We start from the raw sequence: 144,179 nt of genomic DNA, 5'->3' as shown, positions 1-144,179 counted from the left end.
AAACAGCAATTTATTTTTAGAGGAGATGGTGACAGTCCATTAGAGGCATACACATTAAGAAGTCTAGCAAATTTATTTTATTTTTACTTTAAATTGGTATCCTATTTTTAGAAGCATTGTAATATATGTGCTCATTTATATGCATTTCTGTTTGTTTTATTGAGTTTATATTATTTAGGGGAAAATGTGTCCTGTGTGACTGTTTCTGGAGTGACAAAGGGGAACCTTAGCTGTTATGTTGTGTATTTAATTAGTCGACAGTGGCGTGTAGAATCCTGACCCTAGGACCTTGTTGCCTTAATCAGGCTCTCAGGATTGGTTTGGTAGATACAGTTATACGAAGTGACCCAGACTTCACACTAGAACAGTGTTGTTTTGTTTTGTTTTGGTTTTGCCTTCTTAAATACTTAAAACAAACATGGACCAAGGGAGTCGTCAAATAGAGTGAAAAAAATAGAATGTCTCTAAGCTGCTTATAGGGCTACTAGAGACATGGGTGAATATGAGCAAGATCCTGCTGGTCACTCAATCTGAACATCAGATGATGTAAATCAGCTTACATAGACAGCTCCAGTTTGTACCTTCCCACTCAGAAAACCTCCTCTGGTTCCCAAGGGATGTAGGTCCTGACTCAGTTCTGTGTAGAAATTGCCTTGGAAAGCCATCCAGCCCGACTGAGGAATACTTCACTGGGTCCCACTCGTAGAAAGTCCCCAGTGCAGGATAATCACACAAGACAGAGTTGTCTCCTCTTTGTCTATTGTTTCTAATTTCCTCCAGTTACCAAGACTCATTCTTTCTCACTTTCTCTACAAATCTTCTACTTTGGTATTCTAATTTGCATTTTTATCCCCCTTTTCTGCCCAGAACCATTAAACAAGATTTGCTTTTCCTCTTCTGTGTCACTCTATCCCCCATGTAGAAAGTAGTAAACTTAGTTGATTTTCCTTAACCAAAGCACCAAAAATATAATTAATAAAGCGTTAACTTTATTTTGCAACTTCATGAGTTCGGTCTCAACTAGACAACAAGGATTCTAACTTGTAGAGAGGGTATCACACAAAACACTTAGGTGCAGTCAGAACATGGCGGGCAATTTGTTTGATTTCTAGTTGGGGATATTTCTCACCTGTTCCTGTCCCCTAGATTGGTGACTTGCTAATGGTAATATGTGAAGTGTAACTCTAACTTTCCATTTTCTTTAATTAGGGAAGCCTTTGGGAAATGAGAAGTGTGAGACAAGTGGTTGTAGTAGGGACTGTTGCCTGGCAGAGTTTGGGAGGTGGCCTCGAAGTAGAGAATGATCTGGTAATATGTCCTTTATCCAAATTAAATTCCTCCCATTTGGAGGAAGAATACAAAGGAGAAGGAGGAAAGAGAAAAGGGAAGAGGAAGGAGAAGAGGAGGAAGAGGAAAGAGGATGAATAACAGAAGGAGAGGTATGGAAAGAGGAAAAAATAGAAGAAGCAGAAGCAGAAGTGGAGGAGTAGGAAGGGGGAAAGAGGATAGAGGGAAAAGAAAAGAGAGGAAGAGAGGAAAACAAACTAATGTGCTCTGGGGAAATTAGAGTGTGAGAGAGAAAAAGAAGATGGGAGTATATCTCAGACAGTATTTACGGGGCTTCCTTGAACGCTGAAGATATATATTCATTTCAAGGACTGTGTGTCTAGGCTTTTGATCCCAAGTTGCTGTCAGTATCAACATCCTCACCGGTGTCTCCTGTCACTGCATGGCAGCCCCAGGGCAATTTCTGTGTCCCAACATTCAAGGACATTTCTGCAGAAGAAGAGAAGGAAGTCTAAAAGTAGAATTAGAGAAAACTGGCAGAGCTAATACAGGTTGAGTGTGAGGAAGAAGAGACCAGCTCTTCATCCAGGGCCTCACAAGCGCTCCTCCTGACTCCTCCAAGGATGCTGCTTACATCCTTGAGGAAGCCCCGTCTCCTCTCGCCCAGTAAGCCATGTTCTGCTCTGCTCTTGATACCCAGTACCAAGACCTCAAGGAGAAAAGTAAGGAAGCCAAAACTATGTGAGCACCTACCATATGCCAGATGCTTACTAATATGTTATCATTCATTCTCACCGCATTGTGCCATAAGTATTATCATCTTCATATTACACTTGTAGAAAAGAATACTCAGAGAATAGCTGTTAGTTTTACAAATTTTACACATCAGAGACTGGTCCCAGGTCATTATGGCTACAAAGTGCATGCTCCTTACAAGATGTCAAACCTGCAGCCTCATTATGCTTCAAAGTGGGGACTTTCTTCATTCTAAATAAAACAGCTAAATGAAGACAGACTGTGGCCTTAGGGTTTTTTCTTCTCCAGATACAGATAAAACTTTGTGCTTCTATAGGGGCAGGTATTTTAGCAGAGGAAGGATTTCCTTTTGTGGATTCTCTTTACAGACTAATTTCTAGAAAATTTTACTTTTAACTTCTTTTTTTTTTTTTTTTACATAAGTAATAGATACTTACTACAGAAACATTAGAAAATGCATATGAGCAGAAAGAGGAGCCCCCAAAGATTAAGTCTGATTCTACTACACAGAGATAACTAGTGTGAAACTTACGGTATGCATTGTTTCGTGTTTTGTATATATTCATAAACTATGGTAAATTACCATATACATTATTTTGCAAAGGAATTTTTCACTTTAATATTATGTTATCAGCACAACCTAATTGCATGAGTCTAGCTATACTTCCATAGCACTATTTTTAGTAGCTGCCAAGAATCCTGTTGTAAGGATTTCTAGAAAATGTAATCAACCCCCTATTGTTTGACATTTAGGTTGACTCCCCCTCCCCCCCGCCTGCCACATTTATAAACAAAACTTGAATGAACATTTGCACAGCTAATTCTTAGCGAACATTTTTTAAAAAAATCTTTACTGGAGTATAATTGCTTTACAATGATGTGTTAGTTTCTGCTTTATAACAAAGTGAATCAGCTCTATGTATGTATATATCCCCATATCCCCTCCCTCTTGTGTCTCCCTCCCACCCTCCCTATCCCACCCCTCTAGGTGGTCACAAAGCACCGAGCAGATCTCCCTGTGCTATGCAGCTGCTTCCCACTAGCTATCTATTTTATGTTTGGTAGTGTGCATATGTCAATACTACTCTCTCACTTCGTCCCAGCTTACCCTTCCCCCTCCCCATGTCCTCAAGTCCATTCTCTACGTCTGTGTCTTTATTCCTGTTCTGCCCCTAGGTTCTTCAGAACCATTTTTCTCTCTTTTTTAGATTCCATATATATGTGTTGGCATACAGTATTTGTTATTCTCCTTCTGACTTATGTCACTCTGTATGACAGACTCTAAGTCCATCCACCTCACTACAAGTAACTCAATTTCATTTCTTTTTATGGCTGAGTAATATTCCATTGTATATATGTGCCACATCTTCTTTATCCATTCATCTGTTGATGGACACTTAGGTTGCTTCCATGTCCTGGCTATTGTAAATAGAGCTGTAATGAACATTGTGGTACATGACTCTTTTTGAATTATGGTTTTCTCAGGGTATATGCCCAGTAGTGGGATTGCTGGGTCATATGGTAGTTCTATTTTTAGTTTTTTAAGTAACCTCCAAACTGTTCTCCATAGTGGCTGTATCAATTCACATTCCCACCAACAGTGCAAGAGGGTTCCCTTTTCTCCACGCCCTCTCCAGCATTTACTGTTTGTAGATATTTTGATGATGGCCATTCTGACTGGTGTGAGATGATACCTCATTGTAGTTTTGATTTGCATTTCTCTAATAGTTTGTGGTGTTGAGCATCCTTTCATATGTTTGTTGGCAATCTGTATATCTTCTATGCAGAAATGTCTGTTTAGATCTTCTGCCCATTTTTGGATTGGGTTGTTTGTTTTTTTGATATTGAGCTGCATGAACGGCTTGTATATTTTGGAGATTAAACCTTTGTCAGTTGCTTCATTTGAAAATATTTTCTCCCATTCTGAGGGTTGTCATTTCATCCTGGTTATGGTTTCCTTTGCTGCGCAAAAGCTTTTAAGTTTCATTACGTCCCATTTGTTTATTTTTGTTTTTATTTCCATTTCTCTAGGAGGTGGATCAAAAAGGATCTTGCTGTGATTTATGTCATAGAGTGTTCTGCCTATGTTTTCCTCTAAGAGTTTTATAGTGTCTGGCCTTACATTTAGGTCTTTAATCCATTTGGAGTTTATTTTTGTGTATGGTGTTAGGGAGTGTTCTAATTTCATTCTTTTACATGTAGCTGTCCAGTTTTCCCAGCACCATTTATTGAAGAGGCTGTCTTTTCTCCATTGTATATTCTTGCCTCCTTTATCAAAGATAAGGTGACCATATGTGCATGGGTTGATCTCTGGGCTTTCTATCCTGTTCCATTGAACTATATTTCTGTTTTTGTGCCAGTACCATACTGTCTTGATTACTGTAACTTTGTAGTATAGTCTGAAGTCAGGGAGCATGATTCCTCCAGCTTCGTTTTTCTTTCTCAAGGTTGCTTTGGCTACTCAGGGTCTTTTGTGTTTCCATACAAATTGTGAATTTTTTTGTTTTAGTTCTGTGAAAAATGCCATTGGTAGTTTAATAGGGATTGCATTGAATCTGCAGATTGCTTTGGCTAGTATAGTCATTTTCACAATATTGATTCTTCCAATCTAATAACATGGTATATCTCTCCATCTGTTTGTATCAACTTTAATTTCTTTCATCAGTGTCCTGTAGTTTTCTGCATACAGGTTTTTTGTCTCCTTAGGTAGGTTTATACCTAGATATTTTATTCTTTTAGTTGCAGTGGTAAATGGGAGTGTTTCCTTAATTTCTCTTTCAGATTTTTCATTATTAGTGTATAGGAGTGCAAGAGATTTCTGTGCATTAATTTTGTATCCTGCTACTTTACCAAATTCATTGATTAGCTCTAGTAGTTTTCTGGTAGCATCTTTAGGATTCTCTATGTATAGTAACATGTCATCTGCAAACAATGACAGTTTTACTTCTTTTCCGATTTGGATTCCTTTTATTTCTTTTTCGTCTCTGATTCCTGTGGCTAAACTTCCAAATCTATGTTGAATAATAGTGGTGAGAGTGGTCACCTTGTTTTGTTCCTAATATTAGAAGAAATGGTTTCAGTTTTTCACCCTTGAGAACGATGGTGGCACTGGGTTTGTCATATATGACTTTTATTATGTTGAGGTAGGTTCCCTCTATACCTACTTTCTGGAGAGTTTTAATCATAAACAGGTGTTGAATTTTGTTGAAAGCTTTTTCTGCATCTATTGAGATCATCATATGGTTTTTATCCTTCAATTTGTTAACATGGTGTATCACACTGATTGATTTGTGTATATTGAATAATCCTTGCATTCCTAGGATAAACCCCACTTGGTCATGGTGTATGATCCTTTTAATGTGCTGTTGGATTCTGTTTGCTGGTATTTTGTTTAGGATTTTTGTATCTATGTTCATCAGTGATATTGGACTCTAGTTTTGTTTTTTTGTGACATCTTTGGTTTTGGTATCAGAGTGATGGTGGCCTCATAGAATGAGTTTGGGAGTGTTCCTCCCTCTGCTCTATTTTGGAAGGGTTTGAGAAGGATAGGTGTTAACTCTTCTCTAAATGTTTGATAGAATTCACCTGTGAAGCCATCTGGTCCTGGACTTTTGTTTGTTGGAAGATTTTTAATCACAGTTTCAATTTCACTGCTTGTGATTTGTCTGTTTATATTTTCTATTTCTTCCTGGTTCACTCTTGGAAGGTTTTGCTTTTCTAAGAATTTGTCCATTTCTTCGTACTTGTCTATTTTATTGGCATAGAGTTGCTTGTAGTAATCTTTCATGATCCTTTGTATTTCTGCAGTGTCAGTTGTTACTTCTCCTTTTTCATTTCTAATCCTGTTGATTTGAGTCTTCTTCCTTTTTTTTTGATGAGTCTGGCTAATGGTTTATCAGTTTTTTTTAATCTTCTCAAAGAACCAGCTTTTAGTTTTATTGATCTTTGCTATCATTTCCTTGATTTCTTTTTCATTTATTTCTGGTCTGATCTTTATGTTTTCTTTCCCTCTGCTCACTTTGTTTTTTTTTCTTCTTGCTCTAATAGCTTTAGGTGTAAGGTTAGGTTGTTTATTTGAGATGTTTCTGTTTCTTGAAGTAGGATTGTATTGCTATAAACTTCCCTCTTAGAACTGCTTTTGCTTCATCCCATAGGTTTTCGGTTGTCGTGTTTTCATTGCCATTTGTTTCTAGGGTTTTTTTGATTTCCTCTTTGATTTCTTCAGTGATCTCTTGGTTATTTAGTAGCATATTGTTTAGCCTCCATGTGTTTGTATTTTTTACAGCTGTTTTTTTCCTGTGATTGATATCTAGTCTCATAGTGTTGTGGTCAGAAAGGATACTTGATATGATTTCAATTTTCTTAAATTTACCAAGGCTTGATTTGTGACCCAAGATATGATCTATCCTGGAGAATGTTCCATGAACACTTCAGAAGAAAGTGTATTCTGTTGTTTTTGGATTGAATTTCCCTCAAATATCAATTAAGTTCATCTTGTTTAACGTGTCATTTAAAGCTTGTTTTCCTTATTTATTTTCATTTCGGATGAGCTGTCCATTGGTGAAAGTAGGGTGTTAAAGTCCCCTACTATGATTGTGTTACTGTTGATTTCTCCTTTTATGGCTGTTAGCATTTGCTTTATGTATTGAGGTGCTCCTATGTTGGGTGCATAAATATTTACAATTGTTATATCTTCTTCTTGGATTGATCCTTTGATCATTATGTAGTGTCCTTCTTTGTCTCTTGTAATAGTCTTCATTTTAAGTCTATTTTGTCTGATATGAGAACTGCTACTCCAGCTTTCTTTTGATTTCCATTTGCATGGAATATCTTTTTCCATCCCATCACTTTCAATCTGTATGTGTCCCGAGGTCTGAATTGGTCTCTTGTAGACATCATATATACAGGTCTTGTTTTTGTATGCATTCAGCCTGTCTGTGTCTTTTGGTTGGAGCATTTAATCCATTTACATTTTAGGTAATTATTGATATGTATGTTTGTATTACCATTTTCTTAATTGTTTTGGGTTCGTTATTGTAGATCTTTTCCTTCTCTTGTGTTTCCTGCCTAGAGAAGTTCCTTTAGCATTTGTTGTAAAGCTGGTTTGCTGAATTCTCTTAACTTTTGCTTGTCTATAAAGGTTTTAATTTCTCCGTTGACTCTGAATGAGATCCTTGCTGTGTAGAGTAATTGTGGTTGTAGTTTTTCCCTTTCATCACTTTAAATACGTCCTGCCACTCCCTACTTGCTTTCAGAGTTTCTGCTGAGAGATCAGCTGTTAACCTTATGGGGATTCCCTTGTATGTTATTTGTTACTTTTCCCTTACTGCTTTTAAAATTTTTTCTTTGTATTTAATTTTTGATAGTTTGATTAATATGTTTCTTGACATGTTTCTCCTTGGATTTATCCTATATAGGACTATCTGCACTTCCTGGACTTGACTATTTCCTTTCCCATGTTATGGAAGTTTTCAACTATAATCTCTTCAAATATTTTCTCAGACCCTTTCATTTTCTCTTCTTCTTCTGGCACCCCTATAATTCGAATGTTGGTGCATTTAATGTTGCCCCAGAGGTCTCTGACACTGTCCTCAATTCTTTTCATTCTTTTTTCTTTATTCTGCTCTGCAGTAGTTATTTCCACTATTTTATCTTCCAGGTCACTTATCCGTCCTTCTGCCTCAGTTATTCTGCTATTGATTCTTTCTAGAGAATTTTTATTTCATTTATTGTGTTTTTCATCATTGTTTGTTTGCTCTTTAGTTCTTCTACGTCCTTGTTAAACATTTCTTGTGTTTTCTCCATTCTGTTTCCAAGGTTTTGGATCATCTTTACTATCATTACTCTGAATTCTTTTTCAGGTTGACTGCCTATTTCCTCAACATTTGTTTGCTTTGGTGGGTTTTTTACCTTGCTCCTTCATCTGCTGCATCTTTCTCTGTCTTCTCATTTTGTTTAACTTACTGTGTTTGGGGTCTCCTTTTCACAGGCTGCAGGTTTATAGTTCCTGTTGTTTTTGGTGTGTTCCCCCAGTGAGTGAGCTTGGTTCAGTGGGTTGTGTAGGCTTCCAGGTGGAGGGGGCTGGTGCCTGTGTTCTGGTGGGTTGTGCTGGATCTTGTCTTTCTGGTAGGTAGGACTGCATCTGGTGGTGTGTTTTGGGGTGTCTGTGAACTTAGTATGATTTTACGCAGCCTCTCTGCTAATGGGTGGGGTTGTGTTAATGTCTTGCTCGTTGTTTGGCATGAGGCGTCCAGCACTGGAGCTTCCTGGCCGTTGGGTGGATCTGGGTCCTAGAGCTGAGACAGAGAGCTGTGGGAGATTTTTTGATGATTGATATTACGTGGGGCTGGGAGGTCTCTTTTGGTCCAGTGTCCTGAGCTATGCTCTCCCACCTCAGCTGCTCAGGCCTGACTCCGGGCAGGATCACCAAGGGCTTTTCAGTCACGTGGCTCAGAAGAAAAGGGAGAAAAAAAGAAAGAGAAATAATGTAAAATAAAATAATAAATAATTTTTTAAATTATTAAAAAAATATTAATAATTAAAAGAAAAACAAGACAGCAACCAAACCAATAAACAAATCCACCAATGATAACAAGAGCTAAAAACTAAACTAAGATAAATATAAAAATCAGAAACAAATCATTTGCATCAGCAAACTCCAACTCTACAGTTGCTCTCGAAGTCCACCACCTCAATTTTGGGACAATTCGTTGTCTATTCAGTTATTCCACAGATGCAGGGTACATCAAGTTGATTGTGGAGATTTAATCCACTGCTCCTGAGGCTGCTGGGAGAGATTTCCCTTTCTCTTCTTTGTTCGCACAGCTCCTGGGGTTCAGGTTTGGGTTTGTCCCCACCTCTGCATGTAGGCTGCCCTCAGGCATCTGTTCCCGCCAAGACAGGAGGGGGTTAAAGCAGCAGCTGATTAGGGGGCTCTTCCTCACTCAGGCCGGGGAGAGGGAGGGGTACAGTAGTCATAATTGGAACGCGGGTCGAGCCTGTGGCAGCCGAGTCCAACATGACATTGTAGCAGCCTGAGGCGCACTGTGTATTCTCCTGGGGAACTTGTCCCTGGATCACAGGACCCTGGCAGTGGTGGGCTGCACAGGCTCCCAGGAGGGGAGGTGTGGATACTGACCTGTGCTTGCACACAGCATTCTTGGTGGCTGCAGCAGCAGTGTTAGCATTTCATGCCCACCTCTGGGGTCTGAGCTGATAGTCGCAGCTCACACCCATCTCTGGAGCTCGTTTAGGTGGTTCTCTGCCTTCTGTGGGCAGACAGGGAAGGAATCCCCTCTCCTTGCACACCCCAAAACAATGGTCTCTTGCCTCTTCAGCAGGTCCAGACTTTTTCCCGGACTCTCTCCTGGCTAGCTGTGGCACACTAGCCCCCTCAGGCTCTATTCATGCTGATCCCCAGTCCTCTCCCTGGGATCTGAGCTCCAAAGCCCAAGCCTCAGCTCCCAGCCACGTCCCGCCCCAGCAGGTGAGCAGACAAGCCTCTCAGGCTGTTGAGTGCTGGTCAGCACTGATCCTCATTGCAGGAATCTCTCCGCTTTGCCCTCTGCACCCTTGTTGCTGTGCTTTCCTCTGTGACTCCAAAGTTTCTCCCCTGCCCAACCCCATCTCAACGAGTGAAGGGGCTTCCTAGTGTGTGGAAACTTTTCCTCCTTTACAGCTCCCTCCCAGATGTGCAGGTCCCATCCCTATTCTTTTGTTTCTGTTTTTTCCTTTTTGTTTTGCCCTACCCAAGTATATGGGGAGTTTCTTGCCTTTTGGGAAGTCTGAGGTCTTCTGCCAGCATTCAGTAGGTGTTCTGTAGGAGCTGTTCCCCACGTAGATGTATTTCTGATGTATTTGTGGGGAGGAAGGTGATCTCCACGTCTTACTCCTCCGGCATCTTGAAGGTCCCCCCTGCACAAACATTTTTAATTGCTTCTTTATTATAAATTTTTAGAAATAGCCATTGCTCTATCAAATTGTCACACCTATCTTTAAAACTTTTGATAAGTCTTGTTCCATCTGCCTCAGAAAATATGTACCAATTTACAACTCCGACAGCACCATCACCAATGTTAGGAAAACCATTTGCTTTTATCTTTATTAATTTAATGAGCAAAGTGATCATCTTATTTTAACTTGTTTCTTGACAATTAATTGGCTTTGGATATATTTTTTTCTTATAAATAGTTGGTCCGTGCACCTATTTTTTCCTGTTTATTATTTGTATTTTACTTTTATGAGAGATTATATATTTATGTATTTTAATCTAATACTCTTTTCCATTTTTCCTCCATGTTTTCTGACCTTTGTGTTATTCTGAAGAAATTCTTTTTCCCACTGAAGTACTAACCAGGCCCAACCTTGCTTAGCTTCTGAGATCAGATGAGTCCAGACATGTTCAGGTTGTATGTCTGTAGACTCTCTCATCTCAGAATTCTTCAAATATATAATAACTCTCTACTCTTACTAGTAGATCCCTATAAGGACACACTGGCCCAGCCAAGTTACAAACCCCAGGCTCCAGATTTTATTCCTCATGATTCTCTTAAATAGGCTGATATTTAAGGACATTGAGAAGATCATCCAATCACTCATTTAAAATTCACAGAGCATGAGAGAGGATACAAATTTGTCTTCTTTTGGTGACTTGAGCTTAGTAGCTTTATAGGAATAATAGAAAAGAGGAGAAGCTGTCATTTTTCAGCTAAGATGGTGGCCTGAAAGATGAAACTCCCTTTCAGCCCCTGGGGCTTCGAGCCCTGGGCCTGCTTTCTCATAGACCCTGGGGGCAGCTTGCACAAGCACAGAAGAAAGCCTCCCAAGGCCCTGCTAAGTCTTGCCTTTAGTGGCACTGTGGGACCTAGCAGCTACAGTCAGCCTTGAGAAGCTCTGCTGATAACAGCCTGGCAATGTCAAGGAGGCCTCAAGCTCTTTGCAGGTGGATGTCAGATTATTTTCAGCAGAAGGGGAAGTTTGCATTCATCCCTGGTTCCAGATGAGTATGAATCACCCTCATGTGTGTAGTAGGTTGAAAGAAATTTCCTTTAAAAAAATCCCACTGTTCCATTTTCATATTTTATGAGGCCCATTCACATTGTTATTTTTCCTTCCACAAGAACAGCTTTTGTCACTCTGGATTTACTGCAGACATCAGCAAATATTGAACCCCTAACATTGACATGATTTTTCTGCCTTGGGGGAGAAAAAAACTCGGTCACTTCTCTGAAGATAGTTACCAAGTTCAGGCTAACTCACTAGGTGGTAACGGTCACAACCCCATCATCCCAGAGAATATGTGAGTAAATTGGGCAATGCTTGGATTTCCTGGGCATCTACAATGTATGTTGAATGCCTAGCTTATTCTTTAGGATACCAGAGAGTGGCTTCCAAATCACCAAATGGTTAAAAAAAAAAAAATTGTATTTTGGAATCAGATGAAGATTAATCCCAAATAACTAATTTCCAAGATAAACCACAATTTCCCCATTTAGGAAAAATGTTAATAATATTATTTGTATGACCATTGTAAGGATTACTTGATAGAACACACATGTAAGCATTTGACATCACAGAGCTTCAACTATACTAGGAGGAATACAATGAATTTAGTCAATTATTAATTTTTGTTTATTCCTAGCAATTATGCTTGGGAGGTGTTCTTTTCAGGGACAAGGTGTCCCAGTCAGAGACCACATTTTTCCCCAAGGCAGCTCTGCTGTACTCTTTCTACCCTTGTTATAGAACCGTCAGTATTTAACCTTTTCTTGACCACCCCAGCCCTCTTTCTGAATTCCCAGAAAGAGAAAAGCTTTCCAACTTCTTCTAGTCCTGCCATTTCTCAAGTAGTTTTCCTTGCTAGTCCCTCCATTAAAAAAAAAAAAGAGCTTGACAAAAAGGGGGAAAAGTTGCAATACCTTAAAAAGACCTTAAAAAGTGTAAGATAGAGAGAGGAACCAAGATGGCGGAGTAGAAGGATGTGCTGTCACTCCCTCTTGTGAGAATGGCAGAATCACAACAAGCTGCTGGATAATCATTGGCAAGAAGACAATGGAACTCACCAAAAAAGATACCCCACATCCAAAGACAAAGGAGAAGCCACAATGAGATGGTAGGAGGAGCACAATCACAGTAAAATCAAATACTATAACTGACAGGTGGGTGACTCACAGACTGGAGAACACTTATACCACAGAAGTCCACCCACTGCAGTGAAGGTTCTGAGCCCCACATCAGGCTTCCCAACCTGGGGGTCCAGCAATAGGAGGAGGAATTCCTAGAGAATCAGACTTTGAAGCCTAGTGGGATTTGAATGCAGGACTTCAACAGGACTGGGGGAGACACAGACTCCACTCTTGGAGGGCACACACAAAGTAGTGTGTGCGTCAGGACCCAGGGGAAGGAGCAGTGACCCCAGGGGAGACTGAACCAGACCTACCTGCTAGTGTTGGAGGGTCTCCTGTAGAGGAGGGGGGGTGGCTGTGGCTCACTGTGGGGACAAGGACACTGGCAGCAGAAGTTCTGGGAAGTAAACCTTGGTGTGAGCCCTCCCAGAGACTGTCATTAGCCTCACCAAAGAGCACAGGTAGGCTCAAGTGTTGGGTTGCCTCAGACCAAACAACCAACAGAAAGGGAACCCAGCCCCACCCACCAACAGTCAAGCAGATTAAAGTTCTACTGAGCTCTGCCCACCAGAGCAACAGTCAGCTCTACCCACCACCAGTCCCTCCTATCAGGGAACTTGCACAAGCCTCTTAGATAGCCTCATCCACCAGAGGGCAGACAGCAGAAGCAAGAAGAACTACAATCCTGCAGCCTGTGGAACAAAAACCACATTCACAGAAAGATAGTCAAGATGAAAAGGCAGAGGGCTATGTACCAGTTGAAGGAACAAGATAAAACCCCAGAAAAACATCTAAATGAAGTGGAGATAGGCAACCTTCCAGAAAAAGAATTCAGAATAATAATAGTGAAGATGATCCAGGACCTTAGAAAAGCAATGGAGGCAGAGATCGAGAAGATGCAAGAAATATTGAACAAAGACCTACAAGAAATAAAGAACAAACAAAGAGAGATGAACAATACAATAACTGAAATGAAAACTACACCAGAAGGAATCAATAGCAGAATAACTGAGGCAGAAGAACGGATAAGTGACCTGGAAGACACAATGGTGGAATTCACTGCTGTGGAACAGAATAAAGAAAAAAGAATGAAAAGAAATGAAGACAGCCTAAGAGACCTCTGGGACAACATTAAACACAGCAACATTCGCATTATAGGGGTCCCAGAAGAAGAAGAGAGAGAGAAAGGACCCGAGAAAATATTTGAAGAGATTATAATTGAAAACTTCCCTAACATGGGAAAGGAAATAGCCAAGTCCAGGAAGCGCAGCGAGTCCCATACAGGATAAACGCAAAGAGAAACATGCCGAGACACATAATAATCAAATTGGCAAAAGTTAAAGACAAAGAAAAATTATTGAAAGCAGCAAGGGAAAAATGCAAAAAACATACAAGGGAACTCCCATAAGGTTAACAGCAGATTTCTCAGCAGAAACTCTACAAGCCAGGAGGGAGTGCCATGATATAAAGTGATGAAAGGGAAGAACCTACAACCAAGATTACTCTAGCCGGCAAGGATCTCATTCAGATTCAATGGAGAAATCAAAAGCTTTGCAGACAAGCAAAAGCTAAGAGAATTCAGCACCACCAAACCAGCTCTACAACAAATGCTAAAGGAACTTCTCTAAGTGGGAAACACAAGAGAAGAAAAGGACTTACCAAAACAATTAAGAAAATGGTCATAGGAACATACATATCGATAATTACCTTAAACGTGAATGGATTAAATGCTCCAACCAAACGACACAAGCTTGCTGAATGGATACAAAAACAAGACTGATATATATGCTGTCTACAAGACACCCACTCCAGACGTAGGGACACATTCAGACTGAAAGTGAGGGGATGGAAAAAGATATTCCATGCAAATGGAAATCAAAAGAAAGCTGGAGTAGTAATACTCATATCAGATAATATAGACTTTAAAATAAAGATTGTTACAAGAGACAAGGAAGGACACTACATAATGATCAAGGGATCAATCCAAGAAGAAGATATAACAACTATAAATATATATGCACCCAACATAGCAGCACCTCAATACATAAGACAATTGCTAACAGCTATAAAAGAGGAAATTGACAGTAACACAATCACAGTGGGGGACTTTAACACCTCACGTACACCAATGGACAGATCATCCAAAATGAAAATAAATAAGGAAACACAAGCTTTAAATGACACAATAGACCAGATAGATTTAAATTATATTTATAGGACGTTCCATCCAAAAACAGCAGATTACACTTCCTTCTCAAGTGTGCACGGAACATTCTCCAGAATAGATCACACCTTGGGTCACAAATCAAGCCTCAATAAATTTAAGAAAATTGAAATCATATAAAGCATCTTTTCTGACCACAATGCTATGAGATTAGAAATAAATTACAGGGAAAAAAAACGTAAAAAACACAAACACATGGAGGCTAAACAATACATTACTAAATAACCAAGAGATTACTGAAGAAATCAAAGAGGAAATCAAAAAATACCTAGAGAAAAATGACAATGAAAACACAACGATCCAAAACCTATGGGATGCAGCAAAAGCAGTTCTAAGAGGGAAGTTTATAGCTATACAAGCCTACCTCAAGAAACAAAAACAATCTCAAATAAACAATCTAACCTTAAACCTAAAGGAACTAGAGAAAGAAGAACAAACAAAACCCAATGTTAGCAGAAGGAAAGAAATCATAAAGATCAGAGCAGAAATAAATAAAATAGAAACAAAGAAAACAATAGCAAAGATCAATAAAACTAAAAGCTGGTTCTGTGAGTAGATAAACAAAATTGATAAACCATTAGCCAGACTCATCAAGAAAAAGAGGGAGAGGATTCAAATCAATATAATTGGAAATGAAAAAGGAAAATTTATAGCAGACACTGCAGAAATACAAAGCATCCTAAGAGACTACTACAAGCAACTCTATGCCAATAAAATGGGCAACCTGGAAGAAATGGACAAATTCTTGGAAAGGTATAACCTTCCAAGACTGAACCAGGAAGAAACAAAATATGAACAGACCAATCACAAGTAATGAAATTGAAACTGTGATTAAAAATCTTCCAAGAAACAAAAGTGCAGGACCAGATGGCTTCACAGGTGAATTCTATCAAACATTTAGAGAAGAGCTAACACCCATCCTTCTCAAACTCTTCCAAAAAATTGCAGAGGAGGGAAAACTCCCAAACTCATTCTATGAGGCCACCATCACCCTGATACCAAAACCAGAGAAAGATACTACAAAAAAGAAAATTACAGACCAATATCACTGATGAATATAGATGTAAAAATCCTCAACAAAATACTAGCAAACAGAATCCAACAACACATTAAAAGGATCACACAGCATGATCAAGTGGGATTTATCCCAGAGATGCAAGAATGCTTCAATATACGCAAATCAATCAATGGTATACACCATATTAACAAATTGAATAATAAAAACCAGATGATCATCTGAATCAATGCAGAAAAAGCTTTTGACAAAATTCAACACTCATTTATGAAAAAAACTCTCCAGAAAGTGGGCATAGAGGGAACCTACTTCAACATAATAAAGGCCATATATGACAAACGCCCAGCAAACATCATTCTCAATGGTGAAAAACTCAAAGCATTTCCTCTAAGATCAGGAACAAGATAAGGATGCCCACTCTCACCACTATTATTCAACATAGTTTTGGAAGTCCTAGCCATGGCAATCAGAGAAGAAAAAGAAATAAAAGGAATACAAATTGGAAAAGAAGAAGTAAAACTGTCACTGTTTGCAGATGACATGATACTATACATAGAGAATCCTAAAAATGCCACCAGAAAACTACAAGAGCTAAACAATGAATTTGGTAAAGTTGCAGGATACAAAATTAATGCACGGAAATCTCTTGCATTCCTATACACTAATGATGAAAAATCTGAAAGAGAAATTAGGGAAACACTCCCATTTACCTTTGCAACAAAAAGAATAAAATACCTAGGAATAAACCTACCTAAGGAGACAAAAGACCTGTATGCAGAAAACTATAAGACACTGATGAAAGAAATTAAAGGTGATACCAACAGATGGAGAGATATACCATGTTCTTAGACTGGAAGAATCAATGTTGTGAAAATGACTATACTACCCAAAGCAATCTACAGATTCAATGCAATCCCTGTCAAATTACCAATGGCATTTTTTACAGAAATAGAACAAAATATCTTAAAATTTGTATGGAGACCCAAAGACCCTGAATAGCCAAAGCAGTCTTGAGGGAAGAAAACGGAGCTGGAAGAATCAGACTCCCTGACTTCAGACTATACTACAAAGCTACAGTAATCAAGACAATATGGTACCAGCACAAAAACAGAAATATAGATCAATGGAACAAGATAGAAAGCCCAGAGATAAACCCACGCACCTATGGTCAACTAATCTATGACAAAGGAGACAAGGATGTACAATGGAGAAAAGACAGTCTCTTCAATAAGTGGTGCTGTGAAAACTGGACAGCAACATGTACAAGAATGAAATTAGAACACTTCCTAACACCATACACAAAAATAAACTCAAAATTGATTCGAGAACTAAACGTAAGATTGGACACTATAAAACTCTGAGAGGAAAACATAGGAATAACACTCTTTGACATAAATCACAGCAAGATCTGTTTTGATCCACCTCCTAGAGAAATGGAAATAAAAACAAAAATAAATGGGACGTAATGAAACTTAAAAGCTTTTGCACAGCAAAGCAAACCATAAACAAGACAAAAAGACAATCCTCAGAATGGGAGAAAATATTTGCAAATGGATCAACAGACAAAGGATTAATCTCCAAAATATATAAACAGCTCATGCAGCTCAATATTAAAAAAACAAACAACCCAATCCAAAAATAGGCAGAAAACCTAAATAGACATTTCTCCAAAGAAGACATACAGATGGCCAAGAAGCACATGAAAAGCTGCTCAACATCCCTAATTTTTAGAGAAATGCAAATCAAAACTACAATGAGGTATCACCTCACACCAGTTAGAATGGGCATCATCAGAAAATCTACAAACAACAAATGCTAGAGAGGGTGTGGAGAAAAGGGAACCCTCTTGCACTGTTGGTGGGAATGTACATTGATTCAGCCACTATGGAGAACAGTATGGAGGTTCCTTTAAAAACTAAAAATAGAATTACCATATGATCCATCAATCCCACTACCGGGCATATACCCAGAGAAAACCATAATTCAAAAAGACACATGCGCCCCAGTGTTCATTGCAGCACTGTTTACAATAGCCAGGTCATGGAAGCAACCTAAATGCCCATCGACAGACGAATGGATAAAGAAGATGTTGTACATATATACAATGGAATATTACTCAGCCATAAAAAGGAAGGAAATTGAGTCATTGGTTGAGACATGGATGGATCTAGAGACTGTCATACAGAGTGAAGTAAGTCAGAAAGAGAAAAACAAATATCGTGTATTAACGCATGTATGTGGAGCCTAGAAAAATGGTACAGATGAACCAGTTTGTAGGGCAGAAGTTGAGACACAGATGTAGAGAACAAACGTATGGTCACCAAGGGGGGAAAGCCGTGGGGGAGTGGGGATGGTGGTGTGATGAATTGGGCGACTGGGATTGACATGTACACACTGATGTGTATAAAATTGTTGAGTAATAAGAACCTGCTGTGTAAAAAAAAAAAGAAAATCACCATTGTCTTTAAAATCATGTTCTCAGAAAAAAAAAAAAGTGTAAGATAATTTTTTTCATGAATTGGTTAAAATGGTCCCTGCCTTTTAAATGTGAATGGGGTCATAACTTCCTCTCTCCTGGTTTTGTTCTTCCTGAATTCCTATTCTCAGATTAGACATTGGAACCCATTTTAAGAATTTAGTGAAATTTTTATGACACGCGAGCTCTTTGAAAGCTAAGAAATTGTCATCTTTTATCCCTAGTGACTAGCATAAGGCCAGGCATATTGTTTCTAGTAAGTGCTGTCGAGTGTGGAATATAAATGTGAGTCACTCCACTTATTTAAGGAGAATAAGCTCTTTGTATGTGAACCAGAACATAGAAGAATGGTAGTTTTTTGTAAGAAGAAAATAGCAAGCTATCCTATTCTTATAAAGCACATGTGTATTAAGTCCTAACATTTTTCTCTAAATACTGTAGTATATTGTAGAAGGAATGTGTTTTAGACTCATGCCAGATAATAATGTCATAGGCAGTATCATGCATCAACCAATGATGAAGGAGCCCAGTGTGTGGACAAATATACTGAAGAACTTAGAATTTTCCCCTGGACCTTAACACCAGTCACTATACTGTAAACAGAGTTAGCCAGCTTGAGTAAAGACCAGGAAAAAAATTCATTACAACCAGAGTGAGTCTCAATCATTTATTAATCTAAGAGCTATATTAGGCAGAGTTAAAAATTAAAGAGAAGGGGGAGACCCAGCTCGTAACCTCTTTACTCTTAAAAGGGATTAATGAGATTTTTTTAGTTTATAAAAGTTACCTGACTTTTTAGTCAGGGATACCATGCCTCTGTCCTGGTGGAACAGCAGGTTCCCGTCCTCATTTACCATTCATTCTCCTATGTTTATCAATTGGAGAAATTCTTATATAGGATCAGAAGAAATATATACAGACAAATCTGATCAAGTACATTAGCAAGACTCTCCCACTGAGAAAGTATTGGTTTGGCTAAAAGGTTCATTCAGGTTTTTCCAAAACATCTTAGGGAAAAACCTGTATAATCTTTTTGGCCAACCCAGTAGATTCTCAGACCTTTAGGTCATAGTGTATTAAATTGCATCTTAACTTGCTGTTTGTTTCAGGAACTTTATGACTAATTAGGAACTGTGGGACTTAGCATTTTCTGATCTCAATGACAATAGTCATCACCATAGAGTTCTCATTAGTATATCAACACTTTATTTCCATTGGGTGTGTATTACAGTCGTCCCTTGGTAGCCATGGAGTATTGGTTCCAGGACTCCCTGGAGATATTAAAATCTGCAGGTGCTCAAGTCCTTTATATATCTAGGCTAAGTATAGTCGACCCTCTATATCCTCGGGTTCTGCATCCTTGGATCATCCATGGTTGGTTGAATCCACAAATGTAGAACCCTGAGATATGGAGGACCAGCTGTTTATACTCTGTGATTCATCAGCCCTTTCCCTCCGTCTGCTTAGTCCTTGTATCTGTGATCTTTAGATAGAAGTGAGCTTGAAGAGAGAGGAAGATAAGGGGAGGAGGATCACATGGGTATGATTCTAATAGTCTACTTTATCTTACTGGGAAAACTCATCAATAACTGTCTTGAAAGAATGAATGTATCTCTATATCTCCATCTTAAAATTGAAAATCATCCTATAAAAACTTAAACAAAATGCATTATTTTACTCTAAATGAAAGCCAGGGAGAACTCAGGGCAGACTTTGCAAAAGGTGTTTGGGCAGAGAGATAAAATGAGCAGTGGCTTCCTTGAACTTAGAGCTCATGAGCACATTTGACTGCTATGGACACAGTACGACCACCCATACGGCCAGTTTGGTAGTGAAAAGTCTCGTCAGGTAAAGGTGCTCACTGCGTCCTCATTGTGTACACAGACCTTTCTGCAAATAATCAATTATTATCTAGTGATTCAAAATACAGAATTCAAACATAGAGATACTTGTTATGCACATACTATATGTAAGATATATATATATATCTCTCTCTATATATATATCTATATAGAGATATATATATATATCTTAGTGTTAAGCTCTGGGTTTGGATAATTGAAAAAGGTGCTCTCAAGGACCTGAAAATGAGAGAGGAAGATAATAAAAAGAAGCCAAATATGTTAATTGAGGATATATATTTATATATACATATACATATACATATGGCTGTATAGAAGTGAACAGATAAATTCAGATCTCCTTAATGCCTTTGCAAACCTTACATTCCAATAGGGAAGAAAAGGAGAGATACAAATCAAAATATGAAATGATACAAATATCAGGATATAAAAAAACCTTAAGTTCACTTTGATGGGTACATACATGTTTGTATGGATGTGCACATGTGTGCATGTGCTCTATGTTACATTACGAGTATCTCAACATTAATTTCTGTGTGTGGAAAAGTGGGAACAGTATACAATAAGCTGTTACTTATACCAAAAGGTAGTAAGATCCTTTAGCAGATTTATAAAGATACGGCCATTGTGTTCCTTTTGATAACGGGAAGAAGAAGCTGTGCTGTTTCCCATTTTACTCTTCTTCCCCAACTAAGAGATGATCATGACAGCTTAATAGCTGTGCTCTGAAGTGATGTTCCAGCAGCCCGCTTGGTGTCTAGGCTGCTCCTTCAGTACTGAATGGCTAGTGAGCTATTTCTAAGGGAAAAGGAAGTATTATGGGAACACTGTTCTCTAATGTACTCAGTAGGTCATAGGATTAGCTTAGCAATTAATAAAAATATATTTTAAATACCTTAAAATTTTGTGTAGGAAACATTACCATAAAAAAATAATTATGCAATAACAAACTGCTTCTCATGGCAACTGTTGAGCAGTTAGAATATCACCCAAGTTTAACAGATAAGAAAGCTTGAGACTAGTGTGGGTATGCATGTCTTGCCTTGGCTTACATGAAGAATTAATACAGAAAGCTTATCTTTGCTCCGATTCTATGCCGTATTCCCATTTTTCTTGGAAGAACTCCAAAATTCCTTTCCCTTACATGAATACTTAGTATTCTTTTTACAGATCCTCCCTATATAATCCTGTTGACAATACTTGGCCATTTTCCTGTTCATGTCAATAGACATTTTTGTTAGTAAAATTTTTAGGGAAAGTTTATGATGTATACTAAATAAGTATCTTACTTTTTAATAAATGGACTAAAAGTAATTACACTGAAATGTTTTCTTCATAGTATCAAGTTTACTAGTAAAGCATATTCAATAATACCGCACGTCAAATTAGCACTCCCAGACTTTGAGGAGCACACAAATGTGATTCTGCTTGGGTGTAGTTCACAAGTTTTGTCTGGAGTAGGGCCAGCTCATTTTTGGACCAGGAGAATTCATCAGTATGCGAGTAGCATTTTACCTCCTTGCTGGGAGCTTTTTGAGATGGGACCTTGAGATGTGAATGCCTGCAGTCCATGCCCTTTACCTTAAGAAATGAATCCCTGTGCCCAGGATCTCATTGTCCTTCAGATACAGATGTATCATAATTCATCATATCTCTGTAACCCAATGTTGTTTCCAGCTCTGAAATGCAAATCTCATTCCCCTTGCCCCTGTTGCCTCCTCAGAGGTGACTTGAAAGAACATATAGACACTATCTCTGACAATATCTGCTTTCAAAATATCTGAAAGGTGCGGGATTTTGTAATGTATGCTTTCAATTCTGTTACGTAGACGACTGTGACTTTCACAAGACACATGTAGGCCAGAGTACATTAAATTTGATTAAAACTGTGGACTTTGTTTACATATAGGAGAGAATTTTGAGCTCACTTAACAGATGCCTTCACAACCTTGATACCAGTCAGTGGAAAGTGCAGGGTATGCTGCAAAATATCAATATACCATTCGCTTTGGACATTTCAAAAGAAAGATAGAGATTTTGAAGTGAGAAATATATTTGTCCTCAAATAATTCATTTTAGCTCTACTTCCAGAGCTCTCTAACTTTTTCTTTTTCTTTTTTCCCCCTACTACCATGTTGATTAAAGCAAGCATTAGCAAAATGAAATCCCCAGATTGAGCACTGAGTCTGGTCCAGAATAGGTCTTTCAAAATGTTCAATGAATGAGTACCTAATATTTATCTTCTTCTATCATATGGGTTATATAATCTAGCAGCAAAGGAAAACACTAATTGCCAGCATTTTTTCAGCAACTACTACATTATTTCTTTCTAGAAAAGTGTATTTTTTTTTACTAACTGTGTCTTCTGACTCATATGCATACAAATATTTCAATTGTAAATGGTCTGATCACTGAAGTGTAGAGAGAGGTCTGACAGTACTGAAACACAAATAAACAGAAAAAACTGTTAGGTAAAAAAGCAGTAAGTTCAAAACAATTCAGTAACACAAGTAACCCCTAGTGCAAGGTAAATGTATTTTAATATTTTTAATATTTCATAGCTCACTGCCATCCTATATATAGGCCTTTTTTGTTTCTTAGCTTATACTATTCTAAAAGCTCTGAAATGCAATTGTTTCTACCTTTGGAAAGATTTTATCTTCCAGTTTATTGCAATGTCTCCCAAACAAAAATTGAATTTTTTTTTCTTGGCAAATATGGATTGAAATAAACTAAATTCTAAAAACTTTATTATTTAAAAACTACTTATCAGGAAAAGTTTAAGCCATTGCTTTGAACTGTCAGATAAACACAGATCACTGTGTTTACCATAATCATTTCACAATTAACTCATATGTTTTTAAGATAAGCAATAGTACCATTTATGTAAGAAATAAGTACTATTCTGTAATAATTTAAAAATGTGTACACACACGTGCATTGATATTGAGAATATTTTTTAAATAGTGTATTTAGGGTTTTTGGTGTTGTTATTAGATGTCTTTTATTTTTGGTAAGAATGTTTGCAAAACCACTTTCAGAACAGAAGCAATTATTACAATGACTGTATCGGTTAATTTGAACACCAGGACAGTTGTATGTCTTCAAATAGTTTCTTCCAGTCATCCAATATGTTAAATTGTTGATAATTTAGCCAAAGATAAAGACTATTGTGCAAAAGGGAATTTCAGGCTGTATTATTCTGATGGGCTATTTGGTGTGATTTCACCATGTGTAATTTGTCTAATCTTCATTTGTCTTACTTGCTTGCTGAGATAAATCCAAATGATAGAAGTGCCTCCTAGTAGAAATAGGCATGGATAAAAAAAAAAAAAATCATCCTCAATCCTTTGGTTGATTAGACAGGGCAAATATTTTCAGTCTTAAATATGCTTACCGTGGAATTCTAATATGACATGAATCCCTCCTTACAGAAACTTTGTTAGGCAAACACTTCCACTGCCTCTATGTGTACAGTCTATGGGGTGCTTTGCATGAGACACCATAGAAAGAAATCAAGGACATGAGCCCTCTCATTCAACTTCTGAGAGTTCAATGGCTGGTAAATATTTCAATTTCTATATTCTAGGTGGGAAAATATAATTTAACTTGTCAAAAATTTTATGTGTTCAGCAGATGAAATTGTAAGGAAATGCACCGTAAGATCCAATCGTGCTAATAAAACTAACATTTTGATGTGCAGAGTTTTTGATAAGTAAGCCCAATGGAAACCTAGTGCCCAAGAAAAATGTCATTTTGATATTTTTCTCAGGGCCTGTGAATGGGGTAGCATTCAGTTAGATTTACTTCATTTTTTCAAGTAATTAATTAATTAAGTCATTACAAGTTTCCAGGATTCTGTGGATTCTATAGAGCAGCTTCTATGAGATTCCAGGTTCTATGAGAATTAAATATATGTGTGAATAAATACATATATAAATTAAAGAGAAATAGTTCATAATTCTCATATGAATTAGACTTAAATATACATGAATAAATGAATAAATGTGTTTATAGGGGGGTGAGAAGGAAGATGCCCTTTTTGCCCTTTTTTCTAGTAATAATTTATATCTGGAGGCAGGTTAAGTATGTATGATATATGTTATTAGATGGTTTTTAAACCTGACTTTTTAATTTTCTATAGGTAGCAATGGTTGAAAGAATGAGTTTTGAGTTTTGACATCAAATAGGCTTGAGTTTAAATTCTATCTTGTCATTTATTAATATCTGATATGGGCAAATTCCTTAACCTTATTAACTATCTTGTCCTTACATGTAAAGTAGGGTAATAAAAGTGCTTCCTTATAGATTTGTTGTGGGTATGAATAAATGAATGCATGCAAAGCATGGAAAATAGTCACCTCTCAACCAGCTTTCAGTATTATTAGCAGTAGTACTAGAGGAACAAAATATTTCAAGTGTTTATGGAAGTGAAGAGTTTTCCCTTTCCTTTATAAAACCCAGTAAAATGTAATTATTGAAGGGATTCAGAGTGATGTGTTGGTGAAAGAGGAATAGACCACATTGACAACCCAGGCATCTTTCCTTCATGCAGTAATTTAAATCAACATTTGTTGTACATCTACTGTGTTCTAGGCCAGGTTCATTGCTAGCACTAGGGAAGAAAGAGTGAACTTGAGAAACATGATGCCTGTTTTAAGGGATTTACAGTCTAGTAATGAAGAGAGATCCATTTTATTATTTTTTTAATTTTGTTTTATTTTTTATTAAAATATAGTTGATTTACATTGTTGTGTTAGTTTCAGGTGTACAGCAAAGTGATTCAGTTTTACATATATATTTTTTTCAGGTTACTTCCCCTTATAGGTTATTATAAAATATTCAGTATAGTTTCCTGTGCTATACAGTAGGTCCTTGTTGGTTATCTATTTTATATATAGTAGTGTGTTTATGTTACTCCCAAACTCCCAATTTATCCCCTCCCCTTCCCCTTTGGTAACCATAAATTTGTTAGGTCTGTGGGTCTATTTCTGTTCTGTATATGAGTTCATTTGTATCAGTTTTTTTAGATTCCACATATAAGCAATATCATGATATTTGTTTTTCTCTATCTGGCTTACTTCACTTCTTATGACAATCTCTAGGTCCATCCACGTTGCTGCAAATTACATTATTTCACTCTTTTTTATGGCTGAGTAGTCTTCCATTGTATATATGTACCACATCTTCTTTATTCATTCATCTGTCGATGGACATTTAGGTTGCTTCCATGTCTTGGCTACTGTGAATAGTGCTGCTATGAACCCTGGGGTGCATGTATCTTTTTGAAAAGACAGACCCATTTTATTTTATTTTATTTTTTTATTTTACTTATTTTTCTATACAGCAGGTTCTTATTAGTCATCCATTTTATGCACATCAGTGTATACATGTCAATCCCAAACTCCCAATTCATCACACCCCCCCCCACCCCCTGCCGCTTTCCCCCCTGGTGTCCATACGTTTTTTCTCTACTTCTGTGTCTCAATTTCTGCCCTACAAACCGGTTCATCTGTACCATTTTCTAGGTTCCACAAATATGCGTTAATATATGACGTTTGTTTTTCTCTTTCTGACCTACTTCACTCTGTATAACAGTCCCTAGATGCATCCACGTCTCTATAAGTGACCCAATTTCTTTCCTTTTTATGGCTGAGTAATATTCCATTGTATGTATGTCCACATCTTCTTTATCCATTCGTCTGTCAATGGACATTTAGGTTGCTTCCATGACCTGGCTATTGTAAATAGTGCTGCAATGAACACTGGGGTGCATGTGTCTTTTTGAATTGTGGTTTTCTCAGGGTATATGCCCAATAGTGGGATTGCTGGGTTATATGGTAATTCTATTTTTAGTTTTTTAAGGAACCTCCATACTGCTCTCCATAGTGGCTGAATCAATGTACATTCCCACCAACAGTGCAAGAGGGTTCCCTTTTCTCCACACCCTCTCCATCATTTTTTGTTTGTAGATTTTCTGATGATGCCCATTCTAAGTGGTGTGAGGTGATACCTCACTGTAGTTTTGATTTGCATTTCTCTAATAATTAGTGATGTTGAGCAGCTTTTCATGTGCTTCTTGGCCAACTGTATGTCTTCTTTGGAGAAATGTCTATTTAGGTCTTCTGCCCATTTTTGGATTGGCTTGTTTGTTTCTTTAATATTGAGCTGCATGAGCTGTTTATATATTTTGGAGATTAATCCTTTGTCCATTGATTCGTTTGCAAATATTTTCTCCCATTCTAAGGGTTGTCTTTTCGTCTTGTTTATGGTTTCCTTTGCTGTGCAAAAGCTTTTAAGTTTCATTAGGTCCCATTTGTTTATTTTTGTTTTTATTTCCATTACTCCAGGAGGTGGATCAAAAAAGATCTTGCTGTGATTTATGTCAAAGAGTGTTCTTCCTATGTTTTCCTCTCAGAGTTTTATAGTGTCCAGTCTTACATTTAGGTCTCGAATCCATTTTGAGTTTATTTTTGTGTATGGTGTTAGGGAGTGTTCTAATTTCATTCTTTTACATGTAGCTGTCCAGTTTTCCCAGCCCCACTTATTGAAGAGACTGTCTTTTCTCCATTGTACATCCTTGCCTCCGTTGTCATAGATTAGTTGACCATAGGTGCGTGGGTTTCGCTTTGGGCTTTCTAGCTTGTTCCATTGATCTATGTTTCTGTTTTTGTGCCAGTACCATATTGTCTTGATTACTGTAGCTTTGTAGTATAGTCTGAAGTCAGGGAGTCTGATTCCACCAACTTCGTTATTTTCCCTCAAGCCTGCTTTGGCTATTCGGAGTCTTTTGTGTCTCCATAAAATTTTTAAGAAATTTTGTCCTAGTTCCATAAAAAATGCCATTGGAAATTTGATAGGGATTGCATTGAATCTGTAGGTTGCTTTGGGTAGTATAGTCATTTTCACAATATTGATTCTTCCAATCCAAGAACATGGTATATCTCTCCATCTGTTGGTGTCATCTTTAATTTCTTTCATCAGTGTCTTATAGTTTTCTGCATACAGGTCTTTTGTCTCCCTAGGTAGGTTTATTCCTAGGTATTTTATTCTTTTTGTTGCAGTGGTAAATGGGAGTGTGTCCTTCATTTCTCTTTCAGATTTTTCATCATTAGTGTATAGGAATGCAAGAGATTTCTGTGCATTAATTTTGTATCCTGCAACTTTACTAAATTCATTGTTTAGCTCTAGTAGTTTTCTGGTGGCATCTTTTGGATTATCTGTATAGAGTATCATGTCATTTGCAAACAGTGACAGTTTTACTTCTTCTTTTCCAATTTGTATTCCTTTTATTTCTTTTTCTTCTCTGATTGCCATGGCTAGGACTTCCAAAACTATGTTGAATAATAGTGGTGAGAGTGGGCATCCTTATCTTGTTCCTGATCTTAGAGGAAATGCTTTGAGTTTTTCACCATTGAGAATGATGTTTGCTGGGCGTTTGTCATATATGGCCTTTATTATGTTGAAGTAGGTTCCCTCTATGCCCACTTTCTGGAGAGTTTTTTTCATAAATGAGTGTTGAATTTTGTCAAAAGCTTTTTCTGCATTGATTCAGATGATCATCTGGTTTTTATTATTCAATTTGTTAATATGGTGTATACCATTGATTGATTTGCGTATATTGAAGCATTCTTGCATCTCTGGGATAAATCCCACTTGATCATGCTGTGTGATCCTTTTAATGTGTTGTTGGATTCTGTTTGCTAGTATTTTGTTGAGGATTTTTACATCTATATTCATCAGTGATATTGGTCTGTAATTATCTTTTTTTGTAGTATCTTTGTCTGGTTTTGGTATCAGGGTGATGGTGGCCTCATAGAATGAGTTTGGGAGTTTTCCCTCCTCTGCAATTTTTTGGAAGAGTTTGAGAAGGATGGGTGTTAGCTCTTCTCTAAATGTTTGATAGAATTCACCTGTGAAGCCATCTGGTCCTGCACTTTTGTTTCCTGGAAGATTTTTAATCACAGTTTCAATTTCATTACTTGTGATTTGTCTGTTCATATTTTCTGTTTCTTCCTGCTTCAGTCTTGGAAGGTTATACCTTTCCAAGAATTTGTCCATTTCTTCTAGGTTGTCCATTTTATTGGTATAGAGTTGCTTGTAGTAGTCTCTTAGGATGGTTTGTATTACTGCCATGTTTGCTGTAACTTCTCCTTTTTCATTTCTAATTATATTGATTTGAGTCCTCTTCCTCTTTTTCTTGATGAGCCTGGCTAATGGTTTATCAATTTTGTTTATCTACTCACAGAACCAGCTTTTAGTTTTATTGATCTTTGCTATTGTTTTCTTTGTTTCTATTTCATTTATTTCTGAAATGACCTTTATGATTTCTTTCCTTCTGCTAACTTTGGGTTTTGTTTTTTCTTCTTTCTCTAGTTCCTTTAGGTGTAAGGTTAGATTGTTTATTTGAGATTTTTCTTCTTTCTTGAGGTAAGCTTCTATAGCTATATACTTCCCTCTTAGAACTGCTTTTGCTGCATCCCGGAGGTTTTGGATCATCGTGTTTTCACTGTCATTTGTCTCTGTGTATTTTTTTATTTCCCTTTTGATTTCTTCAGTGATATCTTGGTTATTTAGGGATGTATTGTTTAGCCTCCATGTGTTCGTGTTTTTTACGTGTTTTTCCCTACGATTGATTTTTAATCTCATAGCATTGTGGTCAGAAAAGATGCTTGATATGATTTCAATTTTCTTAATTTTACTGAGGCTTGATTTGTGACCCAAGATGTGATCTATCCTGGACAATGTTCCATTCGCACTTGAGAAGAAAGTGTAATCTGCTGTTTTTGGATGGAATGTCCTATAAATATCAATTAAATCTATCTGGTCTATTGTGTCATTTAAAGCTTGTGTTTCCTTTTTAATTTTCTGTTTTGATGATCTGTTCATTGGTGTAAGTGAGGTGTTTAAGTCCCCCACTATTATTGTGTTACTGTCAATTTCCTCTTTTATAGCTGTTAACAGTTGCCTTATGTATTGAGGTGCTCCTATGTTGGGTGCGTATATATTTATAATTGTCATTTCTTCTTCTTGGATTGATCCCTTGATCATTATGTAGTGTCCTTCCTTGTCTCTTGTAACATTCTTTATTCTAAAGTCTATTTTATCTGATATGAGTATTGCTACTCCAGCTTTCTTTTGATTTCCATTTGCATGGAATATCTTTTTCCATCCCCTCATTTTCAGTCTGTATGTGTCCCTAGGTCTGAAGTGGGTCTCTTGTAGACAGCATATATATGTGTCTTGTTTTTGTATCCATTCAGCAAGCCTGTGTCGTTTGGTTGGAGCATTTAATCCATTCACGTTTAAGGTAATTATCGATATGTATATTCCTATGACCACTTTCTTAGTTGTTTCAGGTTTGTTTTTGTAGGTCCTTTCCTTCTCTTGTGTTTCCCAGTTAGAGAAGTTCCTTTAGCATTTGTTGTAGAGCTGGTTTGGTGGTGCTGAATTCTCTTAGCTTTTACTTGTCTGCAAAGCTTTTGATTTCTCCATCGAATCTGAATGATATCCTTTGCTGGGTAGAGTAATCTTGGTTGTAGTTTCTTTCCTTTCATCACTTTAAGTATATCATGCCACTCCCTTCTAGCTTGTAGAGTTTCTGCTGAGAAATCAGCTATTAACCTTATGGAAGTTCCCTTGTATGTTATTTGTCATTTTTCCCTTGCTGCATTCAGTAATTTTTCTTTGTCTTTAATTTTTGCCAATTTGATTACTATGTGTCTTGGCGTGTTTCTCCTTGGGTTTATCCTGTGGTGGACTCTCTGTGCTTCCTTTACTTTGGTGGCTATTTCCTTTCCCATGTTAGGGAAGTTTTCGACTATAATCTCTTCAAATATTTTCTCAGGTCCTTTCTCTGTCTCTTCTCCTTCTGGGACCCCTATAATGCGAATGTTGTTGCATTTAGTGTTGTCCCAGAGGTGTCTTAGGCTGTCTTCATTTCTTTTCATTCTTTTTTCTTTATTCTGTTCTGCAGCAGTGAATTCCACCATTCTGTCTTCCAGGTCGCTTATCCGTTCTTCTGCCTCAGTTATTCGTCTATTGATTCCTCCTAGTGTATTTTTCATTTCAGTTATTGTATTGTCCATTTCTGTTTGTTTGTTCTTTAATTCTTCTAGGTCTTTGTTAAACATTTCTTGCATCTTCTCGATCTTTGCCTCCATTCTTTTTGAGGTTCTGGATCATCTTCACTATCATTATTCTGAATTCTTTTTCTGGAAGATTGCCTATCTCCACTTCATTTAGTTGTTTTTCTGGGGTTTTTTCTTGTTCCTTCATCTGGTACATAGCCTCTGCCTTTTCATCTTGTCTATCTTTCTGTGAATGTGGTGTTTGTTCCACAGGCTGCAGGATTGTAGTTCTTCTTGCTTCTGCTGTCTGCCCTCTGGTGGATGAGGCTATCTAAGAGGCTTGTGGAAGTTTCCTGATGGGAGGGATTTGGCAGACCCATTTTAAACCAACAAATAAAATAATTAGAAACAGTGGTAAGTACTATAAAGAACGAACAAAAATCTGAGGTAGAAAATAATGTCCTTATGGCAGGGGAATCAAGGAAGACCTCACTGAGGAGGTGACCTTCAAGCTGAGATCCAGAGGGATACTGGGTGGCGGCACCCAGAGTATGTGCAAAGGCTCTGAGGGGGAAAAACTCATGATTTGTTTCATCATCATTACCAGCAGCAGCAGCAAATTGTCCTGCTGCAAATCAGGAGTTGTAATTTTGATGAATTCATGCTTGTTTAGATTTATATTTGTATCACCAAACTAATTGGTATTTCAAGAAGTTATAAACCCAATGATTTCAGTATTTTTGAAAATAGATGCCATCTGTGTACTTTAAAAAAACAAACAAGGGAAACAAAACTTTTGGCTTCTTATTTAGAGAGTTAATGTAAAAAGCTAAATGTGTATTCCACCCTATGGTCATTACTCCTTCTAAGGGGAGAGGCAGGACCTAAAAATAATAACACTATAAGTAGATATTAGGTTAGGAAGCTTTGAAATAGACATTATGGGATCCACAGTAATATATTCTCTCCATTTTATATTATACCATATCTGGGTCATCATAAAATACCCAGAATAAAATTTTTGTCTTTGGAGAGCCACATTTAGGTCGGCCACTTTCCACTGGGATGCTAGATTGCTCCTGGGAGCAATGCTCTCCAGCAGGATGAAGACCAGAGTGCCCTTGGAAATAGGTGGAGACAAAGGAATTGGATTCAGATATAATACCCTCATCCTCACTTAAAATATAAGAAGTTTAATAAGTCCACCAAAATCTCTGAAAACCTAATAGCACTTCTAATAGCTCTTCTGAAATACCTCCCCTCCCCTCAGGACCTAGCAATCTTCCCAGAGTTGTGTGAAATATGTTTTCAAAAAGCACTGTCTAGACCAGTGCTTTTTCTACCTTTTCATTTCCACACCACACCTGTAAAATTGTTTCAGCTTTACAGCCCTGTCTTGGTAAATACATTTAACTCTCAATTACCTTCACCAATGAAGGGGAGCATTAGTGCAGATAATTGAAATTGGTGAATAATCTGCTCCATTGGGCTGTAGACAGCTCCTCCTACCCAGGCTGAATATTTTTTTGTTTGTTTGTTTTTAATGGAGAGAGAAGGTAGGGCTTGTGCTCTGAGAAAGAGTCTTAGCTGAAAGAGGATCTTGTCTCCCACCTGTCTGGTTAGATTATGATCAGGTCTACAGGCCTGAAGACTTCTGAAGCCTACTTGGAGTAACTACATGTCACTCTACCCCAAAGACCTTCATCTCGATAGGAAAGTGCATGTTGCAGAATCAAAGATGAGGTGTTTAAGAGCCGGAGAGGACTGGGCACATGGATGTCAACCAAGCACACCAACATCTATGTAATTCTTTTTAAAAAAGTTTTTTTAATTTTTATTTATTTTTTAACATCTTTATTGGAGTATAATTGCTTTACAATGGTGTGTTAGTTGCTGCTGTATAACAAAGCAAATCAGCTGTATGTATACATACATCCCCATGTCTCCTCCCTCTTGCGTCTCCCTCCCACCCTCCCTATCCCACCCCTCTAGGTGGTCACAGAGCACCGAGCTGATCTCCCTGTGCTATGTAATTCTTAATAAACCTATGATTTAGTTCTGCTCTCGAAGAAATGGAGGCACAGGCCTCCTTTTTTCTACTTTACTGTTTTTTATTTTTTTTTAACAAAGCATTATCACAGAGCAGCTCTTCATATCTAGGGCATTTCTCTCCTTGAGGAATGTCAACAGAGGCTGTCCAAGTTTTAATATACTCTTTAAAAGATAATTAATGTCACCAAGCTTCTCAAGACAGAATAGTTTCTTTTGTGAGGGGTTCTGGGTGGTGATGACTCAGAGAAGCAGAGATGGCTGACGTGAAGTGATCAGAGAATCATGATTCAATCAAATGGTTCTGCCAGGATCCTAAGCCCCAGAGCAGAACTCAGTTCATTGAAAAGATCATCATGACCCTAGGACTGAGCTCCTGCAGACTCTGCGATCGATCAGAACCGTTCTCCTTCTCCCCAGCTGCTTTCCATCTGCTGCTTTCTGCTTTCTCTTTCCACATCTTCGTCCAACTTCATTGCACTTTTTCACATTTTTCCCTGTCCTTCTTTGTGTCTCCTCCTGATATTAGCTTTCGCTTACCTTCCTGATTCCCATTTCCTATGCCCACTCTTTTATAAAATTTCTTGCTTTAATTTACTTCCTAAATCTTATTTTTAATACCTCCCTTAGCTTCCCACCCCAATATTTTCACTTTCCTTACTCCCTTCTGCCCTAGCATCCTGCATTCTGATTAGATGCCATATGTATAACAAGGTAGACAGATGCTTTGCTGTTAAACTAAAGGGCTTTTTAATCTACCAGAACAGAAACCATGAGCTTTCTTTTTGTTTGGGGACATCAGCAATTCATGGCAAAGGGCTTAGGAATACAAATGAAGGTTTTTTCTTCAAGCAGCATGGAGTCTCAGCATGTCTCTCTTACTCTTTCCTTATTTTACTTGATCTGCAAAGTAAAACTCTGAACATGTGATGGATTCGTAATTACCGCTAATGACACTTAGATGTCTGTATACACAGTGTTTTCATGAGCGGGGGGGGGGGGGGGTGGGGGGGTGGCTGGCCTATGTCCATGACTGTCAATGCATTTTACCTATTTATTCAGCTACATTTTTTTTTTTCAGTCTGTGACCATTCACAGTGTCGATTTTGATGGGTTTCTCAGGTTGCAATTTCCCAAATCTTTATCCAAATTGAAAGTGCTTTCATTTCTTTCTAGCACTCTCTTTGTAATCGGGCATGTCTTTTGAGTAGATAGTGAAGGCACACAGACAGCCTGTCAGGCCACATAGACAGGTAGGTCATGCTACGGTGCTGTTTCTGACAGCCATGACCCTCTAGGGTTCTCCTGGTTTTAGTCCTGATTCAAAAGAGAAAAATGTGAGAAGAGCCAGCAGTTTGGGGGCAAGCCCCCCCCCACCAGATGAAGACTCTTCTGACCCCAGAGTGTGCTTGGAGAGGAGCCCTGGCCAGCTTCCATCTCTCTTCAGGGTGGGATGGCTCATCTCCCACAGCAATGGGACCCCACTGCTGCTTGGCCAATGGGTAACAGCATGGAGTTAAGGATTAGGCTGCCATAGAGGCCGGGTTTCCAAGCCACACCCAAAGCCCCTTACATGGAATCTGTATCCCCAAGTCACCAAGAGTACTAGTGGGACTTCCACTAAGATGACATTTCAGGGTCCCTCATACGTTTTTGTGCCTGCAGTTTTAGTAAAGGAGCTTGGTGATGTCAATTTCTCTGACCTGTGCATTCATGATCTTCCCTAATGTCTATTTGGCCCCTCTTTTTTTCTCTCTGCCGTGTTGGTACCTCCTGACTCTACTAACCCAGAAGTCTTCACTCACTAGTAGTACTGGAACACCGGCCTCCTTCACCTCCCCTGGTGAAGAAGTGGCACCAAAGACCTTGCCCATCAGAACCCAACTGACCACACTGGCTCCATTGCACAGGTTCCAATGCTGAGTGTTAGGAAGGCTTTTATGTTACACGGTGGTTCAAAGTTTCTCTAACATGTGCAGAATTGCCATCAACATTGGAAAATACAGTCCTACAATACTTACCTCTGACTGCCTGGCAAAGCAAGTTCTTATCAAATAAACCACAGCCATAGATTTCTTGAAACCGAGTGACATTTTTCTTAACTCTCTGCAGACATTTTTAACCTGACTTTGGAACTTTGTACTTAGTATTCATATTTTACAAATGCGGAAACTGAAGAATCGGTAAGGAAGTAGCCTTTCCCACAGAGAGGTTCAAATAAATGATTACAATTGAAGAACTGGTCATATGACCTGTTTTGGTTTTTTTTTTTCCCCCCTTAGAGGGAGAAAAAAGTTCATGTTTTCTGCATGAGTGAGATTTCACACTCACTCTAACCAGGTGCTGTGGGACTCAAAAGGGCCACCTGTTATGGAGGTGACATAGGTCGGGAGGTAATTCTCAGCTGTTCCAACAAATAAACGTCAACATCACAGGTCACTTCTTTGACCCTGCTCTTTGTAGCATCTCACTGTGCAGCCAAGCCATTTATTCCATTTTAATTGAGCAAACCCAGCCTTTTTCTGCCTGTGCCTCTTTTGGCTTTTTCCTGCTACAGTTAACAGTGAACATTCTGATAAAAAGGAATGGATACTGCATAATCCCAAGTCCATGACCAACAAGGGGGCTTGTGCTTGAACTCACAGGGGCAATGGAGAGCCAACAGGAGGGAGTGATATTGGCCAGGAAGTCAGGAAGGTAGCGGGGATGGCTGCCCTCAAAGAACCCGGCAGAGCACACGGCTCGGTGGAGTTCACGGCTATTGTATCTCTCACAAAGGAACCTCTCTGGTCAGTCAGGAGGCCCAGCAGATAAGTCCCTGGGTTTTCTAAGAACAGCAGAATATATGATGTGGAAATCCCCAGCCGGCTGGGTCTAGTCCTTTGTGCACAGTAGGAAGTCCAGAAACCGGCCCATCTCTGAGCGCACTAAGATGCATCCCTGAGCACAGTAAACTGCATTCTTCCTCTGCCGGAACCGGCAGTCTCCTCAGGGTGTAGAATCACCAAGTCACAGGATGCTTGGCTCACTAAGCTATTCTGGTCGCTTTGAGTTAGCTCTCTCTTCCCTGTTCCTCTTCGAGAAAGCTTTCTCTATCCCCACACGCTTCAGAACTTCTGTTCACTTTCAAGTTTCTATTTTTTGTTCTTTTGTTAAGATCATTTCTCTTCAAGTCTTTCAAAGCGTCTTTGACGATTCTCAGAGACACAAAGCACTCTTTTGGCGTGTATCCCTGGTTATTTCAAGGAGGTGTCTGAGGAGGTGTGTGTGTGCCTGTGTGCACGTGGCCCCCTGCGTCTGGAGCGTGCGGTGCCGGCCTGCCAGTGTGCGGGGCCGTGTAACTGGCACGACGGATTGATCAGGGCCAGGTACCCTGTGCGGTCTGAGGGAAGATAGGTTTTCATTCTGACACTGTGCTTCTTTGTCTCTGTAACCTTATGGAAGTTATACCACCCATCTTCTTCTCAGTAAGGTCAAGATAGTATAGTATATTCATTTGTTCACAGGTAAAAATAATAAGCATGGCTTATTATTTTTGTTAAACTGATTTTACGTTACTCTTTTTTTATTGACGTATAGTTAATTTACAATGTTGTGTTAGTTTCATGTGTACAGCAAAGTGATTCAGCTATATATACATATATATCTATTCTTTTCAGGGTTTTTTTTTCCCTTATAGGTTATTACAAAATATTGAGTAGGGTTCCCTGTGCTATACAGTAGGTCCTTGTTGGTTATCTATTTTATATATAGTAGTGTGCATATGTTAATCCCAAACTCCTAATTTATTATTCTTATAATACTCCTTATTAGTTTAATTATTATATTGCCTGATTTTTAAATACTCCATGTGCAAATACATAGCGCTTAAACACATGCTTCTTTGGATCCTCAGCGCACCCATTAATGTGTAAAATTCTGCTGCATAGGAAGACAGCAAGAGTGCAGTATTCAGAGCCTAATTTCTGCAGTCCCATTTCTACCCCTTACTAACTGTGCACCCCATGTCCTCCTATGAAATGGATGATAGGGTATTTTCTACTGCGTAGGGCTGTTAGGACATTTAATGAGCAGATTAAAAGTGTCTGGCGTCTCAGTAAAGCCTCATAAAAGTGAGCAATGATGTTATTGCTCTTCAGACAACTTAGATCCAGCCCCACAAGTTTTCTCCTTTCTTGCAACACACCAAGATTTCTCCTGCCTCAAGACACCAGTCTTTTCACTTGCTGTTCTCTTGCTGCTGCCCTCCCCCGCCTCCAACACCTACTCTAATGTGTTTCAGCTTTATCTCATCCTTCAGGTCTCACTCACAGGAAGGCCTTTCATGATCATTGATTCTAAATGACATCTTCTCTCCTTTTGTGCTCTATCTCAATATCTTGTTTGCTGTTTATAGTGCTTATCAGAGTTTGAATTTATCGCTTACTTGTCTCTTTAAAGGTGGTTGATCTGTCCCAATGGATTATAATATCCCTGTGAGCAGCCTGTCTTATTGACCACACCTGTCTTATCGACCATTGAATTCCCTGCCCCAGTTTATTTATTCAGCTTACACTAATTAAGGGTTTGTTTTATGCTTAGCACTTCCCTAGGCACTGTAGCTATAGCAATGAGACAAACAAACAAATCTCTGCCTTCATGCCACTTACAGTTTAGTTGGGAACATAAAAAACAAATAGCTAAAATATATGGTGTGGTAGACGTGGACAAGTGTTAAGGAGAATAATAAATCATGGAAAAAGGATAAGGGAGGACTGGAGGAGGGACTGCAATTTTGGATAGGAGGGCCGGGAAAGGTCTCACTGTGGACAGGTAGAGAGAAGGGCAGTAGAGAGAAGGGCAAGTGCAAAGGCACAGAGGTGGGCGCTCACCTGCTATTTTGAGGAATAGGGAGGAAGTCTTTGGGGTGGAGTAGAGCAAGTGAGGAGAGACTGAAAGGAAATGGGTCAGAGAGATGACTGAGGACCATGTATGGGGCCATTGTAAGGAAGCCACGCTTTTAGTCTCAGTGGGCTAAGAAGGTTTGGAGAAGGGGAGTGACTGATGGGTTTTAACAGGATCATTCTGAATATTGAGCTGAAAATAGATTGAAGAAGGGCTCCAGCAGAAGCAGAAACTATTCCAAGAATCCAGGGGTAATGGAAACTCAGTAAGTACTTGTGAATAAATGAGTAAGCAAATGCACTTGTGCATGCTCTTGGAAGACCGTGAGTCTCTAGGTCGGTAGTTTGAGTATCGGCACACCAAAGTTCTAGAATCAGGGCTTCTTCCCTGTGTTTCTTTGTATTCAGGTAATGGTGTCTGTCTTGTTGCCATCAACCTCAAAACCACAAGAGACGAAGTGGTGGTGGTGATGGATAAAGCCAGAGAGATTGATGATACAAAACACTAAGACAGTTTTGCTCTAAAGCAATGCGTTGCTTTTGATCTGTGAAACAGGCGTTTCTCCTTCATCACCTAGCAGCAAAATGAGTATCATTTTTAATACAGAGAGAAAAAATAGAGAGACAAAAAGAAGTGGGAGAATAAGAACAAGAAAATGCCGTCATCATATCAAGTGTCAGCAAGAGCTGCTGGTCATCAGAGCTCTGGCTCAGATGAACTTGTCATTTTACTTCCTTATCCTGGGAACAAAGGGGAACTCTCTTAGGCTTTTTTACCATTTAGGAATGCCTTTGTCTAGTGTGCCTGATTCATAACAATCTGCTAAATATTTAATTACCAGCATAATGACTTTAATCAACAACAGTGGCCACAACTTCAAGAATAACTAGGTCTTTGAGATTTCTGGACCATAATCTGCTTGAAAATCAGCATTAATGAATGGAGAAAGACCTGAAACTGTTTAGACAAGAATACTCCTGATTATTTGACATGATAAAAACAAGTTCTTTAGAGTTTCATAAAATCCAAGCAATGAACAAACACAAAATTACTCTCAAAGGAAAAAAAGATAATAATAAATGATGGGGAAAAGATGACTGAGTAAACTTTTTGAGTTTATGGTCACAGGTCTGCGGTTCCACTAATAAAGCATTCCCAATTCACTGTGTACAGCCTTCCTCACCTCGAGCTCTTCTCCAGATATGGAAGAGCATTCATGGGAAATGTGTTGGGAGGGTAAGGGGAAAAGGAGGGGGAGCAAAGTAACTCCCTGTATTGGCTGCCAAATAGTTAGTTGAATCTAATCTTTGTTCCTGTTTTTCATAACACAGAAGTGTCATCTTTGGTTTAGAGTGAACCTTTCTGGGTTGAAGATCGTATTTTTAAAGCAAAAGATGAGATCTGAAAAAGTTTTTTCTGCCAACATGAGGAGAAAAAAAAAAATCAAAAAAGAAAAATTGAGCCTTTAAGCCCTGAATATCAGAAAAAGATTTTCTTCTTTCCAATCTACCCATATACTTACAGATGGAGCATTGCAACGGGTGATGGTTTAATGGCATATTGTATCACAAAAATAGCCCATCCTACCCCAATAATCTGACCATTTTTATTAATCCAGTCCTCCACAAAAGACTTGGGAGCATTTTCTAAAGCTTTCTTTTCCCATTTATTTTCCATCAGAGTCGGTACCCATTATCTAGAAGCAGTGATAGGTTGTAAGAATGTTCTCTGTGGGGATGATTGAGCGCTACTCTAAAGTTGATGATGTTTCTGCCAAGCCCATAGGTCTTAAGTTTCCCAAATGGACATATAAAACATAATATATTGTTGTTTCTTTCAAAAGCCTGAACTTGCAGAATATTTCTGGTAGTAAGCATCACAGGCCAGTACTCTGTCACATCCTGACTACTGTGGGGTATTTAAAGATCTGAAGTAGCAGATAAGTGAAGGGAAATAATGCTTAAGAGAGGAAGCGTAGGAATGAAGAGGGGGAGAGTGAAATAGACCTGAGATCTTTGAGGATGAGCAGCGTGTGAAAATGAAGAGGAAAGTAATCGATATTTTTTTTTCTCTCTTTTTTTTTTTCATCACTAAATATTTCTGAAAGCACTAGTATAATGTGTCAAGTACTGAGCTCCTCCTGCCAAAAATCAAAGAGAAAAAATACACATAAATTATAAAATTAAGGTGATGAAAAGTTTTTAAAGAAAAGAAAGGCAGGGGAAAAAACAAAGCTGCAGTTTGTAAGGCAATAAAATTGAAAGATGCAGGTGACTTGAGGGAGAGAGATGTACAGTGAGAGACTGGAAATCAAGGAAAGAGGAAGAGAGAGCTCTGAAAGAAGCAACAGATAGAAAAATAAAAGAGGGACAGAGGCACTGTTGACAGCTGGGAACAGCTTGAGAAAAGTCACGTATGCCCTCTGGGCTCCCAGCTACACACGAGCTGCAGTGGACTGTCAGGGCAGATAAACAAGGGAGAGTGGGAATGGGTACAATTTACAACTCGCTTGTCATCTGGGAAGGGAGCTGAGATGAATTGCACATCCTTTTCAAGTTGTCAGGACTTAGAAGGGGAACACACCTTGGCCTCATTAGCAAACAGCAAATGGAGAAGGACACCCCCATTTTCAGTCTTCCCTGGGAGGTCTGAGTCCTGTGCTGTATTGGCTCCACTCTGGCATAAGGACCTTTGTTTTTCTCCCCAGTGGAGTTTGTGTGCAGGGTTCTGATTAACCATGGTGATATAGAAGTGATATTCTTTGAAAAGTAGAGAGTTTCCCACTTGAAACATTTGCTGTTTCAGATTATGAAACACACACACACACACACACACATTATCTGTCTGAGTGTGGACTTGCTGAAGAGGTAACTCCCTTCAGATAGATACCTAGTCTATGAAAATATGAATGCAGTGAGCAAGAGAACTTTGATTATGGATTTTCTTCATCTTTGTCAAAACTAGCACATTTAAATGAAGTCTTGGATAAGAGAAAAATGCACAGATGTGTGGAAATCAACAACAGAGGGTGACAGTCAACAGAGCTAAATTGTTTTCATTTTACTTCAGATGCTCCCTGCCTTTCTGGTTCCCACACATCGTGAAGAAATCATAATTTTCATCTTGGGCGTGAACCATGAATTTCTCAGATAGGAAGCCTGGATGTGCCTCACCAGGACTAGACTGTTCTTGAGAGGAATATAGTTTAGCTTTGAATGTTTTGAACTTGGTCACATTTTTGGCAGTTTGCCTGGTGGCCATAGCTGTAGCTCAGATAATATTTGATGGGATATCCATGTCCTGTTTAAAAGCCCGTGAAATACTGCCCATTGTCCTGAAAAGGGATAATGGACTGGAAATAGACGTTAATTGTTTCTCAAAGGTAACAACTTGAATTTCTCAAAATCAGCGTAACAGGATGGCCATCCGATTGTGAGGAGATATGATAGCAAAATTATTTTCCATGTTGGTTCTTGGCTTCATGGAAGGTGGGAGTAGGCTGGGAGTGGTGGAGCTGATCAGATTGTGAGGCTTGGGGCAGAGATTAAGGGGAAACTAGAGTTTTGTATGTTATTGAATATTTTATTCAAGTAATGATCTGTATATTTCAAAAACCTTATGTTCCCTAAATGACAATAAGAAGAAACTGCGTTCAACGAGGCTGCCCTCCTCATCCTTGTGCCCTGGGGACATCATAAATGCCTGCCTTTTCTGGTTTCAAAGTCGCCACATCCTCCCTCTGGAACCGTGGGAGTGACAGGGCAGCAATTGTTGTCATTATTGTGGAATTCTGCCATTCCACCGGTTGTTTGTCATGTTCAGCACTATGTGCTATCTCAGCTCATTGGTAGCGCAGTATATTGGAATTGGAAGAATTAAATAGGTTCTCTTTCTTCCTTCTAAGGGTGCCAGTATTTCACTAGCACTTTTTGCTTGGCAAGATGTATAACTCTACACACACACGCATACACATACAGTACCAAGACAGGTACCTATGTAGTAAAGGGGATGTGGGTGGAATGTAAAAATGTCCTTTTATAAACATTGCTTATATAAGAGAGAGAAGAGGGGAAAAAATGTGAATCCCTTACTTGATTATGTGCAGACCAGCAAAAAACAGGTTTCATACAAGACAGTATAGAAATCTGCATGGCATCAGACATCTCAAGGGGGTTGGAAAAGAAATCTGAAAATGGTTCAAGCATATGGTCTATGGAATAGACACACTAGATACACACTCATTTGGTTATCTGATTAGCTTTCAGCTTTCATCAAGGAGTGTGTCATTCTTGAGATATGATCATGTGTGTGTGTGTGTGTGTGTCTGTGAAGTATAACTAAACTTATTCCTTTTAATTGCTGTTTAGATGGTTTTTGTTACAAGTCAAATGAGAGTTCTGGGATCCTCTAATTTTCGGGATTGTCTAAATAAACTAGATAGAATTGGAATGATAAAGCCGGAATGACTGTCCCCTTCCTTTGGATCTTGCTTATCTGCTGGTGTGAGACACTTGCCACTACACTTCATCTCATAGAGGGTGGAAACTGCCTAATTCCTTTTATCAGAGGCATATCTAAGATGACTACTCATGGGAACAAGTCATTCAACATTAAATTCTCTCATCTAAATGATACACGAGCCAGCACAGCTTCCCTTATATCCTCTGAATTTTTGAACTAATTCCATATAATTCTACTGCAGAAATGGAGACACAATCTCTGCTGAGGCAAGCTTGAGTGTTCTGTTTTCCTGTGACTTTGAAACTTTCAAGTTTCATGTTCTTTTTGCTTTTCTAAAATCTTCCAAGTTAATGGAGATACAGGAATGGGGAGGATAAATGAGGAAAGCAAAAAAAAAAAAATGTAGACAGGAAGAAAAGAAAAGTGTTTAGTGACAACAGCAAGCAGCAGCATAGAGAAAACTGGAAAAAGCTGCAGCTGCAGCAAGAAAGAAGGATCGAGTCAACAGGACGGTTATAAAAATAGAGAGAAAGAGCGAGGAGGACAAAGACGGTGGGAAGACAAGCAAAAAATAAAAAGCAAATGAGGCTGGAAGAGAAACCCATTTAGAGGACAGAAGTTGAGGGGAAGAGAGAAAAGATGCTGTAAGCAATGCCCCTAAATATGGTTTCATGGAATTTTCAAAGATCAGTTAAATAAAACATGTTATTGTTGAGGAGCAATTAAGATCAGTAGTAAGAAACAGTAGCAAGTAAACTAGATAAACCTGTAGAGCGCTGAAAGGATATAAACATAGCTGCAGATAAAGAGTAGTCATATAACATAAATTGACCTTCCTCCACTCATCCGCAACTCCATTCCACCTCCCAGTTCCTTTCCCCTCATGGAATACATATTTTGATTTATTTTTTGTACATTTAAATGTAACTTTTTGTAGAAAAGAAAGAAATGGCAATGTGTAGAAACATCCATATACCACAGGGAAACACCAATTTCAGCTCCTATTTAAAACTTCACAAGAATGAGCTCTCTTGACAGTTATTTAACCTATGATGACAGGTTACAAATTTCAAAAAGAAACAATGACTGCAGGTTTATTTATTCTATATGCCACATACTCTTCATAAATAAGTAAGTATTTGTGGAAACCCATTCTTTTGCTGCTGTTTACCTGTCACTCAAGCTTGTCTTTCAGTAATAGACTATAATGTCAAAAAGCCACAGCTTTATTAATTTGAGGCTGGTTGAGCTGTTGGAGGGGAGTCGGAAAGGGAGAAAGTTGTTCATTTTGTTTCAAATTCGGAAACCTTCTCCTTGTTAGCCTGAGAGGTCTTCAGCCCCGTCAGCAGCACCCTTGGCTTTCCTGGCTCTCGGGAGCACAGTGGCCGTCTTCTGGTCAGCAGCAGACTGACACTGGAGGAGATTAGCATCCTTGCTAGTCTGAGGACGGTATTTCCAGTTCACTAACCAGACTGGGAGTTGCCCAGAGAGGGAGGAGGCCCAGTTCTGGGGTATGGAATTACAGCTTCATTCCATTGGTCTCCAAGCCAGAGTAACGGTATCTGTGCAGTCTGGAGCTGCTCCATTCTTTCTCTTTTCCTTTGACTTAAAGCTAGGCTCCTGGAGCTGTGGTGGGAAGAAGATCCCCTCCCCTACCGTTGTGATCACTGGCAGTTACAACCACAGTTGAATTACAGCGCACTATTACACTGTAATAGTGTAATAGCTCCACTTCACGGAGCTGTGGCCTCCATGAAGCATTTTTCTTTGTAGCTGAAAGATCTCACTAAGGAAACAAACAGTAATCTGTGTCTACTCAGTAATATAAAGATAGAGAGTTCTGTGTAGTATTTTATGTACTCATGGATTGGCCACACTCATCCCACCCAAATTTTGCCACCTACTAGGAAACTATGGGTGTGTATATGAGTGTGTGTATGTTTGTGTGTAAATGCTAAGAGTCCACTTGTATACATAACCCTGGAAGGAACCGTGGCATGTGGAAAACGCCAGCTTCTCCAGGTAAAGGTGTAAAGTTTGCTAAAAGAAGCTAGAGTCTTCATCTTTAAATGGGACGGTTAATACTGCTCTTGGTTTTATACCCCAGAAGAGGGTCTGACACTGCTCATGAGATGGCAGCTCTTGAGGTTGTTAATAGCTCTACCTGCCTTAGGGAAGAGCTCTGTTTTCTGAACACAGTGAATTTTCTGTTCCAGGTTCATGGACACCTCTTGCGCTCTGGCCTTTCTCAGGCAGCCGCTGGCTGGTCCTCACCCCACCCCACCCCTGCTCAAGCAGCCCCCTCCCATCCAACATTGTCAGCTTGTCTGTGATGGGGAGAGAAGAACACAGGGACCCAGAACTAGGATGCATGGACTCCCCACTCTGGCTGCATTTAAACTTGACACGTACCAAAGAAACACAACCTAGATCAGTCCTGTGAGGCAGTTTCTCCAAAAGAGGAGGAAGAAAGAAATCATTAGCAACATTTTTTGGTAAATTAGTGCTTTATCTTAAGGATATAAGAATGAGGGTCTATTAACAAACTAAATTTTTGAAGCATATTATAAAATGGAAGAATGAGAAATAACGACCAGGAGTGGGAGGGAAAAGGCTTGGGTTGGCTAGGCAAAAGGAGGGAAGAAACTTCCAAAGATAGTCAGGAAAGGAGATTCTAAATTACAGATGGCTGCAAGGCTGCAACAGGCTTGGTTCAGGACCCAAGCCAACTTTAATGCAGATACACAGGCAATTCTTCGTAGAATTGGATCCAAAATTTTCCCATAACTGAAATTGTCTGTGTGTGTGTATATCCACTGTGTACTAACTTTACAAATCATAAAGCTAGTTTGCGGGGAGGGGATGTGGATACATTGTGTATTATAATAACCCAACCATGACACCCACTCCTTGCAAAATCACCTGGTGCTTATATTCTGAAGCATGTTGAGTGGACCCTATGGAATTTGAGTACTTATTTACTGCGTGACCTTTAGCCATTGTACTTACTGTGTGACCTTGTAGAAACCTCAGTTTGTCTCAGCCTCCTCACTGATAAAAATGTGATTGATGGCAGTGTCGGTCATCACACAGTAATAACTTGAGAACTAAATGCATAATAAAGTGGGCTAAATCTGAAGATGTGAAATAATAATGCAAAGCATTTAGAGCTTCAGAGACAGGTACCACATAAACTTCACAGAGGAATAGAAGCTTGTCTTCTCCCTTGTTCCTTGTAATTTATTCTTTACACTCTCCCATATTATAGAAGCCTATAAAGTGTTTGCAGGATATACAATTTGTATGAAAGAGGTTATAGAAAAGAAAGATGATTCATTCTAAACATTTATAACCTGCAGGCCCCTTTTTTTGCAAAAGAGAAAAGTGAGTCTTACTGGATGTACAGTATTGCACTTAAAAGTCAGTGGAAATGGTTCATAGGGGTCAGCAGCCAATTTATGGTTCATAGTTTGTATATTAATTTGAAAACTATTTTCAAATGGTTTATGGTGAGCAGTCTCAAATCAAGTGCAATACCGTTATTACTGGAAAAAAAACAAAAGACTGAACTCTGTCTCTCGTGAAGGTTAAATTGAGGAGATGCTTGCCTGTTTCTTTTTGTAGTCCTGTCTTTTTTAAGATGTTAAGGGGGGAACCCTAAAAGGCAGACAGAGTAAAGGCGGCAGTGAGAAGATCTTACCTCCTCACCAAGGTCACGTTCACCATAACAACTCTCTTCCTCAGATTCCAATATAGAGTGCTGGTGTGAAATGGCCTCAGTGAGGTCTGAACTTGGAACCTTTTCTAATTAAATCTTGAGATGTTTAGTGTGTTTTCATTTTGGTTTTCTAATTTGATAGGTCTCATTTGTGTCATTACTATGGATTTCTTAAACCCTTGCTTCAGTTATTAATTTCTCAATTGTCCCAGGCCAAGTCATTACACTTTGATCTACACATAACAGGGAGGAGAATTGGTGGAATTATCCAGAGAATTTAGGTCCAACTAGCATGGTTATCAGCAAAAGCCTCACTTTGAGATAAAGGATGTGGTTTACGTAAATTACTCAAGTGATGCTTTGACCCTCCACTTCTCTGAAGACTGTCATACCCTTAAACTTTGGAGACCTGACTTTCATTCTAATGACTTAGGGGAAATCTGGGGGCTGGGGATTTACAGTTTCAAGATTGTGATTCATTATTTCAATCTGAAGAAAAACCTTTCATGTTGAAAAGGTCAGTCATCTCTGTTGAGCATTTCCCTATTGAACATTTCCCATCATTAGCCCAGTTCTCATGTCGTAGTAGCTCAGGGTACTAGTTTGGCAGGGGAAGGTGAGGTGGGCAGGTGAGATCCCCTGCTGATGTAAATCTTCCGAAGGTTCCTCTTCATAATTTATGACAAAAAGAATCCTAGACCTATGGGCCAGAAAATTGGACTGAATATTGCTTATGAAGTTCTGTCTGATATGGTAAGTCTTAAAGGCATTTGGATTAGATTTTCTTGCTAGCTCAAAGAGGTCAGTTGAATAGACATTGTAGCAGAGCTATAGCAGAAACCTGGAAAACTGGGCTGTCCATTATCTTACGGTGTCTCTGGGTCAATGTGTTCTTGGTTCCAGTTGAGGACAACATGAACACTGCTGCCTGTGGATTCCTTGATGAGGAAACAACGTTCCATCATTCTTTGAGGAAAGTAGGGCTTTCACCAACTCACATATTGATCTTGGAGTGAGTCCTCCCCACCCCCACCCCCATGACCTCTTTTGTAGAACGGATACTCTGTGAGTTGTTGGGAGGAGGAGTGATCATGGGTCTGGGGTAATGAGGCTTCTGGAAGAGTGGCTTTCCTGAGTGAGTTGTGTTTCTTAAGGTGACTCAAGGACCAAAGAAGAGAACTCTTTGGAAATAGCATCTCAAAGTAGTCAGAACTTAGGAGCAAGGGTAAGAACTAGTGACCTACAGTTGATGTGTGATTGTGTTATTTGGTAGGAAGGTGGTTATCATTGGAGGACCTTGGTATACACACATGTTAAACTTTTACTTGGGAATTACTCAGCATGTGTACATTAACTCATTAATATTGCTCAAGCTGTAGAACGATTTAAAAAATGCTGTTTATACATTATAAAGAAGGATTCTGTAGTAAGAAACATTGAACATATCATTCAGGTTCACCTAGAGACTTAGAAGAAAATTCTATATTAAAATATTCTGAGGTACTGGTTTAATTAGTGAAGTTATACTACCTATACTTTGTTAACTTCCGTTATCTTTTTCCAAAGGGGGTCAAATCTCCTTTATATAATCTATACATTACATAATGTTAATACTTTAAACTGCAACATTACCAATAATCCCCCTACCCTCAATGCAACTAGCATAGGTCAAAAGACAATTAAGATTAGTCGGTGGCAAGTTGGCAGAACCCGTAATTCTCTCTCCTGAGTACTAGAAAGTTAATTGGATCACACGGCTGCATTTATCAGAGGCTTTCAGCACAAAACACAAAGCACACTTGCACATGGGGAGCTTTCCCATTTCTCTTCCTCCATGCTAGCTTTAGAAATCTGATCCAAAAAGTTGCATGCTCATAATAGGTATGATTAAGTCCCTACAATTGCCCCCAGGCACTATGCTGGATGTTGGGAATACAAAGATAATTAAGACATAGGTTCTACCTTTTACAAAGACAAGCAGACACAAAAAACATTATAGTATTAGATGGGAAGTTCTACAATAGAGGGGAGGGTTTAAGGTACGATTAGAGCCCAGAGTTGGGGGGAACATTTCCAAACCTAAAGTGAGAGGTGGGAAAAGTAAAGGAAGACTTCTTAACAGAGGAGACTTCTCCCGAGAGATGCCTAACTGTTGTCCTGGGTGCAGTGGCAAATGAGAGGTGAGGAAGTGAAGAAGGGAATAAAGGACATTCATTCAAGTAGCTCCTCCCTGCCAGGAAGGGGAGAGAGAGAACAGGAGAAGGTAGTGGAAGGAGGAGGGTGGATTTTTTTTTTCAAGGTAGAAGATTCTTGAGTATGTTCCTATGCTGAGAGGAGGAAACCAATAGAGAGGGAGAGTTGGAAGACAGAGGAGAGGGAGAAAAGAGGTAGAGCAAATAGCTGGAAGGTGTCAGAGAGGGAGGATTCGCAGTACAGGAGGAAGAATTAGCCTCTGACGTGACTGACAACCGCAAATCCTGAGGCCAAACAAGGAAAAATAAGTTGCAGCCCTGTTCACAGATATCTGCCAAATAGAATATAGACAGAAAATCACTTTGTGGTTGTGATTTTGTACCACTGCTATTAATGTAACCTAGAAACTAGAGTCTATAGGAAGGTGTCTCCATTTGTTGCTTGCTCTACAACTGTATCTAAATAATGTAACTATCACTGCCAGAATAAAGAAAGTAATCACTGTTGGTGATGGATTTAGATTTATTGATATTCTCAGATAATATTCATGGAGGCACCACAGGCTGCAAGCCTCCACATTGGGTGCTTAAAAATAGGTTAAGGGAAAAAAAAAAAAAAAAAAGACACCTGTATTGTATACCCATTCCATCAGTCACAGGCAATTACTACCCACACACAAAGATCAAAACAGAAGTTTAGCACGAGAAGACAGACACATCTTTTAAGGAAGGAGAATGTCGCAGTGTTCAGAATGTTATCCCTTAGCTGCGAAATGCATTCTAAGAAAAATATCTGAATTTATTGAAACCTGATTTTATGAAATGCCAGTTCACTGAATGAGAAGAGGAGATATAATTTCCTTTAAAACAGCATGCAGCATATGAGAGCTAGATTACAAACTGTGTATCTAAAGCTTTCATTTTTTAGGTTTGGAAAATTAACCCTGTGTGGTCCCAGGCACTGTGTTAACCCTTAGAGGTTCAAGGACAGGCAAGTAATGGGTCATCAGGAAACTTCCAGCCTGGGGCAGAGTTTCCCAAATTGTATTACGTGGAATCATGAAATATCACTGTCCTCTAAAATGTTGATAGGAATTTGATCGGAAAAGATATTTTATGGTCCAGCACAATATTCCTTAAGAAATTTATTTAGATAAATTAATTTGCTGCAGAACTTTCTAGAGCTTTTACTGTGAAACTGGTCACACTGAATCATGAAGAGGGTTTCCTTCACAAGGTACCTGTAAATTTATCACACATGGAATTTTTTCCCCACAGAACTACAAGCAATATCTTGTAAAATATGGAGATCCTTTCCAATATCCTGGCTTCATGTTAGCTCCTTCACCATATGGGGGGCATGACTTTGACAATTTTTGTCCTATGAATGTAATTATATCATGTGGTTGAACTGAATAGCTCACAAAATGGCCGTTATTCTTTCAATTACAGGAGATCGGTATAATAAAATGGGATAGACCAGTGTCTAGTGAATTTTTCTAAAAGAAATATCAAGTCCAGATAATTCAGGCCATTGTTAAGAAATTGTTTCTCCATGACTGATTTTAAATTGAATCAGGCAAATCTCAGTCCCAATTTTGACATGGCACATGGAGAGACGGTGTTTTGCCTTGGCTTTTCGATCAGAGACCACAGATGAATGAGGTCTACTGAGCAAATGTAGCCAAAAACTATAGCAATCAGTATCTGCTCATCCCTTCCTTGTGCTGAAGTCCTGAAAGAGCCTGCTACCCTTTATAGTCTTGTTCTAACTTAACTCCTCCCCCAGTAAATAACCAGCTTGAAAATGTACAAATCTGGTTTTCAAGTAGAGTTGGCTAAGGGGACTTTTTATCATGACCTGGATTTTTTTTTTTCTTTTTGTACTCCTGAACTTCAAGGTTTCATGTTTAGCAATGAAATTAAATTAAAAAATGAAACGGTAAGTTCTACACACCAGATTAATCCATTAAGCGCTACTCAAAATATTCAAGTTTGTCTCCGATAGTTTTTTCTTTTTCTTCCAGACAGTGTATGCCCATTAAAGCTCAGGAACTGTCCTACCAGAACAAACCAATGGCCCACTCAGTCTAGAATCCTGCTTCCAACAGCAGTTAATAGTGAATGCTTCAGAGGAAGATGGCAACATTTGATAATGATCTCTATCCAGCGGAAAAACCTCTACCTCCTGCAGAATGAATACTTACAGATAGCAATGAAATGTGGAATGAATCTGATTTTAAGCAAGTAGCCCCAAGTCTTTAGTCGAAACCCTATATTATTTTGAAATGTATTTTTGTTCAAGTCAGTACAGAACCAGTGGTGCAAACCGGATCCTAAAATGAACCAAGCTATTAACCAAAAGCTAAGAGATGTGGACTTACTGACTATTTTGCAGAAACTGTCTATCCTCCTTCAGGATTCTTGGTGGCAGTTACTCTGCCTTACTCATCTTTGCATCTTCATCTTGTAGCAAAGTTCCATAGAGTCAGGTAGTATTTGCAGAAATGCATGAAATATGATTTACTCTTAAAAATGGAAGTATCCAGGTCTTTGTGTCACATATGCATGAGTGAATGTGTGTTTAAAGTCAATATATATGTGTAAACATATGGACTTTATATATACATGTAAATGTATAAACACATTCATACCCATAGTGTTTTAGTAGTTTTAACATCAGTCTCAGGCTTAAACATAAAGTTATTCATGAATTCTATAACTTCATTATAAGTTGAGGGAATTTGCAAACAGAGGGGAAGAAAAGGAAAAATTGTTTCTATTTGTAAGTATAGAGTTCAAGGCATTATAGTTCAAAGAAGTGGTGGTATAGCTCTTTGATTTCCACCATGAAATGTATTCATATTATTGTACATCCCTGGGATCAGACAATCCAATTAATTTAAAACCTATGCCTTGGATCTGACAGACCCAATGGTCTTTTTGGGGATAAATGTTGAAATGTCAACTCCATAAAATGGTAAAACCTGATTTCTCTCTATTAAAGTTACCACAAACCACTTATTGATTTTTTTTTAAAAAGAGAAATAAGAAGAATCATGTACCAATTGAATAGGAAGTCAGACAATCCAATTACAGTTACGAAACTGAAACACTGGGTCTGACAGGACCACTGATTGCGAAAGACTGCCAGAAAATGCAAGAGAGTAGTTGCCCACCCACATACACACATATCCAAGGATGCATCTCCTGGGGTAAGAAAGGAACTAAAATGAATAGTCATGGAAGGTCAAAGGCCAACATTTTATTAGCTGCTTATTGTAGTCATATTGGGCTGCATTATATATATGAAAGTTTACCAGTGGTCAGTGGTCGCTGAAGGAATTTTGTTTCATTTCAATTATGCTCTACTGTTGGAGGATCTGACTACCCAAAGTGTGTACATAAAATGAAATTATTATTTACTGTGCCAGAGAAAAACTGACCTCCTTCAGCTCAGCAGCACAGTCTTTACTCTGTGGCTTAAAATTTATCCATCATTATCCAATATTTATTGATTGCCCATTTGATTCATACCATTAGATAAAGGTGCTTCAAGGAGTGCTTGTTGAAATGAATCACAGAAAGATTTGATCCGTACACTCAGAGAAGGGGTGGGAATTTTGTTAAGCAGGTAACCTTGTTGTGATCCTATTGCAAGAAAACAGGTTATTTCTAAAAGATATATGTGACAAAATGTAGCAACCCCCTTTTTCTCTTCCACGTGCAGGGTGAGGAAGTGGAATTGAGTACTAGCAGAGGACCCTGATAGCCATGCTAAGGGCATGAGGACCCCTGGAATGGATTCCTCTCTGGATGGTGGGAAAACATCCAGCATCATGAACTGTTGACATCATCTGAAGCCATTCTTAGATATGGTGAATGTTGCTTTCTTAGAGCAGCACACTCTCTCCTCTTCTAAGAAGTGACTTAGTAGTGGCGATAGCAGCAGAAGAGAAACCTCTCCTAGGTTGCTTACATTTTAGGTTGTTTAAGCTCCATTTGCACAGTGAGAAGTCAAGCCTGCTTCATAGCTCCTGTCTCTCTGTAGTGGCAGAAAGTTTGTAAGGACCTCTGATAAGAAACAGATAAATGAAAGTTTAGTTTCTAACCCATCTGAGTTCAGGGCTCTGTTTTCCCATTAATACAGAGAAGCTGCTGCTGCCGTGGCATATGGATGGGGAATAGGACCCATTCAGAGTTCAGCAAGTTCCTTCAGATCCAGGGGCCATTGTCTCTGCATAAAATTAGGCGGAATCCCCTGCCACTGTTGGGGTCACTGCTATCATGGGCTATTTCCACATTCCTATCTGTAGTGTCCAAGGAACTGTGAAGCATTAACTCTTTGACCCCAGTTCCTAATGCTGCCTTGCAGACATCTCAAATAACTGTAGGAACATAGAAAGTGAAAACCATGCTTCCTCAGTCTTGTAGCCTGGGTTCAGAGATCTTTATCCAATTCTTCTATCATAACTTTGCCTTGACCCCTTGTGACCCACACCAGCTGCCTAGCAGTGTTCTACCATTTGTTGGCACACCACACTAATCACTCACTGTTAGCCCCATCTCACCAAAGTTCAATGACAGAAATCCAGGACACATATTCTTCTAGAGTAGAAAGGCTAAGAATCTGATTAGCACTAGCAATCATCTCCACTGCAAAGGATTCAATAAAAAAATGCCTAAGTGATAAAACAATACATCCACAAGCTAGGTATCACTCAAAATACAAGAGAATCACAGAGATTAAAAAAATATATGCCATAGAGTACTTTTAATAATCCTCATGCCTACCTAAAGAGATGTGTCTTCTTCGGCTCAAAATTGGGGAATAGGGAGAAGGTACTAAGGAGAGAGCTCATTCAACCCCTTATTCTGGGAGAACTGGTTGCCATAACAACTGGCTTTATTACTTTATTCATGTTCCCATGTTATCTTTTCTTGTTACTCTTAGAACGTCCCTTGCCGTAACAACAAATAACATGCAAAAGGCAGCCAGATCTTGTTGGTAAGTCACAGAATCTTTTGCTTTGCAAGCAAATGTGTTATTCTTTCTAAAGATAAAGAAAAAAAAGCATGAATGACACCTGACTAAGTAACAGTTCACTAAATTTCTATGGAGATATTTATTTCTTCAGTTCTTTAAAATTGGTAGTTTTAATTGCTTGCTCAGAAATGGTAAATGTAAATAGTACTCCATAAAGTTAGAGATGCATCAGGGAAAGGAACTCAGTGGATGGTTTTTACGGCTCATCCCTGCATGGCAGCATCTATTATCATAATGGTTGTTGAGCCCACAGAGTTCTGCCAGTCTCAGTGTTAGTCAACGTGGGGAGAAAAGAAACCAGCGTGATGTTGGATGATTTACAAAATCTCCCAACACTTCTTCAAAATATGTAACAGTGTCACCATTTTGCATGAGAAAAATAACATAAAGAAAGAGTAAACCACAGCAAAATACCATTCAAGGGAGGAATCAGATTTTGAATCTAGTTGTTTAGGTTCCAAAGCCTAATTCTTTCCAGACGACCTTGCTGAAAATCATATAATTCCCCTGCTTTTGTAACTAACACCCTCCCAGACGTATTGCTTTTTACCACTAGCTTAATTAAATCATTAAAGTTTATGGTATCTTCACTTGTGAGTATTTGGAAACTATAATTTCTAAGGTGAAAATTGGTATATCTCTGTCAGTTAGTTTCTTTTTCTTGCCTCAAGTCAGAAAAACCAATGAATCAACAAACAGAGATCAGAGTTACCCATGTAAAATGACCCCATTTAAGAATGTTACAGCATAGGTGAAAAAGCTTAGGTTTTAGAAGTAAACACAAAGGGAAATACATTCAGACATGAAGTACATTTCTGTTCAGATTATATCTATTTTGAAGACCAGTTTAACTTATTTGATCATAAACTTCTAAAGGAAATGTGATGTCAAAGTTGTATCCTTATGCACCACAACACACATGCCTCTTAGTCCATCTCAGTGTATCACAAAGGAGGACACGTGACAGAGCCCAAAGAGATGGAAGACTTCACTCAAAGTCATAACAACACATGTAGGTGTAAGGCATTCTTTTTCTTTTTAAGCCATTAATTTAATTAGCAGTCAATCATCCATTCTGTTTGAAGGGACTAAGGAAACAAAATATAAGGATTTGTTCTTGGTCCTTGAGGAGGATACACTCTTGTGGGAAGACAGACATATGGACATCCACAGTGTGACTTCATATGTACCAATTATAATCAGTGCAAACATTCTTGGGTACTCCCCAGGTTTCACACACACACTCACAAAATTCATGTGCATGAAAGATGCTCAGTAAATATGTGTAGAATGAATGGCTGCAAGAATGTGTGGCTTCATGTATATTTCATCTGTACACTGATTTCTAAACATATCCAGACATATCTGAAAGTCTGAAGATTGTTTCTGGGTACAGTGGCACGATGACATGAAGGTTCTGGGTAATAATAGCCAGAGTTCCAGAAATAAGCCTCAAGCCACGGTTTTGTTTTTTGATTTTTAACTCAGACTCTGGACCCATAAACTGCTTAACTATAGCAAATCTCAAAAATGGAGAATTTGATAGTACAACTCTTCTCTCTGCTTTATCAGGTTAATTATACTTTGTAGCTCTCAGCTGAATACCCTGCAGTGTGTTGACAACTTTCTGTGCTCACTGCTTAATTTTACTGCATTTGTTATGAAATTTTCATTCCCTACTGGCAAAAAGTACGTTACATTCAGGAAGAAAAGAAACATTTACATCTTCTCTTTTTATTGCTTCAAGATTTACTTTATTTTTAGGATACAGGCAATGATACTCACACTTTTGGCAAAACAATCCTTACACTTAAGACCAGATAGTAGAATGTGACTACATGACTGACCCAGTGCTTGCAGGGGTCGGCTTACCTTTGGACACTTTCACAGAGAAGGTGGGAATTGGCTGAACTGAAAAACAACAGCAGCTTCACCTCTAGGGTTATTTCTCCTTATTTATATCCATAGAATTGTGCAATGGATCCTGAAGCGTTCAGATGAAGCTGTAATAGGAAGACACGTGCATCCAAAATTCATCTCTGTGTTTTTTTTTTTTTTAATACAAAAGGATATTTAGAATGTAGATAGCTACTAAAGAGCATGATTTTTAAAACAGAGTAGAGAAGAGAGATTATGAGGAATGGTAAAAATTAGAAATGTTTCCCCGAGAAAAAGAAAACTAGAAGAAGCCTAATCCAATTAAAATAAAGAATTGCTATGCAGAATATTCAGATCAGTTGTCCTGTGTGTCTGCTAAGAACACAGAGTCAGTTAAGCCTCACGGATAAAAAAAGGGATTGCAATAGCAAACAGATTACCAAGCGAGATATTTGAATCATCATCTTAAAAACTTCTTAAAATAAGATGGAAGTTATATTCGGTTCAGGACCCAATATTTTTAATCTCAAAATTATGTTTTCCCTTACTCCAAATATTGAGATTTCTAGATATGGGCTCCTTTTTTTTCCTCTGTAGCAAAGATTTTTTTTTTTTTAAACATCTTTATTGAAGTATAATTGCTTTACAATGGTGTGTTAGTTTCTGCTTTATAACAAAGTGAATCAGTTATATATATACAATATGTTCCCATTTCTCTTCCCTCTTGCATCTCCCTGCCTCCCACCCTCCCCATCCCACCCCTCTAGGTGGTCACAAAGCACTGAGCTGATCTCCCTGTGCTATGCGGCTGCTTCCCACTAGCTAACTATTTTACATTTGATAGTGTATATATGTCCATGACACTCTCTCACCCTGTCACATCTCACCCCTCCCCCTCCCCATATCCTCAAGTCCATTCTCTAGTAGGTCTGTGTCTTTATTCCCGTCTTGCCACTAGGTTCTTCATGGCCTTTTTTTTTTTTTTCCTTAGATTCCATATATATGTGTTAGCATACTGTATTTGTTTTTCTCTTTCTGACTTACTTCACTCTGTATGACAGACTCTAACTCCATCCACCTCATTACAAATACCTCCATTTCATTTCTTTTTATGGCTGAGTAATATTCCATTGTATATATGTGCCACATCTTCTTTATCCAGTCATCTGATGATGGACACTTAGGTTGCTTCCATGTCCTGGCTATTGTAAATAGAGCTGCAATGAACATTTTGGTACATGACTCTTTTTGAACTATGGTTTTCTCAGGGTATGTGGCCAGTAGTGGGATTGCTGTGTTGTATGGTAGTTCTATTTGTAGTTTTTTAAGGAACCTCCATACTGTTCTCCATAGTGGCTGTATCAATTTACATTCCCACCAACAGTGCAAGAGTGTTCCCTTCCCTCCACACCCTCTCCAGCATTTACTGTTTCTGGATTTTTTGATGATGGCCATTCTGACTGGTGTGAGATGATATCTCATTGTAGTTTTGATTTGCATTTCTCTAATGATTAATGATGTTGAGCATTCTTTCATGTGTCTGTTGGCCATCTGTATATCTTCTTTGGAGAAATGTCTATTTAGGTCTTCTGCCCATTTTTGGATTGGGTTGTTCGTTTTTTTGTTATTGAGCTGCATGAGCTGCTTGTAAATCTTGGAGATTAATCCTTTGTCAGTTGCTTCATTTGCAAATATTTTCTCCCATTCTGATGGTTGTCTTTTGGTCTTGTTTATGGTTTCCTTTACTGCGCAAAACCTTTTAAGTTTCATTAGGTCCCATTTGTTTATTTGTGTTCTTATTTCTGTTTCTCTAGGAGCTGGGTCAAAAAGAATCTTGCTGTCATGTATGTCATAGGGTGTTCTGCCTATGTTTTCCTCTAAGAGTTTGATAGTGTCTGGCTTTACACTTAGGTCTTTAATCCATTTTGAGTTAATTTTTGTGCATGGTGTCAGGGAGTGTTCTAATTTCATACTTTTACATGTATCTGTCCTATTTTCCCAGCACCACTTATTGAAGAGGCTGTCTTTTCTCCACTGTATATGCTTGTCTCCTTTATCAAAGATAAAGTGACCATATGTGCGTGGGTTTATCTCTGGGCTTTCTATCCTGTTCCGTTGATCTATATTTCTGTTTTTGTGCCAGTACCAAACTGTCTTGATTACTGTAGCTTTGTAATATAGTCTGAAGTCAGGGAGCCTGATTCCCCCAGCTCCATTTTTCGTTCTCATGATTGCTTTGGCTATTCGGGGTCTTTTGTGTTTCCATACAAATTGTGAAATTTTTTGTTCTAGGTCTGTGAAAAATGCCTGTGGTAGTTTGATAGGGATTGCATTGAATCTGTAGATTGCTTTGGGTAGTAGAGTCATTTTCACAATGTTGATTCTTCCAATCCAGGAACATGGTATATCTCTCCATCTATTTGTATCATCTTTAATTTCTTTCATCAGTGTCCTATAATTTTCTGCATACAGGTCTTTTGTCTCCTTAGGTAGGTTTATTCCTAGATATTTTATTCCTTTTGTTGCAATGGTAAACGGGATTGTTTTCTTAATTTCACTTTCAGATTTTTCGTCATTAGTGTATAGAAATGCAAGAGATTTCTGTGCATTAATTTTGTATCCTGCTACTTTACCAAATTCATTGATTAGCTCTAGGAGTTTTCTGGTAGCATCTTTAGGATTCTCTATGTATAGTATCATGTCATCTGCAAACAGTGACAGCTTTACTTCTTCTTTTCCGATTTGGATTCCTTTTATTTCTTTGTCTTCTCGGATTGCTGTGGCTAACACTTCCAAAACTATGTTGAATAATAGTGGTGAGAGTGGGCAACCTTGTCTTGTTCCTGATCTTAGTGGAAATGGTTTCAGTTTTTCACCATTGAGGACAATGTTGGCTGTGGGTTTGTCATATATGGCCTTTATTATGTTGAGAAAAGTTCCCTCTATGCCTACTTTCTGCAGGGCTTTTATCATAAATGCGTGTTGAATTTTGTTGAAAGCTTTCTCTGCATCTATTGAGATGATCATATGGTTTTTCTCCTTCAGTTTGTTAATATGATGTATCACGTTGATTGATTTGCGTATATTGAAGAATCCTTGCATTCCTGGGATAAACCCCACTTGATCATGGTGTATGATCCTTTTAATATGCTGTTTGATTCTGTTTGCTAGTATTTTGTTGAGGATTTTTGCATCTATGTTCATCAGTGATATTGGCCTGTAGTTTTCTTTCTTTGTGACATCTTTGTCTGGTTTTGGTATCAGGGTGATGGTGGCCTCATAGAATGAGTTTGGGAGTGTTCCTCCCTCTGCAATATTTTGGAAGAGTTTGAGAAGGATAGGTGTTAGCTCTTCTCTAAATGTTTGATAGAATTCGCCTGTGGAGCCATCTGGTCCTGGGCTTTTGTTTGTTGGAAGTTTTTTAATCACAGTTTCAATTTCAGTGCTTGTGATTGATCTGTTCATAATTTCTATTTCTTCCTGGTTCAGTCTCGGCAGGTTGTGCATTTCTAAGAATCTGTCCATTTCTTCCAGGTTGTCCATTTTATTGGCATAGAGTTGCTTGTAGTAATCTCTCATGATCTTTTGTATTTCTGCAGTGTCAGTGGTTACTTCTCCTTTTTCATTTCTAATTCTATTGATTTGAGTCTTCTCCCTTTTTTTCTTGATGAGTCTGGCTAATGGTTTATCAATTTTGTTTATCTTCTCATAGAACCAGCTTTTAGTTTCATTGATTTTTGCTATTGTTTCCTTCATTTCTTTTTCATTTATTTCTGATCTGATCTTTCTGATTTCTTTCCTTCTGCTAGCTTTGGGGTTTTTTTGTTCTTCTTTCTCTAATTGCTTCAGGTGCAAGGTTAGGTTGTTTATTCGAGATGTTTCCTGTTTCTTGAGGTAGGCTTGTATTGCTATAAACTTCCCTCTTAGCACTGCTTTTGCTGCATCCCATAGGTTTTGGGTCGTCATGTCTCCATTGTCATTTGCTTCTAGGTATTTTTTGATTTCCCCTTTGATTTCTTCAGTGATCACTTCGTTATTAATTAGTGTATTATGTAGCCTCCATGTGTTTGTATTTTTTACAGATCTTTTCCTGTAATTGATATCTAGTCTCATAGCGTTGTGGTCAGAAAAGATACTTGATATGATTTCAGTTTTCTTAAATTTACCAAGGCTTGATTTGTGACCCAAGATATGATCTATCCTGGAGAATGTTCCATGAGCACTTGAGAAAAATGTGTATTCTGTCGTTTTTGGGTGGAATGTCCTATAAATATCAATTAAGTCCACCTTGTTTAATGTATCATTTAAAGCTTGTGTTTCCTTATTTATTTTCATTTTGGATGATCTGTCCATTGGTGAAAGTGGGGTGTTAAAGTCCCCTACTATGATTGTGTTGCTGTCGATTTCCCCTTTTATGGCTGTTAGTATTTGCCTTATGTATTGAGGTGCTCCTATGTTGGGTGCATAAATATTTACAATTGTTATAGCTTCCTCTTGGATCGATCCCTTGATCATTATATAGTGTCCTTCTTTGTCTCTTGTAATAGTCTTTATTTTAAAGTCTATTTTGTCTGATATGAGAATTGCCACTCCAGCTTTCTTTTGATTTCCATTTGCATGGAATATCTTTTTCCATCCCCTCACTTTCAGTCTGTATGTGTCTCTAGGTCTGAAGTGGGTCTCTTGTAGACAGCATATATATGGGTCTTGTTTTTGTATCCATTCAGCCAGTCTGTGTCTTTTGGTGGGAGCATTTAATCCATTTACATTCAAGGTAATTATCGATACGTATGTTCCTATTCCCATTTTCTTAAATGTTTTGGGTTTGTTATTGTAGGTGTTTTCCTTCTCTTGTGTTTCTTGCCTAGAGAAGTTCCTTTAGCATTTGTTGTAAAGCTGGTTTGGTGGTGCTGAACTCTCTCAGCTTTTGCTTGTCTGTAAAGGTTTTAATTTCTCCATCAAATCTGAATGAGATCTTTGCTGGGTAGAGTAATCTTGGTTGTAGGTTTTTCTCCTTCATCGCTTTAAGTATATCCTGCCACTCCCTTCTGGCTTGCAGAGTTTCTGCTGAAAGATCAGCTGTTAAACTTATGGAGATTCCCTTGTGTGTTATTTGTTGTTTTTCCCTTGCTGCTGTTAATATGTTTTCTTTATATTTAATTTTTGATAGTTTGATTAATATGTGTCTTGGCGTGTTTCTCCTTGGATTTATCCTGTATGGGACTCTCTGTGCTTCCAGGACTTGATTAACTATTTCCTTTCCCATATTAGGGAAGTTTTCAACTGTAATCTCTTCAAATATTTTCTCAGTCCCTTTCTTTTTCTCTTCTTCTTCTGGGAACCCTATAATTCAAATGTTGGTGCATTTAATGTTGTCCCAGAGGTCTCTGAGACTGTCCTCCGTTCTTTTCATTCTTTTTTCTTTATCCTGCTCTGCAGTAGTTATATCCACCATTTTATCTTCCAGGTCACTTATCCTTTCTTCTGCCTCAGTTATTCTGCTATTGATCCCATCTAGAGTATTTTTAATTTCCTTTATTGTGTTTTTCATCATTGCTTGGTTCCTCTTTAGTTCTTCTACGTCCTTGTTAAATGTTTCTTCCATTTTGTCTATTCTATTTCCAAGATTTTGGATCATCCTTACTATCATTATTCTGAATTCTTTTTCAGGTAGACTACCTATTTCCTCTTCATTTGTTAGGTCTGGTGTGTTTTGACCCTGCTCCTTCATCTGCTGTGTGTTTTTCTTTCGTCTCATTTTGCTTATCTTACTGTGTTTGGGGTCTCCTTTTCACAGGCTGCAGGTTCGTAGTTCCCGTTGTTTTTGGTATCTGTCCCCAGTGGCTAAGGTTGGTTCAGTGGGTTGTGTAGGCTTCCTGGTAGAGGGAACTAGTGCCTGAGTTCTGGTGGATGAGGCTGGATCTTGTCTTTCTGGTGGGCATGTCCACGTCTGGTGGTGTATTTTGGGGTGTCTGTGGACTTATTATGATTTTAGGCAGCCTCTCTGCTAATGGATGGGGCTGTGTTCCTGTCTTGCTAGTTGTTTGGCATAGGGTGTCCAGCACTGTAGCTTGCTGGTCGTTGAGTGAAGCTGGGTCTTGATGTTGAGATGGAGATCTCTGAGAGATTTTTGCCGTTTGGTATTACGTGAAGCTGGGAGGTCTCTTGTGGACCAGTGTCCTGAAGTTGGCTCTCCCACCTCAGAGGCACGGCCCTGATGCCTGGCTGGAGCACCAAGAGCCTTTCATCCACACGGCTCAGAGTAAAAGGGAGAAAAAATAGAAAGAAAGAAAGAAAGAAAGAAAGAAAGAAAGAAAGAAAGAAAGAAAGAGGATATAATATAGTGAAGTAAAATAAAACTATTATAAAGCAAAGCTATACAGACAAAATCTCACCCAGAAGCATATACATATACACTCACAAAAAAAGGAAAAGGGGAAAAATTAATATATCCTGCTCCCAAAGTCCACCTCCTGAATTTGGGATGATTCGTTGTCTCTTCAGGTATTCAACAGATGCAGGCACATCAAGTTGTTTGTGGAGTTTTAATCTGCTGCTTCTGAGGCTGCTGGGAGAGATTTCCCTTTCTCTTCTTTGTTCGCACAGCTCCCGGGGTTCAGCTTTGGATTTGGACCCGCCTCTGCGTGTAGGTCGCCTGAGGGCGTCTGTTGCCCTCCCAGAGAGAACGGGGTTAAAGGAGCAGCTGCTTCGGGGGCTCTGGCTCACTCAGGCCTGGGGGAGGGAGGGGTATGTATGCGGGGCGAGCCTGCGGCGGCAGAGGCCGGCGTGACGTTGCACCAGCCTGAGGCGCGCCGTGCGTTCTCCCGGGAAAGTTGTCCCCGGATCACGGGACCCTGGCAGTGGCGGGCTGCACAGGCTCCCGGGAGGGGCGGTGTGGATGGTGACGTGTGCTTGCACACAGCCTTTTTGGTGGCGACAGCAGCAGCCTTAGTGTCTCACGCCCGTCTCTGGGGTCCGCGCTGATCGCCGCAGCTCACGCCCATCTCTGGAATTCGTTTAGGCGGCGCTCTGAATCCCCTCTCCTTGTGCGCCACGAAACAAAGAGGCAAGAAAAAGTCTCTTGCCTCTTTGGCAGCTGCAGACTTTTTCCCGGACTCCCTCCCGGCTAGCTGTGGTGCGCTAACCCCTTCAGGCTGTGTTCACGCCGCCAACCCCAGTCCTCTCCCTGCGATCCGATCCAACCGAAGCCCAAGCCTCCGCTCCCAGTCCCGCCCACCCCGGTGGGTGAGCAGACGAGCAGTGGGTGAGCAGACGAGCCTCTCGGGCAGGTGAGTGCTGTTCGGCACCGATCCTCCATGCGGGAATCTCTCCGCTTTGCCCTCTGCACCCCTGTGGCTGCGCTCTCCTCCGTGGCTCTGAAGCTTCCCCCCTCCGCCACCCGCAGTCTCTGCCCGCGAAGGGGCTTCCTAGTGCATGGAAACCTTTCCTCCTTCACAGCTCCCTCCCACTGGTGCAGGTCCCGTCCCTATTCTTTTGTCTTTGTTATTTCTTTTTTCTTTTGCCCAACCCAAGTACGTGGGGAGTTTCTTGCCTTTTGGGAGGTCTGACGTTTTCTGCCAGTGTTCAGTGGGTGTTCTGTAGGAGCAGTTCCACGTGTAGATGTATTTCTACTGTATCTGTGGGAAGGAAGGTGATCTCCGCATCTTACTCTTCCGCCATCTTCTCTCTCCCCCTCACAAAGATTCTTAAAGGAGTAGGAAAGAGCTGTCACCCCTGGACTTGTGTCCCCCACCCTCAGAAATGCCAGCAAGCTGCCAACTGTTGAGAAAAGTGTGGCAACCAGCTTGAGCATCACTAGTATCTCCCCACCTACTACTTTCAGCCATTATTATCAATACCAACCTGAGTATCTTGATATCCCTTTCAGTTCTGTGTTTCTACAATGCTATTATAAACAAGAATGTATTGATTCTCCATTTGAGATGTAAAACTAACATGCTTTTTAAAGAAATTATTTCTATTTGTAGTAGATAAAAGAGTAAACATATGAGAGACATGAGAGATATATAAGGATAAACAGAAAATAAGAAAAAAGATGAATTTTAAGTTAAAGGTTTGAAACAGGACTCTGAAAATAAGGAAATAAAAAGGCTTCCTAGGAGATATATTCTGAATAATGCACCATGAAAATATCTTGTGTATTCTACAGAGGTGGCATCAGAAAAATGGGCAAAGGTATGCAATGGATGTGTTGAGAAGTAATCATTGCATAGGTAGCTTAAACTATGTGGTTAAAATAGCAATTGTTTCCTCAAGATCCCTAAAGTCCAAGAGTGAGTTCAGGAACAGGTTGATCTCTGGGGAGAAAGCAGGGCCCTGTGAATAGATAAGGATGTAACTGTCTGGACTGAAGAATTCCATTCCATATTACTGCTGAGTGTGGTCTCAGTAGAAGGGAATGCGCTTTGGAAGCATAGCCTGGTCCCAAGGCTGTAGTGAACCCTAGTACCAGCTTGATGTGTATCAGGGGAGTTAGCAGTGAGAGTGAAATAGGAAGAGCTTGAGATTTTTTCAAGAAAGCATAGGTTTGATCTGTGACATATTGAATTTTAATATGACAGTGTTGAGCTTTTATAAATGACCACTTGGGATACAGTAAGTGGGGTGGGGGACGTTGGAGGGAGGGAAAGGGGAGAGAAAGCATAGGATGAGAATGATAAAGAGATAGATAAAAGAAAGCTAATTGGAACTGTGGTCACTTGAATTTTTATGATTAACTTTCATATAAGATTTAGTCCTTTGTCCTTTATATAATGGTAAATTTAAGAGGAAAAATAACTATTTGAAAAGAGATGATTATTCATAGCTGTTTGATTTGACAAGTTAAAGGAGAGAATTAAAAATGAGTCTACTTTTCCAGGAATTATATCTTGAAGACTTGAATTTATATTGTGCTTTATACATTTAATGCCCTTTTATCTTCAGAACAACCCCACAGAGTAAGATCTTTAGCATAGGACCTGACACACTGTAAAACTCAGTAAAGCCTTGATACCTCAAATGGCAACCATGATGATAGATAGAGAAGCCAGACTGGGAAGGGTCTAAGAAATTAAAGAGCTAAAAATTGGTACTTTATAGACCCTCGGAAGTCACGGGAGCCTATTCAATGAATATCATCAACAAGCTGAATCCAAATGTAGATTATAGAGAAAAGCCATGGGTAAGATGACTCAGGAATAGAGAAATGAGACACTCTTACCTCTAGAAGTTAAGAATGGAAACTCTTGGGACTTCCCTGGTGGTCCAGTGGTTAAGACTCTGTGCTTCCACTGCAGGGGCTGTGGGTTCGATCCCTGGTCATGGAACTAAGATCCCACATGCCACAGCCAAAACAAAACAAAACAAAAAAACGAATGGAAACTCTTCTCTCCTAGAGGGAATGCAGGGTTCACGGTTGGAGCCTGCAGAATGAAAAGGAGAGATTGATTAAATGTGTTTCTCCCCACCCCAACCATCCACAATTTATCATTTCTAGCTACTGTGATTATTTTGCATTCAGCACAAAGATGGCAATCTGGCAGGTTTGTGAGCCTTGAGACTCCAACAGATTGCGGCTGGATTCTTACTTGTTTGTCAAGGCAGCAGAGCACGCTCCCGTCAGTCAAGAGGCGTTTTCTTGCCATGTCGAAACCATTTCTACTCTGTGCCGGTGTCAGTTGCATTTCACAGATATGACTCCAAAATACTGTAACAAAAGTTACTGTTTCATTTGAAGTTGTTTGGGCAGGTGAGCTCTGCTGTTTTCAATTGCGATTCTAAATCAGTAATTTACAGGGGAACAAGCCCTTGTTGAAATATGAGTGCTATTTTACTCCTAAAAAACATAAAATGCTGTGCTGTCATTTAATCAGTCTGATGACACTATCTCTTGATTACCTACTAGACTCTGAAACCATAGTGTGTGCTTTGGGGAAACACAGAAGAAAAATGTTGTTTCATCCCTCCAAGTAATTTCTCCATTTGGGAAGGCAGAATGTAACCAAATAATTAAGGACATTTTCCACATTAACCGATTTTTATAAGACAAGAAAAAGAGTGAACACAAAATGCCAGAACATGGTTCATCCTTGAGTAAAACCGTGACTTGGTGAATTCAGGCCAAGGACACTGTGTCATGACTAAAGTTTTACTACGATGTTTCCACAGGGTTTCCAGACACGAAGATTGAATGTGGATAAATAAGTACATCTTCCTCTTACAATTGAATAAAACTGCATATTTTCCAAATAGTTAGTTTGGAAAATTTTCTTTGCATAAGCAAGCATGTGACTGCCAGGATGCCTGACTGAACACACCAGTTGGCATAGTGAAAAAGAGGAGAGATGTGAAAGTCCCCAGCAAAGAAGAAATCCCCTCACCTTGTTGGGGCGACAGTGCAGATGGGGCAGCTCCCCACTATGCTTCACCTCCTTCTGGAACACTGACCACCATGATTGTTGAGGGAGAGAGCATGGCCACAGTAGAGCACATGTGGGTTGCTTCTGTCTGCTTCAGTTGTCCTATGGTAATTAAGTAAGCATGATGGTTCTAAAAAGCAATCCATAGCTGGCATGAATATCTCTGCAATGATGTTTCAGTGTTGGGGAGTCATGAAGACAAGAGAAAGAAAAGAAGGAAAGAGGAAATGGCTGTGTTTTGGCCCCTCCTAGAGGTGGGACTAATAAGCTGGACATCTTAGAATGAATCTAACCAATGCAGTAGATGTTTCTCAGCCCTGTTCACCATTCTTACTTGTTTTCCAAAAGCACTTTTCTAACTTTCGTCCACTTACATCTTTGTTTCCTATCTTTCCTGCTTTTCATTACATCTCTTCCTTTTTCATTCTTCTTCAATCATTCCCCCTTGATGAAAACTTGAGTTTTTGAATCTTCTGAGTCTATTTTCTGAGGTCAGGATTTTAACATGGATGGTTCCAGGGAGCACGTTATCTCAAATATGAACTGGAGCCAACAGATGGGGACTCTTGGCTGAGAGGGAATGAGTATCTGGGATCCTCAGGCAAATCAATCTTACTTGGCTCTGTTTGAAAATGCCAGGACTTTGGAGAATGTTCAACTGTAATATGGTTAGCAAGTATACAGTGAAAAGTGAACCTGATGTAAGAATTCTCCCCTGAAGTTGGGACCGTGAGGGGACCATATGTGTTTGAGTGCTGTCAAGAGTCTAACACTTGTCTTCTGCATTTCCTCTTAAATGCTTTTGTGATAGGGGGTGTGTTTAATAATAATGTCTTCTATCAATATATACACTTCCCTTTAGAAAGTACCATCAGATACATGATCTCCTGTTGATTTTGATGATCACGCTCCTGCATGATAGGTAAGGTAAACATTATTATCCTTATATCATATATCATAAATACAGGGAGTTAGCCTCAGAGAAGTTAAGTGGCTACGTAGGTAATATTCAGAATCATATTCAACTGCTGTTCACTGAGCATCTAATAAGTACTGGGCAGTTTGCTACATGCTGGCACCTCTGTTATCTTTCTGTTCTTGTTCCTAAAACCCAGTGGAATTGGTGGTATTACTTGCACTGAGCTGATAAGTTTGAGAGCATGTAAGCCACTGTTGAGAATCATGCAGCTCTTAAGGAATAGAGCTGAGATTTCAGCTCAGGTGGAGTGAATCCAAGCCCACTGCACTTTATACCTTAGTGTTAAATGTAACTCTAAGCTGTCGCTCTGGTGTAATATTTGGGTCACACCGCCTCTCAAATTCTGTCCTATTCATACTGATTTCCTTTTAGATCCATGTCCTAAAATTCCTTTCTCATCACGCCAGCCAGGCAGCAGGGAACAGACATAGACATGATAATTGTGTTAAGAACAATGATAATAAAAGCTAGCATTTATTGGACATCTACCGGGTGCACTGCGCTAAATTCTTTCTTTGCCTTAATAAAGAGACTGACTGTATTTTTGAGGCTTGGTGACTGACAGCTTTCAAGTCCCACCACTCGCCTTTACCCTTCTGACCCACATCTAGACAAGCTGGTAAGAAAGCGTAGGTGCTCTGTCCTTCGGCAAGAGCAGGTGGTTCAAACCAAGCAAGCCCTGGCCTGTGCAAGGGAACTCTCACCACAGCCCCTCTCCCTATCTGTCAGAAAACCCTAAGCCGGACACCCCTCTGTGCTCTTTCAAGCCATTTTTGGACCTGCTTAGAAGCCTGCCCTGCTTTCTCCAGAAAGCCTCATTCTGGGAGTAATAAACCTTTTCATACTTCCTTTGTGTGTGTGTGTGGCATTCATCAGTCTTATCATCCAAATCAAATTTAAGGTTAAAAGTCCATCTTACATCTGTGGCGTCCTCAACAATACATTACCACGAATCTTGCAACCATACAGTTATTATTATCAACATCCTACAGATGAGGAATCTGGGACACAGACGCAGAACTAACTGCATTCTGTTTGTGTGTGTGTGTGTGTGTGTGTGTGTGTGTGTGTGTGCGCGCGCGCGCACACGTGCATGTGTAGTGGGTGATAGAAGTTGGCTAGATGGCTAGTAGAAGAACTTGCAAAGAAATTTGTTTTTACAGGTTTAAGCAAATCCTTCTTAGCCTTCCCTGAGCAGTAGTGACTTAAAAGACTTGAAATACCACCTGACTAATGGTTGAGGTCGATAATGTTTTGTATAGTTTTATAAGGTCCTTGGTAGGTATAATGAAAGATGGGTATAATGAAAATTGATATTTCACAAGTTCCTGCCTGTTCATAATCAAATTGTGTCCTTTACATATATCGAAGCTCACCCTCAAAACAGTTTCTAGATGTGTTCCTTGAAGATATAGATTGGAAAATAAAATATTGGCTGAATTTTCTCTCCCTGCTGGTTTGGAGAAAGCTTAATTAAAATGTGTTACCTTCTAGAATCCCTCATCTGATTTCCAGAGCCTTTCTTTTCTTCTTTTCTGCCCTTCCCCTAATCCCAGAACTCTATCAGAACACTGTACTGAGCTCCGGCTGTCATTCATAACTCTGATCCCATTGTCTATCTGCCAGAAGCATGTACAGAGAGTGAGATCTCCAGGCCTAAAAAGCAGGGACAGGTTCTACTTAGTGCCAAGGTGAGGGCATCCTCTGAGTATTTTGACCCTAACAAATCAGAGGGATCTGCCATATAGAACATGGAAGACGTCAGTTGTAAGAAGTGTTTCTGAGAATTTAAGCCAGAGTTCACAAAATGCTACATATTTTTCAATGTTTTTCATTAAAAACAATTCCACAGGTGTTGTGTTAAAAGATCATGAACATCTTTCTAATGTAACTTATTCTATTTTATACTATTTGCAATCTGTTGCTCTTAAAACATAACTTCATTTTCTAGACACCAATTTCATGCCAAAGTATTAAATTCCTTAGTGATGCACATTGCTTCATAATTGTCTTCTCACACAAACATCATTTGCCACAGTCAAAGGTTGTTTTTTTCCTTGAGCTTAACTATAAACAATTTATCTTCACCAGTTTTTGCATTTGTCTATGTATTTTTATTCTACATCTCATTTCCAACCTATCTTTTCTTTTTACATATTCTTAACATGTCTATTGTGAGGGAGTCTCTCTTGGGTATCTGCCCTTTGTCATGAAAGAGAGGCTCTTTATAGGAGATCGTCCTGATTTCAATGGGGTTGAAAAACAGGCCAGAATTGTATGCAGTGGATATTTGACTATAGCTGCTAAGATAGAAGACAGACAGGAAAGGTTTATTTCCTTTAATTCTGAGAAATCTGAAAATAATATCTTCAGCTTCAAATGAAGTGAAAATGGAAGTGACTGTTAAAAGCCACATTATTTAAGTAGTGTAAGTACCAGTAGTGTAAGTGCCAGAGTAAGTCATTGTACTATACTTGTAGTCGTCTACTTGTGAAATCTACAAATGATCCCTGATTTACAATGGTTCGATTTAGGATTATTTGACTTCACGGTGATGTGAAAGTGATAAGCATTCAGTGGAAGCCATATGCGGAATTTTGAATTTTGACTTTTGCTCAGGCTGACGGTTTGCTATAGGATACTCTCTCCTGATGCTGGGCAGGAGCAGCAGCTGCAGCTCCCAGTCAGCCACACCATTACAAGGTAAAGAACACTTACAATCATTCTGTACCCGTACAGCCATTCTGTTTCTCACTTTCAATACAATATTCAGTAAAGTACATGAGATATTCAACACTTTATTGTAAAATAAGGTTTGTGTTAGATGATTTTCCCCAACTGTAGGCTAATGTAAGTATTCTGAGCCCCTTTAAGGTAGGGTAGGCTGGGCTAAGCTCTGATGTTCGGTAATGTAGGTGTATTCAGTGCATTTTCAACTTATGATATTTTTGATTTACGAGTATTATGGGATGTATCCCCATTCTAAGTTGAAGAAGATCTATACTGTGTTATTCAAGATCTCCATGCACTCACTTTAGGAGAACAAGCATTGTTACCTGACTGTACATATAGTAAAGTTAACAGGACATTATGTTGGAAAAGTAATGAAGAAGAGGTGAAAGAAAGTACTTGATCTTTCCACAGTCAAGAAATACGTTTTGAGTACTTACTCTTGGGAACCCCCTGGAGACGTCAGAGAACAATAATTGATACCTGCTCGTCACTTGAAAAGACCATGGAATATTAGGTTTGGGAACAGTCCTAGGTCTTTATATCAAAGCATTTTATGTTCCTTTTTATCAAATACAAGTCAGGTGACTTCCATTAATCTACCCTCTAGAAAATTGTGTGTGTGTGGCCAGGGTGGGGTGGGAGTGGGGGGTGGGGGGTCTAGGTCCATATTCAGAGTTGAAGTCATGATATTTGTATTCATATAATACCTCTTTATTTAGTCTTTGCATAGTTAAGCAAGTCACTTAATTCCTCTGAACCACAATCTTCTCATTGTTAAAATGGGTATATTATACTCTTGTCTCATAAAAGCAGGATAAGAATTGAGTGAGATAATGCTTGAGACTGTGAACTTTACACAAATGTTAATTGTTACTTTGTCCCACATTATAGACTATTAGAAATGGAATCAACTTCCTGTTATTTGGGTGGTCAGTTTTGACTGCATGCAAGTTTTTGTTTGTTGATTTGATTTGATGGTACTGAAATGTTGTTGGAAGTGATGGTGTTTTAAAGTACGCTTCTTATGAAATTCAAGTAAGCAACTAAATTATCCATTTCTCACCCCATTTTCTGAGCTATGTTAAAAGCAGACTAGAATAAATCACAGGGACAAATGCCAGGGACGAAGAAAGGGCAAATACATTCTAGACAGCAAGCTTCAACATAAACCAGAATGCACCTTCTTTATAAGGCTGTGCCAGGATTAATTAAAGCAAAATTCAATGAGCTAAAGAAGACTTTGTGCCCTGTGGATATAAACGCTAAACATCTAGCCCCAAACTATTAGTGTTCAAATTACCCTGATGATCTCAAAATTATCAAAAATTGGTGAGCTTCCAAACGTGCCATAGAGGTAACTTAGCTTTAGGATGGCAGGGGTTGGGTGGGTGGAGTGTGGCATGGAGAAGAGATATACTTATACCAACTCTCATCTCACAATGAAAACTGAAACCTTCACAAATCAAATATTGGACATTTGGAATCAAAGTGTTACAGATTGATATCAGCTTTGCTTTGAGAGAACCAAGCATCCAAACCAAAAAATCAATTAATCAATTAATTAATTAAACTCAAAAAAGTAGGTTGATATGAATTCATGGGGTATACTACAGAAAGGGACAAAAAGCATACTTTATGTGTGTCAGATAAATGTGTCTTTTTCTAGGCAAAATTTGAAATATGAAACTCCTAGTCCTCATTCCTTTATCTCTCGTAGCCTCAGGATTTTAGGTAGTCAAATATATTTTTATCACCTTGTGGATGAAGCAACAGTGTCTAGAAATGTAAAGTGCCTTTTCCAAGGAGGTATTAGCTACCAAGTTACAGAACTTAGTTCTGGAATTCAAGTTTTCTTACTCTGAGTAAAGTAGTTCCTTTCTACATTGGCAGTGTTTTAAATAACAAGGAGATAACTGCTTTTCTTGACTAATTTCAGTAATAGCCTTCTCAGAAAAATAGGGACATGTCTTCCTGGGAGATTCAAGTTTATTTACCCCAGGGGATAATGAGACATTTGCCTGGTGACCTACGTCTGTGACCTGACCAGGAATAAATGCAACCCTCTCCATGCGTAGGACTCACCCTCTGCCCAGTGATTTGGCATTCGTGAAATCCACCATCAAGGGTCAAGCCCTGCTTTCAAAATGCCTGTGATTCAAGGCCCAGTGGATGACCTGCTATGACAACCCACATTCCCTGGGTAAACTGGAGACACTTTCAGAGGTTTGTAACCTTTACATAATCTCGCTCTGGAGAGACATCAGAGAAATAATTTTTTTCATTGTTAAACATACATGCAATAAATGTTTTGAATAAAAGTATTTTAAAACAACTTCTATGTATGTAACCCAGCAACTATACTTTTTTAGTATACCTCAATAGATCCTAGATAAATGTGTATGATAGGTATACATTTATGGTGGGGTTTTTTCTTTATTAAAATGTATTAGATTTACTTTTCTAATACCCTGTTTTAAGAAACTGAGTGCATCATTCTGAAATTGAACTAATTTTGTTATTGAAGCAAAAAAAAATTGATTACCAAAAAAATATTGTTATAAAGGAATGTGAAAATAACCAAGGAAAATAAAATGACATGTAAAATGTTATCCTGTAAGAAAACGGATATCTGATTTTAATTAAGTAACTAAACAAGCAAGAAGACCTTGCCCTGTCCCATACTTGAATTTGCTAATAGACTCCCAAATCCAACTTTAGAAGCTCCAAGTTTTTATCTTCTCCTTTATTCTTTTCCTTTTTTTCAGAGTTTGTACTGACCTTCTAGAGAAGGTTATGGATGATGAATAAGACCAGCAGCCCAGTTCTGGGTAAAAAAGTAGCCTTCATATTTCTTCAAGTGACTGTTAACACAGGGAAAAGCAACAGACAGCCACCATTAACAGTGTGGCTTAAAAGTACCCTGAGTCTCTCTCACCTAAAAGGGAGACCAATTTTGTGAGGACATTTTTTCACTATTTGAACATTCTGAGCCAGTTTTCCGGGTTGGTTAGGAAGTTTTACAGAACGAGAAGCTGATAGAAATAGACCGAAAGGCAGATGGGGTAAGTGGCCGGGTAGTGTAGTAAAAGGACAAGGTTTGGGGCTTTAAAGAGCTGCAACCAAATGGTGACTGCACTGCTTTCTAGCGGACTAATCTTTAGCTCACGCTTCTTAACCTCTCTGAGCCTTAGTTTCCTTATCTGTAAATAGAGCCAATAATGTTATTTTTGACTAATTATTACAGCTAAGTGATACTTGACTTAAATATTCAGTATATGTTCAATATTACTCTTCTAAGTCTAGGACTTGGTCTTCCGTATAAAACTGTAACTTTACAAATCAACGCCAACACTTACCACAGGAGAGGGAAACATCCATCCATCACTCCCTCTTTCAGAATGTGGGTGGACTAATGAAACACTCCCCGAGTATGGATTTTTGGAATAACTGTTTAAATCAAAGTGATGAATACATTGACAGAGCAGTTATTTTCTTCTTTCATATGAAAAAACGCTACACCTAGGTTTAATTATTTCTCAAACTGTTATTCTGAAAGTCACTAATTCACATGCCAGGGCAAGTCATGATCAAGAATTAGTTCCCTCTGGATGTGGGTACTTGTGGCATATCGAGGCAAGTACCACAATGTGAAGTTTCTAACACAAAACCCCCACATTTTGAGCCCTCTTTCCAAATTGTGCTGGGAAATGTAGTCCCAAACCAAAGGCTGTTTTTCCATTTGAAAATGGCCTGGACAAACCCTCTCTGGCAAAGGTCAGACCCAAGCTTCCTGAGAAGGAGCAGACATGCTTTCTATCTCCCTGCCCTGTCTCCATCACACAGGTACCTTCCTGAAGTATCCTGCCACTTAGAATTCAGAGTAAAAGTAGTGGCTTCATAAAGAGGGCAATAAACATAAAAGATACCTGTGGGTAATAGGTTTGAAATTGCTGTGTTCCTTGGTAACGGGATATAATTACAAGTCCCCTGGATTCCACAGGGCTACGGTGCAATTATCACTCTCATTTCCAGGATAAAAGGAAAGGATTACAACAGTATTGCCACATTTCAGTAACATGAAAAAGGGGGCCTTACCAGAAAGATATCAGTAGTTCTGCATATTTTTCTCAGTGCTCATTTCACATTGGGAGCCTCTGTATTTATAAGTCTAAAAGCACACAAAGCTATGTGATTAAATTCGTGTAAGTTACAATACATCACCATTATAGTAAGGCCACTGCAGGGTGTTAAAAAAACAAAACAAAGGTGGGAAAATAATGAGTGATATCACTGCACTGTAGCAGTGGGCAAGTTATCATATATTTTGGAAGTAATTAAAGACGATTGAGCAATACTTCCCAGCCTAATGAATGATTCCGCCACAGCCTCGCAGCAGGGAGGCCCCTGTGTGTTTGCACATTTCCATAGTATTTACTGGGGTAATGAGTGTTATTGCTGTGGTGTAACAGCAGGGTGCGCTGCTCCCTGTGTTTCCCCAATAGCTCTGTCATAATTAGAAGGCAAAATGCGATTGCTGTTTTGCTAGACACCAGTCATGATCTATTCCTATATTGTCCCATAGTAATTACCAAATGACATAGTGTTATGTCCCAGGGTATTTTCTTTGAGCACAACAAGGCAGATTTTTTAAAATTAATTAATTAATTAATTTTTGGCTGTTGTGGCTTAATGACATCGTTTCTAATGTGGTTGTAAAATATATAGTTGTGAAATTGTTATTGACTCGTAATCACTGACTCACATACCACGTTTGCCATTGCTTCTTCTGGGCCTTGGAAGTGGGGTTGCCATTGTGTCTGCAATGTTGTTCAAGCTTCAGAGTGCAAGCAGGAGGGAGGGTATGGCAGAAAGGAGGAGAAAATAGACCTGGCACACACAGTCATCCTTTATACTTTACCAGTTATATTTGAATACTCTGCATCTACATGCCCCTCCTTAGATTCTAAGAATAGTGCCCGTGTATCCATCAGGAGGAGGAGGACATATAGTCAACAGAACAAAACCTCAAACCGGCCAATATTTTGTTTTGACCTTACATGCTTTAAGTACAGAGAACCGTCTCGGTTTAAAATATTTTGACTTACTGTGCACATCACTGACTAAAATATCCCATGGATTCTGATGTTTTCACTTTGGAGTCTGTCACTGTCTTACCCCTTGATTTTAATTTGGGAAAATGTGGCCCCTGTATGTGCAGAGAGGTGCTTTGCGTAGGAGGGGCGGAGTGTATGATTCTGGTCTGGCTCTACCCTTATAGAGATATCACCTGACTGTAGAGAGTGACGCTAAAGAATACGTACTCTGGAACCTGACTGCCTGAGTTTGAGTCCCAGCTTTGCCATGATGAGCAGGGGATCCATGGGTAAATGTCTTAATGTCTCTGAGCCTCAGTTTCCTTGCTTGTAAAAAGGGCGAAAAATAGTACCTGCTTCTAGGCTTATTACAAGATTTCATGAGAGGATTATGTCAAATATTTATCAAAATGCCTGTAGAGAGTAAGTTGTCATGAAGAGTTAGCTATGGTTATTGATCAACTTGTTGAGTCTTAATAGGAAAGAAAGTGTTACTCATTCTTTAAGCTTCCATCTATCTCCCCAAATCTTTGATTCAGTGACATTTTGTGTTTGTGACTGTGTCAAAAGAAAACAGAAAATAGACACACACACACACATAAAATTAGGGCTATGTCTTAACATGAAATGTCTCATTTCCTCATTTCTCCACTTTATACACAACACAGCCAATAACTCTGAATTCTGAATTCTGGCAGTGGTGGAAACAAGAGAGGAAAAAACCTCAGACTGATCAAGGAGGAAGTAAGAAAAATCCATCCACCATTAACACTGGTATTTACAGCACTTCATGGGGAATTAAACTCAGAAGTGGCAGCCAAATGAGAGAAAGCAGTTCTGAGGTAAAGTCAGTGAGATATGTGAAATACTCTTCCTCTGAGAGTCTGTGTGAGGAATGTGGAGATTTCTCTCACTTTTAGGACTCCTCTAAAGAAAGGATTTTAAGTTACACAACACTCATCTATCCACTTTCCTCGAGGTACTATTTAGTTTCCCTGCAAATTTCTCCAAGTTGAAATTGCTTTATACCATCAAAGATCCTAGGGCTAAAATAATTTCTCCCATTGCTACTTAGTACAGAGAGACTTAGAAAGTGTACCTCTTGACAGAGAGACCAGAACTCTAAGAATAAACTGTTGTAGTTATATTGTGGAAAATGAGAATAGGAGAGGGAACCGTGTGTATTAACAATTCTATGCAATGCTAGACCTTAAGCATTTGATGGCAACTCCACACTTGTGTAGAACTGGGGCACTTGAACGATCTGAGTTCCCTGCAATTAATGTTAAACTCCCTAGATATGGAAGCCCTAGATACTGACAGCGAACAGCATGAGAAGTGAATGTCAAGGGATCTGCCAATGACACACACTGGGTAGACCAGAAGGCTAGTAAGACCCAGACATTATTCTCTCAAGCCACATAGTTATAGGTTTCACCAACCCATACTGTATAGGATCACAGTGTTGCATGTACAGTTGACCCTCGAACAATGCGGGGATTTATCCGTATATAACTTACATTTGGCCCTCTGTTTCCATGGTTCTTCTCATCCGAGGATTCAATGGAGCATGGACCATGTAGTGCTGGAGTATTTACTATTGAAAAATATCCATATATAAGTGGACCCATGCAGTTCAAACCCTTGTTGTTCAAGGGTCAACTGTATGATAACATGTACACAAATTGTTCAGTAAATCAGATGCACTTATAATTCCAGAGAGTGGGTTCTTAGATGCAAGTTCACCCTTTTATTGTTTTTATAAGACTCCAGATAGAGAGGTAAATTGAACAGACCGAGATGATAATTGCAGACAAGGATTCTCACATGCAGAGTTGTCAGGCTTGGTGGGTGGTACCCCTGCAGAACCATTCCTCCACATGGCTTATTTCTCATCTATGTGGGCCACATGGCACATGTGGCCCTGCAGATCTATTCTGTGCTAATGCTGTGTCCTCCATCACTTCACCATGGCATGCCCGTCCATCTTTGTGAGCACAATTTTTTATTAATCAGCGAAATGTTTGGGCCTTTGAAATTGAAATGGATTTCAGTCTTCTTTATATATTAATTATTGATAAATGGAGCCTGGGAGACAAGAAATAAGCCTGGCATGATTAAAGACAGATAGTTTTTAATTTTATGTCTCTTGCAGTGACAGAGAAATTTAGTTTAATAGGAGTAATTTTTCAAAGCAGATGCAGTCATGAGGGAGGGTGTATAGAAAATGGGCAAAGCATGCTAAAAAAAGAAAGGACTTGTAGGAGACATAGGATGCGTCCATAGATTAGCTAAAAATTTCCTAGGAAGTGTTATCAAGAGATTGGGGTAGAAATTTCTTGAAAATTTTGTCTGTATGTTTGCAGATATGAACTGTAAGCCTAAAACCAGATCCTATTATATTAGTTTCAAAAGCCATATAGTACAAAAAACTATTATATATATAAAATAAGCTAAAGGTTATACTGTACAACACAGGGAATATAGCCAATATTTTATAATAACCATAAATAGAGTATAACTCTTAAAAATTACAAATCACTATATTGTACACCTGTAACTTATATAATATTGTACATCAAATGTACTTCAATTTTAAAAAGGCATACATTACAATCCAATTTTGTACCTTTTACATTCTTTCAGACTCCCCTAAACTGTACTGTCTCAAACAGCCTTAATTATGTATTGTCCCAAACATCATGGAAAAAGATCATGAGGTGTAGTAGAAAAACTATCAGGCACAAAGGATTGCTGTGTTCCAGTCTAGCTCTATCATTTATCAGCTTGCTTTGAGGCAGTCATTCAACCTAGAGTCTCAGTTTCTCCATATGGAAAATAGAAATACTGTTCCTTTCACCAGGTCCATAAGTAGTTTCTGAGGATCAGATGAAGAAATTACCATGAATGGTTTCTGAGGCTTTTCTGAGTTTAAAAAAATCTCAGATTTTCTGATAAAAAAGAAATGAATCTTTTTACGGGTCTATCAGTTACGAATTACTCCATGCCAACGTATTTCTTTTTTATTCTCCACATATATAACTAACCCAGTTCAACACCACAAATATATTTGATACTTACGATGAGGTTCCAGGGTGTATGCTGGGATCTGGAAATTAAAAAAAAAAAGAAAAAAGAAAAGAAAAGAAAGAGAGCCTGCACCTCTAAGGATTCCTTATTCCTCTGATCTCATTTCTTGTTAAAGCACCTGCATTTTTATGGGCTCCTGTATAATTGACAGGACACTCCCTTCCCCGCAATTGCCAGTTTAGCACAATGAGCCCTCCACTGTTGTATTTTGAGGTGTCAGCCGGAAGGAAAAAGCATTACATTACAGTAGATAACACAGGAAGGAAGAGGGAAAGAAGAGGAGGAAGATTGGCTTTTGTTAAGAAGTAGGAGAACAGCATTAGTCTGAGGCTCTACTTCATCTGCACACTTCAGACTTGGCTGGCTGATTGATTGAGAGAAGAAGGCCCTAGACACAACCATGTCTTGCCTATCTTAGTGATTATCTCTTAACTGGCCTTCCATATTAATCTTCCTAAACCCTTTTCATTATGTTCTTACCCTACTCAAAAGCCTTCGATGGCTCTCACTGGCACCACACTGAATCCATCTTTTTGTGCTTCTTTCCTTTTTCCAATCTCTTTCCCTCTTCAATTCATTTTATGGTTGGATGTGTCTCCTATCTCAATAATGTTGCCAGCTTCCTTAGAGTGTGAAACCTGTCTTGCAGAACTATTCCCCTGTAACTTGCATAGAATAGGAAATTAATAAATGTTTCTGGATTGGTTATAAACCTGTAAGTTATCCCTTGCTTTTACAGTTTTTTTTTTTCTTTCTAATTTTTGTGAGTGAGTATTTTCACACTGAAGTATAAGTTTTTTAAATAATAATGTTGTCTTGAACATTTGATACACCTGAGGGATCTATCAGCTTTAGATTTTAGAGTTATTTGCTAACTGATGGATACTAAGATGTACGTTTTCTTGGTAATAAAGCTATTTTTCATAGTGAAGTTCACAGGAAGTATCATCATGTGATGTTCTTTCCTGGATTACCCCCTTTTTTCCTTCTAGCAGCTCAATATACATGTGCGTACACAAGTACACACAAAACATAATTATTATTAAGATTGCATTCTGCAGAAGGTCATAGCCCCAGTTTTTCTGCTCTGGGCACCAGAATCTCTACTGGGATTGACAGAGCTCCAACCAGCACAAGTGTCTGCGTATAACAGCTGAAAGCATACTTTAAGGACTTTATGACAGCAACACATAGAGTAGTTGAAAAAGACTAAACATACACATGTAATAGAAGTGCATGCAGTTATCATACAGATAGTTTAAACATGCTGCTAAGTACAGAGACTGTTTAACACTCACAGAAGTGGGCAAGAGATTAATTGCCCTTCTGGTTCATTCTGTATTCTTTCTATTATTTAGGTTCTGCATATCTTCTTTGGTATGGTCCAATTTCTCCTTGTCCCCTGCCGTGCATGCTGGGATTGCTCAGGTCTTTGTATTGAGGTCTTATTACTATTTCCAGAAAATTCTAATTCTTTATCACTGTTTTGCCAAGGAGGCTTTGCTTCTCTCCAATGAGCTTTGCATAATGCTGGCTGCCAGCCTTACTTATTAGGCCAGAAGTGACTGTGCTGTGCCCCAGCTCACCCTTTTTCTAATCTGAGGATTCTGGGCTTTGGCCAACAGCACTGGGCTCTGCTTCATTTTTTTTTTTTTTTTTTCCTTTTCCTTTTCTTATTCCTTAACTTAGGTTTGAGTTAGTTGAAATATGAGCTGAAAACACATTTTACCACTAGATAGACAGACACAAAATACGTTTCCTCTGTCAAACGACTAAACAACCTCTCAGCTGCAAATTGTGGGCGTGGGTGTATGTGTGTGTGGATAAGGGAATATTGTGTAATTATTGTTTGTGGTATTGGGTGCACGTGTATTGAAAATAAGCTCTGTGAATTACCACGGTAAGTCAGTATCCAAGGACTCTCAGACTTGGCACATTGACAAAGCACTTCTCGTTACTCTGAATACTACCCCTGAGGCTGAATAAAGAAGCACAGACCCAAAAGATACTAAAACCTACAACCAGGAGTATAGGGCATTTAACTCCTTGGTAGTCACAGGTTGAGATTTAAAAGACAGATGAAAAATCCCCAGGTCCAAATGGCACTTCCTAAGCTAAACCACAGTGCAAATTGTGAACTGTATCACTCACTAGCACATTAACCGACATGTAAGGCAACATTTGTAGGGAGCTCAGTGAAAGATTGGATCTGACTTAGTAACTTGAAACACAATTGGCCTCTTTCATTCTTTGATTATCCACACCAATTTCAAGAATTAACCTTAACTTTAAATTATGTAGACTTCCTCTTTTGGATTTGTGTTATAACTGTAGGCTTATCTAAATGTTAGGTGGTCGGGGTTTTTTTGTTTTGCTTTGTTTTGTTTTTTTCTTTCTCCGAATAATGATAATTGTTCCCAGTTATTAGCGTCATAATGACGCTGCCAAAAAATAATAATATTAGAGGCCGAGAGGGTCTCCAACCAGGCTATTGCGGGTCCCCGATGCCAGTGCTAGATTGCCTGGTTGAAAAATCGTATCTCAACATAATAGGCTACAGTGACAAAAAGAGAGAGTAAGAAAGAAAGAAAAAGAAAGTCAGCAGGTCTGATAGGAAGGTTGCAGGCATTTATATCTAAATGTTCTCTAAATGTACCATTTTGCTCCTAATGACACAGGATTAGGAAGAGAATATAATGAGGTTTTATCAAATGTTCAAATAAATAGCCTGAATACCCCTCCTCTCAAGAATCCCTTTTTCTCCCTGATATAAATGTAAGCATGATAGAGTTTTAGGATTAAGAAAGGCAAATTTAGCAAGCTAGATGTCTTTTTCTAAGGGTCTTTTCCCATCCTTCTCTGCTCATATAGTAATTAACCTTTTGAATAATCTCCCTTGCAATACTGGTTATACTTCTCTTCTTTTCAACCATTTCTCAGTGTTCTGAAGTCAAAGCTTGACCAAGCGTCTTGACAAAGAATGATGAGAGAGATTTCTGGAAATTGTGCAAATTTATTCGGGGTGCCTCAGTGTTCTTTTGAAGTGAGATAGCAATATCTGAGTGTGACACATGGGGACACGTGTGAACATTTGCAAAAGGAGCTTTAAGGGCTGGGACTCAAAGCACATGCTTTTTTCCCTCCCTTCTCTTCTCTAACCAAACTCTCTCATCCCCCTCCTCTGTGGTACCACTTGTAGCCAAATACCCCATTTGTTCCTCTACAACTTCTCCTTACTGCCTCTACTTCCTCCTGTCTCCCCATCACTCAGTCCCTCTATGCCCTCCCTTGCTGTCGAACTCACAGGGCATCAGCCGTCTGAGCTCACAAGCCCTTTAAGAGGTAGAACAGCAATTTCCAGGCATGCGTTTTAGCACTTGAAGTTAATAAATATTCTGTGCCTAAACATAATGTTCTGATTATTTGGAAAAGCTAGATCAAAGAAATAATTTGTTCATTTACTATATATATATAGTGTATATATATACAGTATATACACTATATATGTGTGTATATATATATATATATATATATATATAAATACTTTGAACACACACACATACACACACCCATTATGTGCTAGACACCATGGAAATTAGAATAGTGATTTAGATATGTTCCCTTTCTTCAAAATTATAATTTAGTAGTTTCTTGCACCATCTGCATAAAAGTGATTGTTAGAGCCGTGGAGTGGATAATGTCCTAGTGAGACGCTAATATGAAAATAACGGAAGGCAGAGGTTGGAGCCATGTTTAAAATGCAAACTGAGGGGGGAAAAGCCAGTGAGAGATAGAGAGAGAGAGAGAGAGAGAGAAATTGGCTGAAATGACAGAAAGGGGATCACAATAGTGTAATGCCAGAGAGTTCTAAGAAGAAGAGAGTTGCAAGAAGGAGGTGGGCATAACAAACTTTCAGAGAGACCAAATAAAATCATGACTGAGTAAAACCTACTGCATTGGGCTTCCCTGGTGGCCCAGTGGTTGAGAATCTGCCTGCCAATGCAGGGGACACAGGTTCGAGCCCTGGTCTGGGAAGATCCCACATGCCGCGGAGCAACTGGGCCCGTGAGCCACAACTACTGAGCCTGTGTGTCTGGAGCCTGTGCTCCGCAACAGGAGAGGCCGCGATAGTGAGAGGCCCGCGCACCGCGATGAAGAGTGGCCACTGCTCGCCGCAACCAGAGAAAGCCCTCGCACAGAAACGAAGACACGACACACCCAAAAAAATAAATAAAAAAAAAAAAAAAAAAAAAACCTACTGCATTTGGCAATTAGGAAGATGCTGGTATCATTGAAAAAGGTGGTTTATAGATCATGGGAATGCAGCTGAGTTGCATATGGTTGAAGAGTGAGTGTTTGGTGAGGAAAAAGATAAGGCAAGTAGATTCTTTTGAGAAGTTTGGGGTTAAGGGGAAAAATAGAGAAATGGGATTATATATGGGGTGAGGTAATGTGTGTGCTTTGCTGCAAAGTGTGGTGTGTGAAGGTGGCATGGTTGTAGTATAAATATGGTTTGGAAACAGATATATACTGTGTGTATAAGAGTACAAAGGAGGGATGGAGGGAGAGGCAGAGATGGAGAAAGGGAGATAATACAAAGGGTGATCGAGTGGATGATGGAGCCAGTTCCTGGAAATGATGGAGGCATATAGACTGAAGCAGGAAATATTTACATGTATTTTGGGTATTAGCTTTGGAATGAGATCATTTTTTTTTCCTCTGAGAAAGAAAAGATCATGAAAGGGCAGTGACATTTGGTGAAAGGGCATGGCTATCCTGGAAGTCCTAAGTGGAGAGGTTTGAGACATTGCCTGAGTGCCCTGGGCTGGAGGAGTACATACAGTATTTGAAATGCCTGAATTGCAGTAGGCAATCAATACGAATAAATCCAGGGTGAACAAATGTCTCTAAGGAGCCAGTTGAAGTTCTAGAGTAAGGATTTTCAATCAACAGTTCATCACAGCTTTGTGTCTGTTTCTCTCACAATGGTAGGTAACCAGTAGTTGTGTGTACACAGTCAGGAGGATAAACAAATCTCGAGTTCTTGAGTCTTATTTAATAAATAGTTATTCTGAGTACCTGAATTTCCAGATACTGCCCTAGGCGCTGTTAAATACTGATTTTCTTATAGCAGCCAGATCAGATAACATTAATCCTGTTTGAGCAATATGAAACTTGACCTAGAGAGGCAAAATAAATCGCCTCGATTACACAGTTGGTAGATAACAGAAGCAGAATGGCATAAAATCTTAGATTATGGAACCTAATTGCCTGGGTCCGAATCACAGTTTGGTTATGTAAATTGGGGCCAATTCCTTAATCTCTCAGAATCTTAGTTTCTAAATCTGTAGAATGGAGCTAATAGTATCGCTTACTTCAGTTACTTTATACAAGATTAAATGTGTTAATACATGTAAATCACTTACAGCAGTACTTCGCTTACTTTAATATTAGTTACTAATATCATCATCATCATCATCATTATCATCCTGATTTTCTAAGTTAAAATTCAGTGGTTTTTCCACTTTACAATAATTTCCCAAGCTGTTCCCTACACACCATGAATTACCTAGGATGTTATCAGGTAAAAGAGGACACCAGAACTACAAAACTTGGGAAGCAGGTATTAGATTGAATTCATCAAGCTTCTTTGCTCCAAGTGACTAAGAACCTCTAGTAGGTTAATACATACTGGGAACTTCTAATAAAGGGATATAACAAAATTTTGAAAAGACTGATCCATGCCTGGCACAAGTTGGGTTTGTAGGAAAGCAAAATCAGAGAAGGGCTGATGAGCCACTGAGGGTTGTCAGGGGTTTGGCAGAGTCAGGCTCACAGTGAGGGCAGGGAGTGGATTCAAGAGATGGCAAAGAGCAGGAGAAGGAGGTGAGAAGGTGGAAAAGAGATAGGACTACGATATCAAGACCTTGGAGGTAGACCCATTCTTCAGAATGGCAAGACCCAATATGGGAGTTATTGTGTGTCTCTCAATTTTAAAGGAGGTAAAAGTCACTGGAGTTGAAAAAGGCCAAGAAGATATGAGATCAAAGTTCTAGATGGTTCATCCTATGGATACTGATACCTTATGTACACCTATTGTTTTATACTTAAAAAATATAGACTTGGAGGAGAGAGAGAGAGAGAGGGAAGGAAGGCAAGAGGGAGGGAGGGAGGAAAGGAAAGAGGGAGGGAGAAGGGCTGTCTTGCACAAACATAACTAAAAACAAAAACAGCATTTGAATGTTATTAATTATTATAATCAAGGTATAATAAAACATTGTCCTCTTCTCTTAAAGCTTTTCCTTTTCTTTAAGCAGTTGCTTTCTTTATTTTTGATTTTAGGGTCAATTTTTAAATTGAGATGTATTTGAAAGCAGTTGGTGTCAAAAATCAAAATAAATTATTGTGTTATTTGTATGGCACTGTATGATGCCAAATGAAGATGTTGGTAGTTATGTGGAGAGTTTGGAGTATAGATATTCAAAATAGAATACTCTGAATTCTCTCAATTATCTGAGAGTATTTTAGCAAAGAAGGTAATGGATAAAACATTATTTTTATGGTTAGTCTACCATAAATATAGAAGGAGTGTGAGAGCCAGAGACAAACAGGAAAATTTTATTTCTGTCTTAATCAAAAACAAAACAAAACAAAAACAAAACAAAACAACAACAAAACTGCATCCACTCTAGAAACCTTTAGAAATGTCTGAGATATTCCAGCCTTGCATTTTTTATTGATAGTTGGTGCCTATTGACCAAATTTGCCATCATCACATTTAGTAGGAAAGCAAATAATCAAGCTATAGAAATTAGAAAAGACAGTTATTTATTGAAGTATACCAAAAATGAAAGTCCATTAGCCACAATTACCATTCCTTTCCTTCCTTCCAATAATCCACTCATTTTATACTAACACTGGGCCAAACACTGGATTGGACATTAAAGATTGAAAGATGAATAAGATATAGCTCCTGCCTTTAAGGAACTCAAATCCATTGGGGATTCAAGTCTTATTTAATTCTCTCCATTGAATGCTCTCTATTACACATCAGGCAATGTTCTGGGAATCTGAGATGCTAGTTACAAGTATTTATTATCAATTATTAGGAAGGTTAAAACTGAGGTGTCAAAGTCTAAGGGAGAATAGAGAGCAAATGTCCAAACTAACCTTGAGAAATCAGAAAACTTGGCTTTCAGAGTTGCAAGAAAAACGTATAAGTGAAACTACAGAGATGTAAAGAAGCAAGATATATTTTGGGAACTTCAGGTGGTTCTGTAAATCTGGAACAGAGGAGAGGATGTGACAGGAAGTGACAGGAGATGAGCTGAGGCAGTGGAGTGGAGGGAACATGGCGGGGTGGGGAGGGACAGGATATGACATGTATTGGGAACTGGCCAAAGCGTATCTTTAGAGAAAAAGGGTAAATAAGAATTGAATTCAAAATGAGTCAAAGGGATACAGAAAGGCTGAGGGGAAAAAGAAGTATACAGAAGATAGGGGCTGCAGGAAAGGGATGGTTACGTAAGTGGTAAGTTAATGGAGGAATGGAGGGCCTAGATCAGACACATAAGAGAGATGGATATGTTTAAGGGTCATAGACCTCGACAGAGGTAGGCCTTGAAATCCACAGAGTAGAGGTTTTACTTCACGAAGTGGGTGATAAGGAACCATTAGTGTCATGAGAAGACGTATGATGGCCCTCAAGTGGTGTATTCTATGAGCTACGTAGATTCTTCCATCTGTCGCATGAGTACTTCATGAGAGCACAGAGTGTCAAAAGGTAACCTAGGGCTTCCCTGGTGGCGCGGTGGTTAAGAGTCTGCCCGCCAATGTGGGGGACGCGGGTTCAAGCCCTGGTCTGGGAGGATCCCACGTGCCGCGGAGCAGCTGGGCCCGTGATCCACAATTGCTGAGCCTGCGCGTCTGGAGCCTGTGCTCCGCAATAGGAGAGGCCGCGATAGTGAGAGGCCCGCGCGCCGCAATGAGGAGTGGCCCCCGCTTGCCGCAACTAGGGAAAGCCCTCGCACAGAAACGAAGACCCAACACAGCCATAAATAAATAAATAAATAAAATAAATAAATACATACATACATACATAAATAAAAGTTAAAAAAAAAAAAAAAAAAGGGAACCTAAATGATACCTAAGGAAGTTGAAAGATCAGATATAATTCAAGCTCTCTGCCTGATTAACTCCCTAGCGGAAGCCCAAATAAACCCCAGGGGCCAATACAATTCTTTAAATAATATTAACATTGGGTTGTGCCAATTAATTAGGGAATTAGTGAGCAATTAAGGTACCCACTCATAACAATTGGTCATTTATGGTGATTAGTATGTTGTGTACTGTTATGTACCAAAATAGTGAATTTTCAGCACTAAAATATTCAAGACAGCAGTAGCGAATAAGAGGAAATATCCACCATAAAATTATTATCTAGGAAAATAGTATTTACCCATTTCTCTGATCATTATTAGCAAATGTTTTAAGCCAGGCTTGAAAATAAACCTTCCCTGATGCTCAACATCACTAATCATTGGAGAATGCAAATCAAAACTACAATGAGGTATCACCTCACACTGGTCAGAATGGCCATCATCAAAAAATCTACACACCATAAATGCTGGAGAGGGTGTGGAGAAAAAGGAACCTTCTTGCACTGTTGGTGGGAATGTAAATTGATACAGCCACTATGGAGAACAGTACGGAGGTTCCTTAACAAACTAAAAATAGAATTACCATATGACCCAGCAATCCCACTACTGGGCATATACCCTAAGAAAACCATAATTCAAAAAGAGTCATGTACCACAATGTTCACTGCAGCACTATTTACAATAGCCAGGACATGGAAGCAACCTAAGTGTCCATCGACAGATGAATGGATAAAGAAGATGTGGCACATATATACAATGGAATATTACTCAACCATAAAAAGAAACGAAATTATTTGTGGTGAGGTGGATGGACCTAGAGTCTGTCACACAGAGTGAAGTAAGTCAGAAAGAGAAAAACAAATACCGTATGCTAACACATATATATGGAATCTAAAAAAAATGGCTCTGATGAACCTAGGGGCAGGACAGGAATAAAGACACAGACATAGAGAATGGACTTGAGGACACGGGGAGGGGGAAGGGTAAGCTGGGATGAACTGAGAGAGTGGCATGGTCATACATACACTACCAAATGTAAAATAGATAGCTAGTGGGAAAAAGCTGCATAGCACAGGGAGATCCGCTCGGTGCTTTGTGACCACCTAGAGGGGTGGGATAGGGAGGGTGGGAGGGAGACGCAAGAGGGAGGAGATATGGGGATATATGTATATGTATAACTGATTCACTTTGTTTTACAGCAAAAACTAACACACCATTGTAAAGCAATTATACGCCAATAAAGAAGTTAAAAGAAAAGAAAGAAATGAAGTACAGTTTTATCTTGCTTAGAAAACAGATTTTCCTGAAATCACTTCTATCCACACACCTGAATGTGGTAATCCCATTAACTCTTTATCTGGTTCCCTAAATACCATATCATATCATAAAATATCAGTTAAAAAATTAAAAAAAAAAGAAAATAAACCTTTCCCTACTGGCTTGAGGTGAATAATTATTTACTCTGATTGCACAGAAATAAACTTCTGACAATACATGATTTTTAAATAATAGAAAAGGGCAGAATGATCCTCACCCCTCATAAATATGTGGGCCAGTTCAATATAAGTATAATAAATATAAATATATATATATGTAATTTTTCCCCAAGGTTGAAATGGCATTCAAATAACCATCAGGCTTACACAGACACACAACTAAATAAAGTAATTTATTTGTATGAACTCAAAGGGAAATAGCTACCCATGGTTCTGAGTTAGACTTCTGCTTATGATCTGGCCATTTCTCAGCCCTTGCTAACCAATAGAAAAACTGCATGATATTGTCAATAATACAGTGGGCTTTCTGTATTTTAGACTGAAAAGAATGTAGTTGGTTAACAGTATCGTGGAGAGATAATTATGAGAATAAGTCTGGTATAGTGAGCCTCCTACTCACTAACCTGGAGTAACTGTTCCTGTCACTATATAAGGGCTGTTGAATTAAATGACAGAGATTTCTGTAGTCAGTCCTTAGAAGGTGGCAAGGAAACCTGAAGGTGTGCCCTACAGATTTGCTGCAGAAAAAGTCAAATGGCTTACTTTGACCTAACAACAACAAAAAATATTTGTTAAATATATGTAGTGGATCAAAAGAGTCATGCTGAAAAACTTTAGAAAACATTATTGAAAATTAGCATCATAAAAAATACTGAGGACTAAAAGGTACTGTGCACATGTGTGTTCAATTATTAGAAGATTAGACATCCAGAGTCCTAGATGCTATCCTAGCCCTGCCATATATTCATTTACATAATGCATTTTGCTATGTTTTGAGCTTCAATTATAAATTAGTCATGTATACTCTTCCTAGGATTGAAAAAATAATGTTTGGAGATTTAGGCCCTACTGTAAAACTCACTCAACTCTAGTTCAGGTAAAGAGGTGCTTTGTGAGGGGAAAAAAAAGAGATGTGTTAGCTATTTGGTCCAGTTACTATGTTAAATATGAAATAGTATGAGAGGTGAGCATCTGTATGTGTCCTCAGTGCCTGGAAACTTAGACCGGTTTGAAGAAACAAGGAAAAAGTAGTCTGCAGTTATTCTGCCTGCCTTCTAATTCATCAGTTATTTCTTTGCCTAGTAGAAAAGGAAGTTAAGGACTAGATAAGCCTCTAGAAAGAGGGAATGGAAGAGAACATAGAAATTTAATATCTATATAAATTTTTGCTAGGCTGCTCAGTCTCACTGCAAAAAATTAGACCGAGTCAGCAACACTGTCTAATTGGCTAGGAAATTCCACATATGCTTTTAGTAGTAACACTTCTATAAACTGGACTTGCATCATATAATATCTTTAGAGATAAAACTCAGTTTTTGTTCTTTTGGCTCCTTCCCTCCATTCTGAGGAAATAGGTTACCATGTCTGCAGGTTGGTAGGCATAAACTTGTCCAGCCTATTTCAATGGTAGGATAGCACAGGGATTTGATTTACAGAGTACATAAGAACTCCTAAAATGACTAATCCAAACTTTCAGGGAGCTGATTTCTTTAACTGTATCTGCATATTGGCTGAGTTTTAAAAGCATTTGATAATATTTATGGTTAATGCTCAGTACACCAGTATTTTTAAGATTTATGAAGTGGTTTGCTTTTTAGATTTCTCAGGGACTAAAAGATAACATCAAAATAAAGCAATTAGCATTAAAAAACTCCTTGTCTTACTAAACCTGTTTAGTGCCCTCTATGAAAACTTATAACGGAGCAAAAACTGTTTTAAATATCAACAAAATGAAAAAGTATGACAGTTTTGAAACCTGATAAGGCTTTCTGAGAGCCATAAACAGCCCAGTTCATTTGAACCCAGAAAATTCTGTAAGGAACCAGAGTCTGTTTAGGATTCCCTTCTTCTTTTTTTTTTTTTTAATTGAAGTATAGTTGATGTACAATATTGTGTTAGTTTCAGGTATACAGCAAAGTGATTCAGTTATATATATATATTTTCAGATTATTTTCCATAATAGGTTATTATCAGATATTGAATATAGTTCCCTGTGTTATACAGTAAATCCTTGTTGCTTATCTATCTTATGTATACTAGCTTGTATCTGCTAATCCCATACTCCTAATTCATACCTTCCCTACCTCCCCTTAGGTAAACATAAGTTTGTTTTCTGTGTCTGTAAGTCTGTTTCTGTTTTGTATATAGATTCATTTGTATTATTTTTTAGATTCTACATGTAAGTGATATCCTATAATATTTGTCTTTCTCTGTCAGACTTACTTCACTTAGTATGATATTCTCTAGGCCCATCCATGTTGCTGCAGATGTAAATATTTCATTCTTTTTTATGGCTGAGTAATATTCCATTATATATATATGTGTATATCTATCTATCACATCTTCTTAAACTAATTGTCTGTTGATAGACACTTGGGTTGTTTCCATGTCTTGGCTATTGTAAATAGTGCTGCTTTGACCATTGGGGTGCATGTATCTTTTAGAATTAAGTTGTCTTTTCTGGATATACTCCCAGGAGTTGGGGGGAGGACTAAAAATTAGAGCTGCCATAGGATTCCCTTCTTGAGTCCATTGAAGATACTTAGTTTCTATGTTTATCATTGTGAATTACATCTTCCTCTTAGAAACAGTAAAATGGCTCTATTTTCAATTTCATTGAGGATTGTGTTAATATAAAGGACTCTGTTACACATATTACCTAAAATAAGCACCTCATCTCTGTACATTTTCTTCTTGCATTAGATAAAGGCAATAACAACTAAAAAAAAATGTATTTTTCCCCCTCTCCTTTACAGACTTACTCCTATGTAGATGGCATGGGCTCACTTTTTGTCATCTTAGAATATATTTAAAAAATATGTCTTCACTATTACCCTTTCTTATTTATTGTTTTAATCTCTTCTTTTTCTCTTTCTTTTTTCCAGGTAAGTCCTGCTGTTTTCTAAATCTTACCAGAATGTCCTTTAGAACAAATGGTAAGTCTTTCCTGTAATGTGGCTTCATTCCAGAGTATAAAGAAATTATCTTGTTTTTTTTTTTTTGAACTGCATTTGGTATCAGACCATTTCTTAGGTTTTATCCATTAACTCTAAAAATACTTCGTCGTGAGTGGGGTGGCAGTTTTCTGTTTGATGCTTTGGTGGATCCTTGCTACTTTGGGTTTTTGGAGCATTGTTCCTAGAAAATTGAGTCTACTAGTGTGTTGTATATTAGAAAGAGGCGGCTCAACTTCTCGTAGATGGTCAGAGATTACAGATGGTTCATGATCGGTTTGGAGACTTAAAGGAGCTTGCATTTTTGAGCATCAGGTTTCAGAATCCAGCAGGTAAATATTTTTTCAGTGATGTTGGATAATAAGACCTTCTCTCAAAACATTCCATGACAAAGCTACCAAAGGAAATGTGAAAAGTGACAGTGAAAATGAGAAGTAAAAGTTCACAAAACCTAGCTGTTTTGTTTAGCGCTTCAGAAGGAAGAATACTGGCACAGTGGTCTTCATCTGCTGGAATTAGCTTCATGGTCCATTAAAGGAAGCACAAATTTAGCTTTGTATATTGCAGACCTTCATATTCAGAGATGACGCAAGTTGCAAAAAAGTTTGATTCATCTTCCTTAAGATGAGAGTGTGTATAACAAGCTGAAATTATGACTTCTTGGTGTTGTCAGCTATTTTATTTTGTGTCCTTGGTTTCACTGCTGTGTTGTATATAATTATATGAGAATTATATTCTGTGCTGTTCCAGAAGACTCTTTCAAAACCTTTTCTCATGAGGTTGAGCATTTGTTTGATGGTATCAAAACAAAATAATGAGCACATGAAAAGAGGTTTAGTTGAGACCATGAGAAATAGAATAAGAGTTTCAGTCCTCAAGTCTTTATCTAGAATTCTCTTTAAAAAAGAAAAAAAAAAAAGAAAACCTTAATATTTAGGTGTTAAGGCATGATTTTATATTACATGTTGCTATGTTATCAAGTCACATATATTTTGTAATAACTGCTTCCAATAACTAAATTAAAGAAAAATCAGCAATGTATAGACTCCTCTGCATGCAAGTCTTTAGTTAACTTTGAATAGGAAACTCAAGAATTAACTGGAATGCAAGCTCTATTACTTAGCTCTCTTGAATTCTTATACGATTGTCTTGTTTACACCCACCACAAGATCATCTCTTCCTTATATATTTTTCTTTCAGCATCATTTAGAACTTTTTCAGTTGCAAGTAACAGAATATCCAATGCAAACTAGTTCAAGCAAAAAAGGGAATTAGTGGGGTCGTGTAAATAAAAACCTAGAGATAAATCTGTCTTTGGGCACAGCTTTTAGGAAGTGCTCAAAGGACCTGGTTACTTTGTCTCAGACTCTTAAAGCCCGACCTCTTGGTTTCTATAAACTGTTTCAAATCCCGTGGAGTAAACAGAGGTTCACTCTGATGGTAGCCCCGCCAGAGACCCATTGCATCTTATGGACTGTGATTTTGTCATGAACTTATCTTTAGGGAGAATGCAGTGAACTGGCTTAGGTCTGAATTAGATGCTTTATCTCTGGTACTGGGGGGTAGGCGAAGCCCACCCAAACTCAGGGACAAAATGAAAAAGGACTGAATTCCTCAGTTGCTGGTACTTGCACTAAGATGAACAGATGCTGAGAAACCAAGAAATAAATTTATAAGTACCTACCTCATCTTCTTTATTACTAAATATATTTTTTTCCTTTGAAAAAGATTATCTTTCCCCTCTTTGGAATGACATAAGGAACTTGACTAATTCTGCCCCATCACTGGCCACCATCATGGCAAGGAAGCAGGGTACACGGGGTGGACAGATGGGGCCATAGCAAATTCTAGTATTTCTTGTATTTGATCCAAAATACTTGAGCTTAAAGTCCATGATGAGAAATGCTAAATAAAAGCACCTTACTTTAATCATTTTTACTTCTTTCTCCTGCTCTTCTTTGTATGTTTAATATGTTCACTGTAATGAGAGAACAGTGTTGAGATGTTGTGGTACTTCTGATGTCATCCTTGTTTTAAAGATAAAGTCAGTATATACAAGAACATTGTGCATGGGGATAGAGCCTCTAAAGTTAGTTTATTTCACATATGAAACCTAACTTAAAAGAAGAGCTTTCTTCTGAACACATAGCACTTATTAACCCACAAATTGTCCACATTACATTCTTAAATAACTATCACTTTTCTCTTCCTACTTATATTAACACTTTGCATCTAGAAACTATAGGTTGATAGAAATTGTTCTTTTCAAAGTAAAGGATAAATTTAATATTTAAAATTTGTTTGGAGTTCTATGGAGACTACAAAATGTGGCTAATACCTCCTGTTGTTGTGAAGCACCGAAATCTTGGATCTAATGATCAGGATCCCAGATATTAATCCCAGTGTTCAAGTTGCCATTAGGAAAAAAAAAAAAAAAGATTTTTTCTTTTAAAATATAAACTACCACTGCCTAGAAAATTAAGCTATGAACAAATACCTGAAAATGTTATAGGCCTTATTAGAGAGCAGTCCCTCTAGATTTTCATTGTCTTGTTGAATGAAATTAAACATTTTATATTACCTTTGAATGTCATTAACCTAGATGAAGCCAAGCTACACAGTTCAATGAAAGCCCTAAATAGTCAAGGACTTTCTGAAAGAGTATTTACTTCCTTAGATCTTGATTATTCAATTTTTGTTTAATCTTTGTTTTTCTTTTGTAAAACATTTTGTTTCTTTTCAATGTAGGAAACTTATACCAAGAGTAATAATGTAAATGTTAGGTTAATAAGATTAAAACTGATTTACTGCCTTAATATTTTATACACTTAAAGTGCTACACAATATATTTTTGAAAAGAAAGCTAACTTGTAAGACAAAAATACATGTTTTACAATTTCTCATTAGAAGTATGGTTATTAAAATATATCAGCAATAAAGATTCTGCTTGAAAACTATTCATCTTTGCATTCCCCAAAGCACCCTAAACCATGTTTTGCACATCGTAGAAACTCTGTATTCTTAGTTGGTTACTAAAGTAAGAAAGAAAGAATGAGTAAGTGAATAACTTTTTTGGAAGACATTTTCATATATAAATCCAGTGTAAAATATGAGAAAATCTGAAAATACAAATAATAAAAAACATGGATGTGTTTTTCTAATCATAAAATATATTCAAATCATGAAATTCAGCAACAACTCTTTTTGAAAAAGATAACTTAAAATAAGAGTAGAATAAAGTAACATAAAATAGCTGTATAGCTGATAAAATTAAAAGAAGCTAAGAAAAATCAGAGGTCTAAAGCCTATTAAATGCATGTCTTCTGCCTTTTAAAGCATGTATTGGTCACAGTTATACATTCTTCTCCAGTTTCAAGGGATTATTTGCCCATTGTCCACCTTCTATTCTGTTTTCAGTTTCATTTATAAGAATTGGTAGGAGTGTCACAATGTTTATTATGTGCTTTAGAAAGTAACAAAATTTCCTGAGAGACAGGTTTGAATCCTATGTAAATCTTATGTAGTAGCCCGTCAAGGCCAGTGGCACATGAACATATGGTGAAATTGGATGTTTAAAAAGCCATAGTTTAACTTTCAGTTATAGCTTCAGCATATAAGGAGCTGAGAAGTTGTCATTTCCATCCTTATAATTAAAACAAAAAACAAACAAAAAAAACTGGGCAAACTGAAAATGATTGATTTTTTTTCTTGGACTCTCACTTTTACAGAGGACTTACCTTCAGGAAACATATCATATTACCTTAGTGAAGAGAAGAGAAAGATCCCCTTGTGGCTCTGGCAGAGGGAGGAAAAAAGTAATCCTTGTGAACTAAGTCCATTCTCCATAACAGTGACTTACTCCCCAGAGGGAAAGACTTTCCCAGAGCATTGTCCCAGAGCTATAAAGAAAGACCATCCCTCTTAGTCCAGCACCCTCCAGCCTATCACAGCTAGCGGGTAGGGAGGGGTGAATGCTGTAAAAGAAGAAATACTTGTAAGTCATAAACCAGACACAGTCTTACTAAAATACTGAGATTTAATTGGAAGATTATAGAATGCCCTCTCTCTCCCACACCTTACCACCATACCAACAGGGCTCCAGTATATTAATAGGGGTTGACACTGATTACACTGAAAAAGCTACAAGACACAAATTCTCTCATATTGAGTGAACTGCAAATCAAAAGGTACAACAAAAACAAGGTCACTGGAGGGGTTTGATGCCTCTGGCACCTCTAGCTACAGCATACATTAACCAAAGCTCATAGTCAGATTAACATAAATCTTCACACTAGAGGCCTGTTTATCTCAATTCCTATTACCCAAAACAACATTTCTGGCTTTCAACAAGAAATTACAATGCACATGCACACACACACACACACACACACACACACACACACACAGTGAAGAGAAAAAGCAAGCATCATAACCAGACTCATACATGTGCTGGAATAAATGAATAGGGAGTGTTAAATAACTATGATTAATATGTTAATGACAAAAGTAGATAACATGCACGAACAGATGAGTAATGGGATCAGAGAGATTTAAATGATAAGAAAGAATCAAAAAGAAGTACTAGTAATCAAAAGCAGTAGAAGAGAAATGAAGAAGGCTTTTCATGGACACATCGGTAGACTTGGCATGCTGAGGAATTAGTGAGCTTGAAGACAGGTCAAAAGACTCCTCAAATATAAATGCAAAGAGAAAGAAAAGAATGAAAAAGAACAGAACAGAAAATCCAAGACTATTGGACAATATCGAAAGGTATATGTCTCTGGAATACCAGAAGGATAAGAAAGAGTGAGTGGAGCAGAGAAATATTTAAAGTAATAATAACAGAGAACTTTTAAGAATTAAAGACACACCAAACCACAGATCCAGGAAGCTGAGAGAACACCAAGTAGAATAACTCACAAAAAACTATACTGAGGCACATCACATTCATACTAAAGGAAATCAATGAAAAAGAGTAAATGTTGAAAGAGCCCATAGAAAAACAACTTACAAGACATAAGGGCAAGAATAAGAATTATAATGGATTTATCATCAAAAAACATGCAAAAAAAGATCATCTAATGAAATACTTTAAATGTTGCATAAAAAACTCCAACCTAGAATTTTATATCCAGTGAAAATATCCATTAAAAATGAAGGAGAAATAAAAACTTTTTCAGAAAAAATCTGAGGGAATTTGTTACCAGCACACTTTTTTTCAAGAATTGTTAAAATATATTTTTCAGGCTGAAGGAAAATTATGTAGGTCAAAAACTTTGATCAACATAAAAAAAGGAAGAACATTAGAGAAGGAAAAAATTAAGATAAAATTAAATCTTTTATTTTTCTTATTTTAATGGATCTAAAAGATAACTGTTTAAAGTCATAGTAGTAACAATGTATTGAGATTTTATACCATATGGATAACTGAAACGTATGACAGCAATGTCACAAGGGATGGGAGGGAGGAAATGGGGATACAAGTGGAATAGTATTATATGAAGGTCGAATTGAATTAGGGAAAACTATATACTATAAACTGTAAAGAAACAACTTAAAAATTGTTTTTAGCATGATTTAAAGCCAGGGAAGGTAGGGAAAAAAGCCTCTGACAGTGATAAAAAATGATTACAATTGTTATATTAATCCAAATATATCAATCCTCACTTTAAATGTGGATGTTCTACATACACGAATTAAAAGACAGACTTTTATAATGGATAAATAAACATGACACAACTATATGTTGTCTGCAAGAAACTCACTTTTAAAATAAAGACTCTACTAGGTTAAAAGTAAAGAAAGAGACCATACTAACACCAATTAAAAGAAAGCTGGAATAGTTGCATTCATTTCAGACAAAGCAAACTTCAGAACAAGGAAAACTAATACTTCAAGAGAGGTATTAGTAATGACAAATTCTTCAAGAAGACATACTAACCTTAAATGTGTATGCACCCCTAACATGTACATTAAAATATGTAAGGCATAAACATACAGAACTGAAAGGAGAAGTAGACAAATCAACTATTATGTTTGGAGACTTCAGTATCTCCCTATCAGTAATTGAAAGATCAAACAGGCAGAAAGTCATTAAGAATGGAATTTCTTTCTTTGAAAGAAATCAAAGATGATACAAACAGATGGAGAGATATACCATGTACTTGGATTGGAAGAATCAACATTGTGAAAATGACTATACTACCCAATGCAATCTACAGATTCAATGCAATCCCTATCAAATTACCAATGGCATTTTTTACAGAACTAGAACAAAAAATCTTAAAATTTGTATGGGGACACAAAAGACCCCAAATAGCCAAGTCAGTCCTGAGGGAAAATAACAGAGCTGGAGGAATCAGACTCCCTGATTTCAGACTATACTACAAAGCTACAGTAATCAAGACAATATGGTACTGGCACAAAAACAGAAATATAGATCAATGGAACAGGATAGAAAGACCAGAGATAAACCCATGCACCTATGGTCAACTAATCTATGACAAAGGAGGCAAGGATGTACAATGGAGAAAAGACAGTCTCTTCAATAAGTGGTGCTGGGAAAACTGGACAGCTACATGTAAAAGAGTGAAATGAGAACACTCCCTAACACCGTACATAAAAATAAACTCCAAATGGATTCGAGACTTAAATGTAAGACTGGACACTATAAAACTCTTAGAGGAAAACATAGGAAGAACACTTTGACATAAATCACAGCAAGATCTTTTTTGATCCACCTCCTAGAATAATGGAAATAAAAACAAAAATAAACAAATGGGACCTAATGAAACTTACAAGCTTTTGCAAAGCAAGGGAAACTACAAACAAGATGAAAAGACAACCCTCAGAATGGGAGAACATATTTGCAAATGAATCAACAGACAAAGGATTAATCTTCAAAATATATAAATAGCTCATGCAGCTCAATATTAGAAAAACAAACAACCCAATCCCCAAATGGGCAGAAGACCTAAATAGACATTTCTCCAAAAAAGACATACAGATGGCCAAGAAGCACATGAAAAGCTTCTCAACATCACTAATTATTAGAGAAATGCAAATCAAAACTACAATGAGGTATCACCTCACACCAGTTAGAATGGGCATCATCAGAAAATCTACAAACAACAAATGCTAGAGAGGGTGTGGAGAAAAGGGAACCCTCTTGCACTGTTGGTGGGAATGTACATTGATTCAGCCACTATGGAGAACAGTATGGAGGTTCCTTTAAAAACTAAAAATAGAACTACCATATGACCCAGCAATCCCACTACTGGGCATATACCCTGAGAAAACCGTAATTCAAAAAGACACATGCACCCCAATGTTCATTGCAGCACTATTTACAATAGCCTGGTCATGGAAGCAACCTAAATGCCCATCGACAGATGAATGGATAAAGAAGATGTCGTACATATATACAATGGAATATTACTCAGCCATAAAAAGGAACAAAATTGGGTCATTTGTAGAGACGTGGATGGATGTAGAGACTGTCATACAGAGTGAAGTAAGTCAGAAAGAGGAAAACAAATATTATATATTAATGCATATATGTGGAACCTAGAAAAATGGTTCAGGTGAACCAGTTTGCAGGGCAGAAATAGAGACACAGATGTAGAGAACAAACATATGGACACCAAGGGGGGAAAGTGACAGGGGCCAGGAGTGTGTGATGAATTGGGAGATTGGGATTGACATATATACACTGATGTGTATAAAATGGATGACTAATAAGAACCTGCTGTATAAAAAAATAAATAAAATAAAATTCAAAAATTCAACAAAAAAAAAGAATGTAGTTGACCTGAATAGCATTTTACAGTCAACTTGATTTAATTGACACTTACAGGATATTCTATCCAATGACAGCAGAATATACATCCTCCTCATGTTTACATCCTCATTTCAAGTTCACATGGAACATTCACTAGGATAGAGTACATTCTGGGCCATAAAACATACCTTTACCATTACAAAAGAATGTAAATCATACAAAGTATGTTCTCAGACCATAATGGGATTAAAGTAAAATGAATCAAAAATACTCAAATATGTGGAAATTAAACATTACACTTATAGATAACATGTGAGCCGAATAAGAAATCTCAAGAGAAATTAAAATATATTTTGAACTAAATTAAAATTAAAATGCAAATTACAGAAATTTGTGAGATGTAGAGATGCAACAAGAGGGAAATTTAGTTTTAAATGCATATGTTAGAAAAGAAAAAAAATATAAAATCAATAACTTAAGTTTCCACCTTAGGGAGGTAGAGAAAGAAGATCAATTTAAGGCTAAAGAAAGCAGAAGAAAGGAAAACAATTAAAAAAAAAATAGAACACAGTCAATACAGTTGAAAGGAGAAAAATAATAGAGAAAGTCAATGAAACTAAAAGATTTATTTTAAAAGTTCAATAAATTTGATAAACTTCTAACCAAGGTAACTAAGAAAAAAGGTATACATTAGTAATACAAAGGAACAAAGGAGTAGTCATCACTGCTGATCCTATGAACAACTCTATGTCCACAAATTTGATAAGTTAGATAAAATGGACCAAAAGGCATAACTACCAAAAAGGCATAAACTACCAAAACTCACACAAGGAGAAATAACCTGAATAGCCCTTTATCTATTAAATAAATTGAAGTAATGATTAATAATCTTTCCAAATGAAATCACCACCCCAGATGGTTGCACTGGTGAATTTTGCCCAACATTTAAGGAAGAAATTGTACCAGTTCTCCACAGTCTCTTCCAGAAAACCAAAGCGGGAACACTTTTTAATTCATTCTATGAGGCCAGCATTACTCCAGTATTAAAACCATGTAAAGACATTACAAGAAAGGAAAACTATAGACTGGTATCTATCATTAAAAAAGGCACAAAATCCTCAATGAAATATTAGAAAATTGAATCCAACAATATGTTAAAGGAATTATACACCCTAACTAAATTAGTGTCTTAGGACTGCCATAATAAATTATCACACACAGTTTGGGTTAAAGCAACAAAAATTTATTCTTTTATGGTTCTGGAGTCTAGAAGCTGAAACCATGGTGTTGGCAAGCCTATCTATCTATCTATCTATCTATCTATCTATCTATCTATCTATCTTATATATAATGCAGTCAAATAATATAATCCACCACATCAGCGGACTGAAGAGGAAAATGCATATAATTTTATCAATTGATATAGAAAGACCATATTGTAAAAATCCAGTAGGAATGAAAGGGGAACTTTCACAATTTGAAAAAGAACATCTATGCAAAACCTACAGACAAACTGATACTTAATCATGAGAAACTAAACCCTTTCCAAAATAAATCATACATCTAAATATAAAGTAAAACTATAAACCTTATCATAGGAAACACAGGGAAAAATACATATGTCACTTTAGTTTGGTGATGGGTTTTTAAGTACAACACCTCTAGTAAAATTCATGAAAGAAAAACTTGGTAAATTTAATATATTAAAATTAAAAACATATGCTATGATAAATATACTGTTAAGAGAATTTAAATGTAAACCACAGACTGAGAGAAAATATTTAAAATATACTATCTGATAAAGAAATTGTATTTAAAATACACAAAAATGTTCTTTTTTTTTAAAGTGTTTTTTTAAATTAATTAATTAATTTTATTTTATTTTTGGCTGTGTTGGGTCTTCGTTTCTGTGCGAGGGCTTCCTCTAGTTGCGGCGAGCGGGGGCCACTCTTCATCGCAGTGCGCAGGCCTCTGACTATCGCGGCCTCTCTTGTTGCGGAGCACAGGCTCCAGACGCTCAGGCTCAGTAGTTGTGGCTCACGGGCCCAGTTGCTCCACAGCATGTGGGATCTTCTCAGACCAGGGCTCGAACCCGTGTCCCCTGCATTGGCAGGCAGATTCTCAGCCACTGCGCCACCAGGGAAGCCCCACAAAAAAAGTTCTTAGCATTCAATGATAAGGAAACAACCCAATTTTAAAAATGGGCCAAAGGTCAGAAAAGATATCTCACCAAATAAGATATGCAGATGGAAATAATATGAAAAGATGTTCAACATCATTTGTCCTAAGAGAATTGCTAATTAAAATGACAGTGAGATACCATTACACTAAAATCCAAAAATTTATGATACCAACTCTTGTGAAGAGGTGGTGCAACAGGAACTCTTTTTTATTGCTGATAGAAAATCAGAATGGTACAGCCACTTTGGAAGACAGTTTGTCAGTGTCTTATAAAACTAAACAAAATTATACCTATGATCACATTCCTAGGTATTTACTCAGCTGATTTGGAAGCTTATGTCCAGACAAAATCTGCAGGTGAATATTTATAGCAGCTTTATTCACAATTGCCCAAAACTGGAAGCAACCAGTATGCTCTTCAAAAGTAAATGGATAAACAAACTGTGGTACATTCATATAATGGAATCTCATTTAGATATTAAAACAAATGAGCTATCAAGCCACAAAAAGCATGGATAAATCTTCAATGCAAATTGCTAAGTAAAACAAGTCATTCTAAAAAGGCTCTATACTATATACTTTCACCTATATGACATTCTGGAAAGGGCAAAATTATTGAGATGGTAAACAGATCAGTGGTTGCCAGGACTCAGGGTAGTGGGAGAGAGGAAGGTTGAATAGATGAAGTACAGAGGATTTTTTAGCATGAAATTATTTTAATGGTACTGGAATGGTGATTAGAAGACATTAAGCATTTGTCTAAACCTATAGAACAGTACAGCACAAAAAGTGAGCTTTAATTTTTTTTAAGGTTTAATAACATCATTCAGGAATTTAGGAAATCCCAGGATGAAATGCCCAATGTGGCAAAATAATCTGAATGTATTATATATGTATGAAACAACATCACTGAAATGGGTGAGAGAATAAGGAGGAGGAGACTATAATGACCCATGTAATAATGATCAGAGTTGGAGACAGCAGTATGAAATTAGGTGTCACTCAATATAGATACAGGTGGTCTACATATAAGTAAGAAGATGTATTTCAGAATGCATAAGAACATGGCAAAGCATTAACTTAAGAGAAAAAGCAATCTGAACTATTCTTTAATAGGTCCTATCATTATGCAAAACAAACAAACAACAATAAAAACAAGAAAAAAACCTGGTGGGTACCTTCACTACCTTTAATGCAAACCCTCTTGAGCAAGACCTGTAACGGGAGGAATTACATTTATACATGAGTCTTCATTCAGATGAACTTTCATATGAGGATATGCTTGGGACCATACATTTTATAAAGTTTAAACACATTTAAAAATTTTAAATTGTGCTGAAACTTTACAAAATGTATTAATATTAGTAAATTAGACATAGAGATGTTTATCAAATTCCAAAGGTACATTATTCTGCTATTTTGAGAATGGAATGCTAGGATCTCAAAACACATGGAATTAATTATTGGAAATTATAGTAGAGGCTAAAAATTCATGCATGACAGATTCCTAACAGATTAAAGGGTGAAGTTACTTTCAAAGTTCTGCTGTGGAGAAAAATGGTGTTCTTCTAGAAACCACCACTTAACTCCACTGGAAAGGATGAATGTGACCTTGTCTACAGTTTCTTATTTTTTTAACAATTTGTTTCAGTTGGAAGCTACAGCAGATCAGAGTACGATGGCTCATTAGCAGGGCTTTCTATAAATATCTGCAACAGTATAGTCCCCAGAACACCCCTTCCATGATGTCTAGATTGATTTCTCAAGATGCTTATGGAAGGCTACAGATAGAAGAGGACTGAGTGGAAATGAGATAGCCTGAGGACAGCTAAGTCTTAAGAGGGAGAGATAGTTTAAAGAGACATGAGGACTTGGTATGCAACAGTTTCTGATAATTTCTGAAAATGAAAGTATGTACAAACCTTGTATGTGAAGGTAATATTAGCGATGCCCTAAAAATGACATATACTTTTGTTTAATATCCCAGCAGTATGAATGGATGTTTACTAGCCCATGGACCCCACTTAAACTTTTAGGGATCAATCAGCCATATTTACAAGGTAGCTAACCATATAAACTCTGTAATGGAGTAGCCAACATAAAGGCTTATAATGTGTGATCTTTGACTCATTAGTGTGACATTTTAATCCCTTGTCATGTGTGTAAAACTTTGAATCTCTTTATCATGTGTACAGTTAATGATCTGCACTTTAATATGTTTCTTAAAAGTAGAAGTAGAATTGTGTATCTTTAGAAATGTATCTCTGTAATTCCAAGTAGAAAATACTTACATTCACTAAGTTCTAAAGTCAGTTATGAGTATTAAAGATCAGTTTCCTCCAAAAATAGGAGGATGAAGTCTGCACTTTAAGATCTATTAAAACACCCCCAAAAAAATAAAATACAATTGAAATTTTAAATTAATCTAGAAGAGTAGGTAAATATACAATTCACCTAGGCTAACTTAGTTACTGTGATTGGATAATGTATTTACCTTGAGAGTCCTAGATGTAGAAGAAATAAAAGTATTTGCAGGGACTTCCCTTGTGGTCCAGTGGTTAAGATTCCACGCTTCCAATGCAGGGAGTGTGGGTTCGATCCCTAGTCGAAGAACTAGGATCCCGCGTGCCGCACAGCCCCCCCAAAAAAAAAAGTTCCTGACACCTATTAAATGCTCAATAAAGGTTAGCTTTAAAAAAAAAAAAAAAAAGCATATGCAGTGGATTACAAAATTCATTTTACTAATAATAGATAACATGCCAGTTCTTCAGGAGAAGCAACATTTTTCTTGTACTATATTTAGAAAGAAAATTTTCATGTTGATTATTTGAAAACATAGAGACTATTGTCTTTATCAGTAATTTTGTAGGAAGTGGGAAAATGGTCATTTTATGCCTTGACTCCTGAATAAGCCACATCCATAGAAATAACTAACAGGTGGTGTTCTGCATGGGTATAAACTAATTAGGTCTAGATATATTGCTTTCTGATGCTCTAACTCTATACAAACTTGGAGAGGATGTTGGATAATATGCCCCTAGACTATCTTTGTGGCACTGGTTCTTACCTTAATTGAAGAGCAGTCAGGTAGATCAAGGTCCCTCTCTGGTTAACATGTGGAGGGTTGATTTTCTGGAATGCTGATTATTTTTGGTTGGTTGAGGAGGTGTTTAAAAAGGCTAGGAAGCTTAGAGTCCTCTCTCAGAAATACAGACTTTAAGTCCCCTCATTGTGTTCAGTTACTTTAAAAAAAAAAAAGAAAATTATTACATATTTATTTTAAACAGACAATGCATATTTTACAAGGCCTGGTTTACCTTTTGAAAAGCAAAGAGTTGATGACAAAAAGAATTGGTGAGTTTTTGCAAGGGTCATTTTCAGAGAAGTGGGTAGTGTAGTAAGGGTCATTTGACTGGCAGCTCATTAACTTTCAGATTCCTCCATGTCTCTGATTATTAATAATAATGTGGAATGGATTATTAGTAATAATGTGGAATGGTAAGAACACCTCTGGCCTCAGTTACCTTCACTTATGTGTCTCTCCATAAGAACTGATTTTTGTTTGAAATAAGTTTGGGGAAGAGGATTTTCCAGTTCAAGTATCTTTTGATATGAGGAGGTCTTCATGGGATTGTAATGATGAAACTAGGGAGTGGATTTAGTTGTGGCTTTTCTTGTGTCACATTTACTCCCTCTCAGCCTCTCTCGTTTCTCTTTTAGAGCTCTTGTATCTCTTTGTTAAAATAATTATTTTTGTGTGTGAGATTCTGTCATTAGATGAAAGGTCATGGTTATAATATGAATCCTGGATAATAAATACAGTGTAAAATGAATTGAAATGCATAGAACAAAAAGACTCTCCAATTAAAAAACACTTTGCCAAGCCTGCACCAAACAAACAACCATATAGACTCTGATTTCTCTTCACTTATAATTAGCTGCCACTGAAAGTTAATTACTTTCAGGATCAAAGGAAACAAAACTAGAAATAAAATGGAAGAATTCCTTTTAGATTTAAAGTTTAAATGAATGTTTGTTTTAGGAGCAGACCATATGCAGAATGTATCCCAGAGGGGGAATGAACTTAAGATTCTTCAATACATATAGACGGACTTTAAAAGTTCACTGAAGGTGGGGAAAGAAATAAGGCAGATTTTATTTCCTTTGTGAGTATCAACTAGGAGATTTTATAAGGGAGTAGGAAAGCCTCTTTACATATCCTCATTTTTGTTTTATCAGCAGAACTGAGAAATATTGTACCTTTTGGAAGATTGACTCTTGAAATGCTTTCTTCTAGGAAAACCACTGAAAACTAATTTGATTTCTGATTTCTCTGAATAACAGATTGTCCTTAATTAAAATGTAATTTATTGTGAGGGTGTGGGTAGTTGTAATCATGCACTTACCTACTTAAAACCAGTATATATTGAGTCATGGTAAACATTTTTATTGTTTCACTCTCCTAAATTTAATGTGTTTTTCTTCACCCAGAAATGATTTTTTTTAAGTTAAATATGGAAACACAAATGGGAATTCTGTAATCATATATTTTCAGTTTGTTTCAAAATATAGGTTATAATCTTTTGGAAAATGCATTTTGGAATAGACTGATCAGGTTCTGTGGTCTTTATGGAAGGGTTCAGAGATCATATTCTGAAAGTACTTCAGGACTTTGGATAGAGACCTATAGATGAGTTAGGGGCAGTGGGGCTCAGCTCTCTACCCTTATGTTAGGTTAAAGTGTTCATCCCAACGTGGGCACAACAATAATGTGAACATAGCTAGTCTTCAAATACTCACTTACCCACAATCTCCACGCACATCAAAGCTTTCAGGAAGACACCAGTCTTACCCCCAATGCTTCAGTTATACTGCCTCTTCCTGACCTGCATTACTATTAATTCAGTGCTCACCAGTTGCCTAGCACTGAGTTCAGGGTTTCACACTTAACTAAAAAATGTCTAATAATAATGACACAAGGTAGAATCAGTTATTATCCCCATTTTGCCAAATAGGAAACCTACAGGAGAGATTAAGTAAGTTGCTGAGCACACATGGCTAGCGTGAGACTAAATCAAAAATTAAGCCCAGGTTAGTTGGGATCCAAAGCTTGTGCTCATAACCACTATGTTAATGTTCCTGTCCTATATTTTTTTTTATTTCAGTAAAAAACACATAACATATAACTTACCATCTTAACTGTTTTTGCATGTATACTACAGTAGTGTTAACTATATGTACCTTGTAATGCAACAGATTTCTAGAACTTTTTATCTTGTCAAACTGAAACGCTACACCCACTGAACAATACCGCTTTTCTTCCTCCCTAGCTCCTGGTAACCACTTTCTACTTTATTTTTCTATGAATTTGACTACTTTAGATACCTCATTCAAGTAGAATCACGCAGCATTTGTATTTTTTTTAACATCTTTATTGGAGTATAAATGCTTTACAATGGTGTGCTAGTTTCTGCTTTATAAAAAAGTGAATCAGCTTTATGTATGCATATATCCCCATATCCCCTTCCTCTTGTGTCTCCCTCCCACCCTCCCTATCCTACCCCTCTAGGTGGTCACAAAGCACCGAGGTGATCTCCCTGTGCTATGCAGCTGCTTCCCACTAGCTATCTATTTTATATTTGGTAGTGTATATACGTCAATGTTACTCTCTCACTTTGTCACAGCTTCCCCTTCCCGCTCCCCCACCCCATGTGTCCTCAAGTCCATTCTCTACATCTGCGTCTTTAATCCTGTCCTGCCCCTGGGTTCATCAGAACCTTTTCTTTCTTTTTTTTTTTTTTTTGTTAGATTCCATATATATGTGTTAGCATACGGTATTTATTTTTCTCTTTCTGACTTACTTCATTCTGTATGACAGACTCTAGGTACCTCCACCTGACTACAAATAACTCAATTTCGTTTCCTTTTTTGGCAGAGTAATATTTCATTGTCTATATGTGCCCCATCTTCTTTATCCATTAATCTGTTGATGGACACTTAGGTTGCTTCCATGTCCTGGCTGTTGTAAATAGTCCTACAATGAACGTTGTGGTACATGACTCCTTTTGAATTATGGTTTTCTCAGGGTATATGCCCAGCAGTGGGATTGCTGGGTCATACAGTAGTTCTATTTTTTGTTTTTTAAGGAACTTCCATACTGTTCTCCATAGTGGCTATATTAATTTACATTCCCACCAACAGTGCAAGAGGGTTCCATTTTCTCCACACCCTCTCCAGCATTTATCGTTTGTAGATTTTTTGATGATGATCATTCGGACCAGTGCAAGGTGATACCTCATTGTAGTTTTGATTTGCATTTCTCTAATGATTAGTGATGTTGAGCATCCTTTCATGTGTTTGTTGGCAATCTGTATATCTTCTTTGCAGAAATGTTTATTCAGGTCTTCTGCCCATTTTTGGATGGGTTGTTTGTATTTTTGATATTGAGCGGCATGAGCTGCTTGTATATTTTGTAGATTAATCCTTTGTCAGTTGCTTCGTTTGCAAATATATTCTCCCATTCTGAGGGTTGCCTTTTTGTCTTGGTTATGGTTTCCTTCGCTGTGCAAAAGCTTTTAAGTTTCATTAGGTCCCATTTGTTTATTTTTGTTTTTATTTCCATTTCTCTAGGAGATGGATCAAAAAGGATCTTGCTGTGATTTATGTCATAGAGTGTTCTGCCTATGTTTTCCTCGAAGAGTTTTATAGTGTAGGGCCTTACCTTTAGGTCTTTAATCCATTTTGAGTTTATTTTTGTGTATGGTGTTAGGGAGTGTTCTAATTTCATTCTTTTATATGTAGCTATCCAGTTTTCCCAACACCACTTATTGAAGAGACTGTCTTTTCTCCATTGTATATACTTGCCTCCTTTGTCATAGATTAGTTGACCATAGGTGCGTGGGTTTATCTCAGGGCTTTCTATCCTGTTCCATTGATCTGTATTTCCGTTTTTGTGCCTACCATACTGTCTTGATTACTGTAGCTTTGTTGTATAGTCTGAAGTAAGGGAGCCTGATTCCACCAGCTCCATTTTTCTTTCTCAAGATTGCTTTGGCTATTCGGGGTCTTTTGTGTTTCCATACAAATTGTGAAATTTTTTGTTCTGGTTCTGTGAAAAATGCCATTGGTACTTTGATAGGGATTTCATTGAATCTGTAGATTGCTTTGGGTAGTATAGTCATTTTCACAATATTGATTCTTCCAATCCAAGAACATGGTATATCTCTCCATCTGTTTGTATCACCTTTAATTTCTTTCATCAGTATCTTATAGTTTTCTGCCAACAGGTCTTTTGTCTCCTTAGGTAGGTTTATTCCTAGGTATTTTATTCTTTTTGTTGCAGTGGTAAATGGGAGTGTTTCCTTAATTTCTCTTTCATATTTTTCATCATTAGTGTAGAGGAGTGCAAGAGATTTCTGTGCATTAGTTTTGTATCCTGCTACTTTACCAAATTCATTGATTAGCTCTAGTAGTTTTCTGGTAGCATCTTTAGGATTCTCTATGTATAGTATCATGCCATCTGCAGAGAGTGACAACTTTAATTCTTCTTTTCCGATTTGGATTCCTTTTATTTCTTTTTCTTCTCTAATTGCTGTGGCTAAATCTTCCAAAGCTATGTTGAATAATAGTGGTGAGAGTGCACAACCTTGTCTTGTTCCTGATCTCAGAGGAAATGGTTTCAGTTTTTCACCATTGAGAATGATGTTTGCTGTGGGTTTGTCATATATGGCCTTTATTATGTTGAGGTGAGTTCCCTATATGCCTACTTTCTAGAGGGTTTTTATCATAAATAGGTGTTGAATTTTGTCAAAAGATTTTTCTGCATCTATTGAGATGATCATATGGTTTTTATCCTTCAATTTGTTAATATGGTGTATTACATTGATTGATTTGCATATATTGAAGAATCCTTGCATTCCTGGGATAAACCCCACTTGGTCATGGTGTATGGTCCTTTTAATGTGCTGCTGGATTCTGTTTGCTAGTATTTTGTTGAGGATATTTGCATCTATGTTCATCAGTGATACTGGCCTGTAGTTTTCTTTTTTTGTAACATCTTTTTCTGGTTTTGGTATCAGGGTGACGGTGGCCTCATAGAATGAGTTTGGGAGTGTTCCTCCCTCTGCTATCTTATGGAAGAGCTTGAGAAGAATAAGTGTTAGCTCTTCTCTAAATGTTTGATAGAATTTGCCTGTGAAGCCATCGGGTCCTGGGCTTTTGTTTGTTGCAAGATTTTTAATCACAGTCTCAATTTCAGTGCTTGTGATTGATCTGTTTTTTTTTTTTTTTTTTTTCTATTTCTTCCTGGTTCAGTCTTGGAAGGTTGTGCTTTTCTAAGAATTTGTCCATTTCTTCCAGGTTGTCCATTTTATTGGCATAGAGTTGCTTGTAGTAATCTCTCATGATCCTTTGTATTTCTGCAGTGTCAGTTGTTATTTCTCCTTTTTCATTTCTAATCCTGTTGATTTGAGTCATCTTCCTTTTTTTCTTGATGAGTCTGGCTAATGGTTTATCAGTTTTGCTTATCTTCTCAAAGAACCAGCTTTTAGTTTTTTTGATCTTTGCTATCGTTTTCTTCATATTTTTTCATTTATTTCTCATCTGATCTTTATGATTTCTTTCCTTCTGCTAACTTTGGTGGTTTTTTGTCTCCTTTCTCTAATTGCTTTAAGTATAAATTTAGGGTTTTTATTTAAGTTTTTTCTTGTTTCCTGAGGTAGGATTGTATTGCTCTAAACTTCCCTTTTAGAACTGCTTTTGCTGCATCCCATAGTTTTGGGCCTTTGTGTTTTCGTTGTCATTTGTTTCTAGGTGTTTTTTGATTTCCTCTTTGATTTCTTCAGTGATCTCTTGGATATTTAGTAACGTATTGTTATCCTCCATGTGTTTGTAGTTTTTACAGTTTTTTCCTCTAATTGATATCTAGTCTCATAGTGTTGTGGTCGGAAAAGATACTTGATATGATTTCTATTTTCTTAAATTTACTGAGGCTTGATTTGTGACCAAAGAGATGGTCTATCCTGGAGAATATTCCATGAGCACTTGAGAAGAAAGTGTATTTGGTTGTTTTTGGATGGAATATCCTATAAATATCAATTACGTCCATCTTGTTTAATATATCATTTAAAGCTGTGATCCTTTATTTATTTTGATTTTGGATGATCTGTCCATTGGTAAAAGTGGGGTGTTAAAGTCCCCTACTATGATTGTGTTACTGTCGATTTCCACTTTTATGGTTGTTTAACACTTGCCTTATGTATTGAGGTGCTCCTATGTTGGGTGAATAAATATTTACAATTGTTATATCTTCTTCTTGGATTTGTCTCTTCATCATTATGTAGTGTCCTTCTTTGTCTCTTGTAATAGTCTTTATTTTAAAGTCTATTTTGTCTGATATGAGAATTGCTACTCCAGCTTTCTTTTGATTTCCATTTGCATGGAATATCTTTTTCCATTCCCTCACTTTCAGTATGTCTGTTTCCTAGGTCTGAAATGGGTCTCTTGTAGACAGCGTATATATGGACAGGTCTTGTTTTTGTATCCATTCAGCCAGTCTGTGTCTTTTGGTTGGAGCATTTAATCCATTTACATTTAAGGTAATTATTGATATGTATGTTCCTATTACCATTTTCTTAATTGTTTTGGGTTTGTTATTGTAGGTCTTTTCCTTCTCTTGTGTTTCCTGCCTAGAGAAGTTCATTTAGCATTTGTTATTATGCTGGTTTGGTTGTGCTGAATTCTCTTAGCTTTTGCTTGTCTATAAATGTTTTAATTTCTCCATTGAATCTGAATGAAATCCTTTGTGGGTAGAGTAATCTTGGTTGTAGGTTTTTCCCCCTCATCACTTTATATATGTCCTGCCACTCCCTTGTGGCTTGCAGAGTTTCTGCTGAAAGATCAGCTGTTAACCTTATGGGGATTCCCTTGTATGTTATTTGTTGTTTTCTCCATGCTGCTTTTAATATTTTTTCTTTGTGTTCAATTTTTGATAGTTTGATTAATAAGTATTTGTCTTTTTGTTACTAGCTTATTTTACTTAACATAATGTCCTGAAGATTTATCCATGTTGTAGCATATAACAGGAATTCCTCCTTTTATAATTCTGAATGATTTTCCACTATATTTATTTATCATATTTTCTTCATCCATTCATCTGTTGATAAATGTTAAGGTTACTTCAATCTCTTGATTTTTATGAATAATGCTACAGTGAACATAGGCGTGCAAATATCTCTTCAAGATTCTCTTTTCAACTCCTTTGGATTTATGCCAAGGAGTGTGAATGTTGGAGGATACAATAATTCTATTGTTCATTTTTTGAGAAATTTTCATATTCCCTGTGCTTTATGTTCTTGATGTAACAAATTACATTTTTCATAATGTGTATCTATTAACATAGTTTTATCAATATAGTTATTTTTTGTACTTTTAAATTCAACATCAGGGTTAAAGTGATTTAATCAACACTATTACAGTAATTTGAGATTCTGTACTTGTCTATATATCTTTACCAAAGACCTATATATTTTGTATGTTTTCATGTTGCTGTCTAGTGTTCTTTCATTTTGGCTTGAAAAATTCCCTTTAGCAGTTCTTGTAAGGCAGGTCTGGTGGCATTGAACTCCGTCAGCTTTCATTTACCTGAGGATCTCTTTATTTTGCCTTCATTTTGAAAGGTAGTTTTCCAGATAGAATATCTTGGTCAGCTGTGCGGTTTTTTTTCTTTTATTTTAGCACTTTGAGAATATTATTCCATTTGATTCTGAACTCTAAGGTTTCTGCTGAGAAATCTGCTAATAATTTTATGAGAACTCCCTTTTGTGTGATGAGTTGCTTTTCTCTGCTTTCCTTCAAGATTTTTTTTTTCTGTGTTTTTCACTTTTGACAGTTTGATTATCATGTGCCTCAACGTGGGCTTCTCTTGGTTTATCCTTTGGAATCTCTTGAGATTCTTGAATTCAGATGCTTATATTTGGAAAGTTTTCAACTGTTATTTCTTCAAATATACTCCTTCTTTTCCTTCTGGACTCCCAGAAAGAGTGGGAGTCCAGAATGTGTATATTGGTCCTCTTGATGGTTTCCCATAAACTCCTTAGGTTTTATTCACTTTTCTTCATTTTTTTTCTTTTACTTTTCTAAACTGGTAACTTCAAATGATCTCTTTTTGAATTTGCTAGTTCTTTTTTCTGTTCGATCAGGACTGCTGTTGTACCCCCCTATGACAATTCTAAATTCAGTTATTATATTATTCAGCTCCAAGTTTTCTGTTTGGTTGTTTTTAATTTTCTATGTATTTATTGATATTCTCATTTTGTTCATGCATTGTTTTCCTGATTTCGCTTACTTATCTATCTGTATTCTGTTTAGGATCATTGAGTTTTGAGACAGTTACTTTTATTTCTTTGTCAGGTCATTCATATATCTCCATTTCTTTAGTGCTGGTTTCTGGAGATTCATTTTGTTCTCTTCATTGGGTCATGCTTTGCTGTTTCTTCATATGCATTGTTACTTTAACTCCACTCCCCCCCAACGCCCCCCCAAAAGACTTGGTTATTTGGAAAAACAGCCTCCTCTCCCAGTCTTTACAGACTAGCTTCATATAGAGGAAGATCTTCACTAATTAGCCTGGCTAGAGATTCTCAGGGCCTCTCAAACCTTTTCTGTGGATATGTCTTCTCTGTGCTTGTGGGTGTAATTTCTCAATTGGAGAGATTTGCCAGTTTCTTTTTTGGGAGCTCAAAATGTTTTCCTCCCTCAGTATCTGTCTGCAATGCTGCAGGTTCTCTGGTGCTCCATTAAGATATTTAGCGGTCTTTTGTACTGAGTGCCCAGATATCCAAAGTATTCTAATTCCATCAGTTTTCTTCCTGTGAGGTGAGACAAAAACCAGTCCTTTGAACAACCCTGCCAAAAAACAGAATGTTAGACACATGTTATACTCTTCTCTTTTCCTTCCAAGGGAGAAACTTCCAAGTTGGCTATTTTCTCCCAGGCATGCTGAATTGTGCCAATCTGGGGGAGGATAATCATAGGTAGAATGAAGTAGCTTTTCTTAGCTGTTTCAATGCAGCTGCTCTTAGCTTTGTGCTCACCTGGGGTACTGTGACTTCTTCATTGGTTTCTGGAGTTTTCATTAAGGCATTTTGGTTTGTATATTGCTATTAAGTTGGTGTTTCTATGAAGGGAATTGGGGCTAGAGCTTCCTCAACTGTCATCTTGCTGACATGATGTTCCTGTCCCATAACATTTTTTATGTCACAGCAGGATAGCCTTGTTTTAAAACACAAAATTAGTCTGATCTAAAAATAGTTCTTTTGGCTGATAGATATAGTAAACATGTTATTGAGCATTTGCCATAAACATAGGTGGTTAAAGGCAAAGAAGAAAATCTTAGGATTTTTCAGTGACCAAGCAAAGATTTAGCCAATCATTAATCGATCTTGATGTAGTAAGCAACCAGTGTTCTTAAATCATTCAGTTCTAGCAAGAAAAACCTAGGATAATTTAGTCAGGAATTCATTATTGACAAATATTTAAGCCTATGAGAAAATATAGTGCTTTTGAAATCTTCCAGGTAATTGCTAGATGGCTTATAGGAGAGTTATGAGTTTTATAAATCTTTTTTTATTAAATATAGTATATTTCAGTCCTGCTCTTTCCTCAGTTATTCATTAATAGGAGGATGCTATGAATGTATTAGAAAGATACCAAATGAGGTAGATTGATGTGCAGCAGCAATGACAGCCACCATGAGGCATCTGGTCACCAACACTGCTAAAACTAAGGATATAAACTAAGGAGGTATAGTCATAATAATAGTAATGTTAGGACAATGAGAAGAGCTCATAGTAGTAGTTGACATTTAAACTCTAGACTCAACATTATATTTCAGTTTGTTTTCCCTTTTTGTCTCTTTAATTCCTTAGGTACACCTTGACTCAAATCATACTTAGATCCCAGCTTAAAAAGAACAAGCTTTGACTATGGTGTAATCAGGGTTATACTGGATTTGAGGAATTATTTTCAGTAGATTTAACAGTTTCAACTGAGGATAGATTAATGGTCCCCTGTATACCTCGTCACCTTTTATATTCTGCTTAACCTTAATGTGGTCTTTATTGTGTTTTAATCAGAAGCTATCATGGGAATATTCTGAACCAAGGTTAGGATTTTATGTAAAATAATGAGAAAGGGCATGAGAGGAGTAGAGACTGATGAAAATAAAGAATTGAAAAATAGTAAAATTCAATATAGTAACACTAAAATTAAAGCACCTGGATATTCATTCTCCTAAAAATCCACTGAGTTTTCCACATCCAGTCATGTGAGCCAAATGCTAGGTTAATGATAGTCTTACTAATCTGTCATCAGATTATTAAAAGACCGTATGGGGCAATGACCTTTGTAATTATGCTAATAGCAAATCTTTCCTTATACAGACGTGCCTCATTTTATTACACTTCACAGATATTGTGTTTTTTACTAACTGAAGTTTTGTGGCAACCCTGCGTTGAACAAGTCTATTATTGCCATTTTTCCAACAGCATTTCCTCACTTCATGTCTCTGTGTCACATTTTGGTAATTCTCACAATATTTCATACTTTTTCTTTATTATTATATTTGTTACGGTGATCTGTGATCAGTGATCTTTGATGTTACTATTGCAAAAAGATTACGACTTGTAGGTCCAAATGATATCATTTTTTAGCAATAAAGTATTTTAATTAAAATACATACTTTTTTTAGAAATAATGCTATTATCGCACACTTAATCGACTACAGTATGGTGTAAACATAACGTTTATATGCACTGCAAAATCAAAAAATTCATGTGATTCACTTTATTGTGATCTTTACTTTATTGGGGTGGTCTGGAGCTGAACCTACAGTATCTCCAAGGCATGCCTGTATCAGAAAGTATCTGAGGACTGTGAAAAAATGCCTCCTTCCTTAGATTGGCTCTATGCAAACGCTTCACTTCAGATTAAGTACATGCACAGGAACTGTTCAATTTCGTCCCACCCAGCCTACCCCCAAACTTATCATTGCATGATATTCCTTTACACCCATGCATCCAGTTGATACTTTTAGGCAGGAAGAGGTCAATTACTCTTATTACCATTCAAAAGTTTAATGCTTGACCAAAAGGACAGGGATATTGACATTACTGATGCAGGACCACAGTGAATTGAGTAAGAATAAACAAATGTTAAGACACTGTTTATCTGGGATTGTTTGGGTTCTAGGCCCAACTCTGCCACTTACTGGCTATGTGCCTTTATGTAAATTATCTAAGATTTCTGTGAGTTTATATATCTAAAGTATAGACTTGGTTTAATGGCATAATAGTGAATTTTAGAGTTGAAAAATAGATAGACAAGAGCAAAGAATGTAAATCATTCTAAATCCAGAGGTAAGAACTGTGAATAACATGTGTAGTTCTTTCTACTTTTAGCATATAAGTCCATACATATACACACAAATAAATACACACAATGGAATCATGATGTATCTACACCTTTATGACCAACTTTTTTCTTTTAACACTTAACATATTGTGAATATCTTCCTTTGATTCCATATACATAATCACATCACTAACGTATTCAGTTATCCTTTTTTAAGTATATTTTCATAATTTATTTAGACAATCCTCATTTATTGAACATTTAACATGTTTACTGCATTTTGCTGTCATATATACAGCTTCAGTGAATTCCTTCAGGCAAACTTTGAAAATTTATCTTCATATGATAAATTCCCAGAATTAAAAATGCTGTAACAGGGCTTCCCTGGTGGCGCAGTGGTTGAGAATCTGCCTGCCAATGCAGGGGACACGGGTTCAAACCCTGGTCTGGGAGGATCCCACATGCCGCGGAGCAACTGGGCCCGTGAGCCACAACTACTGAGCCTGCGCGTCTGGAACCTGTGCTCCGCAACAAGAGAGGCCGCGATAGTGAGAGGCCCGCGCACCGCAATGAAGAGTGGCCCCCGCTTGCCACAACTAGAGAAAGCCCTCACACAGAAACGAAGACCCAACACAGCCAAAAATAAATAAATAAAGAAATAAATAAAAATTAAAAATATAAAATAAAAATAATGTATAAAAAAATGCTGTAACAAAAGGTATTAACATTTTCGGACATTTGCCATAAGTTACAAACAGTCAAAAAGAAATCAGGAAAAGAGACATGAACCAGCATTTCATAAAAGAGGAAACGCTGTGGCCAATGAATTATTTAAAAAATGAATAGTTGAGGGAATGCAAATAAAGACCATGATGATATACAACTTTGCCCCTAGTCAATTGGCAACTGTTTAAAAGTTGGATAATATCAGGTGCTGAGTAGGTTCCACTGGATCTTTTAGATATTGCCATTGGGAGTGTAAACTGATGCAACCATTCTGGAAAACAGTTCAACATTATATTCTAAAATTGACCACTTACATACTGATGACTCGGCAACTCCATTCCCAAGTAGCTAAGGGAATTCTTGCACATGTACAGCAGCATACATATTCAATGATATTCACAATAACAAAAATTGGGGAACATCTCAAGTACACCATCTGGAGAGTTGAAGAATAAACTGTATCATATTCCTCCAGTGAAATAGTATACAGCAGTCAATGTGAATGACATACAACAATATAGATGATTATTGGCAATATAATCACATGTGAAAAAAAGTAAAGTTTTGCAACTAAAGAACAAAAGAACTGAGGATACCTTCAAGATGGCAGAGGAGTAAGACGTGGGAGATCACCTTCCTCCCCACAAATACATCAGAAATACATCTACATGTGGAACAACTCCTAGAGAACACCTACTGAACGCTGGCAAAAGACCTCAAACTGCCCAAAGGCAAGAAACTCCCCACCTACCTGGGTAGGGCAAAAGAAAAAAGAAAAAACAGAGACAGAAGAATAGGCACTGGACCTGCCCCTCTGGGAGGGAGCTGTGAAGGAGGAAAAGTTCCGACACACTAGGAGGCCCCTTCACTGGTGGAGACAGGGGGTGGCCAGGGGGAAGCTTCGGAGCAAGAGAGGAGAGCACAGCAATAGGCGTGCAGAGGGCAAAGCAGAGAGATTCCCACACAGAGGATCAGTGCCAAACAACACTCACCAGCCTGAGAGGATTGTCGGCTCACCCTCCGGGGTGGGTGGGGGCTGGGAGCAGAGGCTCGGGCTCTGGAGGTCAGATCCCAGGGAGAAGACTGGGGTTGGCTGTGTGAACACAGCCTGAAGGGGGCTAGTGCACCACAGCTAGCTGGGAGGGAGTCCGGGAAAATGTCCGGAACTATATAAGAGTCAAGAGACTATTGTTTCGGGGTGTGCAAGGAGAGGGGATTCAGAGCACTGCCTAAACAAGCTCCAGAGACAGACGTGAGACGTGGCTATCAGCGCGGACCCCAGAGATGGGCATGAGACACTAAGGCTGCCGCTGCAGCACCAAGAAGCCTGTGTGCAAGCACAGGTCACTATCCACACCTCCCCTCCTGGGAGCCTGTGCAGCCCGCCAAAGCCAAGGTCCTGTGATCCAGGGACAACTTCCCCGGGAGAAAACACAGCATGCCTCAGGCTTTTGCAACGTCATGCTGGCCTCTGGCGCTGCAGGCTTGCCCTGCTTTCCAGACTCCTCCCTCCTCCCAGCCTGAGTGAACCAGAGCCCCCTAATCAGCTGCTACTTTAACCCTGTCCTGTCTGAGCGAAGAACAGATGCCCTCAGGTGACCTACACGCAGAGGCAGAGCTAAATCCAAAGCTGAACCCCAGGAGCTGTGCGAACAAAGAAGAGAAAGGGAAATTTCTCCCAGCAGCATCAGGAGCAGCGAATTAAATCCCCACAATCAACTTGATGTACCCTGCCTCTCTGGGATACCTGAATAGACAGCGAATCATCCCAAATTGAGGTGGTGGACTTTGGGAGCAACTGTAGACTTGGGGTTTGCTTTCTGCTTCTAACTTGTTTCTGGTTTTATGTTTATCTTAGTTTAGTATTTAGAGTTTACTATCATTGGTAGATATGTTTATTGATTTGGTTTCACCAATACTTTTCTTTTCTTTATATATAGATATACATATGTTTTTTTCCTTTTTCTCTTTTTGTGAGTGTGTATGTGTATGCTTCTTTGTGTAATTTTTGTCTGTATAGCTTATCTTTTACCATTTGTCCTAGGGTTCTGTCTGTCCGTTTTTTTTGGTATTTTTTTTTCATTTTTTTTATAGCTTTTAGTGCTTGTTATGATTGGTGGATTTGTTTTTTGGTGTGCTTGCTCTCTTTTTCTTTCTTTGATTTTTTCTTATTACTTTTTAATTTTTAATAATTTTTTATTTTAATAACTTTATTTTATTTTAGATTATTTTTTTCTTTCTTTCATTCTTTTTTTCTCACTTTTATTCTGAGCCATGTGCCTGACAGGGTCTTGGTGCTCCAGCCAGGTGTCAGGCCTGCGCCTCTGAGGCAGGAGAGCCGAGTTCAGGACATTGGTCCACCAGAGACGTCCCGGCTCCACATAATATCAAACGGTGAAAGCTCTCCCAGAAATCTCCTACTGAACAATAAGACCCAGCTCCACTCAGTGACCAGCAAGCTACAGTGCTGAACACCCTATGCCAAACAACTAGCAAGACAGGAACACAACCCCACCCATTAGCAGAGAGGCTGCCTAAAATCATAATAAGGTCACAGATACCCCAAAACACATCACTGGATGCGGTCCTGCCCACCAGAAAGACAAGATCCAGCCTCATCCACCAGAACACAGACACCAGTCCCCTCTACCAGGAAGCCTACACAACCCACTGAACCAACCTTAGCCACTGGGGGTAGATAACAACAACAATGGGAACTACAAACCTGCAGCCTGTGAAAAGGAGACCCCAGACACTGTAAGTTAAGCAAAATGAGAAGACACAGAAACACACAGCAGATGAAGGAGCAAGGCAAAAACCCAGCAGACCAAACAAATGAAGAGGAAATAGACAGTCTACCTGCAAAAGAATTCAGAGTAATGATAGTAAGGATGATCCAAAATCTTGGAAACAGAATGGAGAAAAAACAAAAAACGTTTAACAAGGACCTAGAAGAACTAAAGAGCAAACAAACAATGATGAACAACACAATAAATGAAATTAAAAATTCTCTGTAAGTAATCAATAGCAGAATGACTGAGGCAGAAGAACAGATAAGTGACCTGGAAGATAAAACAGCCGAAATAACTACCACAGAGCAGAATAAGAAAAAAGAATGAAAATAATTGAGGACAGTCTCAGAGACCTCTGGGACATTAAACACACCAACATTCAAATTATAGGGGTCCCAGAAGAAGAAGAGAAAAAGAAAGGGACTGAGAAAATATTTGAAGAGATTATAGTTGAAAACTTCCCTAATATGGGAAAGGAAATAGTCAATCAAGTCCAGGAAGCACAGAGAGTCTGATACAGGATAAATCCAAGGAGAAACACACCAAGACACATATTAATCAAGCTATCAATAATTAAGTACAAAGAAAAAAGATTAAAAGCAGCAAGGGAAAAACAACAAATAACACACAAGGGAATCCCCATAAGGTTAACAGCTGATCTTTCAGCAGAAACTCTGCAAGCCACAAGGGAGTGGCAGGACATATTTAAAGTGATGAAAGGGAAAAACCTACAAGCAAGATTACTCTACCCAGCAAGTATCTCATTCAGATTTGATGGAGAGATTAAAACCTTTACAGACAAGCAAAAGCTAAGAGAATTCAGCACCACCAAACCAGCTTTACAACAAATGCTAAAGGAACTTCTCTAGGCAGGAAACACAAGAGAAGGAAAAGACCTACAATAACAAACCGAAAACAATTAAGAAAAATGGTAATAGGAACATACATATCAATAATTACCTTAAATGTAAATGGGTTAAATGCTTCAACCAAAAGACATGGACTGGCTGAATGGATACAAAAACAAGACGTGTCTGTATATATGCTGTCTACAAAAGACCCACTTCAGACCTAGGGACACATACATACTGAAAGTGAGGGGATGGAAAAAGATATTCCATGCAAACGGAAATGGAAAGAAAGCTGGGGTAGCAATTCTCATATCAGACAAAATAGACTTTAAAATGAAGACTATTACAAGAGACAAAGAAGGACACTACATAATGATGAAGGGATAAATCCAAGAAGAAGATATAACAATTGTAAGTATTTATGCACCCAACATAGGAGCACCTCAATACATAGGCAAGTGCTAACAGCCATAAAAGGGGAAATCGACAGTAACAAAATCATAGTAGGGGACTTTCACACCCCACTTTCACCAATGGGCAGATTATCTGAAATGAAAATAAATAAGGGAACACAAGCTTTAACTGATGCATTAAACAAGATGGATTTAATTGATATTTATGGGATATTCCATCCAAAAACAACTGAATACACTTTCTTCTCAAGTGCTCATGAAATATTCTCCAGGATAGATCCTATCTTGGGTCACAAATCAAGCCTTTGTAAATTTAAGATAATTGAAATCATATCAAGTACCTTTTCCAACCACAACACTATGAGACTAGATGTCAATCACAGGAAAAAATCTGTAAAAAATACAAACACATGGAGGCTAAACAGTATACTACTTAATAACCAAGAGAGCACTGAAGAAATCAAAGAGGAAATCAAAAAATACCTAGAAACAAATGACAATGAAAACACGATGACCCAAACCCTATGGAATGCAGCAAATGCAGTTCTAAGAGGGAAGTTTATAGCAATACAATCCTACCTCAAGAAACAAGAAACGTCTCAAATAAACAACCTAACCTTACACCTAAAGCAATTAGAGAAAGAAGAACAAAAAAACCCCAAAGTTAGCAGACGGAAAGAAATCATAAAGAACAGATCAGAAATAAATGAAAAGAAAATGAAGGAAACAACATCAAAGATCAAAAAAACTAAAAGCTGGTTCTTTGAGAAGATAAACAAAATTGTTAAATCATTAACCAGACTCATCAATAAAAAAAGGGAGAAGACTCACATCAACAGGGTTAGAAATGAAAACGGAGAAGTAACAGCTGACACTGCAGAAATACAAAGGATCATGAGAGATTACAACAAGCAACTCTATGCCAATAAAATGGACATCCTGGAAGAAATGGACAAATTCTTAGAAAAGCACAACCTTCTGAGAGTGAACCAGGAAGAAATAGAAAATAAAAACAGACCAACCACAAGCCCTGAAATTGAGACTGTGATTAAAAATCTTCCAACAAACAAAAGTCCAGGACCAGATGGCTTCACAAGTGACTTCTATCAAACATTTAGAGAAGAGATAACACATATCCTTCTCAAACTCTTCCAAAAGATAGCAGAGGTAGGGCACACCCAAACCCATTCTACAAGGCCACCATCACCCTGATACCAAAACCAGACAAAGATGTTACAAAAAAAGAAAACTACAGGCCAATATCACTGATGAACATAGATGCAAATATCCTCAGCAAAATACTAGCAAACAGAATCCAGCAGCACATTAAAAGGATCATACACCATGATCAAGTGGGGTTTATCCCAGGAATGCAAGGATTCTACAATATACGCAAATGAATCAATGTAATACACCACATTAACAAATTGAAGGATCAAAACCATATGATCATCTCAATAGATGCAGAAAAAGCTTTTGGCAAAATTCAACACCCATTTATGATAAAAACCCTCTAGAAAGTAGGCATATAGGGAACTTACCTCAACATAATAAAGGCCATATATGACAAACCCACAGCAAACATCGTTCTCAATGGTGAAAAACTGAAACCATTTCCTCTAAGATCAGGAACAGGACAAAGTTGTCCACTCTCACCTCTGTTATTCAACACAGTTTTGGAAGTTTTAGCCACAGCAATCAGAGAAGAAAAAGGAATCCAAATCGGAAAAGAAGAATTAAAGCTGTCACTCTTTGCAGAAAATATGATACTGTACATAGAGAATCCTAAAGATGCTACCAGAAAACTACTAGAGCTAATCAATGAATTTGGTAAAGTAACAGGATACAAAACTAATGAACAGAAATCTCTTGCACTCCTCTACACTAATGATGAAAAATATGAAAGAGAAATTAAGGAAACACTCCCTTTTACCATTGCAACAAAAAGAATAAAATACCTAGGAAGAAACCTACCTAGGGAGACAAAAGACCTGTATGCAGAAAACTATAAGATACTGATGAAAGAAATTAAAGATGATACCAACAGATGGAGAGATATACCATGTTCTTGGATTGGAAGAATCAACATTGTGAAAATGACTATACAACCCAAAGCAATCTACAGATTCAGTGCAATCCCTGTCAAACTACCAATGGCATTTTTCACAGAACTAGAACAAAAAATTTCACAATTTGTATGGAAATACAAAAGACCCCGAATAGCCAAAGCAATCTTGAGAAAAGAAAAATGGAGCTGGAGGAATCAAGCTCCCAGACTTCAGACTATACTACAAAGCTACAGTAATCAAGACAGTATGGTAATGGCACAAATACAGAAATATAGATTAATGGAACAGGATTGAAAGCCCAGAGATAAACGAACGCACATATGGTCACCTTATTTTTGATAAAGGAAACAAGAATATACAGTGGAGAAAAGCCAGCCTCTTCAGTAAGTGGCTGAACACTCCATACACAAAAATAAAATAATAAAAACGGATTAAAGACCTAAATGTAAGGCCAGACACTATCAAACTCTTAGAGGAAAACATAGGCAGAACACTCTGTGACATAAATCACAGCAATATCCTTTTTGACCCACCTCCAAGAGAAATGGAAATATAACCAAAAATAAACAATTGGGACCCAATGAAACTTAAATGCTTTTGCACAGCAAAGGAAACCATTAACAAAACAAAAAGACGACCCTCAAAATGCGAGAAAATATTTCCAAATGAAGCAACTGACAAAGGTTTAATCTCCAAAATACACAAGCAGCTCATGCAGCTCAATATTGAAAAAACAACCCAGTCCAAAAATGGGCAGAAGACCTAAATAGACATTTCTCCAAAGAAGATATACAGATTGCCAACCATCACATGAAAGGATGCTCTACATCACTAATCATTAAAGAAATGAAAATCAAAACTACAGTGAGGTATCACCTGACAGTGGTCCGAATGGCCATCATTGAAAAATCTACAATCAGTAAATGCTGGAGACGGTGTGGAGAGAAGGGAACCCTCCTGCACTGTTGGTGGGAATGTAAATTGATACAGCCACTATGGAGAACATATGGAGGTTCCTTAAAAAACTAAAAATAGAACTACCATATGACCCAGCAATCCCACTACTGGGCATATACCCTGAGAAAACCATAATACAAAAAGAGTCATGTACCACCATGTTCATTGCAGCTCTATTTACAATAGCCAGGACATGGAAGCAACCTAAGTGTCCAACAACAGATGAATGGATAAAGAAAATGTGGTACATATATACAATGGAATATTCTCAGCCATAAAAAGGAAAGAAATTGGGTAATTTTAGAGACATGGATGGATCTAGAGACTGTTACACAGAGTGAAGTAAGTCAGAAAGAGAAAAACAAATATCGTATATTAATGCATATATGTGGAACCTGGAAAAATGGTACAGATGAACCAGTTTGTAGGGCAGAAATAGAGACACAGATGTAGAGAACAAACATATGGACACCAAGTGGGGAAAATGGCGGTGGGGGGTGGGGTGGTGGTGGTGGGATGAATTGGGAGGTTGGGATTGACATGTATACACTAATATGTATAAAATGGATAAGTAATAAGAACCTGCTATATAAAAGAATAAATAAAATAAAATTCAAAAAAATAAAAGTAAAGCTGCAGCAAAGTTAAGAAAAAAACAAACTACAGTGAGGTATCACCTCACACCAGTCAGAATGGCCATCATCAAAATATCTATAAACAATAAATGCTGGAGAGAGTGTGGAGAAAAGGGAACCCTTTTGCACTGTTGGTGGGAATGTAACTTGATACAGCCACTATGGAGGAGAGTATGGAGGTTCCTTAAAAGCTAAAAATAGAACTACCATACAACCCAGCAATCCCACTACTGGGCATATACCCTGAGAAAACCATAATTAAAAAAGAGTCATGTACCACAATGTTCCCTGCAGCTCTATTTACAATAGCCAGGACATGGAAGCCACCTAAATGTCCATCGACAGATGAATGCATAAAGAAGAAGTGGCACATATATACAATGGAATATTACTCAGCCATAAAAAGAAATTAAATTCAGTTATTTGTAGTGAGGTGGATGGACCTAGAGTCTGTCATATAGAGTTAAGTAAGTCAGAAAGAGAAAAACATATACTGAATGCTAACAAATATATATGGAATCTAAAAAAAAAAAAAAAAATTGGTTCTGAAGAACCTAGGGGCAGGACATGAATAAAGATGCAGATGTAGAGAATGGACTTGAGGACATGGGGAAGTGCGAAGGTGAAGCTGGGATGAAGTGAGAGAGTGGCATGTACATATATACACTACCAAATGTAAAATAGATAGCTAGTGGGAAGCATCTGCATAGCACAGGGAAATCAACTTGGTGCTTTGTGACCACCTAGAGGGGTGGGGTAGGGTGGGTGGGAAGGAGACGCAAGTGGGAGGAGATATGGGGATATATGTATATGTATAGCTGATTCACTTTGTTATAAAGCAGGAACTAACACACCACTGTAAAGCTATCATACTCCAATAAAGATGTTAAAAAAAATGTATTAGGTTTTATGTTGCAATTCTAAGGATTGGGACATAAAATACTCTAGCATTATCTTGTAAAAAGCCTATGTTAATTATTCAAAGTATGTGGCCTAAGAATTAGAAGGAAAATGATTTCAAGTTTTTGAAAAATCTACAGGTAATCATAGTGTTTAACACTGTAGTATCATTACCCATGTATCTATAGACTTTGCAGTTTTTAAAAGTAATAAATACCTGAGATATTGATTTAAAAAAAAGAACAAAAGAACTAAAATTAGTTCTCTGTTTATATGTAATTTATATGTATATGTGTTTATATATATATATAAACAATAATATTTAAAAAGAAAGCAATGGCATGATTAATATGGGATTTAGGTACAGAGAAGAAGGACAATGTAAACCCACACATGCCCAAACGAACAACAGAACAGTGTATGCCGAAGGAATCCCACCAGGAAAAATATAAGAATACCTGTTTCACTAGACTGTAGAACTCCCTTAGAATTATAATTTTTCCCTAATATTTCCCAAGCTGATGATTGAAAAGGTATTAACTGGTATTTTTATTTGCCTTTGTTTATCACTCACTAGTTACTTTGAGCATTGTTTCAAGTGTTCATTTTTCTTTTAATCTTATTTATTCTATTTTTTAAATTAATTAATTTATTTATTTTTGGCTGTTTTGGGCCTTAGTTGCTGTGTGCAGGCTTTCTGTAGTTGCAGTGAGCGGGAGGCTACTCTTCGTTGTGGTGTGCGAGCTTCTCATTGTGGCGGCTTTTCTTGTTGCAGAGTATGGGGTCTAGGCATGCCGGCTTCAGTAGTTGTAGCACGTGGGCTCGGTAGTTGTGGCTCCCGGGCTCTAGAGCGCAGGCTCAGTAGCTGTGGCGCACGGGCTTAGTTGCTCCACGGCATGTGGGATCTTCCTGGACCAGGGCTCGAACCCGTGTCCCCTGCATTGGCAGACGGATTGTTAACCACTGTGCCACCAGGGAAATACTCAAGTGTTCATTTGAATGAGGGAAGGAGGCTATTGATAATGAATTTAATTAATTTGGGACAAGATCTATGTTCATGCTTTTTGCACATTATTGTCCCAAGAATTCTAGGAGGTGAAGTCATTCTTCTTGTTCACAAATAATGAAATTCTGAGGGCAAAATGGCCCAAGGTCTAATGGCTAATGTGGTTGCCCCAGGAGCCTGTCAGACTGCAAAATGTGAACACAGGAAGATTGGGTCATGCTGCCTCACCGTTTTTACAGCTTTATTTCACTCTTATGAAATGAGAGTGATGGAAATTATTGAATGTGAAATTCTTATCAAGGAGTTATCATGTCATGAAAGCCCTGGAGGCTAATAGTGTTTCATAAATAAAATAAATGGAATTAAGATAGTTAGGAGGGACAAGGAGTGACAGAGAGCTGTTAAAGTTAGCACAATCCTTTTCCATGGGCCAATTATGTATTTTCAAGGATTTAATAGCATGGAATCCCAGGGAAGTATGAAAGTATCCGAAAACAAGCCCACAATAAGGAGGTAGTGAGTTCCATGACAGATGAGAGCATCTGAAAAATGATTTGCAGATACAGAAAAAAGCCTCTGGAAATAGCTGCCTGGTAAAGTAGTTCAAAAGACACATTGACCTGCTGAGCCATAGCCTTATGGTAATATTTCTCTAAGTTGGGTTTGGGACCCAATAATGACCCATGAATCTGAAGAGTTAGTGGTGCCTACAAGACAAATTGTGGGTTTAATTATGTGAGAGGAAGAGCTATGCATCACCAGGCAGGGCATGAGAGTCCTGGGGGTAAGTGGGAGGTACTGGGAAAATCATACTCAAAGGTGTCTCTCAGGGCCTCTGTGTGTCCATCTCTAAGAAGAGATTTATACACAGTCCCTTTCTAGACCTCAAATTCTGTGATCTGCACATTTACTTCTGCACGGCAGAAAACAACACTTTTTGCTGTGGCAGCATCCTCTAGCCATCAGAAAGCAATCAGTTGTAGTGGACACAACTTCAGATAGAAAACAGGGTTTACTTAAGTATCTATAGCATTAGTCTGAAGCTCTGCAGACATTTTACAAATGAGTATCTTCTTTCACTGGTGTGAAAGGTGCAGGGTGGCAGGAGTGACAATTAACACTTAACTGAGACCACACGGAAATCCATTGCCTCAAGGATTCTTCCATGCCAATCCTTACTGCCCTCTTCCTTTTGCTCCTGGACAACTTGCAATTTAAAGCAAGTCAAGAAGTCTCTTAGGTATTATGCAGGGAGAGATGATAGTCTATGGAGTTGGTCCTTTATAAACAATTTCAAAAGAAATTATTGTGAAAGGGAAAGTTCAGTAATTGGGAAAAAATAACAAGAGCTGAAGTGTTTACCCTACTGTAGATTCCCAAGTAGTAGCTTTGTGGTCAAGTCAGGCCTGTAATTGTGCAATTTAATGGGGATTCTGTATTCTTTGTCTTTGAGAAGTATGTGTTTTGGGGGCAGAGGGAGAAGTGGAAGGGAGCAGGGAGAGGTCATTTGGAGTGGGGGAGGTATATACTAACTATGTTTGTGAGCCATCTTTGGACTTGAGTCTGAGGGGACATAGGGTGAAGATGAAATGACCCCAGGTAGTTACAGTCACCCTAATGGCACTGAAGTCATTAGCTGCTCACCATTTAAGCAGTGTCCAAAGAGAGGGAGTTAAGCTGTTTGTCTTTTGGGATCTAGATCCTGGAACATATTGGGTACTTATTATTTATTTTTTCATTAAGTAGGAATAAGTTACAGGATAGAAAAGAAGGGATTCCCTTTCGATTCACAGTGGAGGAGAATCTTTGTTTTTCTGTCCATTGTTAAATTGAATAGAACCCAGACCCTATCAGTCTTTCACCCTCATATCACAGACTTGACATGATCTCTCTATGTCTAGATGGGACAGAGAGAGGCATTCCTTTCCTCCGTTCTGACCCTGTCTAGTCCAAATTCCTGTTCATCCACCTGCCTTATTTCTCCCTTTTTCTCACAGAAAGACCCTTTAAAAACTAAGAATACAGAGGATTATTGACTGGATCCCAAAAGAGATTTTTGTGTTAGCTAAAGTCTAATAGTGGCAGAGCAAGGTAATGGAAAAACCTGATTACCTGGAGAGAAAGCCTTAAGAAATCTGTGATGCTGAGCCTCAGACAAACCCTATAGCTTCTGGATCCATAGAGGAGGAAAAAAAAAAAAAAAAAACCACTCAGCAAGAATAGAGAAATGACTGAATGATTCATCAACAAAGTGCTGAATGAACCAATATATTCTGTTCCATTCTTAGGCAAATATAGCTATAATAGAGATGATTGCAAGTTCCTAGACAGTGGCAGAGAGTGGGAGCATTATGTCGTGTTACTCTCTGTCTTCACTCTATTAGATATTGAGTATCCACACACTTGCAGAGCACATGGATGGTACAAAACAAAGGGGAACTGCAAGGGTGTTCAATGAAAGAAAGTTAAATAAAAACTTAAGGACATATGAAATCCCATACCGATTTGTGCTTCAACAAAGAAGGGAATAAGTGTTTAGAAGCTCAAAATTGGGAACAGCTGGAGAATCAGGCATTATACAGGGCAAGATTTCCACATTGACCTGAACTTAAAGCTGAGTTCTGCATGGGAAGAAGGGCATATTGTAGCTGAAAGGAGAGAAAACCCATGAGGGGTGAAGACGAGCAAGTGTGGAAAAAGAGGGGTGGGAACAGACAAATCTTGTACAAAAAAATAACAATAATTTTGGGTGGTCTAGGGAAAGCATGTTGAACTGTAATGGAAGATGTGATTGGTAAACAGTAAATATGTTGTTGAAGAGGTTTTGAAAGCTTATGTAGAAAATTCTGGAGTTAATATGCAATAGGATATATCTGTCCTTATCTATCTGATAAGTGTCTTGATAAACACCCAGCTGGAGAACTTTGTTCCAGAAGTTACATTTTGGAGAAGAACATAGGATGGTTAATTTAGTCTAAGTTGGGTCTCAGGGAAAAAGTGAAAACTCAAAAATGTCTGCAGAGGACACTGATTTAGGGAGCTACTTATAGAGGGTTATGTTGGCTCCTTTCTGCCTCTCAGAGCAATTGGGATTTGGAAATTCATAATAATTTTCCTTTTTTGTAGGATGTTTTTGGAAACCTTTATTATATTACCGTACTAAGATCAATTTTACTAAGAGGGGAGACCCAATAACACTTAAACCACAATATGCAGTGTGATAGGCAGTGGCATCATTCAAAATGATTCTCATGAATCTGGCTTCAATCCAGACAGGTCAGATAAGACTATAGCCCAGAGCTTTAATGCTTTAGCTTTCTAAAAATTCTTTTAAAATATCCCATTTATCATTATATCCATAATACCTTTCCTATTTTTATTCTCCCGTTTTCTCTGCATTTCCAACAGCATATAATTCAAGATTGGTCTCAGTAAAATAAATAATATAAAATGAAATTTATTATGACTTACCATTTTCATTTTACTAGCTTTTATAAGTGGCTCATTAATATCAAAATAAAATTATATCCCAAATTTGGTCTACTAAAACTTTACTTAGTTAATATCAATTACAATTTACCTGTCTGCTGGCCTGCAAAAAGAATGCGAAATGTGAAATCCAACATTAGGATAAGGATCTTCCCATCTCACCACAGAGGATTTGTTTATTTAATTTTTTTAATCATCATCATTGTTATTCCTTAAAAACAATTTCTGAAAGCTTGGGTTATCTCAGGGTATCCACAAAGAATCAAATTTCGCACAGTACTTTTTCTTGACTTTTTCAATGAGTTCTACTCTTAAAAATTGTTCTTTTGAGATAAAGTCACTGGGGTGCTTCTATAAGGAAAAGAATGTCCATTTAAGCCAACAAGGACCAGGGTGTACTCTGCTGTTCCTGAAGTAAAAATAGTTTTCTTTGTGTTGGGCTTCATATTACGTATTTTAACTTTTGACTTATTATCTTAGTCATGTCGGAATGAAAAATGGATCTCTCTAGGGACTTCCATATGTCAGATTGAAATATCATCTCTCTTGACTGCTTGGGGAAACTGCATGTTCAAAGCCCTTTTGCCTCATTTCTCACAGTGCTCTGTGTTGCTACACCATCCTCCTGTTTTCAGGCGCATTTCCATTGCTGATGACAAATCTCACATTCAGGGGTCAGATCAGTTCCATGTGTACACAATAATCCCCAAGCAATTGGCAATGATTTATTCATAAGTTTGATTTATTTAATGTATTCCCATTACCTAAAGCTATCTACTCCCTAAAATGTGATATATGTTGGTATACATATGTAGCTGTGAAGCAGAATTATTTTTCGACACATACACACACACACACACACACACACACACACACACACAAACATACATACAGAGTTGGGGCACAAGTCATATAGGGAAAGAAACGTTTTTCTTTAAGAACCCAATTGGCAATTACTCTAAAAAAACTGCGAGAGCCTTCTGATCTGTGCATTGCTTAATCTCAGTCTTAGGAGACTGTTGAATTGTTCTTTGGAGGACTATAGTGTTCTTCATAGGAGACTTGGGACAAGTTCAGTCCCTGGGATCTAGTCCAGACCCTCTTGAAACCATGATAGAGAAGATTTTATGATGTTTGTGGTATCAATAATTTTACTTCTTTTATGTCCCCATCACCTTCTCATCATTCTTTTTCTCTTCATTTATTTGATCCCTCATGGTGGAGTCAGGAAGACAGAAAGATGTGTGAGACGTTTTCTTATCTGCCTTTCCCATTCTTCCTATTCATAATATCCAAGACATCATAAAAAGAGTGTGTGCTTTAGGTGGCCTGGCCTACAGTTATCCCTCTTGATATCCTTTCACATCCTCTGAGGCCTTCCTCACATCTTCTCTGATACCCTCCTTATCACTTGAGCCAGAAGGGATCTCTTCTTCCCTGAGCCTCTGATGGTACTTTATTTGCATTGCTACATGGTGGTGGAACCATTCTACTTTGTGGTATAGCTATTTTTCTACAGATCCCATTGGTTTTCCTAGATCTTCAACCCTTGAGAGCTTGTGCAACTTCATACCCTGAATAGCACCTACATTAGAGCTTTGTAGCCATTGTTATTTGTTTTCACAATAGGTGTGCACTGAATGAATGCATCAGGAGAGTTCAGGAAAGTGGTGATAAACTGTTAAACAGGAAAATTTAACTACAATGTCTGGTGTGATGGAATGCTCATCAAAGTGTGAAGATTCATTTTTGAATTTGAAATAAAAGAAGCGTATATGTTTAAAGGGTATTTTAGCTGGTAAAAAGACAGTGAGACATTAAACATTATTATAGTGACCCTTATTACTGAAAATTGGCATTTCTGTTTAAATGGCACTCTATAAAATTAGATTTTTTCAATAACATTAGGTGAACACACTATTCTGTAAGTTGAATTTGAGATTCTTTAGGAAGGAGAATAAATAGTAGAACAGAGTAGAAAATTCCTAACTAAAAATGTTAACCACTGATTTGACATCAAGTTTAATGACAAATAAGAAACTGAGTGTTGTGAGCTAGGAAATAATATAATAATCCTTTGTTATTTTTCTTGAGTTGCTCCTATTGATTTAATTTCATTTTTGAATAATTCTTGGAGTCCATCTAATTGGAAGATATTCTCTTATCTATGGTAAAAAATACTTGAGGCTTACAGATGCTAAATGCCTAAGATGCCAAGACATGAGAGACAGGAAAACTGGAAGACGTGTGGGAGGGCAGTGTCCTATGATGCGAATAAAGAACAGATGACACAAGCTTCAACCATTTTTCACCTGCATGTGGCTAAATATATTTATATTTTGTTCTATATGGCTATAATATGAGTAAGAGCAAATAAGCAATCAGCAAAACATGATAAAAATCCCACTTCCAAGTACCCTTTTATTAGGACACATATTTTTTAATATAAAAATATATTGAGGTTTTATTTGCATCAGGGTCAGCTGGCCATGTGTTGTAAACCCACCTGTAGAAGACAGGAGAGAGATGGAACACTGGTGGAAGCAGTGAAAACCACCTGGGGCTATCATGGTTCGTTTGCTTGGACACAGAGTTGTTTGTCCCTGAAGCTCACGTTAGTAAGAAGGAGAATGATTTTTTAAAATGGTGTCCCTATACTTTTCATTCATTTTTTTAATTCAAAAAACATTTTTGAGTGTCATTGAACAAAGACAAAATCACTTCTTTCATTAAGCTTGTGTTCATGATGGAGAAGGCACAGGAAACAAAAAGTAGTAAACAAATCATTTTATATGTTAGGAGGGGTAAGTACAACAGGGTAGGGGTGTATTTGAGAGAAAGGGATCAAGGAAGCCCTATGTGATGGTGAGATAAAAGCCATGTCTCTTAACAGACATGTTGTTCTGCATCATTCATGATGAGAAGATATTATTTCTCTTTGGAAAGGAAGCCTCAAATGAAGTATCAATAGAAAGTTGGGAAATGAAAACCATGAATGAGTTGACCAAGTGACATCACCAAGTACAGAAGACGGGGTTCCAATGTTCATGAATTCACTCCCATCACCAATCCTGCCTCAGGACACCATGCCTACAGTGACAGATCTTAGAAGGAGAGTAGAATGATATCTCAGCAACCTGTACAGTCACTTCCTAACCAATATTATCTCCTCCAAGACATGAAGAATTGTATCTATCAAAAGGAAGCAGATTCCAGAATGGTACATTATCCAGAGTTTAAACTTCTTAAAACACTAACTTAGAAACACATTTGAGATCAAAAACAAAACAAAGAAACCCATGTAATCAGTGGCTGAGGACTTCAGTGGGGTGAAAAAAACACCCCAAACTTGTCCTTTCATCTTCCTCTTCTCTTCCACCATGTGATCTTTTCTCAACCATGGCACAGAACACATTCGTTATATATATATTTAATTTAATAAAACCCAGAGACAGGCTTTTATGTATATTCATGGACACTTGATTAATAATTGATGAGAAGGCCTGGGGCAGGTGGTTAAGAATAAAAAACATTTAGCAGGGAGCAGAGTGGAGGAAGGAGATTTCACACTTGCCTCAGTCCCGAGGGGAAGGGAAGCAGAGAGAAGGAGGAGGAGGAGGTGGGGGCAGACCCTGTGCTGAATGTCATCAGTGCAGTGTAATTTCCTTGATTTACATATTTAATTGCTTCCTGTCTTTAGCAGTTGGGCTCTAGGATTCTGACACACTTTCAGAGAAATTCGTCTGAGGGCTGGAGAGGCTGTGTTGTGTGGGAGGGAAAAGCTGAGCCTAAGCCTTGCTAGCTGTCCTCAGAAACTGGGCAAGGGTCATTACCATTAGTTCTTACACCATCAAGGGGCTCTGTCAAAAGGTTTGCTCCCAAGACATGGTTCTCACAGAAAAGACATTGTTGTGATAATAAGAGCTAGGCCTGCATCTCGGAGATCATGAGTTTCATAATCGACTAAAAAGGTATTTACCCTAATATCGTATTAAATCACAATTCCTTTCATTTATATGGCCATTCATGGTTTACAAAACAGTTTTGCACAGTCCTTATAGCATATCTCTGATGTAGGCATTATGATTTCCTTTTCTCACATGGTAGGACTTCGATATGAAGAGGTGAGGTGACTTGTCCGAATCCTCTGTAAGGTACAAGCCAGGTTTGGAACACAGTCTGTTTCTACCCTGCATGTGGCTCACAGTGTCAGGAGTCAGGCCACACTAGACACCTTTACATCTGTCAGGGCACATCTAAAACCTTAGCTTGAATTCCCAGTGATATCACATCAGAGTTTGAAGTATTGTGCTGCTTATTAAATCAGGTAACATACAAAACTTGAAAGTGTCACAATTAGCAGTGGTAGTTACATTATTTTAAAAATCTCACATCAAAACCTATGAACTCTTACAGGTTAAGCAAATATTATAGGAGCGGTGAGCACCTTCATTCCCTTGACATCGCAAAAAAAAAAAAAAAAAAAAATCCTGAATTTCACAAAGATATTCAGCAATCCTCTTTGATTTTCAGAAATGTATTTGAGTGACTGCTAGCAGAGTCATTATTGGCTATGACACAGAGAGATAGGGAAGATATAAATTGGGCATGGTACAAATGCCCGTGAGTAAGAAGTGGCAGAAGGATTTGAGTGATCAGAGCATTTATTTTCATTATGATGATCGTCTCAGTTGTAAGCAGCACACTGTACTCCTTGTTTTTCTAAATATGGAAGCTGGCGTTTTCATGTGGAATGTGCAAGTAGGCCAGGCCAATGTTAATTTATCATCATGATTTTTCCAATGCAGAAGTTAACCATTTATTTATGATTTGGGTAGTTTAAATCAAAGTGATATTTAAAAAATAATGGCAATTCTGGCCACTCTATCTCATTTTCTGTTGTGGAGGCGATAATAAATAATAAATGAGCAGCTGATGAATATTTTAACAGAAATGAATCATTGCATAAATGTTAACTACTTATTTATTAATACTTAACTACTGTGTATAGTACTTAATGACAAGTACTAAAACAAGTGATTTTTTTTTTTCTTTCTTCCCTTGACATGCTCAAAGCGATGAAGAATTTTCATCCAAATTTCCCAGTTGTTAGGATCCTACATAATTCTGTCAAGCACCATTTCAAGAAGCTTTTATTTGACTGTTTCCCATTGGGTAGTGATTGAATATATTTTTATTATCTGAAGGATGTGAATGAATGTCAGTGTAGCAAAATCCTGATTTTATATAATTTCTTCCCATCTCAAGTTCCATTTCTTAAGTAACTTCATCAAACCTCTAATTTCAGATTTGCTTAATACCTAGATATTGGTGGCTATTGGTGGCTCCTCTCAGTGACAGAGCAAATTTGTCCCATTTGAAATGTCTTTTTAAGCACATTTGCTTCCATGCTCCCCTAGTCTAACTGTCCAACTATTTGTTCTGTAATCATGTCATTACTGACTTCCTGTTGTCTCTTAATGATTGTGGAACCTACTCATATTTGCCATTCTGGGTAGGACTGGCTCTACCATTAGTCCTTTCTTTCCCTTTCTTTTTTTCTTTTTCTTTTTCTTTTTTTTTTTTTTTATCTTCAAGGCTCTGGGTTTATTTCTTCTTTTCTGAGGCATTATAATTGCATAATGTAAATGGAAGCTTTGATTCAAAGTTGAAAAATTAGCAATGAGGAAATTCCAGCAGAAAACAAATCTTCCTTTGATGACACCTGTTTCAAGAAGAGTTGACTGACCCCAGGGACCTGGTCTAGAGTTGTATTTCAAAGTGACACTCTAAGCCTTTGAAAAGCATTTCCTCAACCTTCTGCTGCTGAGTAGCTTGTGTTTTGATGTCAGCAAAGCCCACCATGGTGGCCCTCCCTCCATCATACCTGCTTACCCAGTTCTTCCAGTGGTAGCACAATAAGCCACAATCCATTATTAAAATCTTCAGTTGGAACTTAAGTATCTGTAAGTTTCTCTTAACTTTGGTAGCATACTCTTAATGTAAGTTGCAAGTTTTGGTTATAGAAAAAATTTTCCTTTTTTCCCGAGATAATCTGAGTGACACTTTTCTCTTTCCATGGCCATACCTCTCTCTTCCTTAGACACCAACGGTCACAGGTAGCCTCCAGCTTCCCAGAGTTTTGCCCTTGCCCACTCCATCGGGGGTTCATGATGCTCCCTGCTAATATGATATTCCACAGACAAATCACAGTGTCACAAGAATTCTCTAAGCCAGTGATTGCTAAACATCACTATGCATTAGAATTATATATGCCTTTAAAAAGGAAGATTCCTTGTGACTTCCCACTGAACTTTAGATTCAGTGTATGTAAATGCGAGGTCCAAACATCTCTAATTTTATAGAGCTCCTCAGGTGATTTGAGGCATGAATGAATTTCAGAACCACTGCCCCAAATGGCTATCATTTTGTGCTTTACATATAATGGCTTAGATTCCATTGCAGACTTTAGTCCTCTCTAATTTAATTTATAAAATATTTTCTATTTTCTCCAGTTATTACTTTATCTGAAGATATTTCTTTTTTACTTATTTTTATTTGATAGAATTTTTGGCTAACAAATGTAAACATTATTGGACCCACCTATGCTTTCAGACCTATTAAGAATATTTATAATTTTTGAAGAAAAGAAGGGAAATCTTTATGCTTAATTTATTTAAGGAATATAAAATATCCAATATTTATGAAGCAGTGGAATAAATTGTCTCAGTGAAAGACTCTAAGGTTAGGAATAAATAGGAAATGAATGCCCCTGAAACAGTGGCAGGAAAGAAGTTAGGCAAGATAATGAACGGGTCAAAGAGACAGACATGGAAATAACTGTAGTGCCCTATCTGGTAGACTTTCCCAAATGAATATGGGAAATTCCAGCTAGGCAGTGGAGACTATGGTAGGGTATGCATCTTCAGATGAACAGCAGACCTTCATCCTACACTTACTCTACAATCATGCCTTCATTCTTTGTACTAGGACAGAAATAAGTTTCCATGTGTATCATAGAAAACTGCTAATTTACAAGGTTAAAAGAGGAGTGAATACTTATCATCATCATCCTACAAAAAGAAATTCAGCTTTTCACAACCAATGAAGAGGATTTCTTTCATGTCTGAATAGGATTGAAACTAAGGTAGGACATGACCATATTGAGCCTACAGAGAGAACAAAACAGGGATACTTATTTGGAGATAAGACACATGAGGAGAGGCCAAGTAATGTACTAATACTGCTGAATGTGCTGGCATTAATATGAAAAAGACCCTCAAGCATGTATTCTAAGCCATCAACTAGCAGTGTAATCATGTCCATAGAACTGTTGGGCACTATATGTAGTAATAAACTTGGGAGTCATTTGCATCTTGCTGCATCCAGTTGAACAAACACCATAACACACTATCATTGACACAACAGTCCCAGGGTCCATAACAAGTGCTTTCCTTTTATGATTCTTTAGGGACCCCTGAGGTTAGAATTCAGTAAGTGTAGGAAATGAAAATACATTGCAGTGGGGATAGTCCAGAAGGAGGTAATGGAGAGGTAATCTAGGATCAGTAGGCCAATACTAGCTGTGTTATCTAGTAATACTTGGCCCTGCTCTGCCTTGTTTTCCGCTATGCTATTACTGTCTTCTCATCCTCACACTTCTGGCGGGGTGTCTACAGATTTCCTCTGGTATTCTGTATCTCCACCCTGATAGCATTTCCATTTGCTTTCTCTAATAGAAATATCATGATATAGTGATATCATATTTCTTTGGCATTCCCACCTTTGTAAGCTGATGAAATAGGATGCCCTTCGTATATAAATGTAAACTAGGTATGCCTCCTTCATACATTAATTTGTTAATCTGGTAGAGGTGAAACGTTTAATCAAACCATCCATACTTTCATGCCCCAATCCTCTTTTTATTCATTTAACAAATAATTATTAATTCCTTGTCTGGGCTATTGCCCTTACAAGCAAGTGCGAAACTAGTCCAGTGTGTCACACACCTATCTGAGAAGAGAATACCTGAGGACAGGATTGCTAATATTAATGGAAGACCAATGAGTTCTCAATGGAACTGTTTCAAACATGGGTGCAGAAGGAGGTCTTTGTGTGGTAGCAGGAGCAGACAAGGGAGATTTCTAGAATGCCTCAACTCCTCCCAAAAGGCAGATGCCTACTCCATTTCAGCAAAGCTCCCACCAGTGAGATAATAAGCCAAGTACAGTTGAACTTATGTAACATACCGATTGCTCCTTGTCCTCATTAGCACATTGTTCCAACTAAGTGAACTAACTGAATTAGCCCGAATTACGAGACCCACAGTACAACAGTCCTGGGAACCCTAAACATTGTAATGGTTAATAATTGGGGCTCTGGAGCCTGTCTGCCTGGGTCTGAATCCTGTCTCCAACACTTCCTATCTATATGACCTTAGTCAAATTACTTTCCTCTACCTGCCTCAGTTTCCTCATGTGTAAAATTGGAATAATAGTGATACACATCTCATTAGCGTTTTGTGAGAATTAAGTACAAGTAAAACATTTAGAACAGTCCATGTTGAATAGAGTCATCTATTTATAGTCTGAACTCATGGTATGAACCAGACCATAAATTCCTTGTGAACAAGAATATAGTTTACATCTTCACATCCCTCACAGCTGGAAGTTGCTCAGAAAATATTTGAGAACTTAGCAGACCCCATGTCACAGATTTGAAAGACACTTGTGCCTCCTGCTTTGGAAATCTGTCATATGGTCAGAGATTAGGACTTTCTCCCCCTGCTCTGTATCCCATGTAATGAGGCCTCTCAGAAACTATGGGAGAACAAGGAGGAAGGTAAGCATGGTGTGGCTCATGCATGCCACTTCTCCCAGTCTTTAATAATGAAGGCAATAAATAATACCTGTTTGAGGATGTGATCAACAGAGTTCTCTAAACAGTCATGTATTTATTATATTGTGTCAAATTAAATATATGAAAATGTGCCCATAGCAGTGTGTGACATAAAAAGAGTTGTGACCTTTTATAAAAAAGGATAATGAAGTGAGATTAGCATGGGTGGAAGGTGCTAGTCTGACTGCCCTAGAGGCTGAAATTCTTTATCTGGAGAGTAAAAATAGTATGGAAGCCACAGCAGCTGCAGAAACCTTCCTGAGAAATTGCCTCCTCTGCCGAGACGAAGTGTAAGAGAGAAATGGATTTTCCGAAAGTAGGAGATTCTGCTCAGATGAACACTCACGTATTTCAGACTTAGAAATATGTTTCGTATGGAATAGATTTAATAGTATTTTACTTGCCAGTGTTTTTATGTTTTTAAAATATTACTTGCTATTTTAGTATCATCAGAGACATGAAGTGGTATTTATTGAATAATCAGGTTGTCAGGGTGGAGTATTTGAAACCCCAGAGTGTGTTTCTCCCCCCATTCTAGGAATGCACAAACTAAAAAGAAAAGATTTATACATGTTTTGTTCTGTTTATACTGGTGGGGTAGGGAGTTGTGTATTTGTGTTTATGTGTTTTATCAGAGAGGAGTGTGCTTTGTTGTATCTGTTTGGGGTGATAAGGAGTCTACACTCTATTTCTTAACAAGGGAGGTTCAAAGGAGGAGGTAGAATTGAGTACATGTTTTGATGAAAAATAATAAAAGCTTAATAGGTTTGACATGTGATCGGAGGTGGCCTCAAAGAGGAAAAAAATAGACAGAGCAGATTATGATTGCTCAGGAAAAACAAAAGGTCAAATGATATAAGTAGGCTTAAGATATAGGAGACAGAGAGAGGAGGAAAGAGACAGACAGAGACAGAGAGACAGAGACAGAGATAAGGTGTATTTGCTGATACCTCCAAGGACAGCAGTGTAAACTATGATTTATATACTTAAGGGACTTACAAGGGTAGCATACATGAGATATGGTAACAATATAGAGCAGTATGTGATGAGTGCATTAAGTACACGGATCTACAAATGGGTATTTATAGTTGCTATAGATGAGAGGGGTGGGTTGAATAAACCTATGATAGCAAACTAAGGGTGGGATTTCAAACTGGTTTTGATATCACAAATTTGAATTATTTAATTTCAGAGCAGGAAAGGACATTCAAGGTCATGCACTGAAACTTTATCCTACCTGTGAAGTATTATTGGTTCTCCTAACAGGACCAGGAGGTGAGGAAGAGGGTAAAGTGGCAAGAATGTTTGTCATGTTCCTTTATGCATAAGTAATAGAAAAAGTTTCAGGGAGAAGAAGAGATGTTAGGACTGTGAGGAGGATTTAGTCATCTGCATTCTAGAAGCCAAAGCTGAATATGAGGAGGTATAAATATAGCAGGTAATTGATGGTGAGAAAGATATAAAGGAGACTGGAAGTCCAGTCTAGGGAACCTCTTCAGACTAGGGGAGAAAGAAAGAGATAAATGTTTTATACTGGAGATGAAGTAAATGCCCAATAAATCAGGATAAAACTAAAAGGAAGAGACCGTAAACCTCCATTAATTCCAACATAATAGACCAAGTGAGACCTTAGGGCTGAATTAGTCCATTTGTACATTGAATGCTGCAAGTGCACACTCTGATACATCTCCAGTCTCCCTGAACTGTATTTCGTTCCAAAACACTTTCATGCATTGTGCTCAAAATCGTCTTTCTGTTAGTTTCTACACAGCTTATTTGGAACTGTGGCCTCTTAGGGTACCTATTAATATTTAGATCTGGAAAAATCACCATGAATTACTCTAAAATTTAGTAGAGAAGCAGCCATTTACAGCTATTCTTTTTTTTTTTAATTTTTTATACAACAGGTTCCTATTAGTTCTCTATTTTATACATATTAGTGTATATATGTCAATCCCAATCTCCCAATTCATCCCACCACCACGACTACCCACCCCGGCTTTCCCCCCTTGGTGTCCATACGTTTATTCTCTACATCTGTGTCTCTGTTTCTGCCTTGCAAACCAGTTCATCCATACCATTTTTCTAGATCCCACATATATGTGTTAATACATGATATTTGTTTTTCTCTTTCTGACTTACTTCACTCTGTGTAACAGTCTCTAGGTCCATCCACGTCTCTAGAAATGACCGAATTTCGGTCCTTTTTATGGCTGAGTAATATTCCATTGTATATATGTACCACATCTTCTTTATCCATTCGTCTGTCGATGGACATTTAGGTTGCTTCCATGACCTGGCAATTGTAAATAGTGCTGCAATGAACATTGGGGTACATGTCTTTTTGAATTATGGTTTTCTCTGGGTATGTGCCCAGTAGTGGGATTGCTGGGTCATATGGTAGTTCTATTTGTAGTTTTTTAAGGAACCTCCATACTGTTCTCCATGGTGGCTGAATCAATTTACATTCCCACCAGCAGTGTGAGAGGGTTCCCTTTTCTCCACACCTCTCCAGCATTTGTTGTTTGTAGCTTTTCTGGTGATGCCCATTCTAACCAGTGTGAGGTGATAGCTGATTGTAGTTTTGATTTACATTTCTCTAATAATTAGTGATGCTGAGCATCTTTCATGTGCCTCTTGGCCATCTGTATGTCTTCTTTGGAGAAGTGTCTATTTAGGCCTTCTGCCCATTTTTTTTACTGGGTTGTTTGTTTTATTAATATTGAGCTGCATGAGCTGTTTATATATTTTGGAGATTAATCCTTTGTCCATTGATTCATTTTCTCCCATTCTGAGGGTTGTCTTTTTGTCTTGTTTACAGTTTCCTTTGCTGTGCAAAAGCTTTTAAGCATCATTAGGTCCCATTTGTTTACTTTTGTTTTTATTTCCATTACTCTAGGAGGTGGATCAAAAAAGATCTTGGGGTGATTTATGTCAAAGAGAGTTCTTCTTATGTTTTCTTCTAAGAGTTTGATAGTGTCTGGCCTTACATTTAGGTCTTTAATCCATTTTGAGTTTATTTTTGGGTATGGTGTTAGGAAGTGTTCTAATTTCATTCTTTTATATGTAGCTGTCCAGTTTTCCCAGCACCACTTATTGAAGAGACTGTCTTTTCTCTATTGTATATCCTTGCCGCTTTATCATAGATTAATTGACCATAGGTGCATGGGTTTATCTCTGGGCTTCTTATCCTGTGCCATTGATCTGTATTTCTGTTTTTGTGCCAGTACCATACTGTCTTGATTACTGTGGCTTTGTAATATAGTCTGAAGTCAGGGAGACTGAATCCTCCAGCTCCATTTTTCTTTCTCAAGATTGCTTTGGCTATTTGGGGTCTTTTGTGTTTCCATACAAATTGTGAAATTATTTGTTCTAGTTCTGTGAAAAATGCCATTGGTAATTTGATAGGGATTGCATTGAATCTGTAGATTGCTTTGGGTAGTATAGTCATTTTCACAATGTTGATTCTTCCAACCCAAGAACATGGTATATGTCTCCATCTGTTGGTATCATCTTTAATTTCTTTCATTAGTGTCTTATAGTTTTCTGTATATAGGTCTTTTGTCTCCCTAGGTAGGTTTATTCCTAGGTATTTTATTCTTTTTGTTGCAGTGGTAAATGGGAGTGTTTCCTTCATTTCTCTTTGAGATTTTTCATCATTAACATATAGGAATGCAAGATATTTCTGTGTATTAATTTTGTATCCTGCTACTCTACCAAATTCATTGATTAGCTCTAGTAGTTTTCTGTTAGCATCTTTAGGATTCTCTATGTATAGTATCATGTCATCTGCAAACAGTGACAGTTTTACTTCTTCTTTTCCAATTTGTATTCCTTTTATTTCTTTTTCGTCTCTGACTGCCATAGCTAGGACTTCCAAAACTGTGTTGAATAACAGTGGCAAGAGTGGACATCCTTGTCTTGTTCCTAATCTTAGTGGAAATGCTTTCAGATTTTCACCATTGAGTATAATGCTTGCTGTGGATTTGTCACATATGACCTTTATTATGTTGAGGTAGGTTCCCTCTATGCCCATTTTCTGGAGATTTTTTATCATAAACAGGTGTTGAATTTTTTCAAAAGCTTTTTCTGCATCTATTGAGATGATCTTATGGTTTTTATTCCTTAAATTGTTAATGTGGTGTATCACATTGATTTGCGTATATTGAAGAATCCTTGCATCCCTGGGATAAATCCCACTTGATCATCATGTATGATCCTTTTAATGTGTTGTTGGATTCTGTTTGCTAGTATTTTGTTGGGGACTTTTGCATCTATATTCATCAGTGATATTGGTCTGTAATTTTCTTTTTTTGTAGTATCTTTGTCTAGTTTTGGTATCAGGGTGATGGTGGTCTCATAGAATGAGTTTAGGAGTGTTCCTTCCTCTGCAATTTTTTGGAAGAGTTTGAGAAGGGTGGGTGTTAGCTCTTCTCTAAATGTTTGATAGAATTCACCTGTGAAGCCATCTGGTCCTGAGCTTCTGTTTCTTGGAGGATTTTTTTTTTTTTTTTTTTTTATAAATTTATTTATTTATTTTTGGCTGTGTTGGGTCTTTGCCTCTGTGCAAGGGCTTTCTCTAGCTGCGGTGAGCGGGGGCCACTCTTCATCGCAGTGCGCGGGTCTCTCACTGTCGCGGCCTCTCCTGGTGCGGAGCACAGGCTCCAGACACGCAGGCTCAGCAATTGTGGCTCACGGGCCCAGTTGCTCCACAGCACGTGGGATCCTCCCAGACCGGGGCACGAACCCGCGTCCCCTGCATTGGCAGGCGGACTCTCAACCACTGCACCACCAGGGAAGCCCTCTTGGAGGATTTTTAATGACAGTTTCAATTTCATTACTTGTGATTTGTCTGTTCATATTTTCTATTTCTTCCTGGTTCAGTCTTGGAAGGTTATACTTTTCTAAGAATTTTTTCATTTTTTCGAGGTTGTCCATTTTATAGGCATTGAGTTGCTTGTAGTAGTCTCTTAGGATGCTTTGTATTTCTGCAGTGTCCATTGTAACTTCTCCTTTTTCATTTCTAATTTTACTGATTTGAGTCCTCTCCCTCTTGTTTTTGATGAGTCTGGCTAGAGGTTTATCAATTTTGTTTATCTTCTCAAAGAATCAGCTTTTAGTTTTATTGATCTTTGCCATTATTTTCTTTGTTTCTATTTCATTTATTTCTGCTCTGATCTTTATGATTTCTTTCCTTCTACTACCTTTGGGTTTTTTTGTTCTTCTTTCTCTAGTTCCTTTAGGTGTAAGGTTAGATTGTTTATTTGAGATTTTTCTTATTTCTTGAGGTAGGCTTGTATAGCTATAAACTTCCCTCTTAGAACTGCTTTTGCTGCATCTCATAGGTTTTGAATTATCGTGTTGTCATTGTCATTTGTCTCTAGGTATTTTTTGATTTCCTCTTTGATTTCTTCAATAATCTCTTGGTTGTTTAGTAATGTATTGTTTAGCCTCCATGTGTTTGTGGGGTTTTTTTTACTTTTTTTCCCCTGTAATTGATTTCTAATCTCTTAGTGTTGTGGTCAGAAAAGATGCTTGATATGATTTCAATTTTATTAAATTTACCAAGGCTTGTTTTCTGACCCAACATGTGATCTATTCTGGAGAATGTTCCATGTGCATTTAAGAAGAACATGTAATCTGCTGTTTTCAGATATAATGTCCTATAAATATCAATTAAATGTACCTGGTCTATTGTGTCATTTAAAGCTTGTTTTTCCTTACTAATTTTCTGTCTGGATGATCTGTCCATTGGTGTAAGTGAGGTGTTAAAGTCACCCACTATTAGTGTGTTACTGTCAATTTCCTCTTTTACAGCTGTTAGCATTTGCCTTGAGTATTGAGGTGCTCCTATGTTGGGTGCATAAATGTTTGCTATTGTTATATCTTCTTCTTGGATTGATCCCTTGATCATTATGTAGTGTCTTTCTTTGTCTCTTGTAACATTCTTTATTTTAAAGTCTATATTATCTGATATGAGTGTTGCTACTCCAGCTTTCTTTTGATTTGCATTTGCATGGAACATCTTTTTCCATCCTCTCACTTTCAGTCTGTATATGTCCCTAGGTCTGAAGTGGGTCTCTTGTAGACAGCATATATATGAGTCTTGTTTTTTATCCATTCAGTGAGCCTGTGTCTTTTGGTTGGAGCATTTAATCCATTCACATTTAAGTTAATTATCAATATGTATGTTCCTATTGCCATTTTCTAAATTGTTTTGGGTTTGTTTTTTTAGGTCCTTTCCTTCTCTTGTGTTTCCTGCCTAGAGAAGTCCCTTTAGCATTTGTTGTAGAGCTGGTTTGGTGGTGCTGAATTCTCTTAGCTTTTGCTTGTCTGTAAAGCTTTTGAGTTCTCTGTTGAATCTGAATGAGATCCTTGCTGGGTAGAGTAATCTTCGTTGTAGGTTCTTCCCTTTCATCACTTTATATCATGCCACTCCCTTCTAGCTTGTAGAGTTTCTGCTGAGAAATCAGCTGTTAACCTTATGGGAGTTCCTTTTTATGTTATTTGTCATTTTTCCCTTGTTGCTTCTAATAATTTTTCTTTGTCTTTAATTTTTGCCAGTTTGATTACTATGTGTCTCGGCGTGTTTCTCCTTGGTTTTATCCTGCCTGGGACTCTCTGCGCTTCCTGAACTTGGGTGGCTATTTCCTTTCCCATGTTAGGGAAATTTTCATCTATAATCTCTTCAGATATTTTCTCGGATCCTTTCTCTCTGTCTTCTCCTTTGGGCCCCGTGTAATGCAAATGTTGGTGCGTTTAATGTTGTCCCAGAGGTCTCTTAGGCTGTCTTCATTTCTTTTCATTCTTTTTTCTTTAATCTGTTCTGTGGCTGTGAATTCCATCATTCTGTCTTCCAGGTCACTTATCCATTCTTCTGCCTCAGTTATTCTGCTATTGCTTCCTTCTAGTGTATTTTTCATTTCAATTATTGTATTGTTCATCTCTCTTTGTTTGTTCTTGAATTCTTCTAGGTGTTTGTTCTTGAATTCTTCTAGGTCTTTGTTAAATGTTTCTTGCATCTTCTCAATCTTTGCCTCCATTCTTTTTCCGAGGTCCTGGATCATCTTCACTATCATTATTCTGAATCTTTTTCTGGAATGTTGCCCATATCAACTTCATTTAGCTGTTTTTCTGGGGTTTTATCTTGTTCCTTCATGTGGTACATAGCCCTCTGCCTTTTCATCTTGTCTGTCTTTCTGTGAATGTGGTTTTTTTCCCACAGGCTGCAGGATTGTAGTTCTTGCTTCTGCTGTCTGCCCTCTGGTGGATGAGACTCTCTATGAGGCTTGTGCAAGCTTCCTCCATTTACAACTATTCTTGAAAAATCAATAAAGAAAAAATATAAAGATAAAAAATATCTTGATATTTAATAGTGAAATTAAGTAATTCTAACTGTACTTAAATAGCATCATAAATTATTTCATTGGTTGAAGAAGAATTCACTGAAACACTTAAGAGTATCTGTATCTAGAGTTGACTCTACAGTGAGAGAAGATCACTGAAAAAAGGAGGATGAGAAAATTTGGGGAAGAAAACTATGGTGAAAATTTGAAAAAACTATGTGATTCATGATATGCCAATCCTAATATTCTGATTTCAGTGTAATACATAGGCATGATTCATGGTACAAGACAACTATCCTTCATCTAAAAATATTAGATTTTAACCAGCTCCTTCAACTTAACCTTTTAAATATCATATTTTAGGTATTTTAGATGTTACCTATAGAGTTCATGTACTTATTTGAGACATTTGTAAATCTACTTTTATTTTCATCTTTTGATGATATCTTTGGAATAAAGAAAGGTAATGTGGAATATTTGAAAAAAATCACTGCATTAGGAATTTGAGTTCTAGTTGCAACTTGGGTACTCATGGCATTTTTTAAGTCACTACATATCACTCTTATCTGTAAATGGGAGCATTGAACTGAGTAATATATGAATTTTTGATTAGATCTAAAAGGCTATGATTTTACATTTATCACTCATTGGGTAAATGGGAACTTTAAAAGAATTTATCCTAAAGTGATCATTTTTATAATCCCTAAATCTAAGATATAGTATCAATTTCAGTTTTCATCCTAGTTGTTACACTCTTTT

At 37.8% G+C, this 144,179-nt stretch overlaps 1 long non-coding RNA gene across 1 annotated transcript; it reads right to left on the bottom strand.

Annotated features, from left to right (window-relative positions):
• Positions 1-41,006: 41,006 nt before the first annotated feature.
• On the bottom strand, positions 41,007-131,351 carry LOC309630078. The gene is made up of 2 exons (XR_014245413.1): positions 125,898-131,351; positions 41,007-47,746 (listed from the first exon to the last, which is right to left on the bottom strand). It is a non-coding gene; the product is annotated as an uncharacterized lncRNA (long non-coding RNA).
• Positions 131,352-144,179: the final 12,828 nt, after the last annotated feature.

The sequence above is a fragment of the Balaenoptera borealis genome, assembly GCF_965194805.1.
Source record: "Balaenoptera borealis genome assembly, chromosome: 5".
NCBI classification, from domain to species: Eukaryota; Metazoa; Chordata; class Mammalia; order Artiodactyla; family Balaenopteridae; genus Balaenoptera; species Balaenoptera borealis.
Note: the sequence above shows the minus strand (reverse complement) of the source record. Positions and strands in the feature narration are given on the sequence as shown.